General features: G+C 63.0%; 11 protein-coding genes across 16 annotated transcripts in view; 8 read left to right on the forward strand and 3 right to left on the reverse strand.

Moving 5' to 3' along the window:
• Positions 1 to 3817: 3817 nt before the first annotated feature.
• On the forward strand, positions 3818 to 18804 carry ZBTB7B (zinc finger and BTB domain containing 7B). Of its 2 annotated transcripts, none has more exons than XM_069878367.1 (3): positions 3818 to 3894; positions 14718 to 15721; positions 17344 to 18804. In XM_069878367.1, the coding sequence occupies exons 2-3, from the start codon at positions 14724 to 14726 to the stop codon at positions 17765 to 17767; spliced, it is 1422 nt and encodes a 473-aa protein (XP_069734468.1). In that variant the 5' UTR covers positions 3818 to 3894; positions 14718 to 14723; the 3' UTR covers positions 17768 to 18804. The 2 variants fall into 2 exon arrangements, with proteins under 2 accessions (XP_069734468.1, XP_069734467.1); XM_069878366.1 differs by lacking the exon at positions 3818 to 3894 and adding an exon at positions 8024 to 8318.
• Positions 18805 to 19865: 1061 nt separating this feature from the next.
• DCST2 (DC-STAMP domain containing 2) lies at positions 19866 to 27423 on the reverse strand. The gene is made up of 15 exons (XM_069878381.1): positions 27108 to 27423; positions 26854 to 27024; positions 26388 to 26489; positions 25934 to 26128; positions 25675 to 25740; positions 25334 to 25547; positions 25092 to 25249; positions 24191 to 24355; positions 23827 to 23994; positions 23643 to 23743; positions 22729 to 22848; positions 22484 to 22613; positions 21540 to 21633; positions 20854 to 21093; positions 19866 to 19977 (listed from the first exon to the last, which is right to left on the reverse strand). Exons 1-15 carry the CDS (start codon positions 27421 to 27423, stop codon positions 19878 to 19880), a joined length of 2340 nt encoding a protein of 779 aa, XP_069734482.1. The 3' UTR covers positions 19866 to 19877.
• Positions 27424 to 28122: 699 nt separating this feature from the next.
• On the forward strand, positions 28123 to 34292 carry DCST1 (DC-STAMP domain containing 1). Its single transcript, XM_069878382.1, has 16 exons — positions 28123 to 28201; positions 28288 to 28413; positions 28490 to 28564; positions 29269 to 29397; positions 29483 to 29622; positions 29708 to 29885; positions 30195 to 30338; positions 30915 to 31036; positions 31113 to 31270; positions 31389 to 31488; positions 31923 to 32018; positions 32091 to 32217; positions 32320 to 32436; positions 32526 to 32668; positions 32773 to 32886; positions 34059 to 34292. Exons 1-16 carry the CDS (start codon positions 28123 to 28125, stop codon positions 34290 to 34292), a joined length of 2082 nt encoding a protein of 693 aa, XP_069734483.1.
• A 1824-nt stretch (positions 34293 to 36116) lies between these two features.
• On the forward strand, positions 36117 to 51541 carry ADAM15 (ADAM metallopeptidase domain 15). The gene is made up of 25 exons (XM_069878727.1): positions 36117 to 36284; positions 38557 to 38660; positions 39223 to 39299; positions 40029 to 40107; positions 40261 to 40337; positions 40411 to 40594; positions 40682 to 40747; positions 40835 to 40903; positions 40992 to 41161; positions 42368 to 42452; positions 42537 to 42685; positions 42765 to 42942; positions 43926 to 44018; positions 44497 to 44692; positions 44772 to 44880; positions 45503 to 45644; positions 45719 to 45796; positions 46726 to 46837; positions 46945 to 47083; positions 48069 to 48122; positions 48349 to 48445; positions 50036 to 50104; positions 50303 to 50374; positions 50506 to 50627; positions 51434 to 51541. The coding sequence occupies exons 1-25, from the start codon at positions 36206 to 36208 to the stop codon at positions 51462 to 51464; spliced, it is 2631 nt and encodes an 876-aa protein (XP_069734828.1). The 5' UTR covers positions 36117 to 36205; the 3' UTR covers positions 51465 to 51541.
• Positions 51542 to 53544: 2003 nt separating this feature from the next.
• On the forward strand, positions 53545 to 58757 carry EFNA4 (ephrin A4). 3 transcript variants are annotated; one of them, XM_069878850.1, is made up of 6 exons: positions 53545 to 53675; positions 55901 to 56193; positions 57590 to 57658; positions 57808 to 57867; positions 57975 to 58224; positions 58326 to 58415. In XM_069878850.1, the coding sequence occupies exons 1-5, from the start codon at positions 53566 to 53568 to the stop codon at positions 58064 to 58066; spliced, it is 624 nt and encodes a 207-aa protein (XP_069734951.1). In that variant the 5' UTR covers positions 53545 to 53565; the 3' UTR covers positions 58067 to 58224; positions 58326 to 58415. The 3 variants fall into 3 exon arrangements, with proteins under 3 accessions (XP_069734951.1, XP_069734952.1, XP_069734950.1); XM_069878851.1 differs by having other exon boundaries at positions 57978 to 58224; XM_069878849.1 differs by lacking the exon at positions 57975 to 58224 and having other exon boundaries at positions 58326 to 58757.
• A 17295-nt stretch (positions 58758 to 76052) lies between these two features.
• Positions 76053 to 89646, forward strand: EFNA3 (ephrin A3). The gene is made up of 6 exons (XM_069878863.1): positions 76053 to 76066; positions 76107 to 76223; positions 85323 to 85612; positions 87022 to 87087; positions 87772 to 87849; positions 87971 to 89646. The coding sequence occupies exons 2-6, from the start codon at positions 76108 to 76110 to the stop codon at positions 88090 to 88092; spliced, it is 672 nt and encodes a 223-aa protein (XP_069734964.1). The 5' UTR covers positions 76053 to 76066; position 76107; the 3' UTR covers positions 88093 to 89646.
• A 6198-nt stretch (positions 89647 to 95844) lies between these two features.
• Positions 95845 to 103040, forward strand: EFNA1 (ephrin A1). The gene is made up of 5 exons (XM_069878873.1): positions 95845 to 95964; positions 99052 to 99347; positions 99748 to 99813; positions 100523 to 100573; positions 101580 to 103040. Exons 1-5 carry the CDS (start codon positions 95861 to 95863, stop codon positions 101693 to 101695), a joined length of 633 nt encoding a protein of 210 aa, XP_069734974.1. The 5' UTR covers positions 95845 to 95860; the 3' UTR covers positions 101696 to 103040.
• Positions 103041 to 104536: 1496 nt separating this feature from the next.
• Positions 104537 to 108477, forward strand: SLC50A1 (solute carrier family 50 member 1). Of its 2 annotated transcripts, none has more exons than XM_069878864.1 (6): positions 104537 to 104639; positions 105531 to 105608; positions 105716 to 105839; positions 106754 to 106915; positions 106990 to 107109; positions 107975 to 108477. In XM_069878864.1, exons 1-6 carry the CDS (start codon positions 104575 to 104577, stop codon positions 108074 to 108076), a joined length of 651 nt encoding a protein of 216 aa, XP_069734965.1. In that variant the 5' UTR covers positions 104537 to 104574; the 3' UTR covers positions 108077 to 108477. The 2 variants fall into 2 exon arrangements, with proteins under 2 accessions (XP_069734965.1, XP_069734966.1); XM_069878865.1 differs by lacking the exon at positions 107975 to 108477 and adding an exon at positions 107745 to 107967.
• Positions 108478 to 117921: 9444 nt separating this feature from the next.
• On the reverse strand, positions 117922 to 118920 carry DPM3 (dolichyl-phosphate mannosyltransferase subunit 3, regulatory). Its single transcript, XM_069878919.1, has 2 exons — positions 118866 to 118920; positions 117922 to 118234 (listed from the first exon to the last, which is right to left on the reverse strand). Exon 2 carries the CDS (start codon positions 118226 to 118228, stop codon positions 117950 to 117952), a length of 279 nt encoding a protein of 92 aa, XP_069735020.1. The 5' UTR covers positions 118229 to 118234; positions 118866 to 118920; the 3' UTR covers positions 117922 to 117949.
• Positions 118921 to 119699: 779 nt separating this feature from the next.
• On the reverse strand, positions 119700 to 123577 carry KRTCAP2 (keratinocyte associated protein 2). The gene is made up of 5 exons (XM_069878894.1): positions 123505 to 123577; positions 122571 to 122725; positions 122434 to 122497; positions 120716 to 120782; positions 119700 to 119893 (listed from the first exon to the last, which is right to left on the reverse strand). The coding sequence occupies exons 1-5, from the start codon at positions 123560 to 123562 to the stop codon at positions 119773 to 119775; spliced, it is 465 nt and encodes a 154-aa protein (XP_069734995.1). The 5' UTR covers positions 123563 to 123577; the 3' UTR covers positions 119700 to 119772.
• Positions 123578 to 124264: 687 nt separating this feature from the next.
• Positions 124265 to 132738, forward strand: part of TRIM46 (tripartite motif containing 46) — a 12432-nt gene continuing 3958 nt past the window's right edge. The window contains exons 1-7 of one of the 2 annotated variants that reach the window (XM_069878732.1): positions 124265 to 124388; positions 126507 to 126762; positions 127374 to 127717; positions 128678 to 128821; positions 128929 to 129024; positions 129790 to 130043; positions 131256 to 131377. In XM_069878732.1, coding sequence (XP_069734833.1) covers positions 124326 to 124388; positions 126507 to 126762; positions 127374 to 127717; positions 128678 to 128821; positions 128929 to 129024; positions 129790 to 130043; positions 131256 to 131377 — 1279 coding nt within the window. In that variant the 5' untranslated portion in view covers positions 124265 to 124325. The remainder of the gene's footprint in view (positions 124389 to 126506; positions 126763 to 127373; positions 127718 to 128677; positions 128822 to 128928; positions 129025 to 129789; positions 130044 to 131255; positions 131378 to 132738) is intronic. The other variant, XM_069878733.1, reaches the window with a different exon arrangement.

The raw sequence follows: 132738 nt of genomic DNA on the forward strand, positions 1-132738 counted from the left end.
CTCACCCCTCTTCCCCCCATCCCCGTTCCTCTCCGCCGCCTCTGACTCAGCTCTCCCCCCCCCCCCCCCACCACGCCGCTCCGGTCCCGGTGGGGGGGGAGGGGACGGGGGGGGGGAGGCCGGTCCCGAGAGGCGGGGGGGGGGGGGTCTGACGGGCACCCCCCGTCCTCCAATGAGGAACCGGAGCGCAGGGGCGCTGCCCAATGAGCTCCCGGGGTGGGAGCTTCCTGGAGCTCCCGGTGGCGGCGGCGGCGGCTCCGGGAGGGGCGGGAGGTGGGGGGGGCGGGAGGGAGGGAGGTGGGGGGGGGGAGGCGGCGGCAGGTGAAGGCGGAGGCGGAGCCGCCGGGACCGGAGCGACGGGGCGGGGCGAGCAGGTGAGCGGCTCAGACGGGACCCAGCGACGGGGGCTGCGCCGAGGGGACCGACCCCACCGGCACCGGTTCCTCCGGTTCCACCGGTTTTACCGGTACCGGGGAGGCCACAGCTTTTTTTTTTTTTTTTTTCCTTTATTTTTTTTTTTTATTGCATCCCGGCTTTTCGGTGAGTCGCGGGGATGCTACCGGGAACGAGCGGGGTGAGGAGCATCCCCGGTGCGCGGGGCCACCGGGAGCCACGTCGCCCGTGGGATGAGGGGTTGTGGCGGGGGGGGTGTCACTCGTGGGGTCTTCCCGGTGCTTTCTCACCGGCTTGCGGGAAACCGGGGCTACCGGCAGGTCCCCGGCACCGCGGCCAAGCCTCCGGTTGCTCTCCGGTGCCGGTGGCGCCGTCCAACCGGGCTCCCCGGTGCTTTATTCCCACGGGTGATGGGTGCGGGGTGGCAGCTCCGGTTCTCCCGGGGGCACGGGTGGCACCGGGACGGGGTGGGGGGGTGTCCTGGTGAGCTGGGTGCTGGGGAGGGTCTGTACCGGCCTGAGCACTCGGTAGCACCCACTGAGCCCCGGTAGCACCCACCGGGCACCAGTAGCACCCACTGAGCCCCAGTAGCACCCACGGGTAGCACCCACTGAGCCCCAGTAGCACCCACCGGGCACCAGTAGCACCCAATGAGCCCTGGTAGCACCCACCGGGCACCAGTACCACCCTCCAAGCCCCGGTAGCACCCACCGGTAGCACCCACTGAGCACCCGTAGCACCCTGGTAGCACCCACCGGGCACCAGTAACAGCAGCTGAGCACCGGTAGCACCCTGGTAGCACCCACCGGGCACCAGTAACACCAGCTGAGCACCGGTACCACCCACCAGGCACCGGTAGTACTCACCGGGCACCGGTAGCACCCACTGAGCCCCAGTAGCACCTGCCAGGCACTGGTAGCACCCACTGGTAGCACCCAGTGAGCCCCAGTAGCACCCAGTGAGCCCCGGTAGCACCCACCGGGCACTGGTAGCACCCAGTGAGCCCCAGTAGCACCCACTGGGCACTGGTAGCACCCACCGGGCACCAGTAGCACCCAGTGAGCCCCGGTAGCACCTGCCAGGCACTGGTAGCACCCACTGGTAGCACCCACTGAGCCCCGGTAGCACCTGCCAGGCACTGGTAGCACCCACTGGTAGCACCCACTGGGCACCCGTGGCACCCACTGAGCCCCGGTAGCACCTGCCAGGCACTGGTAGCACCCACTGGTAGCACCCACTGAGCCCCAGTAGCACCCACTGAGCCCCAGTAGCACCTGCCAGGCACTGGTAGCACCCACTGGTAGCACCCACTGGGCACCCGTGGCACCCACTGAGCCCCGGTAGCACCCACTGGGCACTGGTAGCACCCTCCAAGCACTGGTAGCATCTACCAGTAGCACCCACCGAGCACCAGTGAGCCCCGTTGGACTCTGCCCCGCGAGCACCCAGCGCCGCCGTCCCTGTCCCCCCCCGGCTGGCCGCCCCACCGGCTGTTTGCCCGGGGTGGGGTGCGGTATTTACCCTCGGCCTGCGCCGTGGCCGCCCTTGACCCGCGTCTTCTTTCGCCTGGCGAGGGGCCGCGGTGCCAGCTCTTGGTGAGTCGCGTCGTGCCTCAGTTTCCCCGCGGGTTCCCTGCAGGCGGAGGGTTGGGGGGCTGGAGGTGCTGGCACCGGGCACACGGCTGCAGCTGGAGAAGCTGGCGATGCCGGCGCTGGGCACCGAGGGAGGGGCTGAGCCTATTGGGGTGTCCTTGCTGGGAACTGGGGTTCAGAGAGGGTGAAGCTGCTGGGAGGCAGGCAGGGGGTGACCAGTGCTGGGGACAATGTGGTTTGTGGGTGCTGGGGACCCTCTGAAATCAGGGTGCGAGCTCACCAGCTCCTCTCTCCGGCACTGGGGCCAGACTGGGGGTGCTCTTGCTGGGAACTGGGGTTCAGAGCGGGTGAAGCCGCTGAGACCCAAGTATGGGGTGTCCAATGAGGGGGGGGATATTGTTTGTGGGTGCTGGGGACCCTCTGAAATCAGGGTGCGAGCTCACCGGTTCCTCTCTCCAGCACTGGGACCAGACTGGGGGTGTCCTTGCTGGGGATGGGGGGGTCAGAGTGCGTGAAGATGCTGAGCTCAGACACAGGGTGACCAGTGAGTGGGGGGACCCTCTGAGATGGGGGTGCAGGCTTGCTGGTTCCCAGGGCTGGACTGGGGGTGCTCTTGCTGGGGACAGGGTGGGTCAGAGAGGGTGAAGCCACTGAGACCCAAGTATGGGGTGACCAGTGAGGGGGGGGATATTGTTTGTGGGTGCTGGGGACCCTCTGAAATCAGGGTGCGAGCTCACCGGCTCCTCTCTCCAGCACTGGGGCCAGACTGGGGGTGTTCTTGCTGGGGAGGGGGGTTCAGAGAGGATGAAGCCACTGGGAGCCAGGCAGGGGGTGACCAGTGCTGGGGACAATGTGGTTTGTGGGTGCTGGACACCCTCTGAAATCAGGGTGTGAGCTCACTGGTTCCTCTCTCCAGCACTGGGGCCAGACTGGGGGTGTCCTTGCTGGGAACTGGGGTTCAGAGCGGGTGAAGCCGCTGAGACCCAAGTATGGGGTCACCCATGGTGGGGGGATAATGTTGTTTGGGGGTGCTGGGGACCCTCGGGTCTCGGGGCACGGCCTCAGCTGGCGGTGTTGCGCCCCAGGCCCTGGCAGCGCGGTGCTGCCAGCTGGTGCCGTGCACCCTCGGTGCACACGTGGCACGAGCGCGTCGGGCCTGAGCGCAACGGGGGGTGCGGGGCCCCCGCGGGGCCCCCTGCGCCCCAACCCTCGGGGTGGTTAAGGGGATGGGGGGTGGCTGCCGCCCCACACGCACCCTGCGCTGGAACTTCTCCTTCGGGGCAGGCGGCGGATGATGAAACCGTGGAGAAATCTCTCTCTCCTGGCAGCGCGCGGGCTGCTGGCGGGAGCCCCCGGGAGCTCGCGCTCCCCCTGCGCCGCTGCCACCGCCTTCCCATGGTAACCCCAGCGCGGGGGCCGCCGGGGGGGTTGGCGCCTGCTTGGCTCCCCACGGCCCCCACCGATGCCCTCGCCGCGGCCCGCGAGCCGCACATCCACACCCTGAAAACCCAGCGAAGGGCTGAGACCCAACCAACTCGCTTCACGCTCCGGCCGGAGAACCCGACGAAGGGCTGAGACCCAACCAACTCGCTTCACCCTCCGACCGTGATGCTCTGGTGGCCGCGGCGGCTGCGCCCGGTGCCGTGCCCGGTGACCTTCAGGGTGGCCCGGGGATGCTGGTTAGCGTGGTGGGAGCCGCGGGCGCCGCGTGCCCCCCGGGAGCCGGTGGCGTGACTTGGCGTGGCCGTGGGCGGGCGAGGGGACGGAGGGAAAATGAAAGCAGGTGATGCGGAAGGAGAAGTAGGTCAGGCGAGCGCTGGCCTCTCCCAGCAGCCTCGGCTGCGCTGCCTGCTCCGCTCTGCCCTGGCTGGCCCCACTGGGTCCCCATGGGCAGCGGCTGGAGGGGACGGTGAGTACCAGGGGGGTGCTGGGTGCTGAGCAGGATGGGGAGCCGGCGCTGCCCACCCTGGCGCGCGGTGGGCACGGCGGTTTCGCTTGGCGTCTGCTCCGTGGGTTGGGGATGAGCAGGAGGATGCTCCGCTCTGTGGGGCCAAGCTGGGGAGGGGAAGGGGATTCCCATCCCGCTGAGGCACCGTGGGGGCGTCCCGGTGGGGCATGGGGCTGGGGACACCTTGGGGACAGCCCCGTGGGCCACACCGGTGCCCCTGGCTCCGCTCAGCTTGCGGGGCTGGGGGGGCTGGGGGTGTCACCCACCCCGTGGCGCGAGGCGGCTGGGGTCTCATTGGTGACGCTGCCTGGGTGAGGGAGGCTGCGGCGGGCACAGCCGCGCTGGCAGCGCGACGTGGGCTCAGGGTGGGGGGGATTAAAGCCGCCTGCCCCCCTCCTTCCCTCCCCCGGGATCAGCCGTGGGCAGCGGGGAGCTGGCAGCAGGCAGCTGCCGTGGGGGCGGAAGCCGAGCTATTTCGGGGGGTGGCAGCGGGGGGGACTCTGGGCTGGCACTGTCCTTGCCGGGTGACCCCACCAGGACCAGGATGGAGCCTCGGTGCCGCGAGGACACGGACCCCGTGGTTGCGCAGGCGATGCCACCGGCCTTGGGGGGGGTCCGGGTGGTGTGGTGGGGACGTTGGATGCCCTCTGAGGGGCTCCTGTGACTGCCCTGCGCCCGTGGCAGCTCATCCTGCGCCCGGTGATGGGATGAGCCACGGGCAAGGCTGCAGCTGGCATCGCCACCTCGGTGCCCGCTGCGTCCCTGCATGGTCCTGGTCGGGGTTGGGTCGAACGATGCGGGGCGCAGCGTGATGCCCGGCTCCGCTTTGACCTTCTTGGTGCTGCCAGGGTCGACCTGGGCACCAGCTGGGCTTGGGTCCCTGCTGAGTGCCACCCGCCGTGCCCACAGCCCTGTTCCCTCCGCCGTGGGGTGACCTGCAGGTGGGTTTCACCCCAGATGGGGTTCAGGGTTGAACTTTTCCTTCCTTCCATCCTTCCTTCGTCCCTTCCCTCCCTCTGCCTTGCGCCGCGGGCAGGGAGCAGCTGGGGACAGGCGGCGTCTGGCCTCATGTGGCCTCCTCCTGGCATTGGGGACAGCGATGCTGGCAGCGGGGAGCCCGGGGGGGTCCCACAGAGGCCACGTGCCCGTGGGCACATCCGTCTTGGCCACCTATGGGCAAGCAACGTGGCCGGGGGACCCCCAATTCCAGCAAGTTGGGGTCCACCACATGGGGATGGTGATGCCCGTGCCCATCCTGCTGGTGCTGTGTGCGAGCAGGGATGCTGTGGGAGCCCATCCCTAGTGCCACTGGTGTCACTGGAAAAGGCAATGATGGAGCGAGGAGGAGGATGGATGAAGGTCAACCCATCCTCCTCCGAGACCAGCCCTTCCGCAGCCTGAGGGGTGGGCACCCCCGGTGCCCCCCAAACCAGGGCGAGCAGGACTTTGCGGCCAGCGCGTGGGTGGTTGCATCACCCCCAGGGTGGGGGGGGACACGGTGACTCACGGCAGCAGCCGGGGCCTGGCCACCGGCAGGAACCCTGAGTCAGGGCTGCGTGCCCATGCCGTGCCCCTCCCTGCCCGCCTCGCCCACCTTATCTCCCGCCCTTAGCACCTGGCACACCTGGGCCAGGGGGGGCTGGCGCCGTTCCCCTCCTTTATGGGGAGCAAAGGGCAGCTTGGAGGGGGTGGCAGGCGGTTGCCACGTCCATCCCTCCCTTGCCAGGGGGTGCCAGGGGTGCCGTGCCCACCGAGCCATCGCGGTGAGGTGGTGGGCACGACTGCTTGCGCCATCGCTCCTTCTCGGCGCGCCGTGGTGGCACAGCCTGGCATACGGTGACGGGGGGAGCCGTGCCGTGGCTCGGTGACCCCGCGCAGGGCGCGATGCCGGCACGCCCGCTGCCCCTCTGCCCGCCCGTGCGCTCCTCGGGCGCTTGCACAATCCGGCTCTTTCCGCCAACGTCGCCGGGCGCGGAGGCGACGCGGCTCTTCCCCTTTCTGCTCGGCCTCGTGTGCCGGGAGCACCGGGGCTGGGCTCGTGCCAGGGCTCTGCAACGGGGCTGCCCCCCTCATTTTGGGGGTTTGGCTGCTCCGGTTGAGGGGGGCAGCCCCGTTGCACACCCTGGCACAATCCCCGCGGCGTTGGTGCAGGGATTATTCCCCTTTCTCCTTGGTTTTGGGCTGCCAGGAGCACTGGCACCAGGTCACGGTTGTGCCAGGGTGTGCAATGGGGCTGCCCCCCATTTAGGGGTTTGGATGCCCCCCATTTAGGGCTTCAGCTGCTCCGTTTGGGGGTTTGGTTGCTCCATTTGGGGCTTTGGCTGCTCCATTTAGGGGTTTGGTTGCTCCATTTGGCAGGTTTGGTTACTCCATGTAGGGGTTTGGTTGCTCCTTTTGGGGCTTTGGCTGCTCCATTTAGGGGTTCGGCTGCTTCATTTAGGGGTTTGGCTGCTCCATTTGGGGGGTTTGGTTGTTCCATTTAGGGGTTTGGCTGCTCCATTTGGGGGGTTTGGTTGCTCCATTTAGGAGTTCGGCTGCTCCATTTTGGGGGGGTTTGGCTGCTCCGTTTAGAGGTTTGGCTACTCGTTTTGGGGGGTTTTGGCTGCTCTATTTAGGTGTTTGGCTGCTCCATTTAGGGGTTTGGCTACTCCATTTAGGGGTTTGGCTACTCCATTTGGAGCCCAGGCCGGTGTGGGCGTCCGGGGCGGGTGCTGGGTGCCGGTGGCGGGGTGTGGGGTGCGCTCCCCAGGCTGCTAATTGCTGTTTAGCTGGGGACGCCGAGGGTGTAATTAAAGGGGGGATTGTGTGAACCTGCCCGCGGCCCTGGGGGGCTGTGGGGGGGACCCCAGGGGTGCGCCAGCCCTGTGAGCCAAGGGGAGCAGGCGCCACAGTCCACTTGGGGGCTATTGTTGAGTCCCCAGCCTGGCTCACCGCGCCCCACGTCTCCTGTGGGAGCTTGGGGACAGGTTTAGGGGTGCAGAGGGGGGTTGGGGGGCGGCGGTGGCGGTGGCCGGGCAGGCTGCGGCACGCTGCACCGAGCCCAGCCCTGCGGTGGCAACCCCGCTGCCGCCAAGCGCAGGCGCCCTCCTGGCCGCGGGCAGCACCCAGCACCCAGAGCTCAGCACCCAGAGCTCAGCACTCAGCTCCCAGCACCCAGAGCTCAGCACCCAGAGCTCAGCTCCCAGCACCCAGCGCCCATCACACTGTGCCCAGCGCCCAGAGCTCAGCACCTGGTGCCCATCGCTTGGTGTCTATCACCCAGCACCCATCACTCAGCTTCCAGTGCTCAGCACCCAGCAACCAGAGCCCATCACTCAGCTCCAAGTGCCCAGCACCAGTGCTCAGCACCCATCGCTCAGCTCCCAGTGTCCGGTACCTGTGCCCAGTGCCCATCACTCAGGTCCCAGTGCCCAGCACCAGTGCTCAGCACCCAGAGCCCATCACTCAACTCCCAGTGCTCAGCACCCATCACTCAGCTCCCAGTGCCCAGGACCAGTGCTCAGAGCCCATCACTCAGCTCCCAGTGCCCAGGACCAGTGCTCGGCACCCAGAGCCCATCACTCAGCTCCCAGTGCCCAGCACCAGTGCTCGGCACTCAGAGCCCATCACTCAGCTCCCAGTACCAGTGCTCAGTGCCCAGTGCCCATCACTCAGCTCCCAGTGCTCTGAGCCCATCGCTCAGCTCCCAGTGCTCAGCACCCAGTGCCCAGTTCCTCTCACTCAGCTCCCAGTGTCCAGTACCTGTGCCCAGAGCCCATCACTCAGCTCCCAGTGCCCAATACCCAGCTCCCACTGCCCAGCACCAGTGCTCAGCACCCAGCACCCATCCCTCAGCCCCCAGTGTCCAGCCCCTGTGCCCAGTGCCCCTCCCTCTGCCCCCAGTGCCCGATACCTGCGCCCAGCACCCTGCGCTCAGCGCCCTGCCTCGGGGTGGCGAGAGGGCGAGGGCCTGTGCGACGCCTTGGCGCAGGGAGCCGGAGCAGGCGCTGGGGAGGCGATGCCGTCAGCGAGGAGGCGATGCCGTCGGCGACGAGGGGATGCCCGCAGCGCGGGGTGTGCGTCCTCTTGGTGCTGGGAATTTCCTCCTGCGGGCAGAGGCGGGGGGTTGAGGTGATGCCCCCTGCCCCATTCTGGGGTTGGCGCCCCACCGCCCCAGTGCCGTCCGTGAAGGGTTAATGCCGTGTGTGTTCTGGGAAGCAAAGCGGGGCTGGGAGGTGCGTGACCTGGGGTGTGGGCGTCGACTCCTTTTGAGGTGGGATCCTGCGCTCAAGTGCAGCGGGGAGCTGGGCCAAGTTCACACACAGCACCCTCCTTCCCCTCCTCGCCGCTCGCGGGCCGCCAGCCGGCCGCTGTGCAGCGCCCAGCCACGCCGGGACACGCGCCAGGTGAGCCGCGCGCCCACCTCGCCGCCATCCGCCAGCGCGGCACGGAAGGTGCCGGAAGGCCAGGGACCCAGCGTGGTAGCGCCAGGGCATGGGGAGGGCCGGGAGCCGCTGCGCTGGCACCGACCGCGATGCTGGCATCACCCGAGCCCTGCGCTGCTGGTGGGATGGGACGGGATGGGCACCGAGGAGCAGGTCACTGTGGCCTGGGCACAGCGTGGCTTGCACCCTGCCGGACGCGCCACCTGGGAAGCTTTTGGCAACGGGAAGGGGCTGCGGTGCCAGCACGGGGCTGGCGGGCAAGGGGGTTGTCGCGGGGGCTCGGCTGCTCTGCTTGGTCCCTGCTGCAGGTGCTGGGGTTGGTGCCGGGGACGCCGATGTGCTTGGAGCCGCCTGCTCTGCCATCCAGGGCTGCTGCGCCCAGCCTCCAGCCCGGCGACTGTGCCAGGTTGGCATCGCGCCTCGGGAGCTGGCTGGGTGCAGAGGCAGGGCTGGGCCGCAGTGCTCAGACCCCCTTCCTCGGTGCCAATGGCTCCATGCCTTGGCCACGGTGCTCAGACCCCCTTCCTCGGTGCCGATGGCTCCATGCCTTGGCCATGGTGCTCGGACCCCCTTCCTCGGTGCCGATGGCTCCGTGCCGTAGCCACGGTGCTCAGACCCTCTTCCTCGGTGCCGATGGCTCCGTGCCTTGGCCACGGTGCTCAGACCCTCTTCCTTGGTGCCGATGGCTCCGTGCCGTAGCCACGGTGCTCAGACTCTCTTCCTTAGTGCTGATGGCTCCGTGCCTTGGCCACGGTGCTCAGACCCTCTTCCTCGGTGCCGATGGCTCCGTGCCTTGGCCATGGCACACAGATCCCCTTCCTCGGTGCCGATGGCTCCGTGCCTTGGCCACGGTGCTCAGACCCTCTTCCTTGGTGCCGATGGCTCCGTGCCGTAGCCACGGTGCTCGGACCCCCTCCCTCGGTGCCGATGGCTCCGTGCCTCAGCCGCGGCACTCAGATCGCCTTCCTCAGTGCCAACAGCTCTGTTCCTTGGCCGCAGCACATGGATCCTCTTCCTTGGTGCCAATGGCTTCGTGCCTTGGCTGCGGCACTTGGACCCCCGTCTTTGGAGCCGATGGCTGCTGTAGCTTGGCCATGGCACACAGAACCTTTTCCTTGGTGCTGATGGCTCTGTGCTTTGGTCATGGCACACAGAACCCTTTCCTCAGTGCTGATGGCTCCGTGCTTTGGCCGTGGCACACAGAACCCCTTTCTCTGTGCCGATGGCTCCGTGCTTTGGTCATGGCACACAGAACCCCTTCCTTGGTGCCGATGGCTCCGTGCTTTGGCCGTGGTACACAGAACCCCTTTCTCTGTGCTAATGGCTCCGTGCTTTGGCCGTGGCACACAGAACCACTTTCTCGGTGCCGGTGACTCTGTGCCTTGGCCGTGGCACCTGGCTGTGCCCGTGATGCGCTCGCGGTGCCAGGGGAGTGGGAGCACTCTGGGATGCGTTGCAGGCGCGAGGAGCCTGACAGCAGTGTTGGGCCAAGCTGATGGCACGGGGCTCACTCCCCGGTGCTGTGGGGCAGGATGAGGGGGGGTCTGTTTATTGTCTTCTCTCTTCAAACCATTTCCTTTCGTCTCTGCTCGCTGGTTTCTTCTTCTCTCAAAGAGCGGGACCGCTTCCCCCACCCGCCTCCCCTCCAGCACCAGCACCACCGGCACATGCCCACTTCAGTGCCACCAGTCTGGCTGGACCCTGGGCCACCACCAGCCCCACCGGGGACGCGGAGAGGCTGCCCCCCAGCCACACCAACCCCCTGGGTGCCAGGGGCACGGATGGTTGCTCCCCACCCGCTTCAGGCAGGGTGCTGGGTAGGAGAGGGGGATGCCCAGCCCAGACCCCTGAGTCCCGTGTGGGGCAAGGGGAAGGGGACCGGGTTGATTTCTGGTGCTGAGCTCCCCTTCCTGGGTGACTCATTCTCCCCAGTGAGGCTGTGAAGTCCCTCGACAGCGTTTGTAGCTCTTGTGAGCGAAAACAGCAGCTCTTGGCAGCAGCTTGGGGTGGCAGCTGTGCTCCCCAGGACCCCTTTTCCCACGGGGGAGCAGTGAGGGACCCCCCAGACACCTCCTCCCACCCTGCATCTCCCTCTGTCCCCAGTGCCCGGCGCAGGCTGGCACCGTGCCGGGTGCCATCCTGGCTTCCTGGCACAGGACAGAAGCAGCCCCCATGCCAGGTGGGTTCTGCAGGACCTGGACCCCGCACCCCGCTGCGTGCGGCTGTGCCGGAGCCACCGGAGCCCCGGGGGCTGGGAGGGCTTGGCAGGTTGACTGGGGGCTGGCGACGGTTGCGCCAGGCGGTCGGGGCCGGCGGCGAGATGTCAGGGTGACCCAGGTAGGCATTGTTCCCTCTGCCACCCGCCTCGCCGTGGGAGCCGGCGCAGCGTGGGGGAGCGACTCCCCCTTTTCCCTGGCCCCCGTGCCGCCGCCGCAGCCGAAACAGGCCCGGCCGCAGGCATTGACGTAACCGAGAAAGCCTTGGCGCGGCTGTGGGGGGGGTAGGCATTGCTGCCAGCCCCCTCCCCAACCCATAACCCCGGTGCCATCATCTCCAGCACCAACCAAGGAATTTGGGGGGCTGGGGGCGGCTGGGGCCCCCTCACCCTTCATCCCCTCCCCATTTCCTTATCGCCGCTGCGATCTCCTCGATGGCAGCACCCGCTCAGCATGTGACTTTGCTCCAGCGGGGAGGATGCGCGGCGGAGGGGGTGGGGGTGTCGGCGGAGAAGAAGAAGAAGGAGCCGTAAACGCGCGGTTAGGGTGCGATGGAAAATCCCGCTCTTGACGCCGTCTCGCCCCCGCCCTGCCTCGGCCTCGCGGCTTCGGCCACCGGCATCCGGCTCCGCCGCTGCTCACGGGGGTCCCGGTGCTCTCGCTGTGCTGAGCTGCGGCTCTGGCGGTGGGCTCAGTGGCACCGGCAGTGCCGATGAGCTCCTGGCTGCCCCGTGGCATCACGAGCCTGGTGGCTTTGGTGGTTCCTCACTGGGTTTGGGGTCGGCTGGGATGCAGGAACCCCAACAGGTATCAGCAGGTGCCAAGCCGAGCCCAGCAAGCACCTCATGCTTGAATGGTTGGACTCGATGATCCAGTGGGTCTTTTCCAACCTGGTGATTCTATGATTCTATGGCCAGCTGTTCTCTGGGTTTTGGGGTGTCTTGGGGAGCAAGGGGCGAGTTGGAGGGTCTGTCCTGCTCTCAGTGGGTGGCACTTGGAGCCCCCAGTTCAGTGGGAGGTGTCACTGCCCATGTCAGGGGTGGAACTTGATGGGTTTTGAGGTCCCTTCCAATTCAACCCATTCTATGATTCCCAACCCAACCCATTCTATGACACCAACCCATTCTATGACCCCAACCCAACCCATTCTATGACCCCAACCCATTCTGTGACCCCAACCCATTCTATGACCCCAACCCAACCCATTCTCTGATCCGAGTGCCACCTCCTCTAGGACCCCCACCCTCCCCAGCCCCGGGACCCCGCGTGGCCCCCTCAGCGGGCTCAGCGTCCCCACAAACCCCCTCCTTGCAGCCTGCGCCCCGGCGCGGGGCTCTCACCCCCCTTAATCCTTGCCCCCGCTTCTAATCCTGCCTAATCCCACCGGGGGCTGTCGCTGCCTGTTGGCTCTCGGGGCTCTGATGGTTTAATCACCCCTAATCCGCTCGGGGACCCCGCGATGTGGTGCCCTGGCGAGGGTGGTTGTGAGGGGGAGGGGGGCACCCATGGGTGCTCGGCGCCAGCCTCCCCGGCGGTCGGCACTGCCCGGTTCCCAGTTTCAGGGGCGGCTGCCGCCTGCCATGCCGGTCTGGCCTGCTTGGCAGCGGCTGGGGCGGCTCCGCAGCCGGTTGCTCCGGGGCCGTTCCCAGCCGCCTGCCGAGGCAGCCCCAAGCTGGCGGGCACCCAACGTGTAGGGAGCGGCCGGCACGGGGATGGGCCCCGATGCCGGGGGCCGCCGGCCGCGCCACCCCCTCCGTGGGCAAGAGGGGGCACGTCCCCCGTGCCCGCCGACGGCACCGCCTGGCTTGGCACGGCGAGGAACGGGGCGGTGGGGTTCAGCGGGGCTCGGTGCGGCGTGGCGATGGCCAGTGCCAACGTCTCCACCCACCATGGCTTGGAATGGAAATATCCCGTGCCAATGCCACCATCCACCATGGCTTGGCTCAGCTCAGTGTGGCCCGGTGCAGCGTGGCGATGGCCAGTGCCAACGCCACCACCCTTAGCAAGTTTGTTGATGATACTAAGCTTGGTGGAAGTGTGGATTGGATGGAGGTTGGGAGGCTCCAAAGGGATCTGAACAGGCTGGATCCATGGGCTGAGACCAACGGCAGGAGGGTTAACGAGGCCAAATGGCGGGTCCTGCACTTGGGGCACAACAACCCTGAGCAGCTCCAGACTAGGAGAAGGACCTGGGGGTGTTGGTTGAACAGGAGCCAGCAGGGGCCCAGGTGGCCAAGAAGGCCAAGGGCATCTTGGCTTGGATCAGACCCGGCGTGGCCAGCAGGGCCAGGGAGGTTCTTCTCCCTCTGGACTCGGCCCTGGGGAGACCGCTCCTCGAATCCTGGGGTCAGTTGTGGGCCCCTCCCCACAAGAAGGATGTTGAGGCTCTGGAGCGAGTGCAGAGAAGAGCAACGAAGCTGGGGAGGGGGCTGGAGAAGAAGAGGAGCGGCTGAGAGAGCTGGGGGTGTTTAGGCTGGAGAAGAGGAGGCTGAGGGGAGACCTCATTGCTCTCTGCAACTCCCTGAGAGGAGGTTGTGGAGAGGAGGGAGCTGGGCTTTTCTCCCAAGGGCCAGGGGACAGGACGAGAGGGAATGGCCTCAAGCTCCACCAGGGGAGGGTCAGGCTGGACATCAGGAAAAAATCTTTCATGGAAAGGGTGGTTGGGCAGTGTCCGAGGCTGCCCAGGGAGGGGGTTGAGTCCCCTTCCCTGGAGGGGTTTAAGGGCCGGGTGGCCGAGGTGCTGAGGGACATGGGTTAGCGATTGATGGGAATGGTTGGACTCGATGATCCAGAGGGTCTTTTCCAACTTGACGATTCTGTGATTCAAGGAATTCTATGAGTCGGTGGCCAGGTGGCAGCACCGGAGAGCCCTGAGGGCATCACCCACAGGTGGCCAAGGAGCTGCAGCCACTGTGGGTTGGGGGGACGATGGGCTCCCCATTCCCAGAGGCTCCATCGCCCACCCGTGCCGGCTCCGTGGGGACGCCGGGTGCCAGTTCCAGCTTTCTGGCTGCGACCAAGCCCTGCGAGGCGTGGGAAAGGCCCGGTTGCTGCCGGCAGGGCTTGGCTGGGCGAGGAGCGGCCGCGGGCTGGGGCAAAGCGGGAGGGCGCGGGGGCAGGAGCCGCCGGCGCGGGCGCTGATCCTAATCTGCAGCGGCAGGAAGCGCGGCCCCCGTTCCCAGCCCCGGTTTGGGTTCCGTGGGGCGGCCCCCCAAGCCCTCGGGGCCCTCTTCCCGGCACTCACCCACCCACCCGCGTTCCCAGGACGAGGCTGCCGGGAGCTGGTTGCGCCGGGAGGTTTTGGGGGGCCGAGGGGGACGGGTGGGTGGGTTGGGGGGCAGGAAGCGCCGCGCGTTGGCACCGTTCAAAGGCGCCGCGCTGAGATTTCCCCCTTTGCTGTGGCGGCAGCGCGGGCGGCCCGGGGACGGCGGTGGAGGAAGCGGGGGGCCCGTCGCCACCAACCTCAGTGCAAGGTTGGGAGGGCACCCCCCTTCCTGCCCAGGGTTGGTGTCCCACCAAAACCCCAGCCCTCAGTGCCACCGCCGAGCCCCGTGCCATGGAGCTTTCATAGAATCGTAGAATCACAGAATCACCAGGTCGGAAGAGACCCACTGGATCATCAAGTCTAACCATTCCCATCAATCACTAACCCATGTCCCTCAGCACCTCATCCACCCGGCCCTTAAACCCCTCCAGGGAAGGGGACTCAACCCCCTCCCTGGGCAGCCTCGGACACTGCCCAATCACCCTTTCCATGAAATATTTTTTCCTAATGTCCAGCCTGACCCTTCCCTGGTGGAGCTTGAGGCCATTCCCTCTCGTCCTGTCCCCTGGCCCTTGGGAGAAGAGCCCAGCTCCCTCCTCTCCACAACCTCCTCTCAGGGAGTTGCAGAGAGCAATGAGGTCTCCCCTCAGCCTCCTCTTCTCCAGGAGAATCCTTCCTAATATCCAATCTAAACCTACCCTGGTGCAACTTGAGGCCGTTTCCTCTCATCCCATCGAGTCGGTGGGTGCAAAGAGCTTGAGACCATTTCTGGTGGAGCTTTTGGCCATTGGCTTGAGGTGCACGCTGCCTTCGTGGTTGAGCTGATGCTTCCCCCACGATGTCCCGTGCTGGTTTCCGAGTGTCCCATCCTTCCCACAGGTAAAGATGATGGCCAGCCCGGAGGACGACCTCATCGGCATCCCCTTCCCCGAGCACAGCAGCGAGCTCTTGAGCTGCCTCAATGAGCAACGCCAGCTCGGGCTGCTCTGCGACGTCACCATCAAGACGCAAGGGCTGGAATATCGCACCCACCGCGCCGTCCTGGCCGCTTCCAGCCGCTACTTCAAGAAGCTTTTCGCAGGACCGGGGCCGGGGCAGGAGGTCTGCGAGCTGGACTTTGTGGGGCCGGAGGCTTTAGGGGCGTTGTTGGAGTTCGCCTACACGGCCACGCTCACCATCAGCAGCTCCAACATGGGTGAGGTGCTGCGTGCTGCTCGTTTGCTGGAGATCCCCTGCGTCATCGCCGCTTGCGTGGAGATCCTGCAGGGCAGTGGGTTGGAGGCTCCGTGCCCCGACGACGGCGACTGCGAACGCGCCCGGCGCTACCTGGAAGCTTTCGCCACCCTCCCCGAGGGCGAGGAGCCCCCCGCGCCGCCCCCTCGCCCCGTCGCCCGACGCAGCAAGAAGACCCGCAAGTTCCTGCAAACCTGCGGCTCCCGGCTCAACAACCACGCCGAGGAAACACCCGCCGAGGCCGAAGGCTGCGGGAGCCCCTCCCTGCCCCCCCAGCCGCCCTCACCCCCGCTTCCCGAGGGGTTACCCCTACCCTATGACACCTTCGAGCTGCCCGAGGAGGAGGAGCTGCCCCCACACCCCTTCCCCTTCCCCTACCAGCCGCCCTTGTCCCCCGAGGATGCCGATGAGGATGAGGATGCCATCGACCCCGACCTGATGGCGTACCTGAGCTCGCTGCACCACGAGTCGCTGGCGCCGGGGCTGGATACGCCTGACAAGCTGGTGCGGAAACGCCGCTCGCAGATGCCCCAGGAGTGCCCCGTCTGCCACAAGGTCATCCACGGCGCCGGCAAGCTGCCCCGCCACATGCGCACCCACACCGGGGAGAAGCCCTTCGCCTGCCAGGTCTGCGGGGTCCGATTCACACGGTGAGTGCTGCCAGACCGAGCCGCGTGGCGTGGTAGGGGACCTGATGGCATCCCCCCCGGCACCTCCCTGGGGCATCTCCCCTGCCTGCCTTGCTGGTGCCTGGCACCCTGGCATGGTTTGGTGGGCATCCCTGGGGTCTTCTGCACCCCTGTGGTTGCTGCTGGATGTATTGGATCATCCCTGCCTGCTGGGTACCTGATGGCATCCCCCGCGACACCTCACCTGCCGATGCCTGGCACCCTGATGTGGTTTGATGTCCATCCCTGGTGTCTTCTGGACCCCATGGTTGCTGCTGGATGGACCCAACCATCCATGGTTGCTGGGTACCTGATGGCATCCCCCATTGCACCTCACCTGCCGATGCCTGGCTACATCCCTGGCATGGTTTGGTGTGCATCCCTGGGGTCTTCTGCACCCCATGGTTGTTGCTGGATGGACTGGACCATCCCTGCCTGCTGGGTACCTGATGGAAACCCCAGTGGCACCTCCCCTGCCAATGCCTGGCACTCTGACGTGGATTGGTGGGCATCCTTGGGGTCTTCTGCACCCCGTGGGTGCTGCTGGATGGACTGGATCATCCCTACCTGCTGGGTACCAGGAGCATCCCCCGTGGTGTCTCTCCTGCCAGCCCCACTGGTGCCTGGCTCTGTCCTTGCCACGGTTCTGTGCAGCTCCCTGGGCATTTCCATGCACTGTGGGTGCTGCCAGAGTGACCTGGCACCCGGGGTACCCGGCAGCATCCCCCACAGCACCCGGCTGCACCCCTGGACCCATCTCCCAGCACCGCAGCAGCCCCTGCGCATCCCAACCAGCAGCCAGGACGTGGCCCCTGCCTCGCCACAGCACCCGGATCCCTGTACCCTGTAGAGCATCCCTGCCACACAGCCCTGCTCTGGGGCTACCATCCTTGCCGTGCGGCTACCAGCCCTGCCACGGGGGCTACCTGCATCTCTGTGGCCAAGTGGCTGCTACTCCAGGGATGCTGGAATCCTGATGCCCTGCCACACATCCCTGCCATGAGGCGACCAGCCCTGCCACGGGGCTACCGGCATAACCACAAGAAGGATGTTGAGGCTCTGGAGCGAGTCCAGAGAAGAGCAACGAAGCTGGGGAGGGGGCTGGAGAAGAAGAGGAGCGGCTGAGAGAGCTGGGGGGGTTTAGCCTGGAGAAGAGGAGGCTGAGGGGAGACCTCATTGCTCTCTGCAACTCCCTGAGAGGAGGTTGTGGAGAGGAGGGAGCTGGGCTCTTCTCCCAAGGGCCAGGGGACAGGACGAGAGGGAATGGCCTCAAGCCCCACCAGGGGAGGGTCAGGCTGGACATCAGGAAAAAATATTTCATGGAAAGGGTGATTGGGCAGTGTCCGAGGCTGCCCAGGGAGGGGGTTGAGTCCCCTTCCCTGGAGGGGTTTAAGGGCCGGGTGGACGAGGTGCTGAGGGACATGGGTTAGTGATTGATGGGAATGGTTGGACTCAATGATCTGATGGGTCTTTTCCAACCTTGTGATTCTATGATTCTACGATTCTATCCCTGCCGGGTGGCTACTAGCCTCACCATGGCCAAGTGGCCGCTTTCCCAGGGCTGCCAGCCACCCCGTGCCAACCTCTCCTGTCCCCCTCTCCAGGAACGACAAGCTGAAGATCCACATGCGCAAGCACACGGGCGAGCGGCCCTACTCGTGCCAGCGCTGCAGCGCCCGCTTCCTGCACAGCTACGACCTGAAGAACCACATGCACCTGCACACGGGCGCCCGGCCCTACGAGTGCTACCTCTGCCACAAAGCCTTCGCCAAGGACGACCACCTCCAGCGGCACCTCAAGGGCCAGAACTGCCTGGAGGTGCGGACGCGCCGCCGACGCCGCGACGAGCCCCCTCCTCAACCCGCTGGACCCCCCGGCCTCGACCTCTCCAACGGGCGCTTGGAGGGGCTGCGTCTCTCCATCGCTCATTTGTGGGGGCCGGGAAGGATCAAGGAGGAGGAAGAGGAGCCGGAGGGTGAGGAAGCTTCGCAGCAGCCGCACGGGGCTGTCAAGGTGGAGACGGCGTAGGGCGGTTGGCGTGCCCGTGGCGAGCTGTGCCGGACACGCCGGGGTTTCTGTTCCCGTTTTTTTTTTTTCCCGTCACGGTTCATTCCCAGTTATGCAAAGGGGGGGGGGAAACTCCCCCCCCCCCCGCCACTGGCTGATTTGCACAATGGGGTGGTGGGGTCCCCGCTTTTCCTCATGCCGCGCTCGGGACCCCCCTTCTTGTGGCAAAGCCCCGATGGGGGAGATGGAAGAGGGACCAGGGTGACCCCCCCCCGCCCCAATCCCTCTCCCCGCTCCCAGCGGGGCTGGGGACCCCTGGATGGAGCCCTCCCCAAAAAAAGAGGGGGAGAAGCCACCACCCCATGCTGTATATAGCTTGTCCCCCCCATCTTTTCCCCACCCCAAGCAGCCCCCCCTCCCCGGCGAGCCCCCCTCGCCCCTGCACTCCTGGCTGCTTTCTCTTGGTTGCACTATTTGGGTGAGCCCAAAACCCCCCCTCGACCAAAAAAAAAACCCACCCACTCCCCACCTTGGCCCTGTGGGACCCCCCCTCTCCCTGGGGTGACCGAGCACAGCGGTTGCCCCTCGGCCCTTTGCACATCCCCCCCCCCCGAAAAAAAATCCCTGAGGGCGCAGCCCCCCCAGGGGAGCAGAGGGGGGTTTTTATTTGCCTAAAATAAGAGTTTATCTATATTTAAAGAGATGATGTAATATATTCCCCCCCCCGACAAGCCCCTCTGCTGCTGCTGCCAGCGCTGCCCGGGCCCCCCCCCCCCCTCATCCCTGCGTCTGTCCCTCACCATGGGGTGTTTGGGGGGGTGATGGGGACAGAACTGGGGGGGCTCAGCTCCCGTCATGGCTTTAAAAAGTGCCTTATGGTTAACTTGAAATTTTCGGCTACTTGAACCTCTCTGGTGTCAGGAACCAAACGAATCATCGGCGGGGCGGCCACCCCCTGGCCCCCCCCCCCCGCCGCGTCGCCTCTGTCTGTCTGTCTGTCTGTCTGTGTTTGTTTTTTTAAACGAAGGCTGCTTGGTAATAAACGGAGAAGCAGGGAACCCCCCCCAGTGCCCGACGCCTCTGTCCGCAATGGGGACCTCGCTCTGGAGAAGCCCTGGGGGGAGCAGAGATGGGGACATCGTGGGGATGAGGGAACCACAGGGATGGGGGCACCATGGGGCTGTAGGTATCACGAGGATGGAGATGGGGACACCATGAGGATGGTGATGTTGTGGGTATGGGGGCACCATGGGGCTTTAGACATCGTGGGAATGGGGGCACCGCAGGGATGGGGGCACCATGGGGCTGTAGGTACCTTGAGGATGGAGATGGGGGCACCATGGGGATGAGGACGTTGTGAGGCTGGGGGCACCATGGGGCTTTATACATCGTGGGAATGGGGGCACCATGGGGCTGTAGGTACCTTGAGGATGGAGATGGGGGCACCATGGGGATGAGGACATTGTGAGGATGGGGACACCATGGGGCTGGAGACATCGTGGGAACGGGGGCACCATGGGGCTGCAGGTACCACAAGGATGGAGATGGGGACATCATGGGGATGAGGACATTGTGGGAATGGGGACACCATGGGGCTGGAGGCATCATGGGGATGGGAGGACCATGGGGCTGTAGGTACCACGAGGATGGAGATGGGGACACCACGGGGCTGGAGATATCGTGGGGATGGGGGGACTGCAGGGATGGGGGCACCATGGGGCTGTAGGTACCATGAGGATGGAGATGGAGACGCCATGGGGCTGGGGACATTGTGGGGATGGGGACACCGTGAGGCTGAGGACATCGTGGGGATGGGGGCACCATGGGGATGGAAATGAGAACAACATGAGGCTGGAGGCACTGCAGGGATGGAGATGGGGACATTGAAGGGCTGGGGACACTGTGGGGATGGAGATGGGGCACCATGGGTCTGGGGAACAACGAGGTTTGGACGACCATTGGGTGCCAGGTACCAGCTCAGCACCTTGGTGCCTCAAGAATCGGGTGCTTTATTCATCATCCCCTCCCCACCCACCCCAACGGCTACGGCCTTCCACCGCATTGCTGGGGTTTCAGCCACATCCCCAGAGCCTGGTCCTGTCTCCTCATGCCACGTGGCACTGTCCCACCCTCACTGGGCTCTGCGCTCGCTGCTGGGCGGCTTCTCCGTGATCACCTCCTCCAGCTCCGTCCCGCTGCTCTCAGGCTCATCCTGGTAGCTGTAATCCAGGCTTTTGGGGGGGGAAAAGGGGGGTTGGGGACAAGAATGGGGTTGAGGATCAGTGCCAGGGTCATCACTGTACCCATCACTGCTGCTCACAAAGGGATCTGAACAGGCTGGATCCATGGGCTGAGACCAACGGCAGGAGGGTTAACGAGGCCAAATGGCGGGTCCTGCCCTTGGGGCACAACAACCCTGAGCAGCTCCAGCCTAGGAGAAGGCTGGCTGGAAACTGCCTGGAGGAGAAGGACCTGGGGGGGTTGGTTGAACAGGAGCCAGCAGGGGCCCAGGGGGCCAAGAAGGCCAAGGGCATCTTGGCTTGGATCAGACCCGGCGTGGCCAGCAGGGCCAGGGAGGTTCTTCTCCCTCTGCACTCGGCCCTGGGGAGACCGCTCCTCGAATCCTGGGGTCAGTTGTGGGCCCCTCCCCACAAGAAGGATGTTGAGGCTCTGGAGCGAGTGCAGAGAAGAGCAACGAAGCTGGGGAGGGGGCTGGAGAAGAAGAGGAGCGGCTGAGAGAGCTGGGGGGGTTTAGCCTGGAGAAGAGGAGGCTGAGGGGAGACCTCATTGCTCTCTGCAACTCCCTGAGAGGAGGTTGTGGAGAGGAGGGAGCTGGGCTCTTCTCCCAAGGGCCAGGGGACAGGACGAGAGGGAATGGCCTCAAGCTCCACCAGGGGAGGGTCAGGATGGACAGCAGGAAAAAATATTTCCCGGAAAGGGTGATTGGTCCCTGGGCAGCAGAAGGTTGAGTCGCCTTCCCTGGAGGGGTTTAAGGGCTGGGTGGACGAGGTGCTGAGGGACATGGGTTAGTGATTGATGGGAATGGTTGGACTCCATGATCTGATAGGTCTTTTCTAACCTGGTGATTTTATGATTCTATGATTCACCTGCAGAACGAGCTGTCCTCACTGTCCCCGGTGCTGCTTTCCTCCTCACTCTCTCCACTCGCCTCCTCCTTCAGCCGGGCGAGCAGCCGGGCTGCCAACTCGCGAGGCAACCTCCGGTTGCCCCCCTGGCCTCTGGCCACCTGGCGGATACGCTGCCGCAGCCGCCGTCCTTGCTCCTGGCCCCGCAGCGTCCGCACGGCGTCCACCCACAGAGACAACGTCTCCTCGTCGCTGGAGTCCCTGCACGTATGCAATGAGGGGGGGTGGGCTGCAACTCAACCCAATCCAACTCAACCCAATCCAACTCAATCCAACCCAACTCAACCCAACTCAACCCAATCCAATCCAATCCAACCCAATCCAACCCAACCCAAATGAATCCAACCCAATCCAACCCAACCCAATCCAATCCAACCCAATCCAACTGAACCCAAATGAATCCAACCCAATCCAATCCAACCCAATCCAACCCAACCCAAATGAATCCAACCCAATCCAACCCAACCCAATCCAATCCAACCCAACCCAATCCAACCCAAACCAATCCAACCCAACCCAACCCAACCCAACCCAAACCAAACCAATCCAACTCAACCCAAATCAACTCAACTCAACCCAATCTAATCCAATCCAACCCAACCCAACGCATCTCCCCCTCCTCAGGGTCTGGTAGGCTCCATGCTTACATCTCCTCGTCCTCATTTGCCTCGTAGGCCAAGGGTCCCATGCAGACAGAGCAGACGTTGTGCAGAGTTCGGTAGCAATCACTGCAATAAAGCCCTGGGGAAAGCTCTGTGTGAACCTCATGAGGTTCAACAAAGCCAAGGGCAAGATCCTACACTTGGGTTGGGGCAATCCATGGTTTCAATACAGGCTAGGGAACAACGTGACAGGGAGCAGCCCTGAGGAGATGGACTTGGGGTGCTGGTGAATGAGATACTCGATACGAGGCAGCAAGCCCTGAAAACAACCATGTCCTGGGCTGCATCCAGAGCAGTGGGAGCAGCAGAAAGGGAGAGGATTCTGTCCCTCTGATCCATGATGATGAGACCCAGCTTGGAGCCCTGGATCCAGCTCTGGAGTCCCCAACATAAGAATGATATGGAACTGTTGGAATGGGTCCAGAGGAGGACATGGAGATGATCTGATGGCTGGAGAACCTCTGCTCTGAGGACAGGCTGGGAGAGTTGGGGTTGTTCACTCTGGATAAGAGAAGGCTTCAGGGAGAACTTAGAGCAGCTTCCAGTATGGAAAGGGGCTCCAGGGAAGCTTGGGAGGCTCTCTGGATCAGGGAGGGCAGGGAGAAGATGAGTGGGATGGTTTTGAGCTGCAAGGAAGGAGACTGAGATGAAATCTTGGGAAGAAATGTTCTGTGAGGGTGGGGAGGCCCTGGCCCAGGTTGCCCAGAGCAGTGGTGGCTGCCCCATCCCTGGAGGGGTTCAAGGCCAGGTTGGATGGGGCTTGGAGCCCCTGATGCAGTGGGAGGTGTCCCTGCCCATGGTAGGAGGTGGGACTGGATGGGCTTTGAGGTTCCTTCCACCCTGAACCATTCCATGATTCTATGAAAATGGGGCTGTAAGAGGGTGGGAGATTTTTTTGGGGTATGTCCCCAGAGTAGGTGAGCTTCTACCTTTGCACCTGGGGGTGATGCAGGCAATGAAGTCGGGCTGTTCTGCCACCTCACACGTCAGGCATCGTCTCTTCTGGGTGCACAGGAGCTGAACCAGCCGCATAAAGAGAGGCAGCCTGCGAGCAGGGACCTGATGTGTCACCTCTGGCAGGGTGGCAATGCCCTTTCGCAATGCCCAGCAAGATGTTTCTGGGATCAGGATGGCTCCAACTCCACGGTTGCATCCCCAGGGGAGCTTACTTGGCCTTGAGGAGGACGTTGATCTGTGCAGCGCCACCCGTGTGCCCCATGGCAGCTTGGCGCAGGGCACGTGCCAGCCCTGCCCGCCGCGCCAGGATGGTGTTGTGGAGGAAGACAGTGCGCTCCTGGAATGAGAGGGATGCGGTGAGGGCACGGGGTTGCTGAATCATAGAATCATAGAATCACCAGGTTGGAAAAGACCCTCCGGATCATCGAGTCCAACCATTCCCATCAATCACTAACCCATGTCCCTCAGCACCTCGTCCACCCGGCCCTTAAACCCCTCCAGGGAAGGGGACTCAACCCCCTCCCTGGGCAGCCTCGGACACTGCCCAATCACCCTTGCCATGAAAGATTTTTTCCTGATGTCCAGCCTGACCCTCCCCTGGTGGAGCTTGAGGCCATTCCCTCTCGTCCTGGCCCCTGGCCCTTGGGAGAAGAGCCCAGCTCCCTCCTCTCCACAACCTCCTCTCAGGGAGTTGCAGAGAGCAATGAGGTCTCCCCTCAGCCTCCTCTTCTCCAGGCTAAACCCCCCCAGCTCTCTCAGCCGCTCCTCTTCTTCTCCAGCCCCCTCCCCAGCTTCGTTGCTCTTCTCTGGACTCGCTCCAGAGCCTCAACAGCCTTCTTGTGGGGAGGGGCCCACAACTGACCCCAGGATTCGAGGAGTGGTCTCCCCAGGGCCGAGCCCAGAGGGAGAAGAACCTCCCTGGCCCTGCTGGCCACGCCGGGTCTGATCCAAGCCAAGATGCCCTTGGCCTTCTTGGCCCCCTGGGCCCCTGCTGGCTCCTGTTCAACCAACACCCCCAGGTCCTTCTCCTCCAGGCAGTTTCCAGCCAGACTTCTCCTAGGCTGGAGCTGCTCAGGGTTGTTGTGCCCCAAGTGCAGGAGGTGCAAGCGGAGGAGGACAGTGGTTCCTAACCTGCTCACGCATTGGGTAGTAGGCGGCACACACCACCCGGCGCAGACGAGCCATGTAGGAGCCAAAGACGGCGATGAAGAGGCTGGTGCCATACAGGAGTCCTGGTGGGAAAGAGGACGAGTCACGCAGGGGTGATCTCCACCCCTTAAACCTTGCAGGCGGAGGGCGCAGCAGCCCTGCTCACCCATGCTGATGTAGGTGCCGTAGTCGGGCTCCACGGGCTTCGGGATGCAGCTCTGGGTCAGCACGGTGAGGTTGCCCTGCTGGAGGACATCGAAGGCAGAAACCAAATCCCGGAAGATCTCGCTGGTGTAACCTTCTCCTTGGACGCTGATGCCCATCACCAGCGGTGCTGAGGGTCAAATCATAGAATCATAGAATCACCAGGTTGGAAAAGACCCACCGGATCATCGAGTCCAACCATTCCCATCAATCACTAACCCATGTCCCTCAGCACCTGAATGGTTCAGCCCAGGGTGGGAACGGGGCACCCACTGCCCTAAAACCCCAACCAACAAAGCACCCACAGCAATACGGGTGCCACTCACCTCTGGCGACGATCTCTCCTTTCAGCTGGTGCCGGATGAGGTCGAGCAGCCAGAAGAGGCTGTAGTCAGCCAGAATGATGCTGAAGCCCAGCAGCATGTGGCGCAGAACCCCGATCAGCTGCAGCCCGTAGCGGTGCTGCTCCTGCCGCGACAGCAACAGCCCGGCTGGACGGGCACAGGAGCACCATGAGGTTGTGCCATGAATCATAGAATCATAGAATCACCAGGTTGGAAGAGACCCACCAGATCGTTGAGTCCAACCATTCCCATCAATCACTAACCCATGTCCCTCAGCACCTCGTCCACCCATCCCTTCAACCCCTCCAGGGAAAGGGACTCAACCCCCTCCCTGGGCAGCCTCGGACACTGCCCAATCACCCTTGCCATGAATATTTTTTCCCGATGTCCAGCCTGAGCCTCCCCTGGTGGAGCTTGAGGCCGTTCCCTCTCGTCCTGGCCCCTGGCCCTTGGGAGAAGAGCCCAGCTCCCTCCTCTCCACAACCTCCTCTCAGGGAGTTGCAGAGAGCAATGAGGTCTCCCCTCAGCCTCCTCTTCTCCAGGCTAAACCCCCCCAGCTCTCTCAGCCGCTCCTCTTCTTCTCCAGCCCCCTCCCCAGCTTCGTTGCTCTTCTCTGCACTCGCTCCAGAGCCTCAACATCCTTCTTGTGGGGAGGGGCCCACAACTGGCCCCAGGATTCGAGGAGCGGTCTCCCCAGGGCCGAGTCCAGAGGGAGAAGAACCTCCCTGGCCCTGCTGGCCATGCCGTGTCTGATCCAAGCCAAGATGCCGTTGGCCTTCTTGGCCACCTGGGCCACCACTGGCTCATGGTCAGTTGCTCTCATGGACCCCCTTTCTCCCCACTGTGCGGCTGGTCTGGGTGACACCCCTGGTGCAGAGCTGACCTGGCGAGATGTAACGACCCTTCTCCCAGTTGGAGAGGGGCAGCACGGTGGCTTTGCCTTGCTCGGTGAGCTTCTGCTCCAGCTCTATGAAGCGCCGCGTGATGTAGATGTTGTCGAAGGTGTCATCCCGCAGGTAACGGTGATGGTAGCGCAGTGCCCTGTGGACACGGATGGATGCTGGGTACCAGCACGTTGGGTCTCCATCCCCACCGGAGCCTGGAGTGGGAGCCCAACCCACTCACTGGAAGTACATGTAGAGGATGATCCAGAAGGAGACGTGTGTGAAGAGCCCCAGGACCTTGTGCACGGGCCGCATGCGTCGGCTCACATCGTCCATGATGTCCAGGGCCACCTCGCCCAGGGTCTTGCTGGAGTTGAGGCTGATGCTGAAGTGATGTTTGGCCGAGATGTTGAACTCAAACTCCTGACGGACGCGTTCCAGGGCATTCACAAGGGCTGGAAGGGTGACAAGGGGCTGATTCAATGATTCTATGAATGGTGCTGGGGGGTCAGGGTGAGAGCCAGGATGGGGTAGGGGGCAGCCAGGGACTCCCCAACTCAACTGCGGCACCAGGATACTCACGGTCTGCAACATTCTTCTTGAGGAACTCCTGGATGTAGTAGGGGATGATGCAGAAGAGGGTGCCAACTGGGGAGAGAGGCCATAGAATCATAGAATCACAGAATCACCAGGTTGGAAAAGACCCACCGGATCATCGAGTCCAACCGTTCCCATCAATCACTGATGACGTGCAAGGATCCACCACCCCCCAGCGCTGCAGAGGACAGGGATGAGAGGGTTTCCTCAACACCCGATGCCACAGGGGACAGGGACCACGCACGTTTGGCCAGCCCGCAGAGGTATTTGAAGGGGACGATGACGTAGCAGAGGAAGTAGAGGAAGGGGATGGTGCGCTCGCAGCTGTCCTTGGCGTCGTCAAAGAGGCGCACGCAGCGCTCGTAGGGCTTGCCCAGCTCACGGTTGCATATCTCGCCGATGTTCACCAGCCACAGCCAGACGTTGCGTAGGGCTCGGGCTGCAGGGCAGGGAGCAGGAGTTAGGGGACAGAGACAAGGACGGAGCAAAATGGGATGGGAGGAGGTGCTGGGGCCAGGGAGAACCTTGGGGAGATGGAAAAATGGGATGGGAGGAGGTGCTGGAGCCAGGGAGAACCTTGGGGACACTAAAAATGGGATGGGAGGAGATGCTGGAGCTATGGAGAACCTTGGGGAGATGGAAAAATGGGATGGGAGGAGGTGCTGGAGCCAGGAAGACCCTCAGGGACCCCCACTCACCAATATAGGTGACCGAGTCTGTGATGGAGCGGAAGAACTTGCGGATGTGGTCACCCACCACCTTGGCTTTCTGGGCAATGTCCTTAATTTTGGCCAGCATGTCTGTGGAGAAAGGGGACCCCTGACTGTACCCCAAGAGGCAAGGGCAGCTGGGGGCCAATCAGCATTGTTGGGGGACCCTGGAGTCCTACTACATCATAGAATCATGGAATCATAGAATCATGGAATCATGGAATAATAGAATCGTGGAATGGTTTGGGTTGGCAGGGACCTCAAAGCCCATCCAGTCCCACCCCTGCCATGGGTAGAGACACTTCCCACTGCATCAGGGGCTCCAAGCCCCATCCAACCTGGCCTTGGACACCTCCAGGGATGGAGCAACCTGTGCCAGGGCCTCCCCACCCACGTTATGGAGAATTTCTTCCTAATATCTACTCTAAATCTTCATCCCAGCCCCTCTTCTCACCCATCAGTGGCTCCCGGGCTCGCTGGAGCTTCTCAGCCGTCTGGTTGAGGGCGAGCTCAGCCCCACACGACAGCGACTCGGCGGCGCGGGAGAAGTTGTGCAAGATGTTGGAGCAGGGACCCTGCAAGGCCATGCCCAGCGCCAGCAGCAGCATCAGCATCTTCCCCTCCTCTGCGGGGAATACTGGGGCTCAGCTGGGAGCCAGCACCACCAAACCCCAAGCTCCTGGAGGGGTGTGACCCACAGGTTCTTACTGGTGAAGACGTAGGGTAGCGACAGCAGCACGGTGATCCGCGCCTTGATGGAGAAAGCCATGCCCAGCCCCAGCCCCGCGCCCAGGCTGGACGTGGTCACCAGGCAGTACCAGATGTTGCTGCCCTGTGCCAGCAGCACCAAAGCTCCGTACAAGCTGGCCAGGACCATGCCGAACACGAGGCCGCCGGCGCTGCGGGCCAGCTCCCACAGCCTGCTCTCTGTCTCCGAGTGGTGCTCGGTCTTGGGTCGCCGTGACACCTTCCACCGGCTCTTCAGCCCACGCAGGGCTCTGCCCAGCCCTGAGGTCTGACCCATGCTGGGTTGAGCTCTTTGGAGCTCCTGGTGCTCCTCTAGGCTCCTGTGGGGATGCTCAGCTTACAATGGGCTGGGTTCCTGGGTGCATCGCGCCGTAACCAGGGGCGCCTCTCACTCTAAGTGGGAGAGCATCTCACTGTCACCGGGGGAGCACGTCACCGTAACTGGGGGATCATCTCACCGTAACTGGGGGATCATCTCACCATAACTGGGGGATCATCTCACCATAACCAGGTGAGCATCTCACATAAGTGGGAGAGCATCTCACTGTAACCGGGGGAGCATCTCATTGTCACCAGGGGAGCGTCTCATGGTAACTAGAAGAGCATCTCACCATAACCAGGGGTGCCTCTCACCATAAGTGGGAGAGTATCTCATTGTAACTGGGGAAGCATCTCACTGTGACCGGGCAAACATCTTATGGTAACTAGAAGAGCATCTCACCATAACCAGGGGTGCCTCTCACCATAAGTGGGAGAGTATCTCATTGTAACTGGGGAAGCATCTCACTGTGACCGGGCAAACATCTTATGGTAACTAGAAGAGCATCTCACCATAACCAGGGGTGCATCTCATCTTAACCAGGGGACCATCTCACCATAAATAGGAGAGCATCTCACTGTCACCGGGGGAGCAACTCATGGTAACTGGAAGAGCATCTCACCGTAACCAGGGGTCACCAGTCTGAGACACACAGCCATGGAGGTGGTGGTGCCTCCTAACCAGGAGGTCTCATCAGGGACAGAGGCACGCAGGAGGCAGAAACCGCCCAACACCAGTGAGTTCCCTTCCTACCCCACTCCCAGGCAGCGCTGCCCGCGGGCGGTGAGAGAAGCCAGGGCTGACGCTTCCCTCCCCACCCAGCCCTGAAGCGAGCAGTGGTCTTGCTGCTGCCCGCCTCGTGCAGCCGGTTCCTCTGGAGCCAGCCGGACCAGTACCGCGGCAGCAAGTTCTTCCTCGGTGCTGGCTTCGGGACCCTCCTCGGCCTCGGTGAGTGCACCCGGTGCCGGGCACGGTGTAGGGGGGCGATGCCACAGGGGACTCAGCACATTTCTGGGTGTTTCAGGGCTCTGCCAGCTCCTCATCGTCCCCATGGACATCACGGAGGAGCTCAAGATGCAGATCTCGTGCACATTGGCAGGTGAGGATGGGGCTGGGAGGGGCGGTGGGGGTGTCAGGAGACCCATGGGTAGAGGATGATGCAGAAGGAGACGCGTGTGAAGAGCCCCAGGACCTTGTGCATGGGCTGCATGCGTCGGCTCACATGGTTCGTGATGTCCAGGGCCACCTCGCCCAGGGTCTTGCTGGAGTTGAGGATGATGTTGAAGTGATGCTTGGCCAAGATGTCAAACTCAAACTCCCGACGGACGCGTTTCAGGACATCCACAAGGGCTGGGAAGGTGACAAGGGGCTGATTCTATGATTCTACGTATGGTGCTGGGGGGTCAGGGTGAGAGCCAGGACAGGGTAGGGGGCAGCCAGGGACTCCCCAACTCAACTGTGGCACCAGGATACTCACGGTCTGCAACGTTCCTCTTGAGGAACTCCTGGATGCAGTAGGGGATGATGCAGAAGAGGGTGCCAACTGAGGAGAGAGGGCTAGTCTCAGCCATAGAATCATAGAATCACAGAATCATAGAATCACCGAATCATAGAATCACCAGGCTGGAAAAGACCCACTGGATCATCGAATCCAACCATTCCCATCAATCACTAATGACGTGCAAGGGTCCACCACCCCCCAATGCTGCCGAGGACAGGGATGGCAGGGATCCACCACCCCCCAAGGCTTCACAGGGACAGGGATGGCAGGTACCCACCACCACCACTCTCTTCTCCTTGCAGGGTTGACCACTTTGGGTTGGGCTGTATCCCCCCACTTTCGCTGCAGCACCCTGCTCATGATCCCCAAGTTCCTGGGCAAGGAGGGTCGGGTCTATGTCCTCTCCCTCATCCTCGCTGCCATCTACAACGGTAGGTAGTGTCCTCCCACATCCCCGTCACCCCCAACCACGTGCCGAGGGCTGGTGGGGAGCTGAGCCGGCCCTGTTGGCCCCAGGACCCGTGACCAACACTTGGCACAACCTGGAGGAGGTGACGCGCTCGTTGGGCTGCGTGGCCGAGATGCAGGTCAACCACAGCCGCCACCTCTGGCACATGTCGATGGCTCCGCTGCGTGGGATGATGGACAACCTGGTGGTGAGGCTGGGGGGCTGGTGTGGGACCCGGTGGGGGAAGCGGCAGGGAGCGGGGTTGACCTTCTGTGTGTCCCTCTCCCTGGAAGAGGAGCGGGGACAAACTGGATGGCGAGGTGAAGGACATCACGCACGCCTTCGTGGAGCTGAACGAGGAGGTGGCCAGTGACATGGGCTACGTCCTGCAGCAGCCCCAGAGCCAGAAGGACCAGCCGGTCCTCAGCACCCAGGAACTGTATGAGAAGAAGACCAAGATGCGCTGCGAGTGTGAGCGGGGCAGGAGGGAGGCTGGCGGCGTGTGGGACGGGCAGGGGATGGGGCTTGGGGGTTGGAGGGTGTTCATGGTGCATGGGGAGCTGACATAAGGAAGAAATATTTCATGGAAAGGGTCGTTGGGCACTGGAACAGGCTGCCCAGGGAGGGGGTTGAGTCCCCTTCCCTGGAGGGGTTTAAGGGCCGGGTGGACAAGGTGCTGAGGGACATGGGTTAGTGATTGATGGGAATGGTTGGACTCGATGATCCGGTGGGTCTCTTCCAACCTGGTGATTCTGTGATTCTATGATTCCTGTCCCCCAGATGTAATTCAGCTGGGCATGCAGCGGTGCTGGGATTGGTTCAACGAGAAGCACAAAGCTTGCATGGAGGCGGTGTACGTGCCCCTCATCAACCACTTCCTCTGCCTGCCCATGAAGATGACATTCATCTGCAACATCGTCAAAGGTGGGTGATGCTCAGGACCCCCATTCTGTCCTCCCTCGATGGGATGTCTCTGATTCTTCCCCCCATAGCCCCCAGGATGGCAACCACAGCCTGTGCTGGCGTGATGTGTTGGTGCTCCTGGCTCTGCTGGCAACAATCCTTCCTTTGGGGCTGGAGAACAGGCCTTATGAGGAGCGGCTGAGAGAGCTGGGGGGGTTTAGCCTGGAGAAGAGGAGGCTGAGGGGAGACCTCATTGCTCCCTGCAACTCCCTGAGAGGAGGTTGTGGAGAGGAGGGAGCTGGGCTCTTCTCCCAAGGGACAGGGGACAGGACGAGAGGGAATGGCCTCAAGCTCCACCAGGGGAGGGTCAGGCTGGACATTAGAAGAAATTTTTCATGGCAAGGGTGATTGGGCAGTGTCCGAGGCTGCCCAGGGAGGGGGTTGAGTCCCCTTCCCTGGAGGGGTTTAAGGGCCGGGTGGACGAGGTGCTGAGGGACATGGGTTAGTGATTGATGGGGATGGTTGGACTCAATGATCTGGTGGGTCTCTTCCAACCTGGTTATTCTGTGATTCTGATTCTATGATTCTACCCCCCAGTCATGCACACCTGGTGCACCAAAAACATCCCCGTGGACAGCAACTTTGGGCAGTTGTACGACCAGGTGAACTACACCATCAACAGCTTCAGCCAGGACTTCAGTGCCAGCGTGGTCATCGAGGTGGATGCTGGTCCCTTGCACCCAGGGCCAGGGCAGAGGATGGATCCTGCCTGGACACACGGCGCCTCTTTTTCAGGAGAAGAGCCAGGAGATGCTGCTGGGCTTCAATGTCTCGGCGGAGATGCTGATGGAGGAGGTGACCTTGCAGCTGCAGCAGCACAGCAACAACGTGGCCAAGGCCATCTCCATCTTCCGCTTTCTGCTCTCCTTCACTTTCCTCCTCGTCTTCATCTCGTGAGCTTTTGGGATGGGGAGAGGTGTGGGCACCCCTGTGACAGTCACCGGGCATGGAGGGGGGCACAAAGACAAAGAGGGGACCCTGGGGATCTGAAGGACCCCTCACCCTTGCCAGGTCTTTCTTCTACACCAAGAATTACTGCCAGGACATCCGGTTCGACAACATCTACATCACCACCTACTTTCGCCAGATCGACGCTCGCCGCAGGAAGCAGGTGAGGGGGCAGAAAAGGGGGCGAGAAGCCCCCAGCCCCGGTCCTGGGGGGCTACACTGACTCATAGAATCATAGAATCATAGTATCACCAGGTTGGAAAAGACCCACCGGATCATCGAGTCCAACCATTCCCATCAATCACTAACCCATGTCCCTCAGCACCTCGTCCACCCGGCCCTTAAACCCCTCCAGGGAAGGGGACTCAACCCCCTCCCTGGGCAGCCTCGGACACTGCCCAGTCACCCTTTCTGTGAAACATTTTTTCCTGCTGTCCAGCCTGACCCTCCCCTGGTGGAGCTTGAGGCCATTCCCTCTCGTCCTGTCCCCTGGCCCTTGGGAGAAGAGCCCAGCTCCCTCCTCTCCACAACCTCCTCTCAGGGAGTTGGAGAGAGCGATGAGGTCTCCCCTCAGCCATCCCATTCCTTCTCCCCCAGGAAAAGCGGACGCTGCTGCCCCTGCGCCGAGCAGAGGTCTCAAACATCATCTTCCCGTGCCGCTTGGCCATGCAGTCGCCTGAGCTGAAGAACATGGTGAGGGGAGGGTGGAGGGTCTTGGGGGGACAGGGCTGGGGGCCAGATGGTGACAATCCCTGCTCCCTGCAGGTGCTGGAGCTGCTGGAATGTATCCCACCCACTCTCCTCTTCCTCCTCGCCTGTAGCCTGGACCACGTGCTCTTCACCATGCTCAGCATCATCCAGCAGCACTCCTACACCCAGTACACCTTCTACAGTGAGTCTCCAGCCCCACAGCACCGGGGGGCAGCCCCCAGCCCCACCACGAGGGTGTCTCCCCCTTTCACTCCCCTCCCCGCTACCTCCTCCCACCTCACAGGTAGCTACCACTTATCCGTGAACGTGACGGGCAAATCCCTGATGGCTCAGCTCTTGCGGAGCACGATCGGTGCCCTCAACGCCTCCTCTGACACCCAACTGGAGACGTCCAACATTGGTGAGGTCCCTCAAGGGACAAGACCCCTCTTCATCTCCATGGCCTGGTGGCCCTACTAGGGTGTCTCAGCGCTGCCACTGTGTCCCCAGCCTGTTTGCCGCAGCCACGGGGCATGATGAGGGAGCAGTATGTGAGGACCTGCCTGCCCTTGGTCGTGCTGGTCCTGCTCTGCTTGCTCCAGGTCTACACCTACCGCCTGCGCCGCGTCATCGCCGCCTTCTACTTCCCGAAGGTGAGCGGCAAGACCGGTGCCAGGCACAGCTCAGCCAAGAGAACCATTTTTTTGGGGTGGGTTGCTTTCCCCTTGGTCACCCCTCATGGTCTCGGTTGGCACAGCGGGAGAAGAGTCGGGTGCTCTACCTCTACAACAAGTTGCTGCAGCAGCGCAAGAGCTTCATCAGCCGGCAGCAGAAACGCATTGCCCAGCGGGGACAGCAGCCACCGGGACTGGTGAGCAGGGATGGGATCACACCAGGGTGCTGGGGGGCTTTGCTTCCCCCCCAATCATAGAATCACAGAATCACCAGGTTGGAAAGGACCCATCGGATCATCGAGTCCAACCATTCCCATCAATCACTAACCCATGTCCCTCAGCGCCTCGTCCACCCAGCCCTTAAACCCCTCCAGGGAAGGGGACTCAACCCCCTCCCTGGGCAGCCTCGGACACTGCCCAATCACCCTTGCCATGAAATGTTTTTTCCTCATGTTCAGCCCTGGTGGAGCTTGAGGCCATTCCCTCTCGTCCTGTCCCCTGGCCCTTGGGAGAAGAGCCCAGCTCCCTCCTCTCCACAACCTCCTCTCAGGGAGTTGCAGAGAGCAATGAGGTCTCCCCTCAGCCTCCTCTTCTCCAGGCTAAACCCCCCCAGCTCTCTCAGCCGCTCCTCTTCTTCTCCAGCCCCCTCCCCAGCTTCGTTGCTCTTCTCTGCACTCGCTCCAGAGCCTCAACATCCTTCTTGTGGGGAGGGGCCCACAACTGACCCCAGGATTCGAGGAGCGGTCTCCCCAGGGCCGAGGCCAGAGGGAGAAGAACCTCCCTGGCCCTGCTGGCCACGCCGGGTCTGATCCAAGCCAAGATGCCCTTGGCCTTCTTGGCCCCCTGGGCCCCTGCTGGCTCCTGTTCAACCAACCCTCCCAGGTCCTTCTCCTCCAGGCACTTTCCAGCCAGACTTCTCCTAGGCTGGAGCTGCTCAGGGTTGTTGTGCCCCAAGTGCAGGACCCGGCCTTTGGCCTTGTTAACCCTCCTGCCGTTGGTCTCAGCCCATGGATCCAGCCTGTTCAGATCCCTTTGGAGCCTCCCAACCTCCAGCAGATCCAGCTTCCACCCAGCTCAGAGTCATCCACAAACTTGCTCAGGGTGCACTCGATGCCTGCATCCAGGTCATTGATAAAGACATCGAACAGGGCTGGACCCAGCCCTGAGCCCTGGGGACACCACTTGTCACTGGCCTCCAGCTGGAGTTAACTCCATCTCCCACCACTCTCTGGGCCCTCCATCCAACCACTTTTCCACCCAGGAGAGTGTTTGTCTGTCCAGCCCAGAGGGTGACAGTTTCTCAAGCAGAACGCAGCTGTTCCCCACAGGTTGACCCCTCAGCCTCACGTTGTCTCCATCCCCACCGCAGGGGACGTTGCTGCTGCGATGGTGCCCGTGCCTGCGCCGCTGCCTTCGCCGGAGCTGCACGGTGTGCGGGGAGCCCAGGACCCCCCGGGATCGCATCTGCCCTGCGCCCAGCTGCGGCGCCTCCTTCTGCAGGCAGTGCTGGAGGGAGGCAGGCAGCTTGTGCCTCGCCTGCAGCCCCATGGTCCACGGCTTCTCCCAGGACAGCAGCGAGGAGGACGTCTGGTACGACGCTTGAGGGACTCAACAATAAAGGTTGTGTTCAAAGAGTGAATGGAGCTCAATCCAGTTGGGGACCGGTCGCACGTGGCGTCCCCAGGGCTCTGGGTTGGGCCAGTTCCCTCTAAAAACTTCATCCATGATGTGGACAAAGGGATTGAGAGCTCCCTCAGTCAGTTTGGAGATGACACCAAGCTGGGTGGAACTGCTGGAGGGTAGGGAGGTTCTGCAGAGGGATCTGGTCAGGCTGGATCCACGGGTTGGAGGGCAGGAAGGCTCCGCAGGAGACCTGGACAGGCTGGAGTGGTGGCCAAGGCCAATGGGATGGGGTTCATCCAGTCTTGGAGGAGCAGGGACGGGATTATCCCCCTGGATTTGGTGCTGGTGAAGCCGCATCTCGAATCCTGGGTGAAGTTTTGGGCCCCTTACTCCAAGAAAGACCTTGAGGGGCTGGAGTGTGTCCAGAGAAGGGAACGGAGCTGGGAAGGGCTGGAGAACAGGGGTTGTGGGAGTAGCTGAAGGTCCTGGGGCTGTTTGGAGAAGAGGAGGCTGAGGGGAGACCTCATCGCTCTCTGCAACTCCTGGAAAGGAGGTTGGAGCCAGGCAGGGGTCAGGCTCTACTCCCAAGGAAAAAGTGAATGAACGAGAGGAAACGGCCTCAAGTTGTGCCAGGGCAGGTTTAGATTGGATGTTTGATATTGGGTGTGGGTGTCTCTGGAGCCTGGGATGGAGAAGGCAGGGGTCTCCACTGCATGGAAGGATGAAAGGGGGTCTCTGGAGCCCAGGATGGAGAAGATGGGAGTCTCCACAGTGAGACAGGGTGATGGACAGGGGATCTCTGGAGCATGGGATGGAGAAGGCAGGCGTCTCTGGAGCTTGGGATGGAGAAAGTGGGAGTCTCTGGAGCATGGGATGGAAAAAGTGGAGGTTTCTGAAGCCCAGGATGGAAAAAGTAGAGGTCTCTGGAGCACGAGATGGAGAAAGCGGGGTTCTCTGGAGCCCAGGATGGAAAAAGCGGGGGTCCCTGGAGCCCAGGATGGAGAAAGTGGGGGTCTCTGGAGCATGGGATGGAGAAGGTAGGGGTCTCTGGAGCCCGAGCTGGAGTGGGCGGGGGTCTCTGGAGCATGGGATGGAAAAAGTGGGGGTCCCTAGAGCCAAGGATGGAGAAGGTGGGAGTCTCCACAGTGAGAAAGGGTGATGACAGGGGCTCTCTGGAGCATGGGATGGTGGAGGAGGGGGTCTCTGGAACCTGGGATGGAGAAGATGGGGGTCTCTGGAGCCCTGGATGGAGCGGGCGGGGGTCTCTGGAGCATGGGATGGAGAAGGAGGGGGTCTCTGGAGCCTGGGATGGAAAAATTGGGGGTCCCTAGAGCCCAGGATGGAGAAGGTGGGAGTCTCCACAGTGAGAAAGAGTGATGACAGGGATTCTCTGGAGCCTGGGATGGTGGAGGAGGGGGTCTCTGGAGCTCATGATGGAGAAGATGGGGGTCTCTGGAGCATGCGATGGAGAAGGAGAGGGTCTCTGGAGCATGGGATGGAGAAGGAGGGGGTCTCTGGAGCCCGGGATGGAGAAGGAGGGGGTCTCTGGAGCCCGGGATGGAGGAGGAGGGGGTTTCTGGAGCACGGGATGGAGAAGGCAGGGACCTCTAGAGCCCAGGCTGGAGGAGGAGGGGAACCTCTGGAGCCCAGGAGGGGACAAGCGGCGGTCTCTGGAGCACGGGATGGAACAAGCGCAGCTCCCCGCAGCCCCGGTGCCGCCCCCGGGGCGCAGCGCCCGGTTCCCCGCCCGGTTCCCCGCCCGTTCCGCCGCGCTGGGCGGTCCCGGGGCCGCGCAGGAAGCTCCCCCGCCCCCCGGTCCGGGCGGTGTCGGGGCCGGGGCGATGCGAGGCGGCGGGACAGCCCGGCAGCCGCCAGCCCGGGACCGGGAGGGCGATGGGGCCGCGGGGGATGCTCCTCATCCTCCTCACCCTCCTCATCCTCCCCGGTACCGGGGCCAACGGGAGCGGCGGAGGTGAGCGGGGACGGGGAGGGTGGGGTCGTGAGATGCTCGGGGGTCGCGGGGTGCTAGAGGGCAGGGGGATACTTGGGGGTCGCAAGATGCTCAGGGAACCGGGGGATGCTCCAGGGTCGCGGGATGCTCGGGGACCGGGGGATACTCGGGGGTCGTGGGATGTTCGAGGGTCGCAGGATGCTCGGGGGTCTTGGGATGCTCAGGGAAGGGGGATGCTCGGGGGTCGCGGGGATGATAGGGGACAGGGGGATGTTTGGGGGTCGCGGGAGGCTCGGAAACTGGGGGATGCTTGGGGGTCGCGGGGTGCTCGGGGACCGAGGGATGCTTGGGGGTCGCAGGATGCTCGGGGACCTGGGGGATGCTCGGGGGTCGCAGGATGGTCGGGGACCGAGGGATGCTCGGGGTTCACGGGATGCTCGGGGCAGTGGGATGCTTGAGGCAGGGGGGTGCTCGGGGACCGGGGGATGCTCGGGGGTCGCAGGATGCTCGGGGAGCTGGGGGATGCTCGGGGGTCGCAGGATGCTCCGGGGTCGCGGGATGCTTGGAAACCAGGGGATGCTCGGGACAGGGGGATGCTCGGGGGTTGCGGGATGCTTGGGGACACGGGGATGCTCTGAAACTGGGGGATGCTCAGGGGTCGCGGGGTGCTCGAGGGGGGATGCTCAGGATGGGGGTGGTCCCAGGGCAGGGTGGGTACCGGGTCCGGGTCCGTGTCCCCCCAGCCTGGATCATCACGCAGCAGCCGGGGGGGGTCAGGACTGGGGGGTCATGGGATGCTCAGGGGGGTGGGGGTCACGGGCTGGGGGGCTGGGGGGCATCATGCAGCAGTTGGGGGTCACAGGATGCTCAGAGGGTTTGGGGGGGCATCATGCAGCAGTTGGGGGTCACGGGATGCTCAGAGGGTTTGGGGAGGCGTCATGCAGCAGTTGGGGGTCACAGGATGCTCAGAGGGTTTGGGGGGGCATCATGCAGCAGTTGGGGGTCACGGGATGCTCAGAGGGTTTGGGGAGGCGTCATGCAGCAGTTGGGGGTCACAGGATGCTCAGGGGGTTTGGGGGGCATCATGCAGCAGTTGGGGGTCACAGGATGCTCAGGGGGTTTGGGGGGGCATCATGCAGCAGTTGGGGGTCACGGGACGCTCAAGGTTTGGTCCAGGCATAGGGATCCCCGAGCTCGGGGGGCTGTGGGGAGTGGGGCCTGTGGGGGGACCCCCACTGCTCCATCCTCCCGTGGGTGGGTGGGTGGGGGGTGCCTGGAGAGCCAGGAGGAGAGGAGGGGGGAGTTGTGGGAGGGTGAGGGACACTGAGTCAGCCTCCCAGCCCTGCCTGCTCCCTGAGCTGGTTGTACTGGGCTGACGCAAGGGCTGGCAGGGGTCCCTGTTTGTGTCCCCCCCTCCCACCCCGCCTCTGGGCATCGTCCCAGCTATCGGGGGTGCGGCCAGGGGATGCTCGAGGCGGCGACCTGGGGGCAGCCCAGGAGCTGCTGGGGGGGAGCGTGGGAGTCCCCGGTCCCACTCCCCACCGACCCACTGCCCTGGCTGGGGGGGGCTGGGGGGGGACAGGTGACAGGGGACCTGGGGGCTCTGGGTTGTGATGGCAGCTGTGGGGTGATGGGGCTGTGAGGGGTGACCATGGGGTGGCAGGTGACTGTGTGGTGATGGGGATGTGACAGAATCACAGAATCACCAGGTTGGAAGAGACCCACTGGATCATCGAGTCCAACCATTCCCATCAATCACTAACCCATGTCCCTCAGCACCTCGTCCACCTGGCCCTTAAACCCCTCCAGGGAAGGGGACTCAACCCCCTCCCTGGGTTCTCCTCGCTCCTCTTCTTCTCCAGCCCCCTCCCCAGCTTCGTTGCTCTTCTCTGGACTCGCTCCAGAGCCTCAACATCCTTCTTGTGGGGAGGGGCCCACAACTGACCCCAGGATTCGAGGAGCGGTCTCCCCAGGGCCGAGGCCAGAGGGAGAAGAACCTCCCTGGCCCTGCTGGCCACGCTGGGTCTGATCCAAGCCAAGATGCCCTTGGCCTTCTTGGCCCCCTGGGCCCCTGCTGGCTCCTGTTCAACCAACCCCCCCAGGTCCTTCTCCTCCAGGCAGTTTCCAGCCAGACTTCTCCTAGGCTGGAGCTGCTCAGGGTTGTTGTGCCCCAGGTGACAGGTAGCCATGGGGTGATGGGGCTGTGACAGGTAACCATGGGGTGATGGAACCGTGCTGAGTGACCGTGGGGTGATGGATCTGTGTCCGGGGGGGGCTTTTGGGCCCCGTGCAGGTGACACCTCGCCGCAGCACCATGCACAACGGGGTCACTCCTGGCACGTCATCCCCCGGGTCCTGCAGGACGAGCGGACACTCAGCCTGGCAGAGGCGACGCAGGTGAGTCCCTGGGGTGTCCCCATCACGCAGGTGAGTCCCTGGGGTGTCCCCATCATGCAGGGGCTCAGGATGGTGGGGTGGGGGCTGTCCCTCTGCAAGACTCCAACCTCCTGGCTCCAAATCCCAGCACCCGGGGTTATTGGGGATGGGGATTCCCAGTGCCCCCCCCAACTCTCCCAGTGCTGGGTGGGACGGTGCTGGGCTGGGATCTCCCTGGCACCCTTTGCGGCGAGGCGGAAGGGTTGAGCCCTCCCTGCAGCCGTTGGGAGTCTCTCCAAGCGTTTCCGCCGTCCCGCACGGTGCAGGAAACGCGGGGGGCGCAGGGGGGGCCCCCGGCTCTGTCCGACACCCCCCAGCACAATGAACTGGGGAGGGAGGGGACGCTTCCTGCGGGGCAGGAGGGTGGGGACCTGGGTGGGCAGGGGAGACCTTCCGTCCCCTCCCTCCGGGTACTACCCCCCCGCCAGCACCCCGCGATCCAGAGGGTTGGGGACAGGGTGGGGGACACAGCTCGGAGCAAGGATGGGGCTGGGGGTCCCCTTGTAACCCCTGCTTGTGGCAGGGGGGGTTCCCGGCTCAACTGCGGGTCCTGCTGGAGCTGGAGGGGACGCGGCTGGAACTGGAACTGGAGCAGAACTGGTGAGGCGGGGGGGGTGGCTGTGGGGGGGCTGGGGTCCCGTCTTTGTGAGTGGGACAGGCAGGGTGGGGGTCCCATGGGGTCCATCTCCATCCATGGTGGACACAGAGGGAGGGTCCTTTGCTCTCCTTCTCCATCCATGGTGCCCAAAGGGGTTTGGGGGTCCTGGGGGGCCCTTTCTCCATCTGGGGTCTGCAAGAGGTGGGGATCCGGGGGCTCTTCCCTCCATCCATGGGGCACAAAGGGATTTGGGGGTCTGGGGGGACCCTTTATCCCTCTGGGGTCTGCAAGGGGTGAGGGTCTGGAGGCTCTTCCCTCCATCCACGGAGCCCAAAGGGGTTTGGGGTCCTGGGGGGCCCTTTCTCCATCTATGATCTGCAAGAGGTGGGGGTCTGGGGGGCCCTTTCTCCATTTGGGGTCTGCAAGGGGTGGGGGTGTGGGGGCCCTTCTCTCCATCCATGGTGCACAAAGGGATTTGGGGGTCTGAGGGGGGCCCTTTCTCCACCTGGGGTCTGCAAGGGGTGAGGGTCTCGGGTCTCTTCTCTCCATCCACGGTGCGCACGGAGTAAAGGTCTCTTGTTCCCCTTCTCCATCCATGATCCACATGACGTGAGGGTCCCAGGGAGGCCGTCTCCACTCCTGGTTCCCCCAAAGGAGGGTGGGGGACTCAGGGTGCTCAGTTTGGGGTGAGGGGAGGTCTCCATCGTGGGGGTGACCTGTTCCTCTGGCAGGGAGCTGGTGCTGGGCACCGGGGCGCTGCTCTACTACCTACCCAACGGCACGCGGGTGATGCAGGAGGCGAGCGAGCAGGTGGGTTCCACGCGCATCGTGTCCCTTGCGGTGTCCCCCAAGCGGTTGCAGCACCCTAGGGGGACCCCACACCCCAAAGGGGACCCCACACCTCAAAGAGGACCCCACACCTCAAAGGGGACCCCAGCACCTGAGTTCCAACCTCTGCTGCAGGAACATTGCTGCTACCGAGGGACGGTGCGAGGCTTCCCCGGCTCCTGGGTCAAGCTCTGCGCCTGCGCCGGCCTCAGGTGAGTCCCCAGCCTAGGTGTCCCCGAGCCCAGCTCCTACCCCCCCACTCAGACCTCGTGTCCCCCTCCCCAGTGGCCACATCCAGCTCTCAGAGACCAGGAGCTACGGGCTGGAGCCAGATGCTGGTGGCTCCCCAGAGCGGCACGTCGCGTACCGACCACGGCAGGTCCGGCTGGCACCGCGGGCGTGTGGGCAGGACCCCCAGGACCCCCCCAGGATGGAGACGGAGGAGACAGAACCTCCCGAGCTGCAGAGGGTAGGTGACCCTCGCATCCTTCCCACCAACAAAGGTCTCCTCACCTGCATCCTGACCCCCTCTCCTCCTCCTCATCCTCATCCCCAGGGCAAGCGGGCGCTGGTGGAGCAGCCGCGCTTCGTGGAGCTGGTGATGGTGGTGGATCACGCTGCGGTGAGTGCTGGGGAGGTGTCCTCACCCTCAGGGTGACTCTGCTCCCCTGCTATCCCCGCCCTGACCCCCCAACTTACCCCCTTCCAGTTCCAGAATTACCCTGATCTCCAACGCGCACACACGCGGACCTTGGAAATTGCCAACCAGGTGGACGCGGTGAGTTGTCCCCGTGCCACGCGCCATCCCACCCCATCAATGCTGTGGGGCTGGGGGTCTCTGACCCCTCTCTGCTGTCCTCTCCCAGTTCTTCCAGCCTCTGGGGGTGCGGGTGGCCCTGCTGGCGGTGGAGATCTGGAGCGAGGGCGACCGGTTTGAGGTGGGCGGCAGCGCTCGGGCTGCGCTGGAGCGGTTCCTACGGTGGCGCCACGAGGAGCTGCTGCCCCGGCTGCCCCACGACAACACGCAGCTCCTCACGTGAGTGGGATCCAAGAAAAAGGAGCAAAAAGGGGGGTTAGAATCATGGAATCATGGAAGGGGTTGGGTTGGAAGGGACCACAAAGCCATCCAGTCCCACCCCTGCCATGGGCAGGGACACCTCCTGCTGCATCAGGGGCTCCAAGCCCCATCCAACCTGGCCTTGAACCCCTCCAGGGATGGGGCAGCCACCTCTTCTCTGGGCAACCAGGGCCTCCCCACCTTCCTAATTTCGAATTTCTTCCTAATATCCAATCTAAATCTCCCCCTTTCGAATTTAAAGCCATTCCCCCTCATCCTGTCACTTCAAGCCCTTATAAAAATCCCCTCCCCAACTTTCCTGGAGCCCCTTTCAATACTGGAAGGAATATTTTTGGTTTAAGTGAAAGCACAGTTAATTTTCACCTAAGTAGTTGTAATTTTTTTGATAGTTAGACAGAATGTCCCCCTGAGAGCATGTTTTTTAGAGCATGTTTTCCTTCAAGCAGTGTTTTTCCAGACACTGTTCAGTCTTTGGAAGTGAGAAAACCTTGTGCTCAGTCTGATCTGTGCTGAATAGATGCATCTTCTATCATCCCCTCTGTTTGCAGCCTTTCCCCATCTCAAATGCAAGGTCAAGCAGAGCTGGACCCAGCTCCAAATTAGCAAGAGATTTAACTGATGTGAAGTTCATAATAACATTAAAATGTGTCCTTGGAAAGGAATAGGATAGGTGTAAGATTTCTGGGAGAATTTATCCGTACACGTGTAAATGGGAAATCTCTTCTGTCCCAGCTCTTGTCAGGCTGCACATGATTGATGGAGATCGCTCCCTCGTGCTGATTAAAGGATGTTGGCTTTCTAAAACCCCCAAAAATGAGTCGTAGTGAGTTGATTTGCTGGCCTGGAGGTGTTCAAAGCCAGGTTGGATGGGGCTTGGAGCCCCTGATGCAGCGGGAGGTGTCCCTGCCCATGGCAGGGGTGGGACTGGATGGGCTTTGAGGTCCCTTCCAACCCAAACCATCTCATAATTCCATGATTCTCACTTGACATCAACCAGAACCCCCAGATCCCATCCCTGGAGGGGTTCCAGGCCAGGCTGGATGGGGCTTGGAGCCCCTGATGCAGTGGGAGGTGTCCCTGCCCATGGCAGGGGTGGAACAGGATGGGTTTTGAGGTCCCAAAACGCAGCGTCCCCACCCCTGCGCTCTCTCTCTCCCTTCCCAGGGGCTCCCACTTCGAGGACGTCGCCGTGGGGATGGCAACTCAAGCCTCCATGTGCTCCCCGACGCGCTCCGGCGGGGTCAGCAGGGTGAGTTTCTCCCCCCAAGCCCTAACTCCATCCTCACTCCATCCCCTGGCTGCGGGCTCCCCGTGACCCTCCCTGATCCCTCAGGACCACTCGGTCAGCGTCCTCGTCGTCGCCTCCACCGTCGCCCACCAGCTGGGGCACAACCTGGGCATGCGGCACGACGACCCCAGGCGCTTCTGCGACTGCAGCGACCTCCGGCACGACCGCGGCTGCATCATGGCATCGCCCACGGGGTGAGGGCGGCACGGGCAGCTTGGGGGGGGCTGGGGATGAGCCCCATCCTCGCTTCACCAACCCCTCTCTGCTCCTCAGGCTGACGCCGGGTTTGAGCTTCAGCAACTGCAGCCAACGGGACCTGGAGCGCAGCCTGCGACGGGGCCAGGGCTGGTGTCTTTCCAACGTCCCCGAGCCCCCGCGCCTGGCTACGAGCCCCACCTGCGGGAATCGCTTCGTGGAGCCCGGAGAGAGCTGTGACTGCGGCCTCAGCCTGGTAAAGGGGGGGCTTTGGGCAGGCTGGGGTCCCCCTTGAAGTCCCCACCTTGTCCTGAGCCCAAGGGTGCCCATGCCAGAGGTGCTGTGGGGTGCTTGGGGGTCCCCCCTGCAGCTCCCCCTTGTCCTGAGCCCAAGGGTGTCCATGCCAGAGGTGCAGTGAGGTGCTTGGGGGTCCCTCCTGAAGCCCCCACATTGTCCTGAGCCCAAGGGTACCCATGCCAGGGGTGCAGTGGGGTGCTTTGGGGTCCCCCATGCAGCCCCTACCTTGTCGTGAGCTCGAGGTTGCTTTGGGGTCCCCCCTGCAGCCCCTACTTTGTCCTCAGCCCAGGGCTGCAGTGGGGTGCTTGGGGTCATCCCTGCAGCACCCACCTTGTCCTGAGCTTGAGGTTGTTTAGGGGTCCCCCCTGCAGCCCCCACCTTGTTCTGAGCCCAAGGTTGCTTTGGGGTCCCCCCTGAAGCCCCCACATTGTCCTGAGCCCAAGGGTACCCATGCCAGAGGTGCAGTGGGATGCTTTGGGGTCCCCCATGCAGCCCCTACCTTGTCCTGAGCTCAAGGTTGCTTTGGGGTCCCCCCTGCAGCCCCCACTTTGTCCTCAGCCCAGGGCTGCAGTGGGGTGCTTGGGGTCATCCCTGCAGCACCCACCTTGTCCTGAGCTCGAGGTTGTTTAAGGGTCCCCCCTGCAGCCCCCACCTTGTTCTGAGCCCAGGGATGCCCATGCCAGGGGTGCAGTGGGGTGCTCGGGGTCCCCTCTGCAGCCTCTACCTTTTCCTGAGCTCGAGGTTGCTGTGGGGTCCCCCCTGCAGCCCCCACCTTGTGCTGAGCCCAGGGGTGCAGCGGGGTGCTCGGGGTCCCCCCTGCGCCCCTCCTTGTCCCGTCTGCCCGTGCTGTGGCTCTGCCTGGGGGTGCTTGGGGTCCCGGGCGGCTGACAACAGCGCAGTCGGTGTCCCCCCCTCTGCTCACCACATCCCCTCTGCCTGCAGGAATGCACCGACCCCTGCTGCAACAGCAGCTCCTGCCAGCTGCTACCCGGTGCCGCATGCGCCACGGGGGACGCCTGCTGCCACGACTGCCAGGTTTGTGGGTGCAGGTTCACCCCGCCAGCCGCTCCTTGGGGTGGGATTTTGGAGTCCCTGCTCATCTGACCTTACTCATGGCAATGACATCTTGGCTTGGATCAGACCCGGCGTGGCCAGCAGGGCCAGGGAGGTTCTTCTCCCTCTGGCCTCGGCCCTGGGGAGACCGCTCCTCGAATCCTGGGGTCAGTTGTGGGCCCCTCCCCACAAGAAGGATGTTGAGGCTCTGGAGCGAGTGCAGAGAAGAGCAACGAAGCTGGGGAGGGGGCTGGAGAAGAAGAGGAGCAAGGAGAACCCAGGGAGGGGGTTGAGTCCCCTTCCCTGGAGGGGTTTAAGGGCTGGGTGGACGAGGTGCTGAGGGACATGGGTTAGTGATTGATGGGGATGGTTGGACTCGATGATCCGGTGGGTCTCTTCCAACCTGGTGATTCTGTGATTCTATGATTCACCTGGTCCCTGCTCATCTTCCCCCCTACAGCTGCTCCCTGCCGGCCACCCATGCCGGGAGCCGCAGGGCGAGTGTGACCTGCCAGAGTTCTGTGACGGCGTTTCCCCTCACTGTCCTCCCGACGCCTTCGTGCAGGACGGGCAGCCCTGTGCCAGTGAGTGGGCGCGCTGCTACGGCGGCGCCTGCGCCACCTACGAGGGGCAGTGCCAGCAGCTGCTGGGCCCAGGTACGCTGAGGCTGGCGGGGTTCGGGGGGGCTGGGGGCTGGCGACGGGGGTGCTGAGCTCTCTGCCACCCCTGCTGCAGGCGCTGTGCCCGTTTCCAGCACCTGCATGGCCTCCCTCAACGCCAGAGGGGATGAACGAGGGCACTGCGGGCAGCTCCCCAACGGCTCCTACACTGCCTGCACCCAGCAGTGAGTTCTGTCCCCCCACAACTTGTTTCTCCCCCTCCCATTGCTGCTTTCCCCCCATTCATTGCCTTCCCCCCCTCATTCATTGCCCTCTTCTCCCAACTTTCCTCTTTCTCCCCATCACTGTTTGCCCCCATTGCTGTTTCCCCATCACACTCTCCAACTCCCTGAGAGGAGGTTGTGGAGAGAAGGGAGCTGGGCTCTTCTCCCAAGGGCCAGGGGACAGGATGAGAGGGAATGGCCTCAAGCTCCACCAGGGGAGGGTCAGGCTGGACATTAGGAAAAAATCTTTCATGGCAAGGGTGATTGGTCAGTGTCCGAGGCTGCCCAGGGAGGGGGTTGAGTCCCCTTCCCTGGAGGGGTTTAAGGGCTGGATGGACGAGGTGCTGAGGGACATGGGTTAGTGATTGATGGGAATGGTTGGACTCGATGATCCGGTGGCTCTTTTCCAACCTGGTGATTCTATGATTCTGTGTGATTCCACACCATGTTTCCCCCCCCCCATTGCCTTGTCCCTCCCCATTGCCATTCGCCTCATTTTTCCCATCCCTGTGTCCTCCCCCCTTGCCCTTTTTCCCCCATCATCCCCTGTTTAACCCCCCCTTTCACCCTCCCAACCCTGCAGGGATGCAGGATGTGGGCTCCTGCAGTGCCAGCGCGACCCCCCCTCAGCCGCAGGCTCCTGCCAGGGTCCCCCCGTGCCCAGGGATGAGGACGTGAGTGACGCAGCCCTGGTGCTGCCTGGCACCGCCTGCGGCCCCGGCAAGGTGAGTGCCAGGGGGGTGGGAACTGGGGTGGAGGGGCTTAATCTGTGCTTGACCTGCTGTCCCCCCACCCCCAGGTTTGCCTCCAACGCCGGTGCCAGGACGTGGCCGCGCTGGTTGACCAGCGGTGCCAGGACAAGTGCCATGGGCACGGGGTGAGTGTGGGGTGCTGGGGGGGGACAAGGAAGGCTCCGTGTCACCCACCCAAGTGGGTGCCGGAGGGGCAAACCCAGAGGGTGGAGGTGAACGGAGCAAACCCAGGTTTGGGGTGGTCACACACCATGTCCCCAGGGCTCTGGGTTCTGTTTAACATTGAATCATAGAATCACCAGGTTGGAAAAGACCCATCGGATCATCAAGTCCAACCATTCCCATCAAATACAGCAGCTGAACATGAGCCAGCAGTGGCCCTTGTGGCCAAGAAGGCCACCAGCATACTGGCTTGGATCAGCCATGGGGTGGCCAGTGGGAGCAGGGATGGGATTGTCCTTGAATCCTGGAATCCTGGGTTTGGTTTTGAGCTCCTTGCTCCAAGAAAGAACTTGAGGGGCTGGAGCTGGGAAGGGGCTGGAGAACAGGGGTTGTGGGAGTGGCTGAGGGACCTGGGGGGGTTTAGCCTGGAGAAGAGGAGGCTGAGGGGAGACCTCATTGCTCTCTGCAACTCCCTGAGAGGAGGTTGTGGAGAGGAGGGAGCTGGGCTCTTCTCCCAAGGGCCAGGGGACAGGACGAGAGGGAATGGCCTCAAGCTCCACCAGGGGAGGGTCAGGCTGGACAGCAGGAAAAAATGTTTCATGGAAAGGGTGATTGGGCAGTGTCCGAGGCTGCCCAGGGAGGGGGTTGAGTCCCCTTCCCTGGAGGGGTTTAAGGGCCGGGTGGCCGAGGTGCTGAGGGACATGGGTTAGTGATTGATGGGAATGGTTGGACTCGATGATCCGGTGGGTCTCTTCCAACCTGGTGATTCTATGATTCTATGAAAACCCTTGTAGCTCTGTTGCTTCAGGGTGCGGTTTGGTGGGCACGGTGGCGTTGGGTTGCTGGTTGGACTGGTTGAGCTTAGAGGTCTTTGATCCCACGTTTACCCCAGGTGTGCAACAACCTCGGGCACTGCCACTGCGAGCGGGGCTGGGCCCCCCCGACCTGCCAGAGCGCCGGCGCGGGCGGCAGCGAGGACAGCGGCCCCGTCGCCCCGTTACGAGGTGAGGGCATCGCTGCCGCGCACAGAATGGGGCTTTGTCCTCCTGGCGCTGCCGAAGCCGGCGTGGGGTGTGACATGGGGGGGTCTGTGACGTGCCGTTCTCCGCAGGGGGGAGCGCGCTGCCCACCGCGCTGCTGCTGAGCGCCCTGCTGGGGCTGGCGCTGGCTCTGGGGCTGCGCTGCGCCCACCGGGCTGGGCTGCACAAACATCTCTGCCAGCTTGGCAAGGGCACCTCCTGCCAGTACAGGTAACTGCGGCCGCGGGCACGCGGGGGGCACACGCACCTCGGGGTGTGCCTGGGGTGGGAGGGGGGACTGGGTGATGCAGGCACTTGCGGACTTGTTTGCATGTGTACTTCGTGTTAGCTGCATGCGTGTTGGCACGTGCACCGCATGGCGGCTGCATGTGTGTTTACACACGCACGCACACGCACCCCACGGCGGCTGCACACGCGTTTGCACACGCATGTTGTGGTGACTGGAGAAGAGGAGGCTGAGGGGAGACCTCATTGCTCTCTGCAACTCCCTGAGAGGAGGTTGTGGAGAGGAGGGAGCTGGGCTCTTCTCCCAAGGGCCAGGGGACAGGACGAGAGGGAATGGCCTCAAGCTCCACCAGGGGAGGGTCAGGCTGAACATTAGGAAAAAATATTTCTTGGAAAGGGTGATTGGGCAGTGTCCAAGGCTGCCCAGGGAGGGGGTTGAGTCCCCTTCCCTGGAGGGGTTTAAGGGCCGGGTGGGCGAGGTGCTGAGGGACATGGGTTAGTGATTGATGGGAATGGTTGGACTCGATGATCCGATGGGTCTTTTCCAACCTGGTGATTCTATGGTTCTATGACTGCATGTGCATCCCGTAGCAGCTGCCTGCATGTTTGCACACTCAGGCACACCTCGTGGTGGCTGCGTTGGTGTTTGCACACGCATCCTATGGTGACTGCTTGTGTGTGTTTGCACGTGCATCCCACGGCAGCCAAGTGTGCATTTGCACGCCCCGTGGCAGCTATGTGCGTGTTTGCATGTGCACCCCGTGGCGGCTACGCGCATCTTTGCATCCCACGGTGGCTTCATGCGTGTGTCCCTGTGTGTGCATCGTCCTGGCGCAGGCAGCAGCCCCTGTCATGCCTCGTCACCCCACGTCACCGCGACCCCGCATGTCACAGCGTTTCCTCCCCACTGCTGCACCCCCCCCACCCCCGCCAGCTCCTCCTGAGCGCCCCCCAACTCTTCTCCCCACAGCACCGAGCCCCGGCTCCCATTCCTGGGTCCAGAAGCCCCAGACGGCTGGAGCGGGTAACGTTGCTGCTGGAGCGCAGCCGTGGGGCTGTCCCCGAGCCATCCTGCTTCGCAAGGTGCCCTGTGCCGCGCTGTCACCCTCGGGGTTCAGGGGTGTCGCCTCCGCCGGTGCCAAAGGGGTTTGTTTCTCTTGGGCTTCTGCTGGTGTCGCTTGAGCGCTGTGCTGGGTCCCTCCCCGAGCGAGCCGGAGCGAGCGGGGCCTCATCCTGTGTCTCCGCCGCAGGATCTCGCAGCCGGAGCCACACCAGGGTCCCCCCGAGAGACCCCCCCCGCCTCAGTGGCGCCAGGCCAGGGAGCTGCAGGTGATGCGCAGCGGCAAGGTGAGAGCGGCTTGCGGCGATGCAAGGGATGCTGGTGATGCAGAGGATGCTGGGGAGGCAGGGGATGCTGGCGCCATGGGAACGGGCGCTGGTTGCCGTGGGGACCAGGCTCCAGGTGGTTGTTGCTGAGGAGACAACCCTGGGTACCAGCTCGGAGCATCCCTCGTGCCACAATCCTGGGTACCAGCTCCGAGCATCCCTCATGCCACAACCCTGGGTACCAGCTTGGAGCATCCCTTGTGCCACAATCCTTGGTACCAGCTCCAAGCATCCCTCGTGCCACAACCCTGGGTACCAGCTTGGAGCATCCCTCATGCCACAATCCTTGGTACCAGCTCCGAGCATCCCTCGTGCCACAACCCTGGGTACCAGCTCGGAGCATCCCTCGTGCCACAATCCTTGGTACCAGCTCCGAGCATCCCTCGTGCCACAACCTTGGGTACCAGCTCGGAGCATCCCTCGAGCCACAACCCTGGGTACCAGCTCGGAGCATCCCTTGTGCCACAATCCTTGGTACCAGCTCGGAGCATCCCTCGAGCCACAACCCTGGGTACCAGCTCGGAGCATCCCTTGTGCCACAACCCTGGGTACCAGCTCGGAGCATCCCTCCTGCCACAACCCTGGGTACCAGCTCGGAGCATCCCTCATGCCTCAACCCTGGCTATCAGCTCAGAGCATCCCTCGTGCCGGGGCTGTGGGGTTCGACGTGGTGGCGCGTGGGGAGAGGAGCAGCCTGGCACAGCCTGGGACGGTGCTGCTGCCGCGCCCTGTGCTGCGCTTGGCACTGGCTGCAATGCCCTGTGCTGCATTCGGCCGTGGCTGTGATGCCCTGTGCTGCACCTGGTAGGGGCTGCAGTGCCCTGTGCCACTCTTGGCACTGGCCCCTCCCCACAAGAAGGATGTTGAGGCTCTGGAGCGAGTCCAGAGAAGAGCAATGAAGCTGGGGAGGGGGCTGGAGAAGAAGAGGAGCGGCTGAGAGAGCTGGGGGGGTTTAGGCTGGAGAAGAGGAGGCTGAGGGGAGACCTCATTGCTCTCTGCAACTCCCTGAGAGGAGGTTGTGGAGAGGAGGGAGCTGGGCTCTTCTCCCAAGGGCCAGGGGACAGGCCGAGAGGGAATGGCCTCAAGCTCCACCAGGGGAGGGTCAGGCTGGACAGCAGGAAAAAATTTTTCACAGAAAGAGTCATTGGGCAGTGTCCGAGGCTGCCCAGGGAGGGGGTTGAGTCCCCTTCCCTGGAGGGGTTTAAGGGCCGGGTGGACGAGGTGCTGAGGGACATGGGTTAGTGATTGATGGGAATGGTTGGACTCGATGATCCGGTGGGTCCTTTCCAACCTGGTGATTCTGTGGTTCTGTGGCTGCAATGCTCTGTGCCACACTCAGCCGTGGCTACGATGCCCTGTGCTGCGCTCGGCACGGACTGTGCCTCTCCGAGACCCATGCCAGGCAGTGCCCATCCCTGCCAGGGTTGCGGGGCCCTTTGTGTGTGTGGGGGGGGATTCTGAGCTTTGCGAGGGGTGGGGGGTCTCTGCATGCTGCATGGCGCAGGGCTGCATGGCTGCATGGCACGTAGCCCCCTCTCCCTCTCTCCGCAGCCGCCTCCCCAGGGCTCGGAGCGCCCCGATCCTCCCTGCCGGCCTCTCCCTCCGGACCCTCCACCCAAGGTAACGGCAAAGCCGGGGTGGGGGTCCCACGCTGCACCCCCTCCAGCCACCGCCGCATGCGTGGCTGCACCTTGCATCTCTATCCAACCTGTAAAACCCTTTCCTTCCCACCCCCCCCCCCAAAAAAAAAGCTGCTGACCCCCTCGGTTACCACGCTAGCCCCCCTGGCTGTCTCACTAGCCCTGCTCTCTCTGCCAGGCCCCCCCCTCGGACAGGCCGCCCCCCCCCACACGCCCGCTGCCCGCGGACCCCGCAACCCCCAGCGCGCAGGTAACAGCCTGTGGGGCAGGACGGCAGCAAGGGGAAGGGTTTTGGGGACCCCCCCACCCCCCCAACTCATTTGGGGGGTCTGGGGTCTGTGTGCTGCAGCGTTGACACCCCCTCCCCCTGTTTCTCTGCAGCCCCCAGGTGCAGCCAAGCCCCCCCCACCCCGGCGGCCGCTGCCTGAAGACCCCCTGGGAGCTGCACCCCCCCACAGCGAGAGCCCCCCCCCACACCCCTATGTGGCCGTGGTTCCATCCCGGTGAGGATCAGGCTGGGGGGGGGCGGGGGGGGGGTTGGGGGAGCAGAAAGTTGGGGGTAGGAGGAGGAGAAGGCGGAGAGGGGTAGAGGGGGTAAAGTTGGGGGGCAAAAAGGGTGCAGGTGGGGGCTGGGGGGAGCAGGAGGAGGCTGGGGGGGGCTGGAAGGGGTGCAGGAGTCAGAGTGGGGGGTTGGGGGGGGGAAAAGGGGGTGCAGGTCGGGAGAAGGAGGACATTGGGGGGGCTGGAAGGGGTGCAGGAGTCAGGAGGGAGGGTTGGGGGGGCAGAAGGGGGTGCAGGTCAGGAGAAGGAGGACATTGGGGGGGGCCTGGAAGGGGTGCAGGAGTCAGAGTGGGGGGTTGGGGGGGCAGAAGGGGGTGCAGATAGGGGATGGGGGGAGCAGGAGGAGGCTGGGGGGGCCTGGAAGGGGTGCAGGAGTCAGAGTGGGGGGTTGAGGGGGCAGAAGGGGGTGCAGGTAGGGGCTGGGGGGAGCAGGAGGAGACTGGGGGTCCTGGAAGGGGTGCAGGAGTCAGAGTGGGGGCTTGGGGGGGGAAAAGGGGGTGCAGGTAGGGGCTGGGGGAGCAGGAGGAGACTGGGGGGGCCTGGAAGGGGTGCAGGAGTCAGAGGGGGGGGTTGAGGGGGCAGAAGGGGGTGCAGGTAGGGGCTGGGGGGAGCAGGAGGAGACTGGGGGTCCTGGAAGGGGTGCAGGAGTCAGAGTGGGGAGGGTCGGGGGGGCAGAAGGGGGTGCAGGGGGGGTTGGGTGCTGCCCCCCCCGCCCCCCCCTCACCTCACTACCCCCTTCTCCCCCCAGCCCAGCGCCCCCACCGCCTCGGGAGGCCTGAGCCGCGGGACAACGCCTCCCCCCGGCCCCCCCCCCCCGACCCATTGTCCCCGCTCGGTCCCCAATAAAGGCGCTGTGAGACGCCCCTCCGCCTCCGCCACGCTGGGTGGGGGGGGTGTATGGGGGGAGGCAAGGGGGGGCTGGGAGGGAAAAGAACTACAACTCCCATCAGCCCTTGCGGCGGGGACCGGAAGCGCTGGGCTTGGGGAGGGAAGCGGCCCGGGGAGGGGCGCGCGCGCCCCCTGGCGGGAGAGGTGGGGGAGGGAGTCACGTGGGCGCAGGAGTCACGTGGGCGGCGGGGGGGGGCGCTGGGCGTGGGTGCGGGAGGGGCCCGTGTGCAAGGGAGCACACGTGTGCAAGAGCTGCTCCTGTGCAAAGGAGCACGTGTGCAAGAGCTATCCGTGTGCACAGGGGCGCGTGTGCAAGAGGTGAGCCCTGTGCATGCACATGTGTGAGCAAGAGCTGCTCCTGTGCAAGGAACACGTGTGCAAGAGCTGCTCCTGTGCAAGGGAACACGTGTGCAAGAGCTGCCCCATGTGCACAGGATGTGTGTGCAAGACGTGACGCCTGTGCAAGGGAACACACATGTGCAAGAGCTGCTTCTGTGCAAAGGAGTGCGTGTGCAAGAGCTACCTGTGTGCACAGGCACGTGTGTGCAAGGAATGACCCCTGTGCATGGTCCTGTGTGTGCAAGGGCTGCTCCTGTGCAAAGGAGCACGTGTGCAAGAGATACCCGTGTGCACAGGTACAAGTGTGTGCACGGGGTGACCCCTGTGCATGGACACGCTTGTGCAAGAGCTCCCTGTGTGCACAGGCACGTGTGTGCTTGAGCTGTTCCTGTGCAAGGAACACGTGTGCAAGAGCTCCCTGTGTGCACAGGCACGTGTGTGCAAGGGGTGACCCCTGTGCATGGGCCTGTGTGTGCAAGGGCTGCTCCTGTGCAAAGGAGCACGTGTGCAAGAGCTGCCCCGTGTGTACAGGGGCACGTGTGCAAGAGGTGAGCCCTGTGCAAGGGAACACGCGTGTGCAAGAGCTGCTCCTGTGCAAGGAACACGTGTGCAAGAGCTCCCTGTGTGCACAGGCATGTGTGTGCAAGGGGTGAGCCCTGTGCCGGTACCGGGGTACCAGCCCCGTTCCCGGGATGCCGGGGGTGCCAGGTGGATCCCGAGGTGCCGGTCTCGGGGTCCCGAGTGGGTCCCGGGGTCCCGGTGCCGGTCCCGGGGTACCAGTCCCGGGATGCTGGGGGGTTCCAGGTGCCTCGCGAGGTACCGGTGCCGGTCCCGGGGTGCCAGGCGGATCCCGAGGTACCGGTACCGATCCCGGGGTACCAATCCCGGGATGCTGGGGGGTTCCAGGTGTCTCCCGAGGTACCGGTACCGGTCCCAGGGTACCAGTCCCAGGATGCTGGGGGGTTCCAGGTGTCTCATGAGGTACAGGTACCGGTCCCAGGGTACCAGTCCCGGGATGCTGAGGGGTGCCAGGGGGATCCCGGGGTATCGGTGCCGGTCCTGGGGTACCAGTCCCGCTCCCGGGGTGCCGGCGGGTTCCAGGTGCCTCCCGAGGTACCGATGCCGGTCCCGGGGTACCGGTCCAGGGATGCTGGGGGGTTCCAGGCGTCTCATGAGGTACCGACGCCAGTCCCGGGGTACCGGTCCAGGGATGCTGGGGGGTTCCAGGTGTCTCCCGAGGTACCGGTGCTGGTCCCGGGGTTCCAGGTGCCTCCCGAGGTGCGGGTGCCCATCCCGGGGTCCCAATCCCGGGATGCCGGGGGGTTCCAGGTGCCTCCCGAGGTGCGGGTGCCCAACCCGGGGTCCCAATCCCGGGATGCCGGGGGGGTTCCAGGTGCCTCCCGCGGTACCGATGCCCATCCCGGGTTCCCAATCCCGTTCCCGGTGCCGGGGGGCGGGGGTGATGGATGATGCCGGTGCCGCCCCTCCAAGGGTTAATGCCACTCGCCGAAGTTGCCGGGCGGCGGCGCGGCGCCGATTGGCTCGAAGTTGGCGGCGGGGGCCGAGCTCCGGGCCGCCCCCGCCCCTCCCGGTCCCCGCCCGGGGCCCCCCCTGCGCCCCCCTCCTCCCTCCGCCGCCGCCACCGGCGGAGCCATGAGCCCCGCTCCGCTGCTCTGGGCGCTGCTGCTCTGGGCGCCGCTGCTCTGGGCGCCCCCGGTGCGCGATCACCGCCACGGCGTCCACTGGAACGGCAGCAACCCCAGGTACCGGCCCCGCCGCCTTTGTGCGCCCCGGGCCCCGCCGGCCACGCCGACCGGCGGCGGGACGGGGAACCGGGCACCCGCCGGGCAGCGAGACCCGGTGGGGAGAGAGACACCGGGCAGACCCAGGGGATACCGAGCCCGTGGGCATCCCGGGTGGGGCTGAGCCACGGGAAGTACCGAACACCGGGAGGTACCGAGCCCCGGGAGGTACCGAGCTGGTGGGAATCCACGGGGCTACCGAGCACCGAGAGGTACCGAGTCGGTGAGCATCCACCGGGAGGTGCCTGCACCGGGAGGTACCGAGACACCGGGCAGCCCCAGGTGATACCGAGCCGGTGAGCATCCCCGTGGTGCTGACCACCGGGAGGTACCGAGCCGGTGGGCATCCTGGGTGGCACTGAGCACCGGGAGGTACCAAGTCGGTGGGCATCCCAGGTGGTGCTGAGCACCAGGAGGTACCGAGCCGGTGGGCATCCCTGTGGCTACCAAGCCCCGGGAGGTACCGAGCCGGTGAGCACCCGTGCGGTTACCGAGGCACCAGGCAGCCCCGGTAGCCACGAGTCGGTGGGCACCCTGGGAGTACCGAGTCCCAGGAGGTACCGAGCCGGTGGGTGCACCCGGTGATGATGAGGCAGCCTCGGGAGGTACCAAGCTGGTGAGCATCCCCGGTGGCACCGAGCCCAGGTGATGGTGAGCAGGTGAGTGACTCCCCCTCCAAGCGGTACCAACCCAGGCACTGATGGTGGCACTGAGCCCCCCGTGATGTTTAGCAAGGGGGTACCCTCAGGTGACACCAAGCTCTGGGTGGTACCAAGCTCGTGGGCAGTCCTGGTGGCACCAAGGCCCAGGTGGGCACTCCTGGTGATGCCAAGTCCCAGGTGGCACTAAACCTGAGGTGATTCCAAGCTAGTGGTCACTCCTGGTGGCACCAATGGCACGAAGTCCAAGGTGGTACCAAGCTGGTGGTCAGTCCTGGTGGTGCCAAGCCCCAGGTGGCAACAACCTGTGCTCAGCACGGGTATCCTTGGTGGTACAGAAGCTTTGGGCATCCTCAGGTGACACCGACACTGCTATGCTCACCTGGGAGAGGTGGGGGGTTCCTGCGCCACGGCGTGAGGAGGGGGCTGGAGCCACCCCCTCCCCCCCCCGCCTCGCCAAACCAATCCCTGTTGCACCCACACCCTTGGTGCCCCCCAGCCCCCTCATACACCCCAACCCTGTTTGCATCCCAAACCCCTGTTCCCCCCAGCCCCAGTTCCATCCAGAGCCCCAGTGCATCCTCACCATCTCCTGCACCTCAACTCCAGATCCATCCAGATCCTTGGTGCACCCCAACCCTCTCATGCACCCCAGTCCTCTCCGTGCACCCCAAACCCTATTGCATCCAGACCCATGGGTGCAGCTGGACACCTCTCCCCTGGCATTTTCCTCACCCCTGGTTGCACCCAGACCCTTGATGCACCCTAAGCCCCCCGTTCACCCCAACCTCAGCTCATCCCAAGCCCCAGTGTATCCTTACCCTCTCTTGCACCCCAGCTCACTTGTGTGCAGATCCTCAGTGCGCCCCTAACCTCTTGTGCACCCCAACCATCCCCATGCACCCCAGTCCCTTGGTGCATCCAGATCCCTGGGTGCAGCCGGAGCTCTCCCCCATGCTCAGAAAGGGGCTGGGGGCGCCAGCTCTGTCGCCTGCCCGAGCAGACAGGACTGTGTGCACACACGTGTGTGCGTACACGCGTGTGCGCATGCATTTGCGCGCACACGTGCATGTGTGTGCACATCTCTGTGCCCCCAGAGGTGCCTGCTCCATCCTAGTAGCCCAGGCGTGAGCTCCAGTGGCCGGTAGCTGCTCTGGGCCCCCTCCCCTGCCCGCGCAGCCCCCTCTGGCCCCCCGAGTCCCCCCATCACGCGGTGCAGGCGGCGTCGCAGCCCCCCTCGCCGTGTCAGCGCCGATCAGCACCGGGGGCGCTGAGGCGGGTGGCGTGGGGCGAGGGGCTTTGTGCCTTGGCCAGTGTGGCTCGGCTCCCCTTGGCCGCAGCGGGCGAGCCCATTCAGGTCCAGTGGCCTGCGGCTAATCCGAGCTGATGCCTGGTTGTGTGGCTCAGCCAGGTGCCTGGAAGCTGGTTTTGGTTAGAGCTTGGCCACCCGCTTTGCCGGGCTTGGGGGAAAAAGAGGGGGGTCCCACCCTGTGGATGGCGGGACCCCCAACTTGCCCTCCCTGATAGGTTTCTGCGGGACGACTACACCATCCAGGTGGCCATCAATGACTACCTGGACATCTACTGCCCACACTACGAGGCGACCGTGCCCGCCGGCCGGGCAGAGACCTTCACGCTCTTCATGGTGGACCAAGAAGGGTATCGCGGCTGCTACGAGACCCCCGGTGCCTTCAAGCGCTGGGTGTGCAACCGGCCCCACGCGCCCTTCGGCCCCGTCCGCTTCTCCGAGAAGATCCAACGCTTCACTCCCTTCTCGCTCGGCTTCGAGTTCCAGCCGGGAGAGACCTACTACTACATCTGTGAGTCCCCTTGGTTGGGTCCCACTGGTGTCCGATGGCACCAAGGGGTCCTGGGGGACCAGATTTGGGGTGTGCAAGGGGGTTGGGGTGCACCAAGCATCTGGATGGAGCTGGATTTGGGGGGTAAAAGAGGGTCTGGCTGCACTGGGGCTCTGGATGGAACTGGATTTGGGGGTTAGAGAGGGTCTGGGTGCACTGGGGCTCTGGATGGAACTGGATTTAGGGGGTAAAAGAGGGTCTGGGTGCACTGGGGCTCTGGATGGAACTGGATTTGGAGGTTAGAGAGGGTCTGGGTGCACTGGGGCTCTGGATGGAACTGGATTTGGAGGTTAGAGAGGGTCTGGGTGCACTGGGGCTCTGGATGGAACTGGATTTAGAGGGTAAAAGAGGGTCTGGGTGCACTGGGGCTCTGGATGCGAGCAAGGTTTGGGGCATATGAGACAGTTGGGGTGCACTGAGGGTGTGGCTGGGACTGAGATTGGGGTGAAGACAGGGGTCTGGGTACTCAAGGATTGAGGTGCAGGGGTGGGGTCAGATGCCCATGAGGTTGGGGTACACCGGGGTCTGGGTGCCTTGGAGTTGGGGTGCACGGGGAGTCTGGATACCCCAGGGTTGGGGTGCAAGGGGTCTGGGAGCCCCGGGATTGGGGTGCAGGGGGGGCTGGATGCCCCAGGGTTGGGGTGCAGGGGGGTTCTGGGTGCCCCGGGGTTGGGGTGCAGGGGGGTTGGTCCGGATGCCCATGGGGTTGGGATGCAGGGGGGTCTGGATGCCCGTGGAGTTGGGGTGCGCAGGGATTCTGGATTCCCTGGGGTAGGGGTGCAGGAGGTGGGGGTCCGGATACCCATGGAGTTGGGGTGCAAGGGGGTCTGGGTGCTCCAGGATTGGGGTGCAGGGGGAGGTTTTTGATGCCCATGGGGTTGGGGTGCATGGGGGTCTGGGTGCCCCAGGACTGGGGTGCGGGGGGGGGGGCAGATGTCCATGGGGTTGGGGTGCAGAGGGGTCTGGATGCCCGTGGAGTTGGGGTGCGCAGGGAGTCTGGATGCCCTGGGGTTGGGGTGCAGGAGGCGGGGGTCCAGATATCCATATAGTTGGGGGTCTGGGTGCTCCAGGATGGGGGTGCGGGGGGTCTGGATGCCTGTGGGGTTGGGGTGCATGGGGGTCTGCGTGCCCCAGGATTGGGGTGCGGGTGGGGGGGCAGATGCCCATGGGGTTGGGGTGCAGGGGGGTCTGGATGCCCGTGGAGTTGGGGTACAGGGGTGCCCCCCCGCATCCCGCCAGGAGGGGGCGCCCCACTCCCGGCTCTGCCTTGTCCCCCTGGGGTCCGGTCCCGGTCTGGGGGCTCCGTACCGGGAATGGGGGCGGGGGGGGACCCCACTAATGTGTCCCCTCTCCTCAGCCATCCCCAGCCCGGAGAGCACCGGCCGCTGCCTGAAGCTGCGCGTCTACGTCTGCTGCAGAGGCACCAGTGAGTCCCGCTGCCCCCCAAATCCCTGGGGCTCCCCCTGTCCTGCCTCTGGGGCAACTGGGGATACTGGTTTGCACTGGGGCTTTGAGGGGGGGGACATCGTGCACCCCAGGGGAGCCTCTCACTGACCCCGTTGGAGTTTGTTTCAGCGCCGGAGCCGGTGACGGAGGTTCCCAACTCGCAGCCCCGCGGGCGTGGGGGGCCGGAGGGTGAGTAGGGGATGGGTAGAGGGGGTTCAGGGGCAAGAATTGGGGGTGTCTGGGAGCTGGATTGCCCCTGACTTCTTCTCCTGCCCTGCTTTCTGCTCCCACCCCAGCAGACGCGGTGCCCGCTCGAGGCGTCGCGGCCCCTCTGCAGCCCCACACGCCGTGCCTGGTGCTCCTGCTCCTCACCCTGCTCCGGATCTGACCCCCCCCACGGCAGGACCACGGGCTCTCCTGCCCCACTGCCCCACTTCCACACTCTTCTTCCACCACCGTCCCCCCGTTCCCCCCTACCTCGAACCCACGGGGCAGCCCCAGGACCCTCACGGAGCCAAGCTGGGGCCAGGAGCTCCGGGATGGAAGGTGAGGGGGGGCACAGGGGGGTCTCCCAGGATATGGGTACCCCTAGAGGAGGGGGCTGCATCCCCTTGCAGCATCCTCTGATGGGGTTCTCCTCGTCCCAGGGACCTCGCTCCCCGCTGGCATCGCCAAACTCCGGCCCCGCTGGCCACCCTGCCCCGGCGCTGGGCTCCCTGTGGACCTCACCTCGTGCCTTTCCCCATGGACCCTCCGCCCCGGGGGGCCGGGGACCCCCAGGCCCTGGAGCGGGGTGGCAGCTCCTCCGGGTACCGGCTGCTTCCCCTCTGCTGCCTTGTCCTCCGGCGAGGACACACACGGATCTGTCTTCTGGGAAGACGCCTTCCTCAGTGCCGTCACCCTACGGTTTGGTTTGAAGCCCTGGTAGTGACTGAGCCGAGCAATACAGTGTTTGCAAGATCGCTGCGCCCTCCGTGCAGCCCCTACCCCTGGAGTCCCATTCCCACTGTCCCCATTCCCACTGTCCCCATTCCCACCGTCCCATTCCCACCATCCCCATTCCCACTGTCCCATCATAGGTTGGAAAAGACCCACCGGATCATTGAGTCCAACCATTCCCATCAATCACTGTCCCATTCCCTCTGTCCCCATTCCCTCTGTCCCATTCCCTCTGTCCCATTCCCAGTGTCCTCTCCTGCCCACTATCCCATTCCCACTATCCCATTCCCACTGTCCCATTCCCACTGTCCCCTCATAGAATCATAGAATCACCAGGTTGGAAAAGACCCACCGGATCGAGTCCAACCATTCCTATCAAACACTGTCCCCACTCCCTCTGTCCCCACTCCCTCTGTCCCCACTCCCACTGTCCCATTCCCAGTGTCCCCTCCTGCCCTCTGTCTCATTCCCTCTGTCCCCATTCCCTCTGTCCCCATTCCCACTGTCCCCTCTCCACTGTCCCTCTGTCCCCACTCCCACTGTCCCATTCCCAGTGTCCCCTCCTGCCCTCTGTCCCATTCCCTCTGTCCCATTCCCTCTGTCCCATTCCCACTGTCCCTATTCCCTCTGTCCCCATTCCCACTGTCCCATTCCCACTGTCCCATTCCCACCGTCCCCATTCGCACTGTCCCCTCTCCACTGTCCCTCTGTCCCCACTCCCACTGTCCCATTCCCAGTGTCCCCTCCTGCCCTCTGTCTCATTCCCACTGTCCCCATTCCCACTGTCCCCATTCCCTCTGTCCCATTCCCACTGTCCCATTCCCACTGTCCCTATTCCCTCTGTCCCCATTCCCACTGTCCCATTCCCACCATCCCCATTCCCACTGTCCCCTCTCCACTGTCCCTCTGTCCCCACTCCCACTGTCCCATTCCCAGTGTCCCCTCCTGCCCTCTGTCCCATTCCCACTGTCTCATTCCCACTGTCCCCTCCTGCCCTGTCCCATTCCCACTCTCCCATTCCCACTGTCCCCATTCCCACTATTCCCTCCTGCCCTCTGTCCCATTCCCACTATTCCCTCCTGCCCGCTGTCCCCACTCCCTCTGTCCCCATTCCCACCGCCCCCATTCCCACCATCCCCTCCCCATTCCCCCTCCCCACAGGGATTCTGGGGTGCAGGTGGGGAGGGGGCTGCCCTGCACCCCTCGCCGTGACTTTTTGGGTTTTGGGGTACGTGTGGGATCTGAAGGGCAGCGATGGCTGTGGAGCCGCCGGCTCGTGCCCAGGGAGAGCTTTAATTACAACCACACTGCCTGCAATTAGTGCCGCGCAGTGGGACCCGCAGCCCACGCCTGCTCTGGGATGAGGTGGGGGGGGGGGGGGACGGGGCTGGGGGAGGGGGTCACTCATGGGGGTCCCCCAGCTGGGTCACCCTTGTGAAAATGCACCAAAAAGAGGTCTCGGGGGGGGGTTTGGGGGGCACAGTTGGCCTGGTACCCATTGCCTGTGGGGCACTGGGGTTGCTGGGGGGTGGGGGCAACATCGTGGTGTGGGGCAGGGACCCCCCCATGTGGCAATTTGGAGGGGGCACGGTGCTTTGTGGGACCCCCCAATATGGGGGTGATGCCATCCTGGGGGGCTGTGTCCATGGGGTCCCATGTGAGGATTCTGGGGGGGCTGTGCCTTGTTGGAATTCCCCCTCCCCAATGTGGGGATGATGCCATCTGGGGGGGCTGATCCCAAAGGACCCCCATGTGGGGATCCTGGGGGGGGCTGTGAATTGTGGGACCCCCAATATGGGGGTGATGCCATCTGGGGGGGGGGAGCTGTGCCAAATTGACCCCCATGTGGGGATCCTGGGGGGGCTGTGACTTGTGGGACCCCCAATATTGAGGTGATGCCATCTGGGGGGGCTTCTACTTGTGGGACCCCCAATATTGGGGTGATGCCATCTGGGGGGGGCTGTGCCTATGGGATCCCATGTGGAGGATTCTGAGGGGGCTGCACCTTGTGGGACCCCCAATATGGGGGTAATGCTGTCTGGGGGGTCTGTGCCTTGTGGGACCCCTATGCGGGGATCCTGGGGGGGGGTGCTGAGCCTTGTGGGACCCCCCAATGTGGAGGTGATGCCATCTGGGGGGGCTGATCCCAAGAGACCTCCACGTGGAAATTCTGGGGGGTGATCTGTGCTTTGTGGGACCCCCCAATGTGGGGGTGATGCCACCTGGGTGGGGGGGGACACACCAAGTCCCTGCCACTGCGGTGCCCCAAGAGCTGCTGGGGGGGGGGTGCTGGGGGCTATGGACCATCTCCTATCCCCCTCACCCAGTGGGTGCCCCCCACTCCCTTTTTTGGGGTGCCCAGCCCCCCCCGGCCCCAGCCCCTGTGCCGCGCAGGCGTTGCCGCAGTGGTGCTGAGCACGTCAGACGGGTTTTATGGTTTTATGGCTTCAGAGCGAAAGCATCGACCGTGCCGCACCCCTCCCCGCTGCAGGGCCCCCACCGCACCCCAAACCCAGCCTCGCAGGTTTGGGGGGGGGTCCCCAGCCCCATAGGGGCAGCAGGGCCTGGAGGGTGCCTGGGGAGGGGTCCAGGTGGGACCCCAGGTGGGGATCCTGGGGCTGGGGGGTGCTTTGTGGGTGCCCTCTATGTGGGGGTGATGCTGTCTGGCGGGGGGGGGCTGTACCCAAGGGACCTCCCATGTGGGGTTTCTGGGGGTGCACTTTGGTTTGTGGGACCCCTCCAATGAAGGGGTGATGCCATGTGGAGTGGCCATACCCAAGAGACCCCCCCCCATGCAGGGAAGTCAGGGGTTGGGGTGCCCTCTGGGACCCCCATACATGGATGTCGGGGATCAGGATGCCCTATGGGGCCCCCCATACGTGGATGTTGGGGATCAGGATGCTCTGTGGGACCCCCATACAGGGACGTCGGGGATCAGGATGCTCTCTGGGACCCCCATACAGGGATGTTGGGTACTAGGATGCCTCCTGGGACCCCCAATACAGGGATGTTGGGGATCAGGATGCCCTGCAGGACCCCCATACGTGGATGTTGGGGATCAGGATGCCCTGCAGGACTCCCATACAGGGATGCAGGGGATCAGGATGCTCTCTGGGACCCTCATACAGGGATGTTTGGGATCAGGATGCTCTGTGAGGCCCCCATACAGGGATGCAGGGGATCAGGATGCCCTATGGGACCCCCTATACAGGGATGTTGGGGATCAGGATGCCCTATGGGACCCCCCATACTGGGATGTTGAGGATCAGGATGCCCTATGGGACCCCCTATACAGGGATGTTTGGGATCAGGATGCTCTGTGAAGCCCCCATAAAGGGATGTTTGGGATCAGGATGCCCTGCGGGACCCTCATACAGGGATGCTGGGGATCAGGATGCCCTGCAGGACCCCCCATACAGGGATGTTTGGGATCAGGATGCTCTCTGGGACCTCCATACTGGGATGTTTGGGATCAGGATGCCCTATGGGACCCCCCATACAGGGATGCAGGGGATCAGGATGCTCTCTGGGACCCTCATACAGGGATGTTTGGGATCAGGATGCTCTGTGAAGCCCCCATACGGGGATGTTGGGGATCAGGATGCCCTATGGGACCCCCCATACAGGGATGCTGGGGATCAAGATGCTCTCTGGGATCCCCATACAGGGATGTCAGGGACCAGGATGCCCTCTGGGACCCCCCATACAGGGATGTTGGGGATCAGGATGCCCTGGGAGACCCCCGTACAGGGATGCCGGGGGGGCTGTGCCCCATTTCTCCCCCCAGGTGAAGCTGAGGGGTCTGTGCGGGGCCCCCAGGGTGGGAACGGGGTGTCCTTGAGCTGGGAATCGCTTGGTATGCAGGAGCTGCTGCCGGCTTCAAATCCCATCGACTTCCAATGAGCAATGCCATCAATAAAATCTAATTGATGGCACGGCCGCTCCAAATCAGATTCCCCGTCCCCTGAATCGAATTGATGGCTCCGCGCCCCGCAGCCAGCGGCGGCTGAAATGGAATCTATTAAAGGAATGGGTTCCATTAGCTCAACCCTTCTGGCTCGCAACCTCAGGGCTCCCCCGCTGCGCTGCCACCCATCCCAACTGGGATGCTCGGGTACCACGACACCCCGATCCCACTGGGGAGGGATGTGGGGTGAGGGTGCCCTCAGCCTGGTGCTCGCTGGCAGCTCCCTCCGAAAGTGGGAAGGGAAAATGGATCATCGGGAAGAGAAAATGCTGTGAAATGCTGAAAGGAAGCCCTGAGATGAAGCTGGGGGGGTAAAGAAGGTCTGGATGGAACTGGGTTGGGGTGCGGATGCTCTGGGTGGACTGGAGTTGGGGTGCAGGGGAGTGTGGATGCTCTGGATGGAACTGGATGGAGTTGGGGTGTGGGAAAGGGTGTGGATGCTCTGGATGGAACTGGAGTTGGGGGTCAGATGCTCTGGATGGAACTGGAGTTGGGGTGCAGGAGAGGGTGTGGATGCTGTGGATGGAACTGGAGTTGGAGTGCAGGAAAGGGTGCGGATGCTCTGGATGGAAGTGGAGTTGGGGTGCAGATGCAGTGGATGGAAGTGGGGTTGGGGTGCAGGAGAGGGTGTGGATGCTCTGGAGCTCTGAGTGGAACTGGGTCGGGGTTAACAGTGGGGTCTGGATGCAACTGATACTGGGGTACACAGGGTAGTTGGGGTGCACCCAGAATCTATGGAACTGGGGTCAGGGTGAGCAGGGGCATCTGGATGCAACAGGGATTGGGGTATGTAGGGGAGGATTAGGGTGCACAAGGGTGGTTGGGGTGCACCGAGGATCTGCATGGAACTGGAGGTGAATTGCAGGAGAGGGAGCAGCTGCACTGGGGCTCTGGATGGAGCGATGGCACAGTCGTGCCCAGCTCTGCACCCCAGTTCACTACTGGGGTGCACTGGGATGAGCATGGGCGCAGCACCCAAGTCCCATGGTGCTCCCGGCAGCGTGTGAGGACGCTCCTGGCCTCAGGTTCCTTGTCCGGCCACACTGCTGGGGTCCCCTCACCCCAACACACCCTGACACCCCTCACCACATGGGTGGAGGAAGGGGTCAGGCATCACAGCCATCCTGGGGCAGCCCCAGGACACACAGGGCGGGACGGGGGGCCCAGCAGCCCTCCCAAAAGGGCTGGAAGAGAGGAACGTGCTCCCCACAAGGCAGCGGGGGCCATCCCTGCCCATCTCCCAGAGCTGCTGAGAGCATCCCGGAGATGGGAAAATAGCTCTGTGTCACCATGGAAACGGGGCCACTGGCTTGCCATGCCGAGGGGACACGGCGAGCTGAGGGGACACGCGTGCCGAGGACCGAGCAGCGGGCACCGGCCACCAGCCGCGGGCTCCCAGGGGCCACCCCATGCAGCCCATCACCCGCCTCGGTCCTCGATGGTTGGACTCGATGATCCGATGGGTCCTTTCCAACCTGGTGATTCTATGATTCTATGATTCCTCTATCTCCTGCCATCGCGGGCACACGGTGGGATGCCAGCCCGGTGTGTTGCCACCCCAGCTGGGCATCTCTGCCCTGGCGCTCAGCGCCGGAGCCGGCTGTTCCCCGAGCAGCTGCCTGATGCGCCTCGTCAAGGTTATAATTTAGTAAAACACTCAGCGGGGGCTTTGGATGGAGCCGGCCCGTGCCAGCTAATTAACCAGAGCTGCACGCACCGAGCCCATGACTGTCATAGCAATGAGGGTTGCGTGCACCAAGCGTGCTGGCTCGCACCATCGTGTCCCACCCGCATCCCGTGCTGCAGGGAGCATCACCACCGGGCGATTCCAGCTGCCGAGGTCGGAGTAGAGGGCATCACCGCTTCTCTCTGCAGCGGGGAGAGAGCGTGGAGCGCAGGGCATGTGCAAGGTTGCACGGCTGGGGCTGCGGGCGCAGTCGGATGCTGCACACGTGCATCTCCACTGGGTCCGTCTGTCCCCGCCGGTGTCTGTCCGTGTCCCTGTGCGTGCTGGGGTGACAGCTGACCCCCCCCCACACACCTTCCTCAGCTTGCTGTAGTCCTGATGGACAATAATCCTGCTGTGCTGGAGCCTTGCAGTGCAATTCAGCTGCCAGCTCTGTCCCTGCTGCCTGCACTCGCTGCATATTAAGGGGCCTCGGTGCTGGATCCAGCTCTGACGTACGTTGGGGTCTCCAATGCTGGGACCCACCCTGAATCCCCACGAACGGGGCTGGAGGGACCCCCAGCCCAGAGCGTGGGAGCTAAACAATGCAAGAAAGACCTTGAGGGGCTGGAGCGCGTCCGGAGAAGGGAACAGAGCTGAGGAAAGGTCTGGAGAACAGGAGTTGTGGGAGCAGCTGAGGGCCCTGGGGCTGTTTAGTCTGGAGAAGAGGAGGCTGAGGGGAGACCTCATCATGCTCTCTGCAGCTCCCAGAAAGGAGGATGGAGTGAGGTGGGTGCTGAGCTCTTCTCCCAAGGAACAAGTGATAGGATGAGAGGAAACGGCCTTCAGTTGCACCAGAGGGGCTGAGATTGGATCTTGGGAAAGATTCCTCCACTGAAAGAGTGGGGAAGCCCTGGTAGAGGGTGTGCAGGGAGTCGGTGGAGTCCCCATCCTTGGAGGGATGCTCTGAGATGATTCAGTGGACCAAGAATGGTTGGACTCGATGATCTCGAAGGTCTTTCCCAAACAGTCAATTCTATGATCTTCCAAGGGTGCCTGGAGTGAGTGCTGCGAGGGCTGGCAGCGGGGCTGGGTGCTGGGGTTTGACCTCAGCGGCAGCTCACAAAGCACTGTGGCCGCACAGCCGTCACTCCCCATCCTGCTCGGGGCTGCGAGGACGCTGGGAAGGATGGAGAAGCCGCAGCACCAAAGGCTGGAGCTGCAGGATGGGGTGGAGCTGAGTCCCCGCGGGCTGCAGGGCTGGTGGGCTCCTGCGCAGAGGTCCCTCCTCATGCCAAGGTCCCCAGGGCAGGAGTCCTGCAGTTCTTCTTTGTGTTCATTGATCACCCCCCAGCCGTGCTCCTTTGCTCCTCAGGCTGCTAACGAGCTTCCCTGGCAAAGCTTTCGTTAGCCGTGCCAGAGCCCCAAGCTAGAATCTGGCTTGCTGGGCACGGGGCTGCTGTGCCCAGTGCACCGAGGGCAACCTCGAGGGTCCCTTCCAGAGCCAACACAGGGACAGGCGGGTGCCAGGACGCAGCCGTAAGCAGGAGGTGGATCGATGCACTGAATTATTTAGCGAGGGAGCATGAGGTGGCTGCGAATTCAACGTGGGGGCACGGAGCTTCGCCCGTACCCAGGCACGGGTCCTCCTGGCCATGCACCCGGTGCCAGGCTGCAGGGATGGGGATGTCCCCGAGGTCCTCTGCCACCCCCTTGGGCCCTGGGAGATGCTGCCATGGGTGACCCCACATCGTGGTTGGACTCGATGGGTCTCTTCCAACCTGGTGGTTCTATGATTTTATGATCTCTGTGCCGTGCTGGCCGTGCCAGGCTGTTCCCAGGCGGTGCCACCGTCACCACATCCACCATCCCATCTGAGCACCCAGCTCCTCAGCACCGTGGTGGTCGAGGGACACACACACACCCCCCAAACCCCATTTTTGCTGTGACCCCCAGCAATTTGCTGCATCTCAAAGGGCTGAGCTGGGCTCGCCACTGCCCCAGCCCCTCTCACCAGCCTTTTATAACCGATGCATTATTAAAACTACCCCGCTACCATCGCTCACGGCCAGCGTGACGGCAGGCACCGCAGCAAACCTGATGAATATTTCAGGCCCTGAAATCTTCTGTGCCGGCGTGCTTTCTCCTCAGCACCCCGCCCCACCACCATCCCCACAATTTATTAGCTCGTTTGCTTCCCCACAATTCTGCCCAGCACCAAGGGCACCGCGTGCCCTTGGACTCGATGATCCGGTGGGTCTTTTCCAACCTGGTGATTCTATGATTCTATGCGCCCAGCCTCCCCATCCCCAAACTGGGAGGTTCCCACATCTCTTGCTGTCCCTGCACCCATCCCCATCCCTCCTTTGACACTAAGAGCCAGCAGTTCCCTTGGCATCATCACCTGCAGGATCATAGAATCATAGAATAATCAGGTTGGAAGAGACCCACTGGATCATCGAGTCCAACCATTCCCATCAATCACTAACCCATGTCCCTCAGCACCTCGTCCACCCGGCCCTTAAACCCCTTCAGGGAAGGTGACAAGGAGGACAAGCATCAGGACAAGGACAGCATGATGTCAGAGCATGGATCTGTCCCCGTCACCCCCAGACTGGCACCTGCTACGTCACCCCTTCCACCTCCTCCAGCACTCCTGGTCTTGACGGCTGCAAATGCTAATTGCAATGTAATCTATGTGTGGTGAGAGCGGGATATTGATGCTGCCTGTCACCCCTCGATCAGATTAACGTCACTTAGGCACCAGTAGTGGCAGCTCAGAGATCTCCCACCAGCCTGGAGTGGGAGTGGCAGAGGCTTGGAGAGGAGGAGGCTGAGGGGAGACCTCATTGCTCTCTGCAACTCCCTGAGAGGAGGTTGTGGAGAGGAGGGAGCTGGGCTCTTCTCCCAAGGGCCAGGGGACAGGACGAGAGGGAATGGCCTCAAGCTCCACCAGGGGAGGTTTAGGCTGCACATGAGGAAAAAATATTTCACGGGAAGGGTCACTGGGCAGTGTCCGAGGCTGCCCAGGGAGGGGGTTGAGTCCCCTTCCCTGGAGGGGTTTAAGGGCCGGGTGGACGAGGTGCTGAGGGACATGGGTTAGTGATTGATGGGGATGGTTGGACTTGATGATCCGGTGGGTCTTTTCCAACCTGGTGATTCTATGATTCCAGCACCACCATCCTGTCCCAGCACAGGTGCTGGCTCTGACCTGCCACCAGATCCCTACCTGGTCCCACAGATGCTCTACCAGCCCCACCACCCCTCATCCCTCTCCTGGCACCCCTGAGGAGCCTCCTCGTGCTCAACACCCCAACCCCAGAGCCACAGCACCGCCTGCACGGCTGCTAGTGTGGAGATGAGCTGGAGAACCCCTGCACACCCTGGCACACGTGCTCACCTGCACCCTTGGGCAGAGCCTGCACGGTCCAAGGGCAGGCAGTGCTCCAAGAGGGTGAGATGCTGCTGGGTCTGAGCAGATCTGAGCCCTGGGGACACTGTGAGACCCTGTTAGGGACCTGGACAGGGCAAATCTGGGGTGCAGGGTCCCTCGCAGGGAGCCCAGGTGCAGGGAGCATTCTAGGAGGGCGAGATGCTGCTGACGCTGAGCAGGGCTGAGTCCTGGGGACACTGTAAGACCCTGTCAGAGATCTGGTGAGGGCATATCTGGGGTTCAGGGTCCCTTGCAGGGCAGCTCAGGTGCAGGGAGCATTCTAGGAGGGTGAGATGCTCCTGGGTCTGAGCCCTGGGGATGCTGCAAACTCCTTCCAGGGTGAATTTGGGGTGCAGGGTCCCTTGCAGGGGAGCTCAGGTGCAGGCAGCATTCTAGGAGGGTGAGATGCTGTTGGGTCTCAGCTCGGCTGAGCCCTGAGGATGCTGAGGATGCTGGCGCAGTGTCCCCCAGCAGGGAGCTGGGCTGTGCAGTGGTCCCACACCCTTCGTGGGCACCTAGATGGTGCGAGCTGCAGCCCCCACAGCCTTTGGCCACCGTGCAGGGGCCACGAGGGCTGCACGGCTGCGGTGAGCAGAGCAAAGGCCTCCAGGGTGGGCAGGGGTGAGGCCAGCGGCTGCAACCCCTTCTCGGTGTCCTTGTCCCTTCCCCAGGGAGCTGTGGGTGCCACGCTGCATCGTTCCAGCCCCCATCGTGCCATGCCCAGTGATGCTTTGGCTCCCACGTGCGTGTCCAGGAGGGGTTGGATGGGGGACGGTGGGGCTGGGGCTGCTGCTGGAGGATGATATTGGAGTGATCTTGAGGCCGGGAGGGAGGTTTGCCACGCGGGAGGAGAAAAAGAGGAGCTTGGCTGAGTCACCCAGTGCCGGCTGCTGACTCAGGCGCTTCCTGCCAGGTAGCCCCTGCGCGTGGGCTGCGGGGCGCGAGATGTGCTCCTGGCACCCCAATCCAGCACCCACCGTGCCTCGGGGTGATCCGAGAGGATACCAGAATGGATTCAGCCCCGTGCCTTGCAGTGCGGTGACCTGTTTCCGCTTGGGTTCCCCACCAGCGGCACAGCCGCCTGCCAGGGTGGCGTGGGAACCGTGGGAACTCGGAGCCGCCTGCCTGCGTCACCTTGCCCAGCACCTCTGGGTGCCTCAATGCCCAGGGCTGCTGGGATTTGGCACGACAGAGCTCGCCGGAGACAGGTTTCCGGCACCAGCGCGGTGCCCGGGCTGTTGGAGGAAATCAGCTTCCTCACAGAGCAGCTGGAAACTTGAGATCATTGAGTCAAACCATTCCTGGTCCACGGAACCATCTCAGAGCACCATGTCCACGCCACTTTTGGACCCCTCCAAGGATGGGGACTGTGTTCTGGCATGCGCCTGTCCCTGTGTTGGCTCTGGAAGGGACCCTCGAGGTTGCCCTCGGTGCACTGGGCACAGCAGCCCCGTGCCCAGCAAGCCAGATTCTGGCTCGGGGCTCTGGCACGGCTAACGAAAGCTTTGCCAGGAAAGCTCGTTAGCAGCCTGAGGAGCAAAGGAGCACGGTTGGGGGGTGATCAATGAACACAAAGAAGAACTGCAGGACTCCTGCCCTGGGGACCTTGGCACGAGGAGGGACCTCAGCGCAGGAGCCCACCAGCCCTGCAGCCCGCGGGGACTCAGCTCCACCCCATCCTGCAGCTCCAGCCTTTGGTGCTGCGGCTTCTCCATCCTTCCCAGCGTCCTCGCAGCCCCGAGCAGGATGGGGAGTGACGGCTGTGCGGCCACAGTGCTTTATGAGCTGCCGCTGAGGTCAAACCCCAGCACCCAGCCCCGCTGCCAGCCCTCGCAGCACCCACTCCAGGCACCCTTGGAAGATCATAGAATTGATTGGTTGGAAAAGACCTTCGAGATCATCAAGTCCAACCATTCTTGGTCCACTGAATCATCTCGGAGCATCCCTCCAAGGATGGGGACTCCACCATCACCCTGCACAGCTACTGCCAGGGCTTCCCCACTCTTTCAGTGGAGGAATCTTTCCCAAGATCCAATCTCAGCCCCTCTGGTGCAACTGGAGACTGTTTCCTCTCATCCCATCACTTGTTCCCTGGGAGAAGAGCTCAGCACGCACCTCACTCCATCCTCCTTTCTGGGAGCTGCACAGAGCGATGAGGTCTCCCCTCAGCCTCCTCTTCTCCAGACTAAACAGCCCCAGGGCCCTCAGCTGCTCCCACAACTCCTGTTCTCCAGACCTTTCCTCAGCTCTGTTCCCTTCTCCGGACGCGCTCCAGCCCCTCAAGGTCTTTCTTGCATTGTTTAGCTCCCACGCTCTGGGCTGGGGGTCCCTCCAGCCCCGTTCGTGGGGATTCAGGGTGGGTCCCAGCATTGGAGACCCCAACGCCCGTCAGAGCTGGATCCAGCACCGAGGGCCTTTAATATGCAGCGAGTGCAGGCAGCAGGGACAGGTTTCCAGCATCAGGCGCCCGGTGCCCAGGGCAGGGACCCTGTGGCAACCCCAGTGCCTCGAGCCAGGCAAGCAGGGCCAGGAGCCACTCATGGCTTCATCCAGCTGCTCTGCGAGGAAGCTGATTTCCTCCAACAGCCCCGGCACCCAGCGCGGCTGCTCGCTCATGGCCAGCCTGCTGGCGGCTGGCTTGGCGTCGGCAATTAATCCTCCTCTGCGCTGCCGTGCCATGGAGCTCCAGGCCAATTAACTCAAGCTGCTAATTCACAACTCGCCCCCATGCCCTTCTGCGCAGCGGGGCTCACCTTTAAACACCCCCTGCCCAGGCATGAGGCTGCTCTGGATGTACCTGAGAGAGCTGGGGGGGTTTAGCCTGGAGAAGAGGAGGCTGAGGGGAGACCTCATTGCTCTCTGCAACTCCCTGAGAGGAGGTTGTGGAGAGGAGGGAGCTGGGCTCTTCTCCCAAGGGCCAGGGGACAGGACGAGAGGGAATGGCCTCAAGCTCCACCAGGGGACGGTCAGGCTGAGCATTAGGAAAATTTTCTCATGGAAAGGGACATATGGCACTGGCAGAGGCTGCCCAGGGAAGGGGTTGAGGTGCCCAGGGACGGGTGGCCGAGGTGCTGAGGGACATGGGTTAGTGATTGCTGGGAATGGTTGGACTCGATGATCCAGTGGGTCTTTTCCAACCTGGTGATTCTATGATTCTATGACCTGTGGCTTGCTGGGGAGGTGGCCCAGTGGCCGGTGGCACTGCCACCCTTCTTCAACTCCCCCCAATCCCCACACTGGGCTGCACTGACTTGGCTCCAAGCCCCAGAGCCACCCCCGGAGGTCCCACGGGATGCTTTTTAGGGCTGGGGGTGCCCCCTTTCCACGGGTGTGGGGGGAGCCAGCACCCTGCACCCTCACCGGGGCAGCCCTCGCCAAGACGCTGACGCGGCGCGACCATCCGTGAGGCCTTCATTCAAATTTAAAGACCATACTGGGGATAAAAATAAAGAAAAAGGGCAGCGAGGAGCAGGGCGGCCACGAGCCCTGGGCATGCGGCGTGCAGCGAGCAGCTTGCCCAGGCAGCAGCGCGGGGCAATTTGCACAGCAAAATGCTGCAAGGAGGAGCTGGGAGAAGCCAGGGGCTACTTGGTTCCGTGCAGACACGCCAGAGCTGCTGGCTACCTGCTCCCCAACCTGGTTGCCGTGTCCCTGTGGTCTCGGCCACGCATTCTGCATGTCGTTAGCATGTTCTTGCTGTGGCCGGTTGGCCGCGTGCCGGCACCCTGGCTCCTGTCGGTAGGTCGGGAGCCCTGAGCTCAGCGTGTTTCGGGGCCGCGTAGGTGTGGCTGGTGAATATTTCATGCCCGCGTTCGCCGAGCCCTTTCTTGGTTACACTCCTGCCTCCTCCCCGCGCGCTCTCGCCATGTTTATTTATTTAATGAATTATTTATCGGCTCCCCCTCTCGCTCGGCTGGGCGCTGCCCCCCTCCCACCCCCACCCCGTTTCGTGTTCTCCCCCCCTCCTCTGCTCCCAGCCCGACACGATGATTTATTGAATGCCGGCTCTGCTCTGCGGTTGCGACATGCTGTCACAGGAAGCCGCAGTTAAATATTAACCAGGGCGGACGACGCGGGTCTCATGCCCCGACGGGCACACGCGGCCAGCGGGACCCCTGGGCTCGCCCCGCTCCAGGCTTGGTGGCCACCGTGGCCACTGCTCACGACTGGCAACTCCAAGCAGAGGGTTTTGCTCCACACCCTCCCTGCTCGGGAGCCGAAACCTGCTGGATCGCAGTGCGACGGGCGCTGGGTGGAGGAGATGTGGAGCGTGGAAATGGGGAGGACTGGGGTGTCAGCATGGCCAGCTCTCCAGGAGAGCTCAAGGGGTTTTGTGTCCTCCTGAGGACCACGTTCCCACCACAAAGGCCATTTCCTGCATGGTTTAGTGTTTGATAGGAATGGTTGGACTCGATGATCCAGTGGGTCTCTTCCAACCTGGTAATTCTATGATTCTATGATTGGCAAAACCAGCCAAGACCCCTTTGCGTGCCGACTGCTGCAACCAGACTCCATCCCTGAGTCCCAGGGTGGGTGCCTAGTGGGTGCCAGCATCCACACCATGATGCTCAGGGCACATTCAGCCACCCAGGTCCCTCTGTCCCCATGCTTGGTGAGTGCCAGCATCCATGCACAATGCTCAGGGCACGTTCAGCCACCCAGGTCCCTCTGTCCCCATGCTCGGTGAGTGCCAGCATCCCTGCATGATGCTCGGGGCACGTTGAGCCACCCAGGTCCTTTTGTCCCTTCACCCCAGCGGTGATTCTTGGTGGCTGACAGCACCAGGGCACGTTTAGCCACCCAGGTCCCTCTGTCCCCATGCTTGGTGAGTGCCAGCATCCATGCACGATGCTCAGGTCATGCTCAGCCACCCAGGTCCCTCTGTCCCCATGCTCGGTGAGTGCCAGCATCCCTGCACGATGCTCAGGGCACGTTCATCTCCCCAGGTCCCTCTATCCCCGCAGGAGCACTCAGTGCATCCCGCTACGCCCGGGGTCCCCCCCGGTGAGCTGTGTGGGTGCTGGCAGCGGCGCACACGTTGCCATGAGCGGAGTTGGGGTTGGGGGGGGGGTTTCCATGTGGAGGTGTGTGTGTTGCCATGGGTTTGCCGAGCCGAGGCGTTTCCATGGATGCAGCGCGGTGCTGCCGGGGGCCCTTCCAGAGGTGCGCAGCCCCTTGGGATGCCTGGGCACCAGGGTGCACTGGGAGGGAGCTGCCACCACTGCCACCACCACTGCACCCTGGCACCTGGGGGCCCCAACTCCCTGCACCCCCATCACCTCAACCCCCCCTTTCCTGGGTCAGCCCGAGCCCTTTTCCACGTGTTTTGTTTTCTTCACTTCACTTCTCTGGATAAATAATTAATAGAAGCTTTTTTTGGTCCTCTGGGCACGCTGGGGGGCTGTGCCACGGGGCATCACCAGTGCTCCCAGTCAGTGAGACCCCAGCGTCAGTGGGACCTGGCATCGGTGCCTGCGCCGGGGTCTCAGTGGGACCCAGTCCTTGTGTTCCCATTCTCGGGGGCACCAGTGAAACCCCAATGTCAGGGATGTGGGGTCGTGGGGATGCAGGGATGTGAGGTCACGGGGATGCGGGGATGCAGGGATGTGAGGTCACGGGGATGTGGGGATGCAGGGATGGGAGGTCACGGGGATGCAGGGATGCAGGGATGGGGGACCAAGGAGGATGTGGGGATGCAGGGTTGTGTTGATGCAGGGTTTGGCCACCCCAACCATGTCACCACTCCAGTGTGATGGAGCCACAGTTGCCACAGGGTCCCAGTCTTATTTGCCGGCTGACAAATCGTAGAATCCTGGAATGGTTTGGGTTGGAAGGGACCTCAAAGCCCATCCAGTCCCACTCCTGCCATGGGCAGGGACACCTCCTACTGATCAGGGGCTCCAAGGCCCATCCAACCTGGCCTTGAACCCCTCCAGGGATGGGGCAGCCACCCCTGCTCTGGGCAACCTGGGCCTCCCCACCCTCATTGTAAAGAAATTTTCCTAACGCCTGATTTAAATCTTCCCCCCTCTCCAGCTCAAATCCTCCAGGCTGTGTGCGAAGCCGGCGGTGCTGGAGCAGGGGCTGCCAGGTGGGTGCTGGCACCGGGCACGCGCTTGGGCGCGTTCCCATGCGGGAGCTGCGTGCGGCTGCGCTGGTGCGAGCGCGCTCGTGCGCACACACGTGTGCCGGGGCATGGATCACCTGGCAAGCAGGACGCCGAGTGGTGTCTCATGGCAGTTGCTAAGGAATCTTGCTGAGGACAGGCGGCTGGAGCTGGCACCCAGCTCAAGCCTTTCTCATATGGCACCCACCAGCCCCACAGCTGCCACCGGATCCCGAAGTCCCTTGGTTCTCGAGGGGGGAAACGAGGCAGCGGTGCAGGAAGAGCGAGGGATTGGGATGGGTGTTCAGCCACATGCGGGTTCCTGGGGCAGGATGGGGCAGGTCGGAGAGCCTGGCATCGTGGTTGTCCTCCCCCGGCATCCGGGCTGCCCTGGCACACCGGCCCCAGCCTGCCTGTGCCCGTGGCAAGTGGCTGAGTGCCCACACTTACAAGTAAGTCGGTGCCCACCCTTCCTGGTGGCTGGAGGCCCACCCTTCCCAGTGGCTGGGTGCCCACCTTTCCCAATAGCTGGGTGCCCACCTTTCCCAATAGCTGGGTGCCCACCCTTCCCAGTAGCTGGATGCCCACCCTTCCCAGTGGCCAGGTGCCCACCCTCCCACCTGTCCCCATGTCCCCAGGTGGATCAATCCCTTCTGTGAACATGTGTGACCCCCACGGCACCGTCAACAGCACCACCAGGACCCTCTGCCTGCTGCTCAGACCCATGGGGGCCAGTGCCCCCAGCCCCAGCGGCACCACCAGTGAGATCCCAAAGTCAGTGGGACCTGGTCCTGGTGTCCCAATCCATGGGGTCCCAGTGAGACCCCAGCACTGGTGACACCCCAATGTCAATGGAACCTGGTACTGGTGTTGTTACCCTCAGTTATCCCAGTGAGACCCCAGTGTTAGTGACACCCCAATGTCAGTGGGACCTGTAGGGTCCTGGTGAGACCCTAACCCTGGTGGCACCTGATCCTCTCGTGTCCCCACCCGTGGGTCCCCACAGCCCAGTGCTGGGGTGCCTCGGCTCCCCAGTGCCCACGCTGCTGCTGGTTCCAGTGCCAGTGTTGATGCTGGTACTGGTCTGATACTGATACTGGTGGTGATACCAGTGCTGTTGCTGGTACAAGTGCCAGTACTGGTGCCAATGTCAGTGTTGGTACCAGTACTGGTGCTAGTGCTGATGCTGGTACTGGTACCGGTGCCGCTGCCAGTGCTGATATTGGTACTGGTACCAGTGCTACTGCCAGTGCTGATGCTGGTACTGGTACTGGTGCCACTACCAGTGCTGATATTGGTACTAGTGCCAGTATTGGTGGCAGTACTGGTGCCAGTGCTGGTGTCGGTACCAATACTGGTGCTGATGCTGATACTGATCCTGGTGCTTCTGCCGGTGCTGGTGTCAATACTGATACCAGTGGCGATGCTGGTACCGGTGCTGGTGCTGATGCTGGTACCAGTGTCGATGCTGGTACCAGTGTCAATACTGATACCAGTGGTGATGCTGGTACTGGTACCCATACTGGTACTGGTACCCATACTGGTACTAGTACCCTTACTAGTACTGGTACCGGTGCTGGTGCTGATGCTGGTACCAGTGTCAATACCGACACCAGTGGTGATGCTGGTACTGGTACCCATACTGGTACTGGTACCGGTGCTGATGCTGGTACCAGTGTCAATACTGATACCAGTGGTGCTGCTGGTACTGGTACCCATACTGGTACTGGTACCGGTGCTGGTGCTGATGCCGGTGCCAGTACTGGTGCTGATGCTGGTACCGGTTCTGGTGCTGATACAGATCCTGGTGCCACTGCCGGTGCCGGTGTCAATATTGATACCAGTGGTGATGCTGGTACCAGTACCGGTGCTGATTGGTGCTGATGCTGGTACCAGTACCGGTGTCGGTGTCAATATTGATACCAGTGGCGATGCTGGTACCAGTACCGGTGCTGATGCTGGTGCCAGTGCCAGTGTCGGTGTCAATACTGATACCAGTGGTGATGCTGGTACCGGTACCGGTGCCAGTGCTGATGCCGGTGCCGGTGTCGATGCCGGTGCCGGTGCTGATGCCGGTACCGAAGTTGATGCTGATGCTGATGCCGGTGTCGGGGCTCGGGGTTCGGGGCTCGGGGCTCGGGGCTCGGGAGCGCGCACGGGGCGCGGCGGCGGCGGGGGCGCGCGGGGCGGAGCCGGGCGGCGGGGGCGCGGGCGGCTCCCGGTTCTCCCCCATTCATTGGGATCGCGGCGGAGCTCCGCGGCGGCGGCGGCGGCGGCGGAGGAGGAGGAGGAGGAGGAGGACGGGGACGGGGACAGGGATGGCTGCTCGGCTGCTCCTGCCCCTGCTCCCGCTGCTGCTGCTGCTGCCGGGCCGGGGGCTACCGGGAGCCCTGGGCAACCGCCACGCCGTGCACTGGAACAGCTCCAACCTGCAGTGAGTGGCGGCGCGGGGGAGGCCACCGGCACCGGGAGGAGGAGGAGGAGGAGGCGGGGGGGTCCCCGGGGCCGGGATAGGGCGGGGGGCGCCGCCGGGAAGGACGCGGCGGGGGCTGGGAAGGAGCGGGGTGGGGGGTGGGGGGGGCACCGGGACTCTCGGACCCTCCCCAACCCCCCCGGGACCGGTGTGCCGGGAGGGAGGGGCTGCGGGACCCCCCGGGACCGGTGACCGCGTGGCGTCTCGATACGGGATGCGCTGCGTGACCCCCGGTACCGGTGCCCCGATAGGAGAGGGGCTGAGAGACCCCCCCGGTACCGGTATCCCTATACGGGAGGGGCTGCTGGACCCCCCGGTACCGGTGCCCCGATAGGAGAGGGGCTGAGAGACCCCCCCCGGTCTCAGTGCCCCGATAGGGGAGGGGCTGCTGGACCCCCCGGTCCCGGTGCCCCGATAGGGGAGGGGCTGAGAGACCCCCCCGGTACCGGTATCCCGATAGGGGAGGGGATGCTGGACCCCCCGGTCCCGGTTCCCCGATAGGAGAGGGGCTGGGAGACCCCCCATTACTGGTTCCCCGACACGGGAGGTGCTGCGGGACCCCCGGTACCGATACCGGGCACCTCCCCGGGCTCGGGGGGGCCGCTCCGGGGCGGGGATGGGGGGCGATTCGGAGCCCCAGGGTGGGTGTCTCGGTGGCCCCGGAGGACCGAGACCCCCTGGACGGCGCTGACCCCCTCCCAGCGGCCGGTTCCCCCCCCCAACACCGACCCGATTCCCCGGGGATGGGGAGGGGGTCCCGGTGCGACGCCCCCGCCGCCAGACGTGCCCCCCCCCCCCCGCCTGTCTGGGCGCGGTGGCGGGGGGGGGGGCCCGACGGGTGCCCCCCATCCCCGTTCGGTGTCATCCTTGAGGGTGCTGGGGGGGTTTAGGGGGTGATGAGGGGGTGCGGGGGCGATGGGGGGGCACCCACGGCCACCGAAACCCGCGTGGGAGGTGGGCACGGACCCCCCATGCCCCTCCCGAGGTTGGGGGTGGGGGGGTGCATCTCCGGGGGAGGGCTCCCCAGGTGCGTGGGGTGCTTGGCACCCACACCTGGCGGTGCTGGAGAGGCGCTGGGGTGGGTCCCGGTTGGGTTGGGGTCCTCTTAGGGTTGGGGGGCTGTCAGTTCGTGATGGGTCCGTGTGTCCCCCCCCCTCTGCAAGGATTGGGGGGCAGCGCCTGCTGCAATCCCCCATCTCCCCTCGCCAGCACGAGCGCTCAGGGGTGTGGCAGGGCCAGCCGGAGCATCGCCTGGCACCCATGGGTGTTGGGGAGCCCCTGGGGTCCCCCCCCCTACCCTGCCCCCCTTTATGTGGGGAAGGAGAGCCCCCCCTCTCAGCTCCTTCCCCTCCCTTCGAGCTCATGTTGCCAGGCGGAAGCCCGGGCCCCATAAATCGTGCGTGTGTGCGACGTGCCGAGGCGCAGCACAAAGGCGAGGCGCTCGGGCACCTGTCTGTGCCCCCCAGATTCCCCTGCACCCCCCTTGCCCGCTGGCTTCGTCCCCGCATCGTGCCATCGGTGGCACCTCAGCGGGTGGGACGCCCCCATACCCTCCCCCCCCATCCTCACCTCTCCGCCACCACCACCCAGGGGTCACCTCTCCCACCCCGTCACCCCCAGATTTGCACCTCGAGCCCCCGCTGTGCCACCAGCTCGCCGCGGATGGCACCGAGGAGCTGCCGGCGGTGCCCGCGTCGTGCCAAGCCGGGGGGTGTCGCAGCCAGACACCCCGTTCCCGCTGCGCACGCGGCGCTGGCGTCTGGCTCAGGGCGCGGGTGGTGGGGGCGGCTGCGGCAAAGCCGTGTCCCAGGGACTCCGAAGCGCCGATATTTATTGTTAGGCAGTGCGGCAGCTCGGCCGCAATTAGAGCCCGCGCGGCAAAGTGTCTGGATTAGATAAATTATGGGGGGAATTAGGCTCCCTGGGCCGCAGCCTGCAAATCCCAGCAACCCCGCTGCAAGCAGAGTGATAAACAAGCCCTTGCGCGGCCCTGCGGGGCTCTCTGGGGAGGGAGGATGATGCCGGCAGGCTCAGCTCCCCAAAAATTTATTGCATCTCCCGCTGCGCCACCTCGAGCGCCCTTGCGGGTCCCCACGGAGCCCACCTGCAGCATCCACGGTGCCAGCAGCACCTTGGGGAACAGGGTGGTGGCTTCTCCTTGGTGCTTCTCCAGTCCCGTGGCCGCTACGGAGGAGGATGACGTGGTGCCACGGGGCCAGAGGGGCCACGGAGAGCACGGGGCACCCATCCTGCAGCAGTTTTGGGGCGCCGAGGGCGAAGCCCAGGGGAGGTGGGAAGGGATGCTCGGAGCAGTCGAGGTGCCAGGTTGTTGGTCCAGCCGCGCTTTCTGTCTGTCCCATCACCTGGTGGCAAAAGGTGAGACCCGAGGGCGCAGGATGGACCCAAGTCCTGCCAGGAGCAGGCGTGGTGGCACGGGGTGAAGGTGCGAGGTGGCCACGTCCCACTCAGTTTTAGGATTCGGAGAGGGGGTGGCTGCATCCCTGGGGTGCCCCGTGGTGTGGGGGGGGCGTGGGATGCCACCTCCCTGCTGGGGATGCCGAGGTGGGGACGGCAATTTGTCCCCATGCGTGGGCCCACAGGGTGCCCAGTGCCACACAGGGGTAGAGTGGGGTGGCTGCAAAGTGGGGTGCACGGGGTGCCGGTGCCCAGGGGTGCTTGGGGTGCCGCTGCCTGGCTGAGGCATGTGGATCAGAGCTCACCTGTGCACAGGGAGGGTCTGGAAAGCGCGTGCAGCCCCCCCCAGCCGCCACTGTCGCCGCCACGCTCGCCTCTTCAAGGCGGCTTTTATCTGGCTGACTTTGTGTTCCAAGCGGTGAGAGCTGGAGCGGGTTCTCAAGAGCCCTTGTGCGAAGCAGCCTCACCCGGGGGAGCATCTCGTGTGAGAGAGGAGCTGCGGCCACGTTCGATGCCCGCCAGTGGCATCTGGGGTGCCCAGATTCCTGGGTGTTCCCAGCTGCTGGAACACGGCACCGGAGCTTTGTTCGGTGAATTCCAGCTGCTGAATCCCAGCACCAGATCTGTGCCCGGTGAATCCCAGCACCAGACCTGTGCCTGGTGCATCCCAGCTGCTGAATCCCAGCACCAGATCTGTGCCTGGTGAATCCCAGCGGCTGAATCCCAGCACCAGATCTGTGCCTGGTGCATCCCAGCGGCTGAATCCCAGCACCAGATCTGTGCCTGGTGAATCCCAGCGGCTGAATCCCAGCACCAGATCTGTGCCTGGTGAATCCCAGCTGCTGAATCCCAGCACCAGATCTGTGCCTGGTGAATCCCAGCTGCTGAATCCCAGCACCAGATCTGTGCCTGGTGCATCCCAGTGACTGAATCCCAGCACCAGATCTGTGCCTGGTGAATCCCAGTGACTGAATCCCAGCACCAGATCTGTGCCTGGTGCATCCCAGCGGCTGAATCGCAGCACCAGATCTGTGCCTGGTGAATCCCAGTGACTGAATCCCAGCACCAGATCTGTGCCTGGTGAATCCCAGCGACTGAATCCGAGCACCGGAGCTGTGCCCGGTGGATCCCAACTGCCAGATCTCATCGCTGGAGCTGTGCCTGTTGAATCCCAGGTGCCGGACGCAGCACCAGGGCTGTGCCCAGCCACCCAAATCCATCTTCTGGCACCCGGGGGGCTGGGGATGGCATCACCTGTGGCAGGAGGGATGGTGGGTGCCAGATTGCAGGATAATTGTGTCCGAGGGGCAGTTCCCCAACCTGTGCCATGTCTGGTTGCCAGGCTGGAGGTGGCTATTTACCCCTCCCCACTGGTTGCCACGTCCCCAGGCAGGCTGGGGGGGCTCCACCACCCCCTGCCCCATGTCTGTGCCCCAGAGATGGGGTGCACAGCCCCTCGCTGTGGGGCTGGAGCTGCTGCCTGGGTGCAGCGGGTGCCGTGCCCCGTGAGTCACCGCGCTGGGCGGCACCGAAGCCTGGCAGCGTGGCCAAGGCCGGCGGCGTTCCCGTGGAGGAAGGGCCGCGGTGTCGGGGTGCAGGGGCTGTCCCGGGGTGCTGGGGCCACCCGTTCCTGCCCAGGCTGGTAATTGAGTTACTGGTTGCAGATTGATGGTTTAATTAAAACCCAATTAGAAACTTCATTGATCTTGTTAGCAAAGGAGGAAGGTATGAGTTTTAGCTGGGATTAAAGGGATTGTGCGGCCGTCAATAGGGTTGAGGGGCTTGGGGGCACCTGTAGGATGGAGTTGGGGGTCCTAATGTGCTCGGGGAGGGTTCTCCCATCACCTTGGGGTGGGCACTGCCCTGTGGCCTCTCAACCCCTTTGCATCCGCAGGGAACAGCCCCCATCTCCCTGGGAACCCCAATTCCTGGAGTGAGGAGGTGGCCCCGGGGATGCCGCGTGCCGGCGACGCCTTTGCCACCCGCACCTTGCGGCTGCGCCAAGCGCGTAGGGGAGAGGACAGAAAATTAGAAACTTCATTGATCTTGTTAGCAAAGCAGGAAGATACGGGTTTTAGCAGGGATTAAAGGGATTGTGTGGCCATCCATAGGGATGAGGGGCTTGGGGGCACCTGTAGGATGGAGTTGGGGGTCCTAATGTGCTCAGGAAGGGTTCTCCCATCACCATGTGGTGGGTCCCCCAACCCCTTCGCATCCGCAGGGAACAGCCCCCATGTCCATGGGGAACCCCAATTCCTGGAGTGAGGAGGTGGCTGTGGGGACGCCGCGTGCCGGCGATGCCTTTGCCACCCGCACCTTGCGGCTGCGCCAAGCGCGTTGGGGCGAGGACAAGGGGGGGCGGGGGGGGCCGTGGCTCCCGTGCGCGTGGGCTGCGTCGCAGGCGCTGTCTGGCGAGCCAGCGCCGTGACTGTGCGGCGCTGTCTGCACCGGGGAGGCTGGCACGGAGGAGGGGAGGGCATCGAGCCCCCCATCTCCTCAGCAGCTGAGCGGTGAGCCGTCTGTCCATGCCTCCATCCGTCCGTCCGCGTAGACAGACCGCAACGCCCCACGTGCCTTCGCCTCTCGCCGTGGCGCGGGGTGACTGGAAGGGAACCACATAAATCAACGGCACCTTTTTTTTTTTTTTGTTCCCCGGCTGAGCGCTGCTGGCGCCCGGATGCGCCGGAAAGGCGAAGCTGCCAGAGCCGAACAAAAGGTTGGGTTGGACTGGGCTTGGGGTCCACCTTGGCCCCCCCAAAGCTGGGGGCACCACACTGCCCTCCGCGTGCCCCGCTCCTCACCGCTGACATCCCCAATGTGGGCTGTGGAGCTGAGCTCAGCTCCATCCCCGACGCCTTCTCCTGCGCCGTGTCCACAGCACGAGGGTCCTGGTGGGGGTCTGGTGTCCCCCTCCCCATGCCGGTGCCACCAGGCCATGCTGCAGTGCACCAGGCACTCCCTCGCGGTGCCCGAGCGAGCGTGTGGCGCTCGGCTTAGATTTATGGGAGCGGAGAGGCCGCCCAGCTCACCGCTGGCTGCGGTTTGCCAGGTAACCTGGGTCCTGGAGGTGCGGGGCTGGTGGGCACCGAGCCCAAGCTCCGCTCGGGACGGTTGTGCCAGGGGACATCGGTCTGCCGGACGCTGACAGGCTGCTGGAAGGTACCACTGCTTTGCAAAGCCCTGCTCTAAAAATGCAGTCGTGCAGAAGTGATGCTGCCCGTTCTCCTCCTGCGCTTAACCCTTCGGGCACTGCCAGAGCTGGGGCTGCCGGAGCCCAGGAGGTTGGAGAATCCACCCTGACCCGGGTCTCTGCTCGCTGGGGCATCCTGGGCTGGCAGGGACCGGGCAGCCTGTGCCCACTTGAGAGCGAATGTTGGTGAGAAAGGAGGCTGAGCCCCTTTTTCTGGGTGTCTGTTCCCATCCTCCTGCATGAAAACAGGGCCCACGGGCGCTGGGTCTCCTGCGGCTGGGCCAGGAATGTGGCTTTGCTGGATGGGGCTGCAGGCAGAGGTCGGGGGGCTGCAGGTAGAGCTCGGGGGGCTGCAGGCAGAGGTCGGGGGGCTGCAGGTAGAGGTCAGGGGGCTGCAGGCAGAGCTCAGGGGGCTGCAGGCAGAGCTTGGGGGGCTACAGGGAAAGCTCAGAGGGCTGCAGGCAGAGCTTGGGGTGCTGCAGCGATAGCACTGAGACTGCTGGGGTTTGGGGACATCCAGCTGCAAAGGGGTCCCACTCTACACCAGCAGGACTGGCGGCCACGATGCCGCGTACAATGGGGACACAAAATCACGCCCAAAGCTGCTGCCAGAGTCCTCTGGATGCGTCCCAGGCCACGGTAGCCCCATGGCTTGGCCCATTTGGGGCTCTTCTACAGCCTGGGAGGGTTGCTCTGATGCCTGCAAGCTCCTGGCACGTGCTGGTCTTGGATTACCCCCATGGGGAGCAGGGTTGCTGCTCCTCATGGCACGTTCTGGGGTCCCCGGCGCTGGGGTGGTGATGTGGCCCGACCCAAGAGGAGACCTGGGTGCCCCATGGGGCAGCGCTCGTTAACGAAGCTGTTTGCCAGAAGCCTAATGAGCCCCAGCGTGGGGTCCCGGAGGGGTGGGACGGGGGTTCCTCAGCACTGGGTGCCACAGGGGAAGGGCGCGTTACAGCTCCCCAGCAACCCAGGACAGGGTTTCCCAGGGATGGAGCCGCTCCCATGGGGTGCAGAGATGGGGGGTTGTGCTTCCCCCATGGGGGGTTGCAGCTCCCCAGCACCCCAGGACAGGGTTTACCAGCCGAGCATCGCTCCCATGGGGGGCAGAGATGTGGGGTTGTGCTTCCCCCATCTCCTCACTCCCCTGGTGCCAGGATGTGGCGAGCATCGCCTGCTGGTGCCCACATTGACGTGGGGCATCCAGCTTGGAGCGTCCCAGCTCTGCGTCCTGCATGGAGTTAATTGCATTTTTCTCCTTGGGGCCATTTCTTTAATAACAATCCTTTTTCTTCCCCCCCTCCTCTCTCTCTGCCCCCCTTCACCTTTTCCCACCACATCAAAGAGCGAAGATGAAAGGTCCCGGTGGAGCAAGGGTGGCTGCCTCAGCACCTTCCTGGCACAGGAGTTGCCCAGCGGGTGCCGAGCCGGGGAATAGCGGCTGCGCGGTGAGGGAGGTGCCGCGGGAGGCTGCGCTGCCTTCCCCACGGGTGACGAGGTTGGATTCGGGTCCCCCACGGCCCCTCAGTGCCAACAGCAGCTCCAGGTGTGGAGAGGTCGCTGCTTGGTTGCCAAATCTCCACACACACACATAGAGACAATATTTGGTTCTCTTGCTCAGTTTCTGGGGTGCTGGGGCTCCCCAAGCCGTGCCGGGGGCGGTTGGGCAGGGTGGGGCGTCTGCACGCGCAGCCCTGCCCGCTGCCTGCCCAGCCCTGCCGGGAGAGACCCGGGACGCCGGCTCCACAGCCGGCACTGCTCCTCGGGGGCCAAGGGGGCACGCGGGGCTGAGTTTCATAGAGTCAGGGATTGGGTTGGGTTGGAAAGGACCTCAAAGTCCATCCAGTCCCACCCCTGCCATGGGCAGGGACACCTCCCGCTGCATCAGGGGCTCCAAGCCCCATCCAACCTGGCCTTGAACCCCTCCAGGGATGGGATCTGGGGGTTCTGGATGATTTCAAGTGAGAATCATGGAACTATGAGATGGATTGGGTTGGAAGAGACCTCAAAGCCCACCCAGTCCCACCTCCTGCCGTGGGCAGGGACACCTCCCACTGCATCAGGGGCTCCAAGCCCCATGAAGGATGCTCCATCCGTGTCCCAGAGGAGGCAAATAAGGGGCCCCCAAAGCTGGGGGCTGCACTGATCCTGCTGCTGAGCCGTGCAGTGGAGCTAGAGCCAGTTGGGGTCCAGTGCCGCCGCGGCAGCTCAATGCTGAGCCAACACCTCGCAGCGCGGGCTCGTAATTAATTGGCAGGAGCAGTGGGTCAGCGCCGCGGCAAGGATTATGGTGGCCGGGATTGCCATCGGTCGCGGATTAGGAGCCAGCAGAGCCTCTCCTGAGTGGATCTGAGGGATTGCCGCTCCTAATCAATGTAAATGAGGCTCCCCCAGGGCCACCCTTTACGGCATTAACGAACTAACGGGATTAGCGAGAGCAGGGGGAAGAAATCCTCTCGCTGAGCCACTACGACGCGTGGCGGCTGCGGTGGGTCAGCTGCAGGAGCCGAGCTGGGGCACTGTGCCCCCCACCCTGCACCCAGGGCTGCGGAGCGAGGACCAGGGGCTGCATCCTGCAGGGTCCCCAGTGCCTGTGGGACCCTGGTGGCCATCAGCCCCTTGGTCAAGTCAGTCTGTCTGTCCTGCTGCATCTGTCCCCTGTTTGTAATCGCTGGCGTGTTCTCAGCAGGACCCAGAAGCACCGTTTCATGCCCCCGTGCTCTCGCAGGCGTCCCAGTCGTGGTGTCCCAGCAGCATCCCTCCCACCCCAGGCAGCTCGTGTCCCCCAAGACTGATGCTGCGCTGTGGGTCCATGGAGCTGAGGTTGCACTGGGGGAGCTGGTGAGGTTGAGCAGAGGCTACCACAGCCCCCAGAGTCATTAGAATCCAAGAATCACAGAATCACCTATTTGGAAAAGACCCACCGGATCATCAAGTCCAACCATTCCCATCAATCTCTAACCCATGTCCCTCAGCACCTCGGCCACCCGGCCCTTAAACCCCTCCAGGGAAGGGGACTCAACCCCCTCCCTGGGCAGCCTCGGACACTGCCCAATCACCCTTTCCATGAAATATTTTTTCCTGATGTCCAGCCTGACCCTCCCCTGGTGGAGCTTGAGGCCATTCCCTCTCGTCCTGTCCCCTGGCCCTTGGGAGAAGAGCCCAGCTCCCTCCTCTCCACAACCTCCTCTCAGGGAGTTGCAGAGAGCAATGAGGTCTCCCCTCAGCCTCCTCTTCTCCAGGCTAAACCCCCCCAGCTCTCTCAGCCGCTCCTCTTCTTCTCCAGCCCCCTCCCCAGCTTCGTTGCTCTTCTCTGGACTCGCTTCTCATGCTTCTGGCCGTTGCTCTGTGACTTGCCCATTCTCCAGCCTCCAGCTCCTTTTTGAGGAGGTGACGGTGTCTGAGAAGGCACAGGGGGTGCCCTAACCCCCTCGTTTCTCCCCATTCCCTTGCAGCCTGCGGCGAGAGGGCTACACAGTGCAGGTGAACGTCAACGACTACCTGGACATCTACTGCCCGCACTACAACGCCTCGGTGCCTGAGCACCGGCTGGAGCAGTACGTGCTCTACATGGTGAACGCAGAGGGCTACCGCACCTGCAACACCAGCCAGGGCTTCAAGCGCTGGGAGTGCAACCGGCCCCACGCGCCCCACAGCCCCATCAAGTTCTCGGAGAAGTTCCAACGCTACAGCGCCTTCTCGCTGGGCTACGAGTTCCGCGCGGGGCAGGAGTATTACTACATCTGTACGTGGGGCGCTGGGGCGGGACCCCCATGCTGGGTCCCCTGCATCCCACGGCATCGCACCGTCCTGTCGGGTCCTCCTGCAGCCCCTGCATCCCACTCCAGCTGATCCCCCTGGCACCGCATCATCCCGTCGGGTCTCCCTGCATCCTCATGCAGCCCCTGCATCCCTCTCCAGCTGATCCCCCTGCTCCACACCATCCTGTCAGCTCCTCATGCAGCCCCTGCATCCTGCTCCAGCTGATCCCCCTGCTCCACATCACCCTGTTGGCTCCTCCTGCAGCCCCTGCATCCCGCTCCAGCTGATCCCCCTGCTCCACACCATCCTGTCAGCTCCTCATGCAGCCCCTGCATCCCGCTCCAGCTGAACCCCCTGCTCCACATCACCCTGTTTGGTCCTCCTGCAGCCCCTGCATCCCACTCCAGCTGATCCCCCTGGCTCCACATCATCCCGTCGGGTCTCCCTGCATCCTCATGCAGCCCCTGCATCCCTCTCCAGCTGATCCCCCTGCTCCACACCATCCTGTTGGGTCCTCCTGCAGCCCCTGCATCCCACTCCAGCTGATCCTTCCTCCACATCACCCTGTTGGCTCCTCCTGCAGCCCCTGCATCCCTCTCCAGCTGATCCCCCTGCTCCACACCATCCTGTTGGGTCCTCCTGCAGCCCCTGCATCCCACTCCAGCTGATCCTTCCTCCACATCACCCTGTTGGCTCCTCCTGCAGCCCCTGCATCCCTCTCCAGCTGATCCCCCTGCTCCATACCATCCTGTTGGGTCCTCCTGCAGCCCCTGCATCCCTCTCCAGCTGATCCCCCTGCCCCACACCACCCTCTTGGCCCCCTCTGCATCCTCGTCCTAGCCAGGACCCCCCGACACCCTAGCTCATTGCTCCCTGCACCCCCTCCCCAGCAGGGTGGCTGTGGCCTCCCCACCTCCAAACTGGGCACCCTGAGCTCAGGGATAGAGGTGTGGGGAGAGTTGGGGGTGCAGAGGATGGGGGGGTGATGCAGGGGTGATAGGCAGGTGTAGGGAAGGAGAGAGGTGCGGGGGGAGCAGGATGGGAGTGGGGGTGGGGGTGCTGATGGAGGATGGGGGTTCAGACAGCGCAGATGCAGGATTGAGATGCTGGGAGAGGCTGATGTAGGACAGGGGTGCAGGATGGAGATGCTGGGGTGCTGCTGATGCAGGACAGAGATGCAGGGTGCAGGATTCAGGTTCTGGGGTGCTGCTGATGCAGGACAGGGGCACAGGGTGCTGATGCAGCTGTAGGTTCAGGGTGCATTATGGAGGTGCTGCCACATGCCCCCCCATATCCCGAGCGCACCCCCCGACCCCACCATGCCCAGGGGTGCCCGGGGCAGGGGTCCCCCACTGTGAAGCACCCCCCCCCAGCCCACTCTTGCCTTTGCAGCCACGCCAACACACAACCACCGCCGGGCCTGCCTCAAGATGAAGGTGTTCGTGTGCTGCGCCTCCAGTGAGTACCCTCACCCCCCCGGGGGCTGCGGGAGGTGGCGTGGCCTGCAGGGGGTCCCCAACCCTCCCAGGTCCCCTATCCCTTCTGGAGGGGGCTGCGGCACATCCCCATCCCTTCCAGGTCCTCCATACTTCTTGGGTTCTCCATCCCTCCCAGATCTCCCATCCCTCCCGGGTCCCCCATCCCTTCTGGGTCCCCCTTCCCTTCCAGGTCCCCCATCCTTCCAAGGTCCCCCATCCTTTCCAGGTCCCTCATCCTTCTGAGGTCCCCCATCCCTCATGGATTCTCCATTCTTCCCACGTCCCCCATCCCTCATGGATCCCACATCCCTTCCAGGTGCCCCATCCCTCCCAGGTCTCCCATCCTTCCCAGGTGCCACATACCTCCTGGGTCCTTAATCCTTCCCAGGTGCCCCGTCCCTCCCAGGTTCTCCATCTTTCCCAGGTCCCTGATCCTTCCCAGGTGCCCCATACCTCCTGGGTCCCCCATCCTTCCTTGGTCCCCCATCCCTCCTGGGTCCTCAATCCTTCTCAGGTTCTCCATTCCTCCTGGGTCCCCATCCCTCCTGATTTCCACATCCCTCCTGGGTCTTCCATCCCTCCTGGCACGCCCGTCCCTGCTGGGATGCACCAGGCAGCCAGGGAGGATGATCCCCCCCAACTATCCCCTCTCTCCCTCTCACAGCGTCGCACTCCGGGGAGAAGCTGGCACCCACCCTGCCGCAGTTCACCCTGCGGCCCGAGGTGAAGATCGAGGACCTGGGTGAGTTGGGCAGAACCCCTGGCCCCGCAGCGCCGCGTCCCCCCGAGCCGCCGCCCCAGCCCCAGGGTGGGGGTTTGGTGCCACCTTGATGCTCCCCTCACCCTTTCGCTCTTCCCCATAGAAAACTTCAACCCGGAGATGCCCAAGCTGGAGAAGAGCATCAGCGGCACCAGCCCCAAGCGGGAACACTTGCCCCTCGCCGTGGCCGCCGCGCTCTTCCTCATGACGTTGTTGGTCTCCTAGCTCCCAGCGCCGGGGGGGCGACCTGGCCAGTGCGGCTCAGCCGAGTGGGGACCCCCTACAAAAAGCTGCCCCTCACAAGAGCCAGTGGGGAACCAACGTGGGACTGTCCAGCGTCTCTGCTCCACCACCACCCTGCCCAGAGAGCCACCTCGCAGGGCACGGGGCCGTGGGACTTGGTCATCCTGGATGGGACTTGAGAGGCCATGGCACGTGTTGATCCCAACTGGAATTTGAGGAGCCATGGCACACATTGATCCCAACTGGAATTCGAGGAGCCACAGCACATGTTGATCCCAACTGGAATTCAAGGAGCCACGGCACATGTTGATCCCAACTGGAACTCAAGGGGCCATGACACGTGTTGATCCCAACTGGAATTCAAGGAGGCAAGGCACACGTTGATCCCGGCTGGAACTGAAGGGGCCATGGCACGTGTTGATCCCAACTGGAACTCAAGAGGCCACAGTACACGTTGATCCCAACTGGAACTCCAGGGACCATGACACTTGTTGATCCCAACTGGAACTCAAGAGGCCACAGTACACGTTGATCCCAACTGGAACTCCAGTATCCATGGCACATGTTGATCCCAACTGGAACTCAAGGATCCATAGCACACGTTGATCCCAAATGGAATTCAAGGAGCCACGGCACACATTGAACTTAACTGGAACTCAAGGGGCCATGGTACATGTTGATCCCAACTGGAATTCAGGAGTCCATGGTACGTTGATCCCAACTGGAACTGAAAGGCCCATGGCACACGTTGATCCCAAGTGGAACTCAAGGATCCACGGTACACGTTGATCCCAACTGGAATTCAAGAGGCCATAGTACATGTTGATCTCAACTGGAATTTAAGAGGCCATGGTACATGTTGATCCCAGCTGGAATTCTAGAGTCCATGGTACATGTTGATCCCAACTGGAACTCAAGGATCCACAGCACACGTTGATCCCAACTGGAACTCAAGAGGCCACAGTACATGTTGATCCCAACTGGAACTCAAGGATCCACAGCACACGTTGATCCCAACTGGAACTCAAGGGGCCCCGACATGCATCGATCCTGGCTGGAACTCTTCCCCCTCTCCCTGTGCCCGTGTCTGCGAGGACGCAGCTCGATGTTCACCGCACCTTCTGCCAACACCGCCCCACCGAGCGCTGCCCGCAGCCCATCCGGTGCCCCAGGGCTGGGATCGGAGCCGCAACGGGGAGCCTGGCGAGGGCAGGGACGCGCGGAGCTGGGCGGCCTGTACATACCTATCTAGAGATCTATACATACTGTACAGAGAGCGACTATATAGAGATATCTATACTGTACCATAGGCAGCGGTGCCGGCCCCGCGCTGGCTTGTACATAGTTGAACGTGTTGGATTTTCCTCGTCTTCCGTGAAGACCTGACCTATGCAAACGCACAGACACTTTTTAGGGAAAAAAACAAAACAAAACGAAACAAAACGAAAAAAAAAAAACAAAACAACTCAACCTTTTTTTCAAGTGCTTTGGCTGGTGATTTTCATATTCTGCTCTTAGTCTATTAAAAAAAATTAATAAAAGGATTAAAAAAAAAAAAAAGAATGACGACCGTCACGGTGGCGTGCGGCATCCAGGTTTAGGCTGGACATTGGGAAAAAATATTTCATGGAAAGGTTCATTGGGCAGTGTCCGAGGCTGCCCAGGGAGGGGGTTGAGTCCCCTTCCCTGGAGGGGTTTAAGGGCCGGGTGGACGAGGTGCTGAGGGACATGGGTTAGTGATTGATGGGAACGGTTGGACTTGATGATCCGGTGGGTCTTTTCCAACCTGATGATTCTGTGATTGTATGGTGGAGATGAGAGTAGGCACACGGGAACCCTCGCCATGCTCGCTGGCTGCATGGGGGAGACCTTATAGTGACTTTCCAAAACCCGAAGGGGACAGGAAAGCTGCAGAGGGACTTTTTACAAGGGCTTGGAGTGATAGGATGAGGGGAACGGCTTTAAATTGGAAGGGGAAAGAGTTGGATTGGACATTAGGGAGAAATTCATCACAATGAGGGTGGGGAGGCCCTGGCGCAGGTTGCCCAGAGCAGAGGTGGCTGCCCCATCCCTGGAGGGGTTCAAGGCCAGGTTGGATGGGGCTTGGAGCCCCTGATGCAGTGGGAGGTGTCCCTGCCCATGGCAGGGGTGGAAGTAGATGGGCTTTAAGGTCGCTTCCAACCCAAACCATGCCAGGATTCTATGATTCTATGTGCCGGGGGGGCCGTGGGAATCCCCGTGTCTGGCTCTGCCGGCGTGCCAGCTCTTGCCGGTGTCGGAGGGATGTGACACGCGTCTGTCTGCGCCGTTGGCTCCTCCAGCGAGACAATGGGATGTGTGGGGAGGGCATCTGCTGCTGGTGGGGTCACACCTGGGGGTGCTGGTGGGGTATTGGAGGAGTGGGGTGCCCTACCGGAGCCCCAAAGCCCCTCTGGGTGCAGGGCATCAGCCGTGTGGGCCCTGCTGAGCAAGGGGGTCCCAGTGCCCCTCAAAGAGAGGGGCCACGACCCTCCTTGGGTGGGGAGGACGCTGTTGCTGGGGGGCTGCTGTGGATGGGGTGATGCCTGCAGGGTGTTGGTGGGGCATAGAATCATAGACTCATAGAATCACCAGGTTGGAAAATACCCATCGGATCATCGAGTCCAACAATTGGAAGAGTATTGGAGCTGTGTGTGTCCTGACTCTGCACCCCATGGGTTGGGTGGGCCCCCAGTGCCCCCAGAAGGGGGGCAACCATCCTAGTGTGAGGCACTGGGGGGGCTGCAGCCCCTCTTCCAGCGTCCCTGCAGCCATCGCAGTGAGGCGGCTGCGCTCCCCGCACCCCATCGGGCGCTGCAGGGTGGTGGCTGGGCGTCCCACCAGCCCGGGCTTGTCTGGGTGCGGAAAGAGCTGGTGAACCTGTCAGACGGGTCCTCCCAGTGCTCCCAGCAAGCGCTGGGTTCCCCACGTCCCCCACTCGCGCTCCCGCAGGCCTGGCCCACTGTGGGGCTGAGGATCGCGCCCTAGATCCCCATCCCTGGGGACTCGCCGTGGCACCCATACGCGTTGGCCATGGGCTACGTGGGGTGGCCATGGTCTAGCTGGGGTACTCAGGGTCCGTCTGGAGTGGCCAGGGTCCACCCAGGGTGGCTACCAGTGTCCAACTGGGGTGGCCCAGGGTCCACCCAGGGTGGCTAGGGTCTACCTAAGGAGGCCAGGCTCCATCTGGGGTGGCCCAGGGTCCATCTGCAGTGGCCATGGTCTATGTGGGGTACTCAGGGTCTGTCTGGAGTGGCCAGGGTCCACCCAGGGTGGCTACCAGTGTCCAACTGGGGTGGCCCAGAGTCCATCTGGGGTGACCAGGGTCCATCTGCAGTGGCCATGGTCTATGTGGGGCACCCAGGGTCTGTCTGGAGTGGCCAGGGTCCACCCAGGATGGCCATCAGGGTCCATCTGGGGTGGCCCAAGGTCCATCTGGAGTGGCCAAGGTTCACCCAGGTTGCCCACCAGGGTCCATCTGGGGTGGCCAGGGTCCATCTGCAGTGACCATGGTCTATGTGGGAAACCCAGGGTCTGTCTGCAGTGGCCAGGGTCCACCCAGGTTGGCCACCAGTGTCCATCTGGGGTGGCTCAGGGTCCACCTGGGGTGGCCAGGGTCTGTCTGGGGTGGCCAGGTTCTGTCTGGCATAACCAGGGTCTGTCTGGGGCACGCAGAGTTTGTCGGGGGTGGCCACCAGGGTCCATCTTGGGTGGGCACAAGGGTCTGTGTGGGGTGGCCAGGGTCTGTCTGGAGTGGCCACCAGCACTGCCAAGGTCCATGTTCTTCTGGCTACTGGCTGCCAGGGACCACCCAGACCCCCTCTCTCAGTGTGGGTCTGTGCTGGTGACACGTGGCACATTGAGCAGCCGAGCACGGCACGGCCAGTGCCTCATGGCAGGGAGCAGGGGGTGGCGTTGGCCGCCCTGGCACAGCGTGGCGCGGCAACCTCCGCTTGCCAAATCCCTCCTACCGCTTGCCACCACCTTGGCCCTGCTCCCACGGCACCTCTGCCAGCTTGGTGGGGACCAGCCACCCAGCCCCATCCCGCTAGGTGCCCTCGGGCAGGGCGCAGCGTGGCAGTCCCGGAGCATCCAGGAGGCTCCTGGGGCGCCGGTACCAGGGATCCTCGAGCCCTGCTGCCCCAAGGCAATGAGGAGCCCTTGTTGGGACCCCAGCACTGGGAATCGTAGAATCACCAGCTTGGAAGAGACCCACTGGATCATCGAGTCCAACCATTCCCATCAATCACTAACCCATGTCCCTCAGCACCTCGTCCACCCGGCCCTTAAACCCCTCCAGGGAAGGGGACTCACCCCCTCCCTGGGCAGCCTCGGACACTGCCCAATCACCCTTCCTGTGAAAATTTTTTTCCTAACGTCCAGGCTGACCCTCCCCTGGTGGAGCTTGAGGCCATTCCCTCTCGTCCTGTCCCCTGGCCCTTGGGAGAAGAGCCCAGCTCCCTCCTCTCCACAACCTCCTCTCAGGGAGTTGCAGAGAGCAATGAGGTCTCCCCTCAGCCTCCTCTTCTCCAGCCTAAACCCCCCCAGCTCTCTCAGCCGCTCCTCTTCTTCTCCAGCCCCCTCCCCAGCTTCGTTGCTCTTCTCTGCACTCGCTCCAGAGCCTCAACATCCTTCTTGTGGGGAGGGGCCCACAACTGACCCCAGGATTTGAGGAGCGGTCTCCCCAGTGCCGAGTCATGCTCGGATGCTCCTTGGGGTGCTGGGAGGGCTCCTCCAGCCCTGACAGCAGGTTCTGGGTACAATATGTGTGCCTGGAGCGGGCACGTGGCGTGAGATGCTGCATCACCACATGGTAGCAAGCGTCGTCCCCAGGCAGGGCTGGGTGCATCCCGCTCTCTGGCCGAACGTGTAAGGACCTGGCGTGGCCGGGCAGCCTCGGGGCCGCGGCTCTGCCCCGCGCAGCCCAGCGTTGGGGCCGTGCCTACCTGCACGCAGGCATCGCCTCACGTCACCGCGGCCTTCGCTCTCGGCCACGGACTGGACGGCTCCTCTTCCTCCCCCAACACCGGTGACGTCAACCCGGGCAGGGGTTGGGGTGCAGCTGGGTGTCCCGAGCCAAGAAACCACAAGTGGTTTGTCACGAGCCTCGGCGGCCTCTGGCCGGCCCCACCTGCCCCACGCTCCTCCGCTGTGTGTGTTTACAGCGCAAAACGCCTTCACCTTTGTCCTGCAAGCTCCAGCCGGCGCAGGAGCCCTGCCTGCACCCTGTCCCACCGTCACCCGGGGGTGTCCCTAACCCCGCATGCACCAGGTGATACGGACGTGACCGTGAGCAGGTGGCCATGCACCCATCCTGATGGTCACCTTGTCCCAACCAAGGCTCCATCCCACCACGGAACCAGCATGGGGAGGTCACGGGGCACCCTCCAGCCTTGGCTTGTTCCGGGTTGTCGGGACAGGACGAGAGGGAATGGCCTCAAGCTCCACCAGGGGAGGGTCAGGCTGGACATCAGGAAAAAAATTTTAATAGGAAGGGTCATTGGGCAGTGTCCGAGGCTGCCCAGGGAGGGGGTTGAGTCCCCTTCCCTGGAGGGGTTTGAGGGCCAGGTGGACGAGGTGCTGAGGGACATGGGTTAGTGATTGATGGGAATGGTTGGACTCGATGATCCGGTGGGTCCTTTCCAACCTGGTGATTCTATGATTCTATGATTCTATACCGGAGCCTTCAGCTGCTCTCTGGTTACCTGCCCGAGCCCTGCTGCATCATGCCAGAGGAGCGTTCCTCGCACGGCTGCAGCGGCGGGCATGCAACATTACCCACAATCAATGGATCATTATGTAATAAACAAGAGGAAAGTTGTTTTGCAAATGCGGCTGAGTTATCGCTTCACGAGACGGCGGGCGAAGCGTCGCTCTCACCGGGGCCTTAACGAGGATGGATGGATGGATGGATGGATGGATGGAGGGATGGAGGGATGGAGGGATGGATGGATGGATGGATGGATGGATGGATGCTGGGGGCAGAGCAGCAGCTGCCACGCGCCTCCCCACGCAGCCCACAGCCCCCACTCAGAGACTGGGGCGCAGGGGGAGCTTCACACTGTTGAGCAGATGGAGATGGGGGAGCAGAGTAGGGGATGCGTGTGGGGTGGGGAAAGTGTGCGGGTTGGAGGATGCGTGCAGGGTGCAGGGGACATGTGGGGTGAAGGATGCAAGGTGAGAGACGCATGCAGGGTGCGGGATGGATGCAGGGTGCGGGACGTGAGGTGGGAGACGTGTGCAGGGGGTAGGATGCATGCAGGGTGCAGGACATGGGGTGGGGGGCACGTGCAGGTTGGAGGATGCATGTAGGGTGCAGGATGCACGTAGGGTGGGGGACACTAGGCTCCATCTGGGGTGGCCCAGGGTCCATCTGCAGTGGCCATGGTCTATGTGGGGCACCCAGGGTCTGTCTGGAGTGGCCAGGGTCCACCCAGGGTGGCCACCAGGGTCCATCTGGGGCGGCCGTGGTCTATGTGGGGCACCCAGGGTCTGTCTGTAGTGGCCAGGGTCCACCCAGGGTGGCCACCAGGGTCCATCTGGGGTGGCCAGGGTCCATCTGGGGCGGCCGTGGTCTATGTGGGGCACCCAGGGTCTGTCTGCAGTGGCCAGGGTCCACCCAGGGTGGCCACCAGTGTCCATCTGGGGTGGCCAGGGTCCATCTGCAGAGGCCGTGGTCTATGTGGGGCACCCAGGGTCTGTCTGGAGTGGCCAGGGTCCCCCCAGGGTGGCCACCAGGGTCCATCTGGGCTGGTCCAGGGTCCATCTGGGCTAACCAGGGTCCATCTGCAGTGGCCATGGAGTGGGGGATGTGTGCGGGTTGGAGGATGCGTGCAGGGTGTGGGATGCATGCAGGATGCAGGACACGGGGTGGAAGACATTTGTGGGGTGCAGGACACGCATGGGGTGAGGGACATTTGTGGGGTGAGGGGCACTTGGGGTGGGGGACGTGTGCAGGGGACGTGTGGGGTGAAGGATGCGAGGTGAGGGACGCCTGCAGAGTGGACAATGCATGCAGGGTAGAGCCCAGCGAGGGGACACCCCTAAACCTGGAGGTCATGGTTGGGGGGACCCCTACAACCTGAGGGGGTGGTGTCTGGCTTCATCCCTAAACCTAGAGGTCATGGTTAAGGGGGACCCCTAAACCTAGGGCTCGTGGCCCAAGTGGGGCACCCCTATAGTCTAAGGGGGTGGTGCCTGGGTGTGGGGGCACCCCTAAACCTTGGGGTGGGGGGGGCACAATCATTACCACCAGTACCGGTGGGTCCCGGGTGTCGGTGCCGGTACCGGTGGGTCCAGTGGGTCCCGGGTGTCGGTGCCACCCCCGGTACCGGTCAGTGTGAGGGATCCCAGGTGCCTCCCCCGGTCCCGGTGGGTTCGGGAAGGATCCCAGGTGCCTCCCCCGGTCCCGGTGGGTGAGGGAGGGTCTCAGGTGTTGGTGTCGGTACCGGTGGGGGAGACACGGGTGTCGGTGTCTCCCCCGGTCCCGGTGGGTTCGGGAGGGTCCCAGGTGCCACCCCCGGTCCCGGTGGGTGTGAGGGATCCCAGGTGCCTCCCCCGGTCCCGGTGGGTTCGGGAGGGTGCCGGGTGCCCCCCCTCCGCCCCGTCCCGTGTTGTTGTTGTGTCCGGGCCCCGGTGCGCGGGGCGGGGCGGCGGCGGGGCCGTTCTTAAAGGCGTTAGGGGGGTGGGGGGAGCGGCACCGTCCCGGTGGAGCGTGCGCCCCGCGGAGCGCATGGAGCGGCTCGGGGTGTCGCTGGCCCTGCTGGGGCTCGCCTGGTGCTGCGGGGGGGCGGCCGCCGAGCGCCACACGGTCTTCTGGAACAGCTCCAACCCCCGGTAAGCGCCGCCACCGGAGCCCCGAGGGCGCGCACGGAGCCCTTTGTCCCGGGACGGAGCCTCCGTGGGGCGAGGGGAGGGGAATGCGGGGCTGAGAGCCGGTGTGAGACCCGGGGTCGGGGGTCCCGGTGTGAGACTCGGGGGGGGGTTCCCGGTGCGGGACCCGGGGCTGAACCCCCGACCCCGGCGATGGGGGCTGAGCCCGGTGCACGGGGCGATGGGGCCGGTTTTTAGCTCCAGCGAGGGATTGGGGGGGGGGGGGTCCCCGGTGTTTAACCCCAGCGGTCCCGGAGCTGAGCCCCCGTGCGCGGTTCGGTCCCGGTGGTGAATCCCGGTGTTGAGCTCGGTGCACGGTTTGGTCCTGGAGGTGAATCCCGAGGCTGAGCCCGGGGCACGTTTCGGTCTTGGAGTTGGGTCCCGGTTCTGAGCCCCCCGGTTGCCCGGTTGGGTCCCGGGGCTGAGCCCCCCGGTTCTGAGCCCCCGGTTGGGTCCCGGTTCTGAGCCCCCGGTTGGGTCCCGGTTCTGAGCCCCCGGTTGGGTCCCGGTTGGGTCCCGGTTCTGAGCCCCCGGTTGGGTCCCGGTTCTGAGCCCCCGGTTGGGTCCCGGTTCTGAGCCCCCGGTTGGGTCCCGGTTCTGAGCCCCCGGTTGGGTCCCGGTTCTGAGCCCCCGGTTGGGTCCCGGTTCTGAGCCCCCGGTTGGGTCCCGGTTCTGAGCCCCCGGTTGGGTCCCGGTTGGGTCCCGGGGCTGAGCCCGGTTCTGAGCCCTCGGTTCTGAGCCCCCGGTTGGGTCCCGGGGCTGAGCCCCCGGTTCTGAGCTCCGGTTGCCCGGTTGGGTCCCGGGGCTGAGCTCGGTTCTGAGCCCCCGTTGCACGGTTCGGTCCCGGTTCTGAGCGCCCGGTTGGGTCCCGGGGCTGAGGGGTCCCGGTGTTTAACCCCCACGGTCTCAGTGCTGAGCCCCGGGATGGGGGGGGTTTTCCCGGTTTTTAACCCTCGCGGTGCCGGTGCTGAGCCCCGGTGCTGAGCTCGGTGCACGGTTCGGTCTCGGTGCTGAGCTCGGTGCACGGTTCGGTCCCGGAGCTGAATCCCGCTGCACCATTCGGTCCCGGTGCTCAGCCCCGGTGGTCCCGGTGCTGAGCCCCCAGCAGGGAGGTGGGGGGGGGGTGGTCCCGGTGTTTAACCCCGGAGGCTGGTCCAGGTGCGGGGTTGGCTGGGGGGGGGGAGGGGACGGGACCACCGGGGGGGCCCTTTCCGTTCCCAGAGCCGAGCGGGGCCTCTTCCTTCCCCGCCGGGGCGGGGGGGGGGGGGATGGTGGCGGCGCCGGGACTCGGGGAAGCGCTGTTGACAAACACGGGGCTGGCCCCGGTCCCACCGCCCCGGGCAGGATGGGGGGGGGGGGGGCTGGGACCGGGGCAGGGAGCCTCCCCCCCGGACCCCCGGCACCGACACAGCCTGGGGGGGGGGGCTGCGGGGTGACCCCCATCCCTGGCACCAGAGCCCCAGCCTGTTGGGGTCTCACCTGGGGACACAACCCCCAGGCTTTGGGGTGCCCCACACCCACGTACCAGCCCCCCCCGCGAGGCTATAGGGATGCCCCCACCCCCCCCAACCGTGACCCCCAGGCTTTGGGGTGCCTCACACCCATGTACCAGTCCCCCCACTCAGGCTATAGGGCTGCCCCCCTGCTGACCGTGACCCCCAGGCTTTGGGGTGCCCCACACCCAAGCCCCAGCCCCCCCCCCCCAGGCTGTAGGGGTGACCCCTAGGCTTTGGGGTGCCTCACACCCAGGTACTAGACCCCCCCCCAGGCTGTAGGGGTGTCCCACAGGCTTTGGGGTGCCCCACACCCAGGCCACAGCCGCCCCCCAGGCTTTGGGGTGCCCCCCTCTGACTGTGACCCCCAGGCTTTGGGGTGCCCCACAGCCAAGCACCAGCCTCCCCTCCCAGGCTTTGGGGTCCCCCCCACCGTGACCCCCAGGCTTTGGGGTGCCCCACACACATGTACCAGTCCCCCCACTCAGGCTATAGGGGTGCCCCCCTGCTGACCGTGACCCCCAGGCTTTGGGGTGCCCCACACCCAAGCCCCAGCCCCCCCCCCAGGCTGTAGGGGTGTCCCACAGGCTTTGGGGTGCCCCACACCCAGGCCACAGCCGCCCCCCAGGCTTTGGGGTGCCCCCCTCTGACTGTGACCCCCAGGCTTTGGGGTGCCTTACACCCAGAATCCAGCTCCCCAGGTTTGGGATGCCCCCCCCCCGGGCCATGACCCCCAAGTTTAGGGGTGCCCCTACACCCAGACACCAACCGTCCAGGTTTGGGGTGCCGCCCTCCCCCAGCTGTAGGACGACACCCCCCACCCCCCCCCCCGAGCTGTAGGGCAGGGGGTTAGGAGCAGGGGCTCCCATCGCAGCTGGGGAGGGGAGGGGACCCCACCGAGGTCCCCGGCTGCCTGCCAGTCTGTCTGTCTGTCTGTCTGTCTGTGCCCCCGCCCCGGGAGGGGATGTGGGGAGCAGCAGGCTCTGTCCCCCCCCCGAGGCGAGAGCTCCTGACGCCTTCTGACCTGGGATGGGGCAGGGAGAAGGCGTCCCAGCGTGTTCCCTCCCTGCTCCCCAGCTTCTGGTGCATGGGGGAGCCCTGGAAAAGGGGGTGCACCCCCCAGCCAAGGGGTGGGGGCTGATTTGGGGGGGGGCTTTTCCCTCCCCAAAGCCAACCTGGGTGCTGTGGGACTCTCCCAAGGGAAGGGTGGACCCATGATAGCTCCAAGGAGCTCCAAGGTGGGGGAGGCAGCTCTCCCTCAGCATCGTTAACCAGCGTGGGGGTTTTGGGGTGCAGGAAAAGGGGGTTCAACCCAAACCTCTCTCTCCTGGAGCTAATCATAGAAGCACCTCTTCTTCTCCAGCCCCCTCCCCAGCTCCGTTGCTCTTCTCTGGACTCACTCCAGAGCCTCAACATCCTTCTTGTGGGGAGGGGCCCACAACTGACCCCAGGATTCGAGGAGCGGTCTCCCCAGGGCCGAGTCCAGAGGGAGGAGAACCTCCCTGGCCCTGCTGATCCAAGCCAAGATGCCAAGATCCCCGTTTCCCTCCTGCTTCAGGTTCCTCCAGAGCGATTACACGGTTGAGCTGCGCCTCAACGACTACTTGGACATCATCTGCCCGCACTATGAGGAGGGGAGCGTGGACCCCCAGGTGATGGAGCGTTACACCCTCTACCTGGTGGAGCTGGAGGACTACCAGAGCTGCAAACCCAGCTCCAAGGAGCAGATCCGCTGGGAATGCAACAAGCCCAGCGCCCTACACGGCCCCGAGAGGTTCTCGGAGAAGTTCCAGCGCTTCACCCCCTTCTCACTGGGCAAGGAATTCAAGGAAGGGCACAGCTACTACTACATCTGTGAGTGCCTGGGGGGGGGTCCCTGCAATGGGGCTGGGGACCCTGCTTGGGCATCCCCCACCCCCCTAGCCTAGAAGGAGCTCAAGGAGGGGCACAGCTACTATTAAATCCGTGAGGCTGGGGGGTCCCTGCAGTGGGGTTGGGGGTCCCTGCAGTGGGGTTGGGGGTCCCTGCAATGGGATTGGGGTCCCTGGAATGGGATTGGGGTCCCTGCTGGGAATCCCCCCGCTCCCCTAAGTCACAAAGAGTTCAAGGAAAGGCACAGCTACAATATCTATGGGGCTGGGGGAGTCCCTGCAATGGGGCTGGGGGTCTGTGCAATGGGATTGGGGTCCCTGCAGCGGGGTTGGGGTCCCTGCCAGGCCCCCCCCACCCCCCTAACCCGCATCCACCCCTGCAGCCCAGCCCATCCACCACCACGGTGAAGCTTGCCTGAAGCTGAAGGTGACAGTGGCCGGCAAGGGCAGTGAGTATCACCTGGAATTATTTTTGGGGTGATCCGAGTTATTTGGTCAATGGTCTAAAAACTAAACCCTTCCTAGTGCTGGGGGGGCAACCTCACCTACCCGTGGGGACCCCAATTGCTCTAGATCCTCGGGGAAAAAAGGGGACCTGGCAACTGTGATGATGATGATGGGAAAGAAACTGATGATTGTCTCTTTCTTAATCGCTTTACTCATTCTCTTGTGGCAAAGATCAGACCTGGTGCCTTTAAAGCTCTTGTTGATCGCTGCTCATTGTTTGTTTTCTTTCTTGATGGAATAACTTGAGTAAAACTTGATTTTATGGAGTATTTGGGAGTTTGGGCTTTTATGCTCATTGCGTTTGACGCTAGAAGTCCTCGAGTAAACCTGGATTTTGCAGAGTATTCGGGAATTTGGGTTTTTATGGTGGTTTTTTTGGCTAAAATCACCTGATATTTGATAATTTGGGCTTTTTTGGCCCCCTTTGTGGTAAAACACCCCCCTTTCTGTGCCCTGCTTGGCCTTTCCGGAGCTGAGTCACGGCCAAGTGTGGCCTCTTGCCAGTCCCGGGGTGTGGATTCGTTTGGCTTTGCTGGGAAAGGTGCTGGTGGCTTCAGGGGGGGCCCCGGTCCTGGGTGAAACCTGGTCCCGGGGTTGTGGGGGGGGTCAGGGTGCTGCCCCTCCCTGCCTGACCCTGTGTTTGCTTTGCAGCTCAGGCACCGCCTGCCCCGGCTTCTACCCAGAAAGGGAGGATCCAGGCAGGTAGGTTGGTGGCTGCGGGCGTGGGGCTGAGCCCAAAGTGCACTCCTGGGGGGCAGCAAAATGGGGGGGCAGCAAGGTTGGGGGCTGCGATGGTGGGTTTGGGGCACAGCAGGGATGCTCACAGCTCCTAGGCTGCACCCTTAGCAAGTTTGTGGATGACACTGAGCTGGGTGGAAGCTGGATCTGCTGGAGGGTCGGGAGGCTCCAAAGGGATCTGAACAGGCTGGATCCATGGGCTGAGACCAACGGCAGGAGGGTTAACGAGGCCAAATGGCGGGTCCTGCACTTGGGGCACAACAACCCTGAGCAGCTCCAGCCTAGGAGAAGTCTGGCTGGAAACTGCCTGGAGGAGAAGGACCTGGGGGGGTTGGTTGAACAGGAGCCAGCAGGGGCCCAGGTGGCCAAGAAGGCCAAGGGCATCTTGGCTTGGATCAGACCCAGCATGGCCAGCAGGGCCAGGGAGGTTCTTCTCCCTCTGGCCTCGGCCCTGGGGAGACCGCTCCTCGAATCCTGGGGTCAGTTGTGGGCCCCTCCCCACAAGAAGGATGTTGAGGCTCTGGAGCGAGTGCAGAGAAGAGCAACGAAGCTGGGGAGGGGGCTGGAGAAGAAGAGGAGCGGCTGAGAGAGCTGGGGGGGTTTAGCCTGGAGAAGAGGAGGCTGAGGGGAGACCTCATTGCTCTCTGCAACTCCCTGAGAGGAGGTTGTGGAGAGGAGGGAGCTGGGCTCTTCTCCCAAGGGACAGGGGACAGGACGAGAGGGAATGGCCTCAAGCTCCACCAGGGGAGGGTCAGGCTGGACATCAGGAAAAAATATTTCATGGCAAGGGTGATTGGGCAGTGTCCGAGGCTGCCCAGGGAGGGGGTTGAGTCCCCTTCCCTGGAGGGGTTTAAGGGCCGGGTGGACGAGGTGCTGAGGGACATGGGTTAGTGATTGATGGGAATGGTTGGACTCGATGATCCGGTGGGTCCTTTCCAACCTGGTGATTCTGTGATTCCTCTCCCCACAGATGATGCGGCTGCGCACGTGCTGAGGAGCGTGGGGCAGAACTCAGCAATACGGAGCAGCAGCCCCATCACCTTCATCAGCATCCTCCTGCCCCTCCTGGTGCCTCAGGGGCTGTGAGCCACTCGGATCCGAATCCAAAAATGTCCAGAGCTAGAAGGGACCCACAAAGATCATCGAGTCCAACTCCTACCCCCGTATATGGACTAAGGCTGCGGCCGCTGGTGTTGGAGCCGGGATGTTTGCGACCCCCGTGGTCCTTGTGTCCTCACTGGGGTGACCTGCGCTGCACACAACTGGGAACGGAAAGGATTTGTCAGTATTAGAGGGTCCAAAGCGAAGCTGAGCAGCCAAAGCCCTCAAGCTGCCCTGGATTCCCTGGAACTCACGGGCAGGATGCTCTCTGCAGCTGGAGACCGAGCACCAGCCCTGGACTGGAGGGGAGCGGGGGGCTGGTACCCCCACCCCAAGAGCTGGGCTCGCCCTTGCATCTCTCCGGGCTGGGCTGTGATGTGTCCTGCAGGTGGGGACTTGGTGGTGGCCCTGGGGCCAGCTGGGTGCCACCAGGTCCCTTGGTGTCACCAGCTCTGGGAGCCTGGACTCGAGATGCCCGAGCCAGCGGAGCTGGAGGAAACACCCCCTACTTCCCCATCCTCATCCCACTACACCTGGGGGTAACAGGACCTGCTCCCCCTTTCCCCATCCTCATCCCACCTCACATGGAGGTGATGGGAGATGTTCCTCTTTCCCATCCTTCATCCCATCACACATGGGGGTGACAGGACCTTCTCCCTTTTCCATCCTTCATCATACATGGGGGTGATGGGACCTGCTCCCCTTTCCCTATCGTCATCCCTTCATCCTTCATCACATGGGGGTGACGGGATTTCCTCCCCTTTTCCATCCTTCATCATATATGGGGGTGATGGGGCCTGCTCCCCCCTTTCCCTGTCCATTCCACTGCCAATGGGGGTGACAGGAGCTGCACCCCCTTCCCCATCCTCATCCCACCACAAATGGGGGTGTCGGGACCTGCTTCCCCCTTTCCCCATCCTCATCCCACCTCACGTGGGGGTGAGGGGAGATGTTCCTCTTTCCCATCCTTCATCCCTTCGTACATGGGGGTGATGGGAGATGCTCCCCTTTTCCATCCTTCATCACAAATGGGGGTGATGGGACCTGCTCCCCCTTTTCCCGTCCATTCCACTGCCAATGGGGGTGAGGGGAGATGTTCCTCTTCCCCATCCTTCATCCCTTCATACATGGGGGTGACAGGACCTGCTCCCCCTTCCCCCTCCTTCATCCCACCACCCAGAGGAGTAATGGAGCTGCCCCCCCTGGACCCCCCCTCGGTGCTGGGTGCCGGAGGGACCCCCCCCAGCTGCCCCCTGGGGTTGATTTGCCTGCCCTGGTCTGTACAGCAATTTTCAAACACTGGAGTTTTTGTACTGGAATAAATAGCCAAGACCAACCTGAGCGCCTGGGGCTGGTGGGGGGTGAAGGGGGGGGGGGGCTGTGGGGCCAGACTGGCCTTGGAAGAAGGAGGACTGGCCCATGTGGGGCATTTGTGCTGGTTAATTAATTAATTGGCTGGTGTTTACACAGGGCTTTGAAGTGGAAAAGTGCCACAGCGCTATCAGGGGGCTTTATCTGCTGAGCTGGTGACACAAAGCCCTGCCAGGGGATTTTTTTTTTTGGGGGGGGGGGAAGCTACTGTCTCATGGGATTGGGGGATGGAGGGAGCCCTTCCAGCGGATTGGGGGTCTCCTCCCTGATCGGGGATGAGATTCCAGGCCTGGGGGGGATTCCAGGATTGGGGGGAAGGGGTGTGGGGGGGGGGGGCAGAGCCCCCAGGGTTAGGTGGGGAGACAGCCAGGCTAAGCCCCAGGAGATTAGTGGGGGGGGGGGCACTGGGAATGCAGAATGAGAGGGATATGGAGAGAGGGGGACCCCACTGAGGGGGGTCCCAGGGCCTCAGGGAGCTGGGATCACAGGGATGTGTGAACCTAAACATTTGGGATCACAGGGATGTGGGATATTGGGGGTGCAAGTTGGGAGGGGGGGCAGGATGGGGGGGGAGGGAGGTGGGATCTCAGGTATTTGGGATCACGGGGTTGTGGGGCACAAGGGGTGCAGGGAGCAGAGAAGGGGGGAGAAGAAGGAGGGGGAGGTGAGATTTCAGGGATTTGGGATCACAGGGATGTGTGACCTCAGACATTTGGGGTTTGGGGGGGGGACACACAACACCACAGGCGTTTTGAGGGGTGCAGTGTCCTAGGGGGGTGGGGCTCAAGGTATTTAGGGGGTGCAGGGTCTGGGAGGGGGATTTTGGGGTTATAGGGACTGGGGAAGGATGGGACCCCCCAGCACTGGGGTCTAGGGGGGGTGCAGGGTCCTGGGAGGGGGGAATTCGGGGGGGGGGACCCCGGCATTTGGGGGGTGCAGGGACCAGGGAGGCTGGGACCCAAGGTATTTAGACAGTGTAGGGTCCTGGGGGGGGGGGGACCCCAGCATTTGGGGTCTGGGGGTGCAGGGTCGGGGGGGTTGGGGGAATCATGGGGGTGCACGGTCTGGGGTGGGGGGAGGGATCCCCAGTATTTGAGGTCTAGGGGGGTGCAGGGTCTGGGGGGGAGTGGGACCCCTGAAATTTGGGGTCTGGGGGGCCGGGACCCCCAGCATTTGAGGGGGTGCAGTGTCCCGGGGGGGCTGAGATCCAAGGTATTTAGAGGGTGCAGGGTCCTGGGGGGAGACACCCCCCAGCCTTTGGGGTCTCGGGGGTGCAGGGGCCTGGAGGCGGGGGGGAATCCTGGGGGTGCAGGGATCAGGGGGGCTGGGACCCAAGGTATTTAGGGGGTGCAGGGCCTTGGGGCGGGGGGGGGGCTGTCCCCGCCGCCCCGGGGCCGGTGTCCGGTCCCTCCCCGGTAGTGCGTTCGGTCCCGCCCCCCCCCCCCCACTCCCCCCCCTTCCCCGGTCGCCACGGGGCCGCTGGTCTGGTCGCCATGGCCCCGGGCCTGCTCGCCACCTCCTGCCTGGCCTGCACGCTCGCCATGTTCGGCACCGGCCTGTGAGCCCGGGGTGGGGGGTGGAATTGGAGGGTCTGGGGGTGCAGGGGGGGGGCATAGGGGGGACATGGGAGGGTATAAGGGGCCTGGGGGGTGCAGGAGGGCAATAGGAGGGTCTGGGGGTGCAGGGGGGGGCATTGGGGGGGAGGAATGGGGAGGTCTGGGGGGCAGGGGGAATGGGAGGGTCTGGGGGTGCAGGGTGGGCCATAGGGGGTCAGGGGGACATGGGAGGGTCTGGGGGTGCAAGGAGGGAATAGGAGGTTCTGGGGGTGCAAGGGAGCTATAGGGGTGCGGGGGTGGGAATAGGAGGGTCTGGGGGTGCAGGGGGGGAATGGGAGAGTCTGGGGGTGCAGGGGGGGCCATAGGGGGCCGAGGGGGAGGGAATGGGAGGGTCTGGGGGCACAGGGGAGCTATAGGGGGGCAGGGGGACATGGGAGGATCTGGGGGTGCAAGGGGACAATAGGAGGGTCTAGGGGTGCAGGGGGGCTATAGGGGGGCAGGGGGTGGGAATAGGAGTGTCTGGGGTGCAGGGGGGGAATGGGAGGGTCTGGGGGTTAGGGGGGGCCATGGGGGGCGGGGAGGGAACTGGAGAGTCTGGGGGGCAGGAGGGGCTATAGGTGGGCATGGGAGGGTCTAGGGGGGCTAAGGGGGGGGGGGAATGGGAGGGTCTGGGGGTGCAGGGGGGCCATAGGTGGATGAGGGTGGAATAGGAGGATCTAGAGGCGCAAGAGGGGCCTTAGGTGTGCAGGGAGGGGGGAAATAGGCGAGTCTAGGGGTGCTCCAAGTGTAGGGGAGGCCTTGGAGTATTGAGTTTGCGTTTTAGGGGAGCACTCGTAGCCCCCCCCTCAGTGGCACCAGACACCCAAGAGGCTGCTCCCCTCCGCTCTCCCCAGGTCCGACCTGCGCCAGATGTTGACGACCAAGAGCGTGGAGAACATCCAGTTCCTGCCCTTCCTCACCACTGATGTCAAGTACGACGGGGTTGAGCCCAGGGGTGGTTCAATGTGAGGGGGTTCCATGAGCGTGGAGAGAGCAGAAGCTCCCCCAGACCATGGTAGCTCCTGTGTTTGCCCTGCAGCAACCTCAGCTGGCTGGGCTACGGCTGCTTGAAGGAGGACTGGACGCTCATCACCGTCAATGCCATCGGAGCAGCCCTGCAGAGCCTCTACATCCTGGCGTTCCTCTACTACAGCCCCATCAAGGTGGGGGGCGACCAAGTTGGGGTGATGGAGGGGGCAGGGGGGACTCTAGAACCATAAAATGTCTTGAGTTCTCCTTGAATACTGCGTTCAGTTGAACAGAGGGGGTTGAGTTCCCTTCCCTGGAGGGGTTTAAGGGCCGGGTGGACGAGGTGCTGAGGGACATGGGTTAGTGATTGATGGGAATGGTTGGACTCCATGATCCGGTAGGTCTTTTCCTACCTGGTGATTCTATGATTCTATGAGTTAGAAGTGACCCCCAAAGGATCATCGAGTCCAACTCCTGTCCCTGCACAGGACACCCCAACCTTCACCTCGGGTGTCCTAGGGTGTTGGCCAAATGCTTCTGGAATGTTGTCAGTCTTGGGGCCTTGAGTGTGTCCCTGGGGAGTGAGTCCAGAGGAGGCCACGGAGATGGTCTGAGCACCTCCCAGCTGAGGACAGGCTGAGGGAGAAGAGAAGGCTCTGGGGAGACCTTAGAGCAGCTTCCAGTATGGAAAGGGGCTCCAGGAAAGCTGGGGAGGGGCTCTGGATCAGGGAGTTCAGGGAGAAGATGAGTGGGATGGTTTTGAGCTGCAAGGAAGGAGACCGAGATGAGATCTTGGGGAGAAATGTTTTGCTGTGAGGGTGGGGAGGCCCTGGCCCAGGTTGCCCAGAGCAGGGGTGGCTGCCCCATCCCTGGAGGGGTTCAAGGCCAGGTTGGACGGGGCTTGGAGCCCCTGATGCAGTGGGAGGTTGGGAATGGATGGCCTTTGAGGTCCCTTCCAACCCAACCCAATCCATGATTCCGTTCTAGTGCTTCACTACCCTCTGGCTGAAGAACCTTTCCCTAATGTCCAACCTTTCCCTCCTCTGGCCCATCTTCCTGCCGTTGCCTCGGGACCCTGGTGCTCACCATCCCCTCCTCTCCGCCCCAGCGCCCTGTGCTGCTGCAGACCCTGCTGCTCCTGGCCGTGTTGGCCACCGGTTACGGCTACTTCACCCTCGGCATTGCTGATGCCCAAACGCGCCTGGCACGCCTGGGGCTCTTCTGCAGTGTCTTCACCATCACCATGTACCTCTCGCCGCTGGCCGACCTGGTGCGTGGGGCTGGGGGGCTGCAGCAGCATCCGGGCTGCCAAGCCCAGGACCAGCCTGACGTTAGGTTCCGCAGGCCAAGATTGTCCGGACTAAGTCGACGCGCTGCCTGTCCTTCCCCCTGACCGTCACCACCTTCCTGGCCTCCACCAGCTGGACGCTCTACGGCCTGCAGCTCCGGGACCTCTACATCATGGTGAGTTGGGGTGGCTGAGGGCTGCTCTCCCTTCACTTCCCATCCCATCCCATCCCATCCCATCCCATCCCATCCCATCCCATCCCATCCCATCCCATCCCATCCCATCCCATCATCTCCACCTCCACCTCCATCTCCATCATCTCTAGCTCTTCCATCCCATCACATCCTTGTCCCATTCCATCCCTGTCCCACCCCATCCCATCCCATCATCTCCATCTCCATCATCTCCAGCTCTTCCATCCCATCCCATCCCATCCCATCCCATCCCATCCCATCCCATCCCATCCCATCCCATCCCATCCCATCCCATCATCTCCACCTCCATCTCCATCATCTCCAGCTCTTCCATCCCATCCCATCCCATCCCATCCCCATCCCATCCCATCCCATCCCCATCCCGTTCCCATCCCATCCCGTTCCCATCCCATCCCATCGCATCCCATCATCTCCACCTCCATCTCCATCATCTCCAGCTCTTCCATCCCATCACATCCCGTTCACATCCCATCATCTCTACCTCCACCTCCATCTCCATCATCTCCAGCTCTTCCATCCCATCCCATCCCATCCCATCCCATCCCATCCCATCCCATCCCATCCCATCCCATCCCATCTCTCCTGGTGCCATTCAGCTAGGCAGTTGGCACCGGGCCGGTCCCCGTCGGGCGTCATCTGTGTCACACAGCAGAGCCCGTGACTAGGCTCGGCGAGATGAGTATTGATTTTAATTAATTAGATGGGATCGGGCCAATAAATCTCCCCCGGCAACGTGGGGCTGCTGGAGCGGCGGTGGGGGGAGGGCGGCAGTGCCGTGAGCCAAGCAGATCCATCCGCTCCCCCCCAACCTCGTGTCCTCCCGCAGGTCCCCAACGTGCCAGGGGTCGTCACCAGCGTGGTGAGGTTCTGGCTCTTCTGGTGGTACCCACCGGGCCAGGACAAGCCCTACCGAGCCCTTCCGGCTTGAGGGACCCCATGGAAGGAGCTCACGTCCTCCAGAATGATGAAGGATCCCCCCAAGTTCTCCCTTTGCCTGGCTGGACTGGCCGCAGCCACCGAGCTGTGGTGACAACGCAGCGTTGTTGTCCCCCTTGGCCGAGGCCGCCTGCTCCCGGCAGGACCGGGACCCCAGGAAGGGGCTTCACCCTCACTGTTGTCCCTCCAGCCCTTGGGGATGGGTGGTTTGGTCTCAGCGATGCCTTTGAGGTGCTCAGAGCTCTCTGTGTCCCGGTTCCTGGAGACCCCTGGATGATCTTGCGTACCCACGGCTCTGCCCCAGCGCCACGCGGGGCTGCCGGGAAGCCCCGTGTTCTCTTTTGTATGAATTGAAGTGCCTTTTAATAAATCAGAGACTCTTCTGGTGTCCAAGCTGAGTGGTGAAGTCCCCTTGAGGGATGGCGTGGGACCCAGAGGGAGCTGGACAGGCTGGAGGAGTTGGGCTCTGAGAACCTCAGGAGGTTCAACAAGGCCAAACACAAAGTCCTGCTCGGTTTCCATACAGGATAGGGGATGAAGGGATGGAGAGCAGCCCCGAGGAGAAGGACTTGGGGTGCTGGAGGCTGAGAAGCTCCACATGAAGCTCCACATGCAGCCCAGAAACCAACTGTGTCCTGGGTTGTGTCCAGAGCTGTGGGGCCAGCAGGGCGAGGGAGAAGATTCTGCCCCTCTGCTCTGGTGAGACCCACCTGGAGCTCTGGGTCCAGTTCTGGAGTCCTCAGCCCAGGAAGGACATGGAGCTGTTGGAGTGAGACCAGAGGAGGCAACGGAGATGATACGAGGTCTGGAGAACCTCCCATAGAAGGCTGAGAGAGTTGGGGTTGTTCAGGCTGGAGAAGAGAAGGCTCTGGGGAGACCTTAGAGCAGCTTCCAGTGCTGAAAGGGGCTCCAGGAAAGCTGGGGAGGGGCTCTGGATCAGGGAGCTCAGGGATCGGATGAGGGGAATGGTTTTGAGCTGTAAGAGGGGAGGTTGAGGTGAGATCTTGGGGAGAAATGTTCTCCTGTGAGGTTAGGGAGGGTCTGGCCCAGGTTGCCCAGAGCAGAGGTGGCTGCCCCGTCCCTGGAGGGGTTCAAGGCCAGGTTGGATCAGGGGCTCCAAGCCCCTGATCCAGTGGGAGGTGTCCCTGCCCATGGCAGGGGTGGGACTGGATGGGCTTTGAGGTCCCTTCCAACCCAAACCATCCCATGATTCTGTTCCAGTGCTGCACTTCTTGGTTGAAGAACCTTTCCCTCATGTCCAGGAGGGGGCTGGATTGGGGCAGGAGGGGGCTGGATTGGGGCTGGAGGGGGCACGGGGCTGAATTTGGGGCATGGAGAGGGACCGCAAGGATTCCAGAGCTGCCCAGGGTGGCTGCTGTGACTCCTCTTCATCAGCAGCACGAGGACACGGGTCCCAAAAGGGAAAGGAAATTGTGTTCAACACGAGGCTTGGATGCTGGCAGACGGAGAATCGATTAAAATCCTCCCCGCAACCCCCCGACGATCGAGCGCGTACGAATCCAGCAGCCGCTGGCATCGACCCAAACTCAATTAACAAATTAACAACGATCTGGAATGAAGCTATCGGGCGAGCACGTCAAGCGCAGAGACAGGCGCGTGTTTGGGTGACCGAATTACACCGCAAGTGCCTGGAATCCTGCAAAACAAACCCCACCTTGAGCTGGGAGCCCCCCCCCAGGAATGAGAAGCCGATTCCTGCAGCTTTGCCACGTCCTCCAGCCTGGATGACGCAGCCCGGATTAAGGAAGTGATGATGAGGACTCTGGCAGAGCAGAAGCTGGTTTACACCTTGCGACGTGGCTTGGGAAAAGCCAACAAGGAGGCGAGAGGCTGGGATGGAGCTTGTGGGGGTTAAAGTGCCAGGTTCTGCACTTGGGACACAACAACCCTGAGCAGCTCCAGCCTAGGAGAAGTCTGGCTGGAAAGTGCCTGGAGGAGAAGGACCTGGGGGGGTTGGTTGAACAGGAGCCAGCAGGGGCCCAGGGGGCCAAGAAGGCCAAGGGCATCTTGGCTTGGATCAGACCCGGCGTGGCCAGCAGGGCCAGGGAGGTTCTTCTCCCTCTGGCCTCGGCCCTGGGGAGAGCGCTCCTCGAATCCTGGGGTCAGTTGTGGGCCCCTCCCCACAAGAAGGATGTTGAGGCTCTGGAGCGAGTGCAGAGAAGAGCAACGAAGCTGGGGAGGGGGCTGGAGAAGAAGAGGAGCGGCTGAGAGAGCTGGGGGGGTTTAGCCTGGAGAAGAGGAGGCTGAGGGGAGACCTCATTGCTCTCTGCAACTCCCTGAGAGGAGGTTGTGGAGAGGAGGGAGCTGGGCTCTTCTCCCAAGGGCCAGGGGACAGGACGAGAGGGAATGGCCTCAAGCTCCACCAGGGGAAGGTCAGGCTGGACATCAAGAAAATATTTTCCTGGAAAGGGTGATTGGTCCCTGTCCGAGGCTGCCCAGGGAGGGGGTTGAGTCCCCTTCCCTGGAGGGGTTTAAGAGCCGGGTGGATGAGGTGCTGAGGGACATGGGTTAGTGATTGATGGGAATGGTTGGACATGCTGATCCTGAGGGTCTTTTCCAACCTGGTGATTCTATGATTCTATGAAAGACGAGCTTGCGCGGCTCCCAGCATGCTCCGTCTTGTTGCCACGAAGCCAGGGCTCCCCTCGCCCGCTCCGGCTGCACTTGCAGGTGTTTCTGCCCCAGGGATTTGCACCAGGGCTCCCTTCATCCACACTGGCTGCAGTTGCAGGTGTCTCTGCCGCAGGGATCCCCCCCCGGGGCCACGCTTGCTGCCCCATCCCCATCCCCCAGCGACTCCAGGGAGTGACCGTGTTGGTAACGAGCAGCTTTCACCACTGATGCACCAGGCAGAAATCCAGGCTGCGGCCCCACGTGCGAGGAGGCTGGAGGCGAGCGGAGCAGCTCCCGGGGACGCCAGCGCCCACAGAGGGCACGTGGCTGGGCACGGAGACGCTGCTGCTGCCTGCCCGGCTGCCACAGGGCTGGGAGTAGCCCTTGCATGGCCATGAGTAGCCCACAGAGGGCTGTGAGTAGCCCCTGGATGGTCGTGAGTAGCCCCTGGATGGACATGAGTAGCCCAGGGAGGGCCGTGAGTAGCCCTGGATGACCTTGAGTAGCCCCTGGATGGCCATAAGCAACCCATGGAGGGCCATGAGTAGCCTTGGATGGCCATGAGTAGCCCCTAGATGGCCCTGAGTAGCCCCTGGATGGCCATAAGCAACCCATGGAGGGCCATGAGTAGCCTTGGATGGCCATGAGTAGCCCCTAGATGGCCCTAAGCAATCCATGGAGGGCCATGAGTAGCCTTGGATGGCCATGAGTAGCCCCTAGATGGCCCTAAGCAATCCATGGAGGGCCATGAGTAGCCCTGGATGGCCATGAGTAGCCCCTAGATGGCCCTAAGCAATCCATGGAGGGCCATGAGTAGCCCATAGAGGGCTACAAATAGCCCACGGATGGCAGCAAGTAGCCTACGGAGCATCATGAGTACCCATGGAGGACCACAAGGGGCCCACGGAGGGCTGTGAGTGACCATGAGAAGCCCACAGAGGGCCAAGTAGCTCCTGGATGGCCTTGAGTAGCCCATGGATGTTCATGAATAGCCTCTGGAGGGCCAAGTAGCCCATGGAGGGCTGTGAGTAGCCCCTGGGTGGCCATAAGCAGTCGATGGAGGGCTATGAGTAGCCCATAGAGGGCTACAAGTAGCCTATGGAGCATCATGAGTACCCATAGAGGACCACAAGTGGCCCATGGAAGGCTACAAGTAGCCCACGGGGGGCTGTGAGTAGCCCCTGGATGGCCATGAGTAGCCCCTGGAGGCCTGTGAAGTAGCCACTGGATGATCATGAGTAGCCAGCCCGTGGAGGACCACCAGTAGCCCACGGAGGGCCTTCAGTAGCCCACAGAGCTCAAACAGCCGCACGCAGGCAACGGTGAGAGCTGCCCACCCTGCTCGGCGCTGCCATTGTTGCTCAGGAAACAGCTAATTAGTCGCTCCTGCTAATTAGCCCGAGTCCTCCCTCCTGCTACCAACTGCTCCTTTCATTTCTTCGCAGAAGGATGCGCAGCCGATAATTAAAAACAAGAAAGTCCTTCGCTCCGGTATGCGAAGAAGCCGCCGAGGCTGCCAGCGAGGCAGGTCCCAGCGTGCGTCACCACCAGCCGCGCAGCCAATCCAGCCCGGCCGGCTGCACGGGTCCTGGCACCCCCAGACACAGGGAGCACCCCCAGATACAGGGATTCCCCTCTCTGGACACAGGGAGCACCCCCAGACCCAGGGATTCCCCTCTCTGGACACAGGGAGCACCCCCAGGCACAGGGATTCCCCTCTCTGGACACAGGGAGCACCCCCAGACCCAGGGATTCCCCTCTATGGACACAGGGAGCACCCCCAGGCACAGGGATTCCCCTCTATGGACACAGGGAGCACCCCCAGGCACAGGGATTCCCCTCTCTGGACACAGGGAGCACCCCCAGACCCAGGGATTCCCCTCTATGGACACAGGGAGCACCCCCAGGCACAGGGATTCCCCTCTCTGGACACAGGGAGCACCCCCAGGCACAGGGATTCCCCTCTCTGGACACAGGGAGCACCCCCAGACACAGGGATTCCTCTCTCTGGACACGGGGAGCACCCCCAGACACAGGGATTCCCCTCTCTGGACACGGGGAGCACCCCCACACACAGGGATCTCCACCCTGGACACAGGGATTCCCTCTCTGGCCACAAGGATAACCCCATTCTAGACACAGGGATCCCCCCCAGACACAGGGATCCCCCTCTGGACATAAGGATCCCCCACTCTGGACACAGGGATCACCTCCAGAAACAGGGATCCCCCCCAGACATAGGGATCCCCCCTTCCTAGAAACAGGGATTCCCCCTGGACACAGGGATTCTCCACTCTGGACACAGGGATTCCCTCTCTGGCCACAGGGATCCCACCCAGAAACAGGGATCCACCCCTGGACACAGGGATCCCCCCCCCGGACAGAGGGATCCCCACCCTGGACACAGGGATCCCCTCCAGACACAGGGATTCCCTCTCTGGACATAAGGATCCCCCCCAGACACAGGGATCTCCCTTCGGACACAGGGATCCCTGAAGAAACAGGGATTCCCTCCTAGATATAGGGATCCCCCCAGACACAGGGATCCCCCTCCAGACACAGGGATTCCCCCCAGACACAGGGATTCCCCCCTGGACAGAGGGATCCCCTCCCTGGACACAAGGATATCGCCCTCTGGACACAGGGATTCCTCCCTCAAACACAGGGATCCCCCCACTCTGGACACAGGGATCCCCTCCTGGACACAGGGATCCCCCTCCTGGACACGAGGATCCCCCTCCAGACATAGAGATCCCTCCTGGACACAGGAATCCCCTAGAACAGAGGGTTGATGGACAGAGGGGCCCTGGACAGAAGGAACCCCCTCCAGACCAAGGGATCTCCCTCAGACAGAGGGATCCTCCTGGCCAGAGGAACCAGCACAGCCCAATAAAGATCTCGAGGGGCTGGAGCACGTCCAGAGAAGGGAACGGAGCTGGGAAGGGGTTGTGGGAGCAGCTGAGGGACCGGGGGGTTGTTTAGCCTGGAGAAGAGGAGGCTGAGGGGGAGACCTCATCGCTTTCTGCAGCTCCTGGGAAGGTTGGAGCTGGCTTGGTGTTGGTGTCTTCTCCCAAGAAACAAGCGCTGGGATGAGAGGAAACAGCCTCACGTTCTGCCAGGGCAGGTTTGGATATTAGGAAAGATTTCTCATGGAAAGAGTGATGAAGCTCTGAGGCTGCCCAGGGCAGGGGTGGAGGCCCCGTCTCTCCCTCCTGGGGTGCTGGGGGTCAGGGTGGCTCTTGTCCCCACAGCTGCTTTGTCCCCAAGGATGTCCTGGCACCTCCAAACCCTTTTCCAGCATCGCCCGCTTCCCAGCAGTGAGGAGGTAACACAACGGGAGGGGGGACAGGGCTGGATCGGGGCAGGGAGTGTACTGAGTAGCACCTGGATGGCCAGGAGAAGCCCACGGAGGGCTGTGAGTAGCCCACGGAGGGATGTGAGTAGCCCTGGATGGTCATAAGCAGCCCATGGAGGGCTGGGAGTAGCCTCTGGATGGCCATGAGTAGCCTCTTGATGGCCATGAGTAGCCCTTGGATGGCCATGAGTAGCCCTTGGATGGCCAAGTAGCCCACGGAGGGCCGTGAGTAACCCCTAGATGGCCATGAGTAGCCTCTGGATGGCCATGAGTAGCCCTTGGATGGCTAAGTAGCCCATGGAGGGCTATGAGTAGCCCCTCGATGGCCATGAGTAGCCTCTGGATGGCCATGAGTAACCCCTGAATGGCCAAGTAGCCCATGGAGGGCCGTGAGTAACCCCTAGATGGCCATAAGCTGTTGATGGAGGGCCATGAGTAGCCCATAGAGGGCTACAAGTAGCCTGTGGAGTGTCATGAGTACTCATGGAGGACCACAAGTGGCCCAAGGAAGGTTACGAGTAGCCCACAGCGGGCTGTGAGAAGCACCTGGATGGCCATGAGTGCCCACCCCTGGAGGGGTTCAAAACACGTGTGGCTGTGGCACTTTGGGACACGGTTTAGTTGGCCCAGTGGGGTTGTGTTGATGGTTGGGTTGGGTGAGCTTAGAGGTCTTCTCCAACCTTACCGATTCTGGGATTCTATGGCACCTTGGCACATCAGCTTCGTTCAATGGGTGGTTGGACTCGATGATCCGGTGGGTCTTTTCCAAGCTGGTGATTCTATGATTCTATGAATACAGGCTGGGTGACAAGGGGATTGGGAGCAACCCTGAGGAGAAGGACGTGGGGTACTGGGGGAAGAGATGCTGCTCTCGCAGCCCAGAAACCACCCGTGTCCTTGGCTGCATCCAGAGTGACGGGACCAGCAGGGAGGGAGGGGATTCCGCCCCTCAGGTGAGACCCACCTGGAGTCCTGTGTCCAGTTCTGGAGTCCTCAGCATAAGAAGGACATGGAGCTGTTGGAGCAAGACCAGAGGAGGCCACGGAGATGATCCAAGGGCTGGAGAACCTCCTGTATGAGGACAGGCTGAGAGAGTTGGGGCTGTTAAGCCTGGAGAAGAAAAGGCTCCAGGGAGAACTTAGAGCAGCTTCCAGTATGGAAAGGGGCTCCAGGAAAGCTGGGGAGGGGCTCTGGATCAGGGAGGGCAGGGACAGGATGAGAGGGATGTTTTTCAGCTGCAAGAAAGGAGACTGAGATGAGATCTCTGGGAGAAATATTTTGTTGTGAGGGTGGGGAGGCCCTGGCCCAGGTTGCCCAGAGCCGTGGTGGCTGCCCCATCCCTGGAGGGGTTCAAGGCCAGGTTGGATGGGGCTCGGAGCCCCTGATCCCGTGGGAGGTGTCCCTGCTCACTGCAGGGGAGTTGGAAGTGGATGACCTTCACGATCCAACCCAAACCATTCCACGACTCTGTGATCTGCCCGCAAAGCTGGAGCAGAGGAGCGGGAGCTGTGCTGGCAGGAGCAGGGAGCAGCCCCCGGCGTGGGCTGAGCCGCCCCGGCAGCTCGGGGGAGACCACAGGCTCTGGGCATCCTACACTTTAAAGGCTGTGCCGCCCGCTCCACCCAAGCAACTTCTCTCCTCCTTGCCCTGGAATCCATCCAGCCGGGTCGGGATGAGTCTGCTCCAGCTCCCACCTGCCCGTGTGAACCACATCTGAAGGGCAGCCGGGAACGCGCTCTGCCCACAGAGCTACCCAAGCGCCGCGGGGCTGCAGGGCGAGGCCTCATCCTACTCTCGCCACCTTCCATCCCTGCCTCCAGAGCCAAGCTCCGAGAAACTAGGAGAGGGAGAGGCTGAGCTGGGACAGGGGGGGATTCTTGCAGCCTCTGCAAGGCAGCGGCAACGCCGAGAGGGAGCCTGGGTGGAGACCCCTCCTCTGCACAGAGCTCATAAATGCAACCCCCAGTAGGGAATCATGGAATGGGTTGGTTGGAAGAGACCTCAAAACTCATCCAGTCCCACCCCTGCCCTGGGCAGGGACACCTCCCGCTGCATCAGGGGCTCCAAGCCCCATCCAACCTGGCCTTGAACCCCTCCAGGGATGGGGCAGCCACCCCTGCTCTGGGCAGGCTGGGCCAGGGCCTCCCCAGCCTCACAGCAAAACATTTCTCCCTAAGATCCAATCTGAACTTCTCTTTCAGTTTAAAACCATTCCCTGTTGTCCTACTGCTACAGGCTTTGCTAGAGTTTTTATTCATCTTTCTTACCAGCCCCTCCTTCAGTATTGAAAAGCCACAACAAGGTCTCCTCAGAGTCTTCTCTTCTAGATCACTACTCTCTGGATGCAACCATCCAACCCATTCCTCATCCACCCATGAAATCCAAATCTCCCCAACACAGAGGGAAGGATGGTTTGGGACCAGGGGTGTTCAGTATCTTCATCAATCATAGAATCATAGAATCACCAGGTTGGAAAAGACCCTCTGGATCGAGTCCAACCATTCCCATCAATCACTAACCCATGTCCCTCAGCACCTCGTCCACCCAGCCCTTAAACCCCTCCAGGGAAGAGGACTCAACCTTTGGCCATTTGGCCATTGGCCAAGATGCCATTGTCCTTCTTGGCCCCCTGGGCCCCTGCTGGCTCCTGTTCAACCAACACCCCCAGATCCTTCTCCTCCAGGCACTTTCCAGCCAGACTTCTCCTAGGCTGGAGCTGCTCAGGGTTGTTGTGCCCCAAGTGCAGGAAAACCTCAGGAGGTTCAAGAAGGCCACGCACAAGGTCAGAGCAACTCTCAGTATCAATACAGGCTGGGGATGAAGAGATGGAGAGTGGCTGGTAGGGGCCACCCCAACCTACAGAGTCAAAAGGAGAGGGTAAAAGAGTTTTTTTGGGTGTCCGTGCAGCAAATTGGAGAGTGACAAATCTGTCAGGGCAAATTCTATTGCAGCGTTTATTTTGGACACAGCCAAAGTCATCAAACAGATGCTCAGGAGTCCCAGCTTCTCAAGGTCGCGAAGCAGATCCCAATCTGTTCAGATCCCAACCCGAGACTTTGAACACAACCAAGACCACTACACAAATTCCAACCCAAATCAGATTCGATCCGACTCACCACAGTGCCGAGAAAAAGAAGGTACGGAAAGAGAAATCAGAGGACGAGAGAGAAGTAGCAGTGGGAAAAGAAAATCATCACCACTTCAGTGGGGCACAGTGGTTCCTCAGGGAAACACGGTCCATCCAGCAGCAATTCTTGAGGAACACGTGGTCCAGTTCTTCTTCTTCAGGCCGGGCCAGACCTGAAGTGTGGTCCATGCAGTGGTGGGCACGACCTCTGTGCCTTCTTAGCAGGAATCATTTATAAGACAAGCCCAAGCTTTAGAATGTGAGAGGATGGGCTTGCTGACAAAGTTCAGGCACTGGGGCATGCACAGAAGATCCTTCAGGAAGGTTCTGGCGTTGGGGCATGCGCAGAAGCTCCTTTGAGAAGGTTCTAGTGTTGGGGCACGTGCAGCTCCTTCAAGGTTCTGGCGTTGGGGCAGCTTCTAGTATGGAAAGAGGCTCCAGAAAAGCTGGGAATGGGCTTTATACATGGGCCTGGAGTGATAGGATGCAGGGGAATGGCTCGAAATTCCAAGGAGGAAGATTTAGATGAGATTTAAGAGAGAAATTCATCACAATGAGGGCAGTGAGGCCCTGGCCCAGGTTGCCCAGAGCAGTGGTGGCTGCCCCATCCCTGGAGGGGTTCAAGGCCAGGTTGGATGGGGCTTGGAGCCCCTGATCCAGTGGGAGGTGTCCCTGCCCACGGCAGGGGTGGGACTGGATGGGCTTTGAGGTCCCTTCCAACTTGAAACCCTTCCTTGATTTCTCGGATTCTAAAACCGCAGCCCTCGCTGCCGCAGGTCCCTCCGTGCTTCCCTGATGTGCTCCTGCAGCTCCGCAGCCGCCTCCTCGCAGTCGTTGAAGGTAGCCAGGCGGTAGCCCACGGTGGCCAGGGAGTAGCAGCCGAAGGCCACCAGCAGGTAGAGAGGCAGGGGCAGCAGAGCCTCACGGAACGGGGCCGGGAGACGCAGGCCTGGGGCTTCCAGCGCCAGCGCGGCCCAGGCCGAGCCCAGCAGGGCGAGTCCACACAGCCACTGCCCCAGCTTGGTCATGGCGGCCTGCAGAGAGGAGGAGGAGAACGTGAGGAACAGACCTACCCGCACCCCACATCGCCCCCTCCACCCAACCAGGCCGGGACCGGACCCCTCGGGGCCTCTAGGAGGTCTCAAACCCTTCCAAGGCCCCGCCAACCGGTACCAGGACCCGGCCTCGACCCCATCTGAGGCTCCCGAACACCTCCAGCCTTCACCAACCAGTACCGGGACCCAGACGCTCTGGCAACCGATGCCAGGACCCGGCCCCAGCCCCATCCGAGGCTCTCGAACCCCTCCAGCCTTCAACAACCGGTACCGGGGCCCCGTATCAGCCCCCTCGGTGCCTGCGGGGCATCTCGAACCCTTCCAGCCTTCACCAACCGGTACCGGGGTCCAGAATCAGCCCCCTCGGTGCCTGCGGGGCATCTCGAACCCTTCCAGCCTTCACCAACAGGTACCGGGACCCGGCCCCAGCCTCATCCGAGGCTCCCGAACCCCTCCAGCCCCCGCCAACCGGTGCCAGGAGCCGGGCCCCTTCTCCAACAGGCACCCGGGCCCAGCAGGGGCCTCGCAGACCCCTTCAGACTTCACCAACCGGCCCCGGTCCCAGCCCCCTCCGTGCCCGTTAAAGAACCGGCCCCGCTCCCGCCCCAACCTGGACCGGGCCCGGGCCGAGCGCGCCCCCTTTTCCCGCCCGTCGCGCGGCTGACGTCACGACGGCGCCGCCGCCGCCGCGGGGGCCGCTGGGAGTTGTAGTTCGGGGAGGGTCAGCTGGCAACGGCGGCGCTGCAGGAAGCACCTGGTTTCCTCCGCGTCCGGGCGGCGTGGGAGCGGGGCTGCCCGGCGCTTCTCACGGCCTCTCCGTGTCCTACACAGCCCCGGTGCCCGCTGCCTGCCCCCCTGTCCCGCTGCCCCATCCCTGGAGGGGTTCAAGGCCAGGTTGGATGGGGCTTGGAGACCCTGATGCAGTGGGAGGTGTCCCTGCCCATGGCAGGGTGGGACTGGATGGGCTTTGAGGTCCCTTCCAACCCAATTCATGATTCTATGATCTCTTATCAGCCCCCTTTAAGTGGCTCTAAACGTCTCCTTGGAGCCTCCTCTCCTCCAGGCTGAACCTCTCCTCCCTGCCTGACCTCATACAGGAGGTTCTCCAGCCCTTGGATCATCTCCATGGCCTCCTCTGGTCTCGCTCCAACAGTTCCATGTCCTTCCTGTGCTGAGGACTCCAGAACTGGACCCAGAGCTCCAGGTGGGTCTCACAGAGCAGAGCAGAGGGGCAGAATCCCCTCCCTCCCTGCTGGCCCCACAGCTCTGGATGCAGCGCAGGACATCGCTGGCTCACGTCCAGCTTCTCATTTCCCCCTCCAGGCTCCCCCGCAGCTCCAAGTGAGCAGAACCGCTCTGAGCCATCCCTGCACACAGTGGGGAGAGGAAACCAAGCTGGAAGTCAGCAGAGGAACCAAACCTGTGGCAGCAGCAGACAAGAAGCTACAAAGAAATGGCTTTATTGGGTTGGGGTGAGCTTCAGTCCGGCCCAATGGAGAGGGGGCTGCCCTGGGACATCAATTCCTCTTCCTGCCTTTGCCAACAGCCTTGGCGGGAGGAGCGACGGGCGCTGCAGACTGGTAGAGGGTGGAGGAGATCTTGTTGATGTAGTAGAGGCCGACCATGGAGAAGATGAGGCTGTGAGAAGAGAAAAGAAGAAGCTGCTGAGCTGCTGGCAGGCAGGAAGACTCCAAGGTTGAACCAACACCTTCCCCTTCAATCCCACGGCGGTGCCTCATCCTCAGGTGGCCAAGAAGGCCAATGGCACCCTGGCTTGGATCAGACACAGCGTGGTCAGCAGGGCCAGGGAGGTTCTTCTCCCTCTGGACTTGGCCCTGGGGAGACCGCTCCTCGAATCCTGGGGTCAGTGCTGGGCCCCTCCCCACAAGAAGGATGTTGAGGCTCTGGAGCGAGTCCAGAAAAGAGCAACGAAGCTGGGGAGGGGGCTGGAGAAGAAGAGGAGCGGCTGAGAGAGCTGGGGGGGTTTAGCCTGGAGAAGAGGAGGCTGAGGGGAGACCTCATTGCTCTCTGCAACTCCCTGAGAGGAGGTTGTGGAGAGGAAGGAGCTGGGCTCTTCTCCCAAGGGCCAGGGGACAGGACGAGAGGGAATGGCCTCAAGCTCCACCAGGGGAGGGTCAGGATGGACATTAGAAGAAATTTTTCATGGCAAGGGTGATTGGGCAGTGTCCGAGGCTGCCCAGGGAGGGGGTTGAGTCCCCTTCCCTGGAGGGGTTTAAGGGCCGAGTGGACGAGGTGCTGAGGGACATGGGTTAGTGATTGATGGGAATGGTTGGACTCGATGATCCAGAGGGTCTTTTCCAACCTGGTGATTCTATGATTCAGGGTCCCTGGCCCTGCCCGGTGGCCCGTTCCCCCCGCCACAGCCAGCACGAGGCATCGCAGTGGCCAGCAGCAGCACAAGGGCTGCTCCCCACCCTCCGGGACCTGTTCTAGACTTACCAGGTGGTCACGCAGACTCGGTGAATGAGGCCAGAGGCAAACAGAGCCAGCAAGAGGCAGGTGAGGACTGCAGGGGAGAAAAAGGAGATAAAAGACACAGCCACACTCAGCATCAGAGCCGGGCTGGCTATCAGTCACCAGCAGGGTTCTGCAGGGATCCACACTAGGGCTCTAACGTCTTCAAAAATTACTTGGATGCAGCAGTTAATGGTTTAATGACTTGTTGATAACACGAAACTGAGTTTAACAAACGCAAGTGTCAGGTTTTGCACTTGAGACACAGCAACTCTGGATCTCCACACAGCCTGGGGAGCGAGAGGCTAGAGAGCAGCCCTGCGGAAAGGGATCTGGGGGTTCTGGTTGATGACAAGTTGGATGTGAGCCAGCAGTAGGTCCTGGTAGCCAAGGGGGCAACCGTGTTCTGAGGGCATCAAGCGCAGCATCGCTAGCCAGGCGAGGGAGGGGATTGTCCTGCTCTGAGAATTGGAGGCAGTTTTGGGCATCACAGGATAAAAAGGATCCGAAGCTCCTGGGGAGCGTCCAGAGGAGGGCACAGAGTTGAAGGGTTTAGAGGGGAAACCATGTGAGGAGTGGCTGAAGTCTGGGTCTGTTCAGCCTGGAGGAGACTGAGGGGAGACCTCATCACAGTCACCAGTTTCCTCACAAGAAGCAGAGGAGGAGGAGCAGGTGCTGAGCTCTTCTCTCTGACCCAAGGGAATGGCAGGAAGATGCCAGGGGAGGGTTAGGTTGGACATTAGGAAAAAGTTCTTTGCTCAGAGGGTGGTGGAGCACTGGGAGAGGGTCCCAAACCTGACTATATTCCAGAAATATTTGGACAACACCCTCAGACACGCAGTGTGAAGGCTGGGGAGACCTGGGCACGGAAAGGAGTTGGACTCGATGATTCTGGGGGGTCCCTTCCAACTCAGGACATTCTATTATCATAGAATCACAGAATCACCAGGTTGGAAGAGACCCACTGGATCATTGAGTCCAACCATTCCCATCAATCACTAACCCATGGCCCTCAGCACCTCGTCCACCCGGCCCTTAAACCCCTCCAGGGAAGGGGACTCAACCCCCTCCCTGGGCAGCCTCGGACACTGCCCAATCACCCTTTCCAAGAAATATTTTTTCCTGATGTCCAGCCTGAGGCTCCCCTGGTGGAGCTTGAGGCCATTCCCTCTCGTCCTGTCCCCTGGCCCTTGGGAGAAGAGCCCAGCTCCCTCCTCTCCACAACCTCCTCTCAGGGAGTTACAGAGAGCAATGAGGTCTCCCCTCAGCCTCCTCTTCTCCAGGCTAAACCCCCCCAGCTCTCTCAGCCGCTCCTCTTCTTCTCCAGCCCCCTCCCCAGCTTCGTTGCTCTTCTCTGCACTCGCTCCAGAGCCTCAACATCCTTCTTGTGGGGAGGGGCCCACAACTGACCCCAGGATTCGAGGAGCGGTCTCCCCAGGGCCGAGGCCAGAGGGAGAAGAACCTCCCTGGCCCTGCTGGCCACGCCGGCTCTGATCCAAGCCAAGATGCCCTTGGCCTTCTTGGCCACCTGGGCCCCTGCTGGCTCCTGTTCAACCAACCCCCCCAGGTCCTTCTCCTCCAGGCAGTTTCCAGCCAGCCTTCTCCTAGTCTGGGGCACTGCAATTGTTCTACGATGCAGCAGGACAAACCTTCCCACAGGACAGACAAAGCCCGGGGCCAAGCCAGCCCTCCGCAGCACTTACTCTCTGGGAAGATCTTGGCCTGGAAGCCCTTGCCAAAGACGAGGTTCTCCAGGTTGTTGAATGCCTGGCGAGGAGGGTTAAGGGACAGAACGGGGCACCGCACCCCCAGCCCCACTCTCCGCGGCCCCAAAGGATACGGTGAGGGAGCAGACGAAGAGCGCCGAGCCCAGCAGCCCGCCCTGGATGGTCAGCCACTCGGTGGAGGCCAACTGCCGGCTGTACATCTGCATCCCGGCGAAGAGCAGCAGCGACAGCAGCGACGACAGCGCCAGCGACGTGCCCGTACCTACGGCTGGGATCGCGGTGCCGCTTCAGCGAGGCTGCCAGCACCGGGCCCCCCACAGCCACAGCAACACCCCGGTGTCCCCCCGCCCCTCAGTCACCCCCTGTGCCCGCTGTGACGCCCCCCAAGCCCCGACACTCCCGGGGAAACGGCCGCTCCTGTGCCCACCCGGCTGCCCCCAGTGTCCCCCCCGCCACCCCCTGGTTCCTCGCAGCCCCCTGCCCTCCTCTCTGTCTCCCAGGTCCCACCCGGTTCTCTCTGCCCTCTCCACCCCCCTCCCCGTGCCCTCCCCGCCACCCCCCGGGTCCCAGCCGGTTCCCCAGGCCCTCCCCAACCCACCCCCCGTGCCTTCTCCGCCTCCCCCTCGGTCCCAGCCTGTACCCCACGCCCTCCCTGCCATCCCCCGGGTCCCAGCCGGTTCCCTGTGCCCTCTCCACCCCCTCTGTGCCCTCCCCCGCCGCTGGACCCGGGTCCCAGCCGGTTCCCCGTGCCCTCCCCGCCGCCCCCCGGGTCCCACCCGGTTCCCCGTGCCCCCTCCAACCCCTTCCCACCGCCCCCCGGGTCCCAACCGCTTTCCCGTGCCCTCCCCGCCTCCCCCCAGGCCCCACCCGGTTCCCCGCGCCCTCCTCACCCCACCGCCCCCCGGGTCCCCGCCGAACCCCACACCGAAGCAGGCCGCCTCACACGTCCCCGCCGCCGACCACGTCCCCTCCGGTGCCCCTGACGCCCCCAGAGCCCCGTCCCGCTGTCCTCCCCCCCATCCCCGGTCCCCGAGCGGTCCCCGTTACCCATAGTGCCCCGCGGCGTCGCCCCCGGCCCGGTCCCGGGGGCCGCTGCTCGGCGCATGCGCGATGCGGGGAGGGGCGGTGAGAAAGCGCAGTGCGCATGCGCAGGGGCATCACAGCGGCGCAATGCGCATGCGCAGGGGCATCACAGCGGCGCAATGCGCATGCGCAAAGGCACGCCGGCGGCTCGGGTGCCGCATCCATCCAGGACCACGACAGCGGAGCGGGCACTGCGCATGCGTGGAAAGCCGGGCCCCACCCCCCCCCACCCCTCGGGGGGAGGGCGCGCCGCAGAGGAGCGGGAACCGCGCATGCGCAGTGCGCTCCAAGCCGCAGCGCCCGGGCAGGCGGCGCGCATGCGCAGTGCGGCCCCGCCCCCGCCGGCGGGCACGGCCTTCCCGCGGCCTGGCGCGCCCCCTGCCGGCCGGGAGGAGCGCGGACCCGGTTGGGGTGCGGGACCCCCCCCCCCCCCAATCCATCCCTCCCCCCATCCCCGACCCCCCGGTCCCCCGGTCCCGGCTGCTCTCCCGGCCCCCCCCCCCGGCTCAGCCCTCTTGGGGCGCCGCTCCTCGAGCCACGCCGCCTCCCGCACGGACCCGCCGGGGGGGCCGCGGGGGTGCGGCGGGAGCCTCCCGGTGCTGCCCCCCCCCCCACTCCCGGTGCTGCCCCCCCCCCCTCGCTCCCCGCCGCCCCCCCCCCTTCCCGGTGGCTCCGGCGGGGCGGCTCCCACCGAGCATGCGCGGCGCCGCCGCCCCCCGCCCTCCCCCCGCTCCCTGCACCGCACCGGGGCGGCCACCGGTGCTACCGGGACCGGGAGCGGAGCCATGGCCGAGGGCGAGGACTTGCAGACCTTCACCTCCATCATGGATGCTCTCGTCCGCATCAGCGTGAGCAGCGGAGGGGGGTGGGATGGGGGGGAGGGGGGGTTAAGGGGAACATCACCGGGATGCACCGGAGCGGGCTCCCCCCCCCCGGGACCGGCGTCGCCATGGCAACGCGGCGGGAGCGGTACCCGGGATGCCCCCGAGGCACCAACCCCCCCTCCATCCCGTGTCCCCCGCGGGGTGGGAGATGCGGGTGCTGCCTGAGCGGAGGAGGGGGGGACGGGACTCATCCTGCACCCATCGTGGTGCTGGTCCTGGTTCTGGTCCCATCCCAGCCCCGATTTCCATCCCGATCCCTGCCCTGGTGCCCATCTTGGGGCTGGTCCTCATCCTGACCCTGGATCTGATGCCCATCCCTGCCCTGGTCCCGGTGCTGGTCTTGATCCCAGCACTGATGCTCATCCTGGCTCCATCCTGCTCCCCATCCCAGCCCTGGTCCCAGTGCTGGTCCTGATCCCAGCCCTGATGCTCATCCTCACCCTGGCTCCATCCTGCTCCCCATCCCAGCTCTGGTCCCAGTGCTGGTCCTGATCCCAGCCCTGATGCTCATCCTCACCCTGGCTCCATCCTGGCTCCATCCTGCTCCCCATCCCAGCCCTGGTCCCAGTGCTGGTCCTGATCCCAGTCCCTCTGCCAGCCCCAGCCCCAGTTCCCATCCCGATCCCTGCCCTGGTGCTCATCTTGGGGCTGGTCCTCATCCTGACCCTGGATCTGATGCCCATCTGATGCTGGTCCTGATCCCAGCCCTGATGCTGCCCCAGCTCCGATCGACATCTCGATCCCAGCCTTGGTCCCCATCCTGGTGCTGGTCCCAGTGCTGGTCTGGATCCTGGCTCTGCCGCTGCTCCCAGGCCTCATCCTGGCCCCAATCCTGGTCCTCATCCCAGCCCAGGTCTGTGCGCCAGCCCCGATCCTGACCTTGGTGCCAGTCTCAGCACCAATCCCCATCCCAGTCCCAGCCCTGATGGTGTTCTTGGTGCTGGCTCTGGTCCCAGTGCCAGTTCTAGTTCTGCCCTTGGTCCTGGTCCCAGATCTGCTCCTGATCCTGGCCCTGGTGCTGGTCCCCAGCCCAGCCCTGGTCCCAGTTACAGTCCCGATCCTGGCTCTGGTGCTGGTCCCAGCGCCAGCACCGATCCTGATCCCAGCTTTGGTCCCCAGCCTGGTGCTGGTCCAGATCCTGACTTCAGCCTTGGTCCTCATCCTGATCCTGATCCTATTCCTGGTACCGCTCTGGTCCCACTTCAGTTCCCACTCTGGTCCTGCTCCAGTCCCACTCCAGTCCCCTCTCCCAGTCCCTGCTCCAGTCTCTACTCCAATCCCACTCCAGTCTCTACTCCAATCCCACTCCAGTCTCTACTCCAATCGCACCCCAGTCTCTACTCCAATCCCACTCCAGTCTCTACTCCAATCCCACTCCAGTCTCTACTCCAATCCCACCCCAGTCTCTACTCCAATCCCACTCCAGTCTCTACTCCAATCCCACTCCAGTCTCTACTCCAATCCCACCCTAGTCTCTACTCCAATCCCACCCTAGTCTCTACTCCAATCCCACTCCAGTCTCTACTCCAGTCTCTACTCCAGTCCCGCTCCAGTCCCCCTCCAGTCTCTCTCCAGTTCCACTCCAGTCCCATTCCAGTCCCACTCTAGTCTCTCTCCAGTCTCCCACCAGTCCTGCTCCATAGAATCATAGAATCACAGGATCACCAGGTTGGAAAGGACCCACCGGATCATCAAGTCCAACCATTCCCATCAATCTCTAACCCATGTCCCTCAGCACCTCGGCCACCTGCCCCTTAAACCCCTCCAGGGAAGGGGACTCAACCCCCTCCCTGGGCAGCCTCGGACACTGCCCAATCACCCTTTCCATGAAATATTTTTTCCTGATGTCCAGCCTGGTGGAGCTTGAGGCCATTCCCTCTCGTCCTGTCCCCTGGCCCTTGGGAGAAGAGCCCAGCTCCCTCCTCTCCACAACCTCCTCTCAGGGAGTTACAGAGAGCAATGAGGTCTCCCCTCAGCCTCCTCTTCTCCAGGCTAAACCCCCCCAGCTCTCCAGTCCCGTTCCAGTCCCGTTCCATCCCCGCTCAGCCCTCGCTGGCTGGTGACTCTCCCCTCTCTCCGCAGACCAGCATGAAGAACATGGAGCGGGAGCTGGTGTGCCCGGTGTGCAAGGAGATGTACAAGCAGCCTCTGGCCCTGCCCTGCGCGCACAACGTGTGCCACGTCTGCGCCAGCGAGGTGCTGCTGCAGCACGGCTTCCTCTGCTGCGACCCCACCTCCGAGCCTTCCTCGCCCGCCGCCACCCCCTCCACCCGCAGCCCCCGCCTGGGGCGCCGCGGGGTCCCCAAACCCGACCGCCTCGACCGCCTCCTGAAATCGGGTGCGACGGCCGGAGGGGATGGGGACAGCGGGGTCCCCTGTGGGAGGGATGAGTGGCTTTGGGATGGGGTGAGGGGCTTCGGGATGGGGACGAGTGGCTTAGGAAGGGGATTGAGTGGCTTGGGATGGGATTGAGTGGCTTGGGATGGAGGCAAGTGGCTTGGGATGGGGGCAAGTGGCTTTGGGGTGGGGGCAAGTGGCTTTGGGATGGGATTAAGTGGCTTGGGATGGGATTGAGTGGCATGGGATGGGGCCAGGTGGCATGGGAAGGGGGCAGGTGGCTTTGGGAAGGGAGCAAGTGGCTTTGGGATGGGGGCAAGTGGCTTGGGATGGGGTGAGTGGCTTCGTGGTAGGGGCGAGTGGCTTGGAATGGGGGCAAGTGGCTTTGGGATGGGGATGAGTGGCTTGGGATGGGTCTGAGCAGCTTTGGGATGGGATTGAGTGGCTTTGGGATGGGGATGAGTGGCTTGGGATGGGTCTGAGCGGCTTTGTGATGGGATTGAGTGGCTTTGGGATGGGGATGAGTGGCTTTGGGACAGGGATGGCACCCACAGGCTCCCCTACATGAGGACCGAGTGCCTTTGGGGCCTGACTCCCCCCTCTCTCCCGCAGGCTTCGGCACGTACCCAGGGCGCAAGCGTGGCACCGTGCACCCCCAGACCGTCAGCTTCCCCTGCCCCGCCTGCCAGCGGGACGTGGACCTGGGCGAGCGGGGTCTTGGCAGCCTTTTCCGCAACCTGACGCTGGAGCGGGTGGTGGAACGTTACCGGCAGACCATCAACATCAGCGCGGCCATCATGTGCCAGTTCTGCAAGCCCCCGCAGCTCGAGGCCACCAAGGGCTGCACCGAGTGCAAGTCGAGCTTCTGCAACGAGTGCTTCAAGCTCTACCACCCGTGGGGCACCCAAAAAGCTCAACACGAGCCCACGCCCCCCACCCTCACCTTCCGCCCTAAGGTACAGCCTCCGCGGTGGAGATTTCCTTCGCCACCTTGGGTTTTCAGAGAATCATAGAATCACCAGGTTGGAAAAGACCCACCGGCTCACCAAGTCCAACCATTCCCATCAATCACTAACCCATGTCCCTCAGCACCTCGTCCACCCGGCCCTTAAACCCCTCCAGGGAAGGGGACTCAACCCCCTCCCTGGGCAGCCTCGGACACTGCCCAATCACTCTTTCCAGGAAATATTTTTTTCCTAATGTCCATCCTGACCCTCCCCTGGTGGAGCTTGAGGCCATTCCCTCTCGTCCTGTCCCCTGGCCCTTGGGAGAAGAGCCCAGCTCCCTCCTCTCCACAACCTCCTCTCAGGGAGTTGCAGAGAGCAATGAGGTCTCCCCTCAGCCTCCTCTTCTCCAGGCTAAACCCCCCCAGCTCTCTCAGCCGCTCCTCTTCTTCTCCAGCCCCCTCCCCAGCTTCGTTGCTCTTCTCTGCACTCGCTCCAGAGCCTCAACATCCTTCTTGTGGGGAGGGGCCCACAACTGACCCCAGGATTCGAGGAGCGGTCTCCCCAGGGCCGAGTCCAGAGGGAGAAGAACCTCCCTGGCCCTGCTGGCCACGCCGGGTCTGATCCAAGCCAAGATGCCCTTGGCCTTCTTGGCCCCCTGGGCCCCTGCTGGCTCCTGTTCCACCAACCCCCCCAGGTCCTTCTCCTCCAGGCAGTTTCCAGCCAGCCTTCTCCTGGTCTGGAGCTGCTCAGGGTTGTTGTGCCCCAAGTGCAGGACCCGCCATTTGGCCTCGTTAACCCTCCTGCCGCTGGTCTCAGCCCATGGATCCAGCCTGTTCAGATCCGTTTGGACCCTCCCAACCTCCAGCAGATCCAGCTTCCACCCAGCTTAGTGTCATCTGCAAACTGTGTGGGTGATGGGGGTGGATCCTGGATTTGGGGCCCCCCCTGAGCTCCCCTGTTCCTGCGCAGGGGCTGATGTGCCCGGAGCACAAGGAGGAGGTGACCCATTACTGCAAGACCTGCCAGCGGCTGGTGTGCCAGCTCTGCCGCGTGCGACGCACTCACACCAGCCACAAGATCACCCCGGTGCTCAGCGCCTACCAGGCTCTCAGGGTAAGGAGAGCGCTCGGAGCAGGGATGGGGCTCGGAATTGGGGTCACCAGCACAGATGGGGGATGCTGAGGGGGTTGCTGGCATCTCACCTCACCTCTTTCTTGCAGGAGAAGCTGACAAAGAGCCTCGCCTACATCCTGAGCAGCCAGGACACGGTGCAGACCCAGATTGCTGAGCTGGAGGAGACGGTGAAGCACACGGAGGTGAGGGTAGAAGGTGCCCCTTTGTCCCTGAGCCGTCCCCAAGCGGTGAGGGGTGGGTCGCTTCTCCATCTCGGTCCTCTCTGCGTGCTGCACTCTGACTTACTCAATGGTGAGAAGCTCCACGTGTGCTCACAGCCCAGAAACCACCCGTGTCCTGGGCTGCATCCAAAGAACCGTGGCCAGCAGGGTGAGGGAGGGGATTCTGCCGTCTATTCCTCTCTGAGAAGACCTCACCTGGAGCCCTGGGTCCAGTTCTGGAGTCCTCAGCACAGGGAGGACATGGAGCTGTTGGAGCAAGTCCAGAGGAGGCCACGGAGATGATCCAAGGGCTGGAGAACCTCTGCTCTGAGGACAGGCTGGGAGGGTTGGGGTTGTTGAGCCTGGAGGAGAGAAGGCTCCGGGGAGACCTTAGAGCAGCTTCCAGGACTGAAGGAGGCTCAAGGAAAGCTGGAGAGGGGCTCTGGATCAGGGAGTGCAGGGAGAGGATGAGGGGAGATGGCTTTAAATTGGAGAGGGGAAGATTTAGATTGGACATTAGGGAGAAATAGTTCACCATGAGGTCAATAAGGCCCTGGCCCAGGTTGCCCAGAGCAGTGGTGGCTGCCCCATCCCTGGAGGGGTTCCAGGCCAGGTTGGATGGGACTTGGAGCAACTGGATCCAGTGGGAGGTGTCTCTGCCCATGGCAGGGGTGGGACTGGATGGGCTTTGAGGTCCCATCCAACCCGACCCATCCCATGATCCCATGACTGTGCTGTTCTCGGCAGGCGAACGGCTCGCAGGCCAAGGAGGAGGTGTCGCAGCTGATCCAGGGGTTGTGCTCCATGCTGGAGGAGAAGCGAGCCACCTTGCTGCAGGCGATTGAGGAATGCCAGCAGGAGCGGCTGGCCAGCCTGCACTGCCAGATCCAGGAGCACCAGGCCATGCTGGAGAACTCGGGCATGGTGGGTTACGCCCAGGAGGTGCTGAAGGAGACCGACCACCCCTGCTTTGTCCAGGCTGCCAAGCAGCTGCACAACAGGTACGGGGCCTGTAGGGACCCTCGTGGGACTGTGGATCTGCTGGAGGGCAGGAAGGCTCTGCAGAATCGTAGAATCATAGAATCACCAAGTTGGAAAAGACCTACTGGATCATCGAGTCCAACCATTCCCATCAATCACTAACCCATGTCCCTCAGCACCTCGTCCACCCGGCCCTTAAACCCCTCCAGGGAAGGGGACTCAACCCCCTCCCTGGGCAGCCTCTGCCGCTGCCCAATCACCCTTTCCGTGAAAAATGTTTTCCTAATATCCATCCTGACCCTCCCCTGGTGGAGCTTGAGGCCATTCCCTCTCGTCCTGTCCCCTGGCCCTTGGGAGAAGGATCTGAACAGGCTGGATCCATGAGCTGGAGAGCGGGGAGACTCTGCAAGGGATCTGGATGGGTTGGAGCAATGGCGAACGCCAGTGGGATGGGGTTCAACAAGGCCAAGTGCCAGGTCCTGCACTTGGGTCACAACAACCCCACACAGCTCCAGGCTTGGGGAAGAGCGGCTGGAAAGCTACCTGGTAGAAAAGACCCTGAGGGTGCTGGGTAACAGCAGATGAACTTGAGCCAGCAGTGGCCCAGGTGGCCAAGGAGGCCACCAGCATCCTGGCTTGGATCAGCCATGGGGTGGCCAGCAGTAGTAGATAAGGGATTGTCCCGCTGGACCTGGCACTGGTGGGACTGCACCTTAAATCCTGGGTTCAGTTCTGAGCCCCTCACTCCAAGAAAGAGCTTGAGGGGCTGGAGCGCGTCTGGAGAAGGGAACAGAGTGAGGAAGGGGCTGGAGAACAGGGGTTGTGGGAGCATTGAGAGACCTGGGGCTGCTTAACCTGGAGAAGAGGAGGCTGAGGGGAGACCTCATCGCTCTCTGCAGCTCCAGGAAAGGAGGTTGGAGCCGGGTGGGTGCTGGGCTCTTCTCCCAAGGAACAAGTGATGGGATGAGAGGAAATGGCCTCAAGTTGCACCAGGGAAGGTTTAGATTGGAAATTGGGAAAGATTCATTCACTGAAAGGGTTCTCAAGCCTGGCAGAGGGTGCACAGGGCAGTGGTGGAGTCTCCATCCCTGGAGGGGTTTAGAAGATGTGTGGCTGTGGTGCTCAGGGGCACAGGGCAGTGGTGGAGTCAGCAGTGCTCGATGATCTTAAAGGTCTTTTCCAACCTAAACGATTTTGTGATTCTGTGACGTGCCGGCTCTCCTGTTCCACAGGATCCTCAGGGCCACCGACTCGCTGCAGAGCTTCCGTCCTGCGGCCACAGCCTCTTTCAGCCACTTCCAGCTGGACATCAGCCGCGAGCTGAAGCTTCTCACCGACCTGGCCTTCATCCGAGGTAAAAGCAGCAGGACGTGGGCACCGGCTGTGCCCCCGTGAGGAGGCGCAGCCCCTTGGAGCTCGGCCGTGGCCACCCAGTGCTGCCCTCGGGCAGGTGCTCGCGGATCTCCCGGTGCCCCCAAATCCCCGTCAGGGACATCCCCCACCCCAGCAGCCCCCCCAAAAAGCCATCCCTGCCCTGGGCCAGGCAGCAGGACAGGCAGGGCAGCAGGAGCGAGTACGGAGGGTGAGTACGGAGCGGAGGTTGCCCCGCTGGCGGGCAGGAGCTTCCCCGCAAGGCAGGAGCCGCGTGGCCCTGCCGGACCCGCTGGCGACACTTTTCAGACCTGCTTCTACCTCTCTTTGTTTATAGGCTGCGGCCGCTGCTGAATCGTCACCGAAGTAACTGAGGCAAGTCACATCCCTGTCCCAGAGCTGGCCCCGCTCTCTCTCTGTCCCATCCCTTCATCCCCACTCCCACCCCGCGCCTGCTCCGCTGCCATTCCTCATCCCCTCCTCACCCCATTCCCATCCCCTCCTCACCCCATTCCCATCCCCTTTCTCACCCCATCTCCATCCTCTTTCTCACCCCATTCCCATCCTTTCCTCACCCCATCTCCATCCCCTTTCTCACCCCATTTCCATCCCTCTCTTTACACCATCTCCATCCCCTTTCTCACCCTATTTCCATCCCATTTCTCACCCCATTTCCATCCCCTCCTCACCCCATTTCCACCCCTCTCCTCACCCCATTTCCATCCCCTTTCTCACCCCATTTCCACCCCTCTCCTCACCCCATTTCCATCCCCTTTCTCACCCTGTTCCCATTCCCCTCTTCACCCCATTTCCACCTCCTTTCTCGCCCCATTTCCACCTCCTTTCTCGCCCCATTTCCACCCCCTTTCTCGCCCCATTCCCATCCTCTTTCTCACCCCATTTCCACCCCCTTTCTCACCCCATTTCCATCCCCTCCTCACCCCATTTCCATCCCTCTCTTTACCCCATTACCATCCCCTTTCTCACCCTGTTCCCCTTCCCCTCTTCACCCCATTTCCACCTCCTTTCTCTACCCCATTCCCACCCCCTTCCTCACCCCATTTCCATCCCCTTTCTCACCTCATTTCCACCCCCTTTCTCACCCCATCTCCATTCTTTCTCACCCCATTTCCACCCCCTTTCTCACCCCATTTCCATCCCCTTTCTCACCCCATTTCCACCCCCTTTCTCACCCCATTTCCACCCCCTTTCTCACCCCATTTCCACCCCCTTTCTCTCCCATCTCCATCCCCTTCCTCGCCCCATTTCCATCCCCCTCCTTGCCCTACTTCCACTCTCTATCCCTTCATCTCTCCGCCCTCCCTTCCCACTCTGCTCCCACCA

Source organism: Phaenicophaeus curvirostris, chromosome 29 (assembly GCF_032191515.1).
Source record: "Phaenicophaeus curvirostris isolate KB17595 chromosome 29, BPBGC_Pcur_1.0, whole genome shotgun sequence".
Taxonomy (NCBI): Eukaryota; Metazoa; Chordata; class Aves; order Cuculiformes; family Cuculidae; genus Phaenicophaeus; species Phaenicophaeus curvirostris.

Bases quoted from the DNA above. Each gene is read 5' to 3' on its own strand.
- ZBTB7B (XM_069878366.1), top strand. From the start codon at position 8,109: ATGCCGTGTGTGTTCTGGGAAGCAAAGCGGGGCTGGGAGGTGCGTGAC. The intron at 8,319-14,717 runs GTGAGCCGCGCG...TCCTTCCCACAG, and splicing joins CACGCCGGGACACGCGCCAG to GTAAAGATGATGGCCAGCCC. The intron at 15,722-17,343 runs GTGAGTGCTGCC...CCCCCTCTCCAG, and splicing joins TGCGGGGTCCGATTCACACG to GAACGACAAGCTGAAGATCC.
- DCST2 (XM_069878381.1), bottom strand. From the start codon at position 27,423: ATGGGTCAGACCTCAGGGCTGGGCAGAGCCCTGCGTGGGCTGAAGAGC. The intron at 26,129-26,387 runs GTGAGTGGGGGT...CCTGCCCTGCAG, and splicing joins AGACTCGGTCACCTATATTG to CCCGAGCCCTACGCAACGTC. The intron at 21,094-21,539 runs GTAAGCATGGAG...GCATACGTGCAG, and splicing joins GCAAATGAGGACGAGGAGAT to GGACTCCAGCGACGAGGAGA.
- DCST1 (XM_069878382.1), top strand. From the start codon at position 28,123: ATGGAGGTGGTGGTGCCTCCTAACCAGGAGGTCTCATCAGGGACAGAG. The intron at 29,623-29,707 runs GTGAGGCTGGGG...TCTCCCTGGAAG, and splicing joins GGATGATGGACAACCTGGTG to AGGAGCGGGGACAAACTGGA. The intron at 31,271-31,388 runs GTGAGCTTTTGG...CACCCTTGCCAG, and splicing joins TTCCTCCTCGTCTTCATCTC to GTCTTTCTTCTACACCAAGA.
- ADAM15 (XM_069878727.1), top strand. From the start codon at position 36,206: ATGGGGCCGCGGGGGATGCTCCTCATCCTCCTCACCCTCCTCATCCTC. The intron at 40,338-40,410 runs GTGAGTCCCCAG...CCCCCTCCCCAG, and splicing joins TGCGCCTGCGCCGGCCTCAG to TGGCCACATCCAGCTCTCAG. The intron at 42,943-43,925 runs GTAAAGGGGGGG...CTCTGCCTGCAG, and splicing joins GTGACTGCGGCCTCAGCCTG to GAATGCACCGACCCCTGCTG.
- EFNA4 (XM_069878849.1), top strand. From the start codon at position 53,566: ATGAGCCCCGCTCCGCTGCTCTGGGCGCTGCTGCTCTGGGCGCCGCTG. The intron at 53,676-55,900 runs GTACCGGCCCCG...CCTCCCTGATAG, and splicing joins TGGAACGGCAGCAACCCCAG to GTTTCTGCGGGACGACTACA. The intron at 56,194-57,589 runs GTGAGTCCCCTT...CCCTCTCCTCAG, and splicing joins AGAGACCTACTACTACATCT to CCATCCCCAGCCCGGAGAGC.
- EFNA3 (XM_069878863.1), top strand. From the start codon at position 76,108: ATGGCTGCTCGGCTGCTCCTGCCCCTGCTCCCGCTGCTGCTGCTGCTG. The intron at 76,224-85,322 runs GTGAGTGGCGGC...ATTCCCTTGCAG, and splicing joins TGGAACAGCTCCAACCTGCA to CCTGCGGCGAGAGGGCTACA. The intron at 85,613-87,021 runs GTACGTGGGGCG...TTGCCTTTGCAG, and splicing joins GCAGGAGTATTACTACATCT to CCACGCCAACACACAACCAC.
- EFNA1 (XM_069878873.1), top strand. From the start codon at position 95,861: ATGGAGCGGCTCGGGGTGTCGCTGGCCCTGCTGGGGCTCGCCTGGTGC. The intron at 95,965-99,051 runs GTAAGCGCCGCC...CTCCTGCTTCAG, and splicing joins TGGAACAGCTCCAACCCCCG to GTTCCTCCAGAGCGATTACA. The intron at 99,348-99,747 runs GTGAGTGCCTGG...CCACCCCTGCAG, and splicing joins GCACAGCTACTACTACATCT to CCCAGCCCATCCACCACCAC.
- SLC50A1 (XM_069878864.1), top strand. From the start codon at position 104,575: ATGGCCCCGGGCCTGCTCGCCACCTCCTGCCTGGCCTGCACGCTCGCC. The intron at 104,640-105,530 runs GTGAGCCCGGGG...CGCTCTCCCCAG, and splicing joins GCCATGTTCGGCACCGGCCT to GTCCGACCTGCGCCAGATGT. The intron at 105,609-105,715 runs GTACGACGGGGT...TTTGCCCTGCAG, and splicing joins TTCCTCACCACTGATGTCAA to CAACCTCAGCTGGCTGGGCT.
- DPM3 (XM_069878919.1), bottom strand. From the start codon at position 118,228: ATGACCAAGCTGGGGCAGTGGCTGTGTGGACTCGCCCTGCTGGGCTCG.
- KRTCAP2 (XM_069878894.1), bottom strand. From the start codon at position 123,562: ATGCGCCGAGCAGCGGCCCCCGGGACCGGGCCGGGGGCGACGCCGCGG. The intron at 122,498-122,570 runs GTATCCTTTGGG...CCTCCTCGCCAG, and splicing joins TCTTCGTCTGCTCCCTCACC to GCATTCAACAACCTGGAGAA. The intron at 119,894-120,715 runs GTAAGTCTAGAA...CTCTTCTCACAG, and splicing joins CGAGTCTGCGTGACCACCTG to CCTCATCTTCTCCATGGTCG.